The 102771-nt window shown below is 48.0% G+C and overlaps 5 protein-coding genes across 13 annotated transcripts; 3 read left to right on the top strand and 2 right to left on the bottom strand.

Moving 5' to 3' along the window:
* Positions 1-448: 448 nt before the first annotated feature.
* On the top strand, positions 449-7757 carry POLR3H (RNA polymerase III subunit H). Of its 2 annotated transcripts, XM_056341410.1 has the most exons (7): positions 449-563; positions 936-1107; positions 2336-2432; positions 4031-4117; positions 5101-5164; positions 5999-6206; positions 6878-7757. In XM_056341410.1, the coding sequence occupies exons 2-7, from the start codon at positions 997-999 to the stop codon at positions 6929-6931; spliced, it is 621 nt and encodes a 206-aa protein (XP_056197385.1). In that variant the 5' UTR covers positions 449-563; positions 936-996; the 3' UTR covers positions 6932-7757. The 2 variants fall into 2 exon arrangements, with proteins under 2 accessions (XP_056197385.1, XP_056197384.1); XM_056341409.1 differs by lacking the exon at positions 449-563 and having other exon boundaries at positions 572-1107.
* A 1124-nt stretch (positions 7758-8881) lies between these two features.
* Positions 8882-30892, bottom strand: ACO2 (aconitase 2). Its single transcript, XM_056342171.1, has 18 exons — positions 30772-30892; positions 24804-24946; positions 23495-23753; positions 21175-21267; positions 19050-19208; positions 18496-18646; positions 17110-17214; positions 16761-16852; positions 16371-16476; positions 15133-15290; positions 13972-14045; positions 13161-13272; positions 12845-12967; positions 12492-12647; positions 11132-11323; positions 10199-10331; positions 9814-9935; positions 8882-9383 (listed from the first exon to the last, which is right to left on the bottom strand). The coding sequence occupies exons 1-18, from the start codon at positions 30805-30807 to the stop codon at positions 9240-9242; spliced, it is 2358 nt and encodes a 785-aa protein (XP_056198146.1). The 5' UTR covers positions 30808-30892; the 3' UTR covers positions 8882-9239.
* A 105-nt stretch (positions 30893-30997) lies between these two features.
* PHF5A (PHD finger protein 5A) lies at positions 30998-39793 on the top strand. 2 transcript variants are annotated; one of them, XM_056342178.1, is made up of 5 exons: positions 31013-31226; positions 32637-32660; positions 33670-33731; positions 34102-34268; positions 39083-39793. In XM_056342178.1, the coding sequence occupies exons 3-5, from the start codon at positions 33689-33691 to the stop codon at positions 39170-39172; spliced, it is 300 nt and encodes a 99-aa protein (XP_056198153.1). In that variant the 5' UTR covers positions 31013-31226; positions 32637-32660; positions 33670-33688; the 3' UTR covers positions 39173-39793. The 2 variants fall into 2 exon arrangements, with proteins under 2 accessions (XP_056198152.1, XP_056198153.1); XM_056342177.1 differs by lacking the exon at positions 33670-33731 and having other exon boundaries at positions 30998-31226.
* Positions 39794-45348: 5555 nt separating this feature from the next.
* Positions 45349-54377, top strand: TOB2 (transducer of ERBB2, 2). 4 transcript variants are annotated; one of them, XM_056342173.1, is made up of 3 exons: positions 45349-45725; positions 49432-49569; positions 49960-54377. In XM_056342173.1, the coding sequence occupies exon 3, from the start codon at positions 50046-50048 to the stop codon at positions 51066-51068; it is 1023 nt and encodes a 340-aa protein (XP_056198148.1). In that variant the 5' UTR covers positions 45349-45725; positions 49432-49569; positions 49960-50045; the 3' UTR covers positions 51069-54377. The 4 variants fall into 4 exon arrangements, with proteins under 4 accessions (XP_056198148.1, XP_056198147.1, XP_056198149.1 ...); XM_056342172.1 differs by lacking the exon at positions 49432-49569 and having other exon boundaries at positions 45351-45725; XM_056342174.1 differs by lacking the exons at positions 45349-45725; positions 49432-49569 and adding an exon at positions 46746-46763.
* An 18267-nt stretch (positions 54378-72644) lies between these two features.
* On the bottom strand, positions 72645-95562 carry TEF (TEF transcription factor, PAR bZIP family member). Of its 4 annotated transcripts, none has more exons than XM_056340009.1 (5): positions 95247-95562; positions 84232-84558; positions 82581-82801; positions 81722-81933; positions 72645-79916 (listed from the first exon to the last, which is right to left on the bottom strand). In XM_056340009.1, the coding sequence occupies exons 1-5, from the start codon at positions 95347-95349 to the stop codon at positions 79844-79846; spliced, it is 936 nt and encodes a 311-aa protein (XP_056195984.1). In that variant the 5' UTR covers positions 95350-95562; the 3' UTR covers positions 72645-79843. The 4 variants fall into 4 exon arrangements, with proteins under 4 accessions (XP_056195984.1, XP_056195985.1, XP_056195982.1 ...); XM_056340010.1 differs by having other exon boundaries at positions 72645-79841; positions 95247-95560; XM_056340007.1 differs by lacking the exon at positions 95247-95562 and adding an exon at positions 90319-90649.
* Positions 95563-102771: the final 7209 nt, after the last annotated feature.

A 102771-nucleotide genomic window follows, 5' to 3' on the forward strand; every position in this document is an offset into this window, starting at 1 on the left:
CGTAGGCAAACAGCTGAAGTACTGGCTTTCCGACAAGTGCAAACTTTGATCTCTGCTGTACTGTCGAGATTGAAGCTTAAGAAAACGATAAATGAAAATACAGTACGTGCAACTGTGGATTGTTTCAGGTGAAACAGCCGCGGCACCGGAACCATTGCCCAAGGAAACACCTGCGGGGGGGAGCGGGGGCAGGTACCGAGCAGCCCTGCACAGGGCAGCCGGTAGCTGAGGACCTTTCCACATTTATATTGACTAAAACCACACCCCTTACGGTGACCACCAGAAATCAGCGTAGCCCTGGGCCGCCGGGTCCCGCCCCCCACCGGTAATGGCACGTAACGGAGCAGCGCCCTGCCCCGCGGTGAGGAGGGACAAAATGGCCGCCGCGGGGCGGGGCGCTTCGCTCCGCCTGGCCGGCGCGACGCGGCAGGGCCCCACCACGTCCCCTGAGGGCTCCGCCCCGTGTCAATCAGAACGCAGGCCCGCCCGCCGAGGGCGATTGGCTGAGGCGCCGGAAGTGCCGTGGACCCGGAGAGCGCGCGGCGGGGCTTCGCGTGCGGGAGGTGGGTGAGGGAGCGGCAGCGGCCCAGCCGGGCTCCCCCGCCGCCGGCCCGCCCGCCCTGCGCCTCCGAGCCCCGGGCTGCCTGGCGGCGCGGCTGCTGGCGCGCTCCCCCCGTTCTCTGCAACGGCGGCTGCCTGGCCGCCCACCCCGGACTGCGGTTGCGTGGCCACCTTCGACCCCTCTTCTTCTTGCTCTCCGCAACGGCCGATGTGCGGCCGCCCTCACCCCCCCAGGCTTTCTCCCCCCCGGCCCGTTCCCCCCAGCCCCCCCGGGATAGCCGGGGCGCTGCCCCGCTGAGCGCCGTGCAAGGCGTTGGGGGGGTTTCCCAGGCCCGCCGCTCATCAGTCGTTGGGGGTCTGGGTTGTCCTTGCAGTGTTGCGGTTCCCGAGGCTGTTGGTGGCTTCTCGCTCAGCTCAGAGGCGCTCCCCACCGCCATGTTTGTCCTGGTAGAGATGACTGACACAGTAAGAATTCCTCCCTGGCAGTTTGAAAGGAAACTGAATGAATCCATTGCTGAAGAGCTAAACAAGAAATTGGCCAATAAGGTAAAGCGGGGCTCATGTGTAGGTTGATACAGGTGTCATAACATCCCTGAGCATTTCTTCCTTTTATTTGTTCCTAATGAGATGTGTGGGTGAAGTATCAGAATAGTTTAGATGCGGAGGCCATCCTCAGCGACTGAAATAACAGAGATTGTAAACAAAGAGGCAGCCATGTATCATCTCAAAGGGTACATTTTTCTAATGGCCAGTGCTGTAATGGGAAGATACTGAGATTCCAGATGGGGCAGAGAAGCATGGAAGAGAAGTGAGAGTAACTACTGGTTTGTGTGTAGAGTACTGATCTGAAATGCAGTCTGAAAAATGGATGCAAACTAATCCATCTAGCAGCGGAATTTTTTCAAAAAGTGATGTAAATAAATGTAGAACAATAATACTGAAAGAGAAATGAAGGTATTAATGGATGACTTGGTCTGTGGTTAGTACTTGAAATGTAGTGTGGCAGTAAGAAGTTGGTCTTTGGTGCAGGATATAAAGAAGTGTTCTGTTGTAGACCAGGAGGTCACAGTTTCTCTGTGCATCCCGTAGGACTCTGATTAGCATATGGCTTTCAGTGCAAAGCAGGTGCAAAACTCAAAATACAGGTTTTGAGTGTGAAGGATGCTCAGAAGAGCAACCTGAAGCGGTGAAGAGTTGTGAATAGCAGATTATATGGACAGGTTATGAAAAGCAAAAGGCTTCCCTCATCTGCTAGTGACTGGTGGATGTCTCAAATTTTGTGGGCTGTGAAGCAATCTTGGAAGTAGCAGAGAAACCAGGAGTTCTCGTCGTGTCTCCCCAGAGCTAGTACAATTAAAGATAAAGGCACAATTAAAGACAAAGGCAAGCCTAGAGACTTCTGAGAGTTTAATTTTAGTGAAAAGTTTTTTTAGCCTTTGAACAAACTGTGGGGCTGGTGGGCAACAATAGCTGTGGGCAACTGTTCACTGTCTTGGCGGTTCAGCTTCTCTCACCACTGACAATTGCCACAAGGATTTCTGTTTGTAGCAGTGCTCTTTACACGAATACATGTACTCCTGTAACACTCAAGTTAGGGATTCCCCTACAATGCAGTGTGGTTAGGCCTGGCAGGGGCTGTTGAAGGGAGTTTACCTCCTGGAAGCCTCCCTTCCATCTTACCACCCTTCTGTTGCCTTCTTTTGAAAAGGCGTGTGTAAATTTGATGGTTTGCTTGATTTATTGCTTTTTAATTTTTTTTTTTTTGTTTGAGCAGGTTGTATACAATGTTGGCCTCTGCATCTGTCTGTATGATATCACAAAGCTGGAAGATTCATACATATTCCCTGGAGACGGTGCATCACATACCAAAGGTATATTCTTGTCCTCAGTTATTTAGTGATCTGGAAATGTAAACTGAGTTCGATTGTTAAGGGAAGTAAATTTAACGGAACTCACTGAGGTTCATAGCCTTAACTCTATTCCTCTTAGGAAGACAAGAGGGACATGGCAAAAGTTAGCTTCTTTCCTTTGCATTTTTGGGGTAAAAATAACAGTTTTAAATAGGCAGTCCTGTTTGTCTTCTCCCACAGCCTGTTTCTGTTCTACAATTAGAGCCATAGGTGTGGGGTAAGGAAGAGGTTAATTTCATTTAGAATGATTGGAAATCTGCATGTAGAAAATAAGTTGTTTTGCACTTCTCTAGTATTTTTTCTTTTTGAAGTTTATTTTCCTTAGCTAGAATGTTGAAACATGTTTCATTTGCACAGCATTTGATGCTGTTTTCCTAGCTGGAAGTTTTGTTACTTTTTTTTGTTGAGACTTAGACAGATCTGGTTCAGCATACATTTCTAGTGACTTTTTTTAAACTGAGAAATGACTAAATTATTTACTTTGACTTTTGGAAAATCTGAGCAAAAACTGGAAGTAAAGGCATAAAAGCAAAGTTCATGTATTATTTTAAGTTAAAATAACTTTCTTTGAAAGTAGAAAAATGCATCTCTTTCCAGTTTAATTTTCAGTGTGGAAGCGTACCTTGAACAAATGACGTTTCCTGTTAGAAGAGAACTGGTCTGACTGTATGTGGCTCCCCTTGTCTAAATTTTAACTCCAATAGAACTTGCTGCCTGCAAATAAAAGCTTCTCCAATACTGAAGGAGGATGGCAGGCTTTCCTGCTTGCTTTGATCTCCATTCAGCTTCTTAACTTTGAATTACTCCTTGAACCGAAACAAGAGAATATATTATCTCTGAGCTTGGAAGAAAGTCTGCTTTTAGAATCTGGGGTAGCACTTTGATAAGTCCTGCTGTGTCTGGTAATAACTCTAATGTACTGCATGACGTTGTGTAAAAGAGGAGCACCGAGTATGGACAGCTAAGATGTTAAAATGGCTCATAAGCATTATTTGGCTAAGATTGTCACAGTGTAACGTTCTTATAAATGCAAAATCTTTAGTTAGAAACATTTTATTTAACCTGGATGAAAAATCCAATTATGTTAGAGAATCTTATTTACTCTGATAATATTTGATACCATATATTTCATGTAAAGAAAATACAGCATTGCTGACAAAAGGAGCAGAAGTATTACAAGGAAGTATAATTTCAAGTGATACTCTTGGCTTTGAAGCATTATGGGGGAAGGCTTACATTGTAACTTAAGCAGAGGCCCTGCTCCATGTTCTTCATCTTACAGTTAATTCCATGACCTTAAACTTTCGTAAGATTGAAGAGCAGAGAACAGGACACTGCTGATCAACTGCTGTTCAAATTCATACAAAACAGTTAGGAATCAGGACTCTTATTCCCATTTTCCTATTTAATCAGATCCTTTAAGGGAATTGCAAAAGAAACTGGGTAAGCATTTTAGAGGGCATATAGGATGTGGGATTCTGTTTTAATGGCTGCCACCCTGTGGAAGGAGTATAGTTCACTAACATGGACATAACACTAATGGTCTGTTTTCTTTGAAGTGCATTTCCGCTATGTGGTCTTCCATCCCTTCCTGGATGAGATTCTGGTTGGACAGATTAAAAGCTGCAGTCAGGATGGCGTTCACGGTAAACCACAACTTCTAATGTTACGGACACGTGAGCCGCAGAGCTCTTGGGTCTATTGAGGTTCTGTGATTGCGGGTGATACAGTGCTGTCTGTAGGCTGGTGAAAGGCTATTGCTGGCCTCTAGTCCTGCTGCCATCTGAGGTGGTTGGTAGCTGGAGCCTGGCAGCTTCCTGGGCCCTTGATGGTTTTGTCTGCACTCCCCTTTGCTTTGTCATTCATGTGCATGCCCAAGAAGAACAGGCAAGCCCATCTGGAGCGCAGACTGCATTCATTTTCTTGCTTTGGTTAATAGAATTTGTTTTTATCAAAGTGGTAGTGTTGGCTTGTGTTGGTCTGATAGATCATCCCTGTAGTGGTGTGCAAATTCATGATTGTTTCCTCTACCTGGAAACATGGCAGGGAAACGTCTTTGTGAGCACAAAGTGCTGTCAGATTCATGGAATATGTAATTGACGAGTTGCTTTCCTTTCTCCCATGGAAGCAAGCTCCTCTGCCCAGTTGTTAAGTCAGGACAATAAGATTATCTTGTTTGCATTTGTTGCTGAATTTGGGCATGTCCACACTGATAAAATTCAACATCATGAAATCTCAAGGGGGAGATTGGGGTTGTTCTAACTTTATATTGGTCTTCATTTAACATGTTACATCTGTAATTTCTAAGCTCTTTTCTGTCACAGACCTCTATAGCATCTGACTCATTTCTTGGAACGCTTTCATTTCTAATCCTGTTCCAAACAGTCTTTTCCTTTCCCAGCGGGCTTGAAGACTGTGCCCTCTGTTGCTGTGTGTACTTTCAGCTGGGTGGTTGCTTTGCTGCCAACTGAAATTGAACGTTGTGGCTCAAAGAATAATTCCTGCATGATCTCAGATGTCCTTCCTGAAAGAGGAAGGAGAATGCGTCTAGAAATGCATTTTAGGAATTGCTGTGGTACATCATTTGCAAAGAATCATTTCGGTCTTCATCAGGATATTTTCTCCACAGTTTCTATTGGGTTCTTTGATGATATTGTCATCCCACCAGAATCCCTGCAGCAGCCAGCTAAGTTGTATCCTTTGATCACCTTTGATAACTTCACTACTTCATTTCAAAAGATTGTGCAGTGCTGGTCCCACAGGCATTCACTACTGCAGCAATGTAGGTGCCCAGTGGCAGAAGCTAAGCTGTTGTGTTGGGCAAGTCCCGCAGACCATTATCACAGCTAGACAGGCCTCACGCTTATTAGGTTTTGCAGGGTCATTGTGCCCGCTGATAGAATTGAACGGCAGTGTCCCCTGAACAACCGCAGTGTAATCACTGCCTCTAGTCTTGGCTGTTGCTGAAGACAGAATGCAGGTTTTACCACATCATGTAATGTCTAGGTCAGGGGTCCTCAAACTACGGCCTGCGGGCCGGATACGGCCCCCCAGGGTCCTCAATCCGGCCCCTGGTATTTACAGACCCCCCCTGCCACCCCCCCGGGGGTTGGGGGGGGAACCAAGCAGCCGCAGATGACTGCCTGCCACTGCATCCGCGTGCAGGCCCCCTGTTTAAAAAGTTTGAGGACACCTTGTCTAGATACATGGTGTGTCTGATATACTTAATTGTGGTAGATAAGATCTTCTGGGGTTTGAGGGGGTTTGCTTGTTTAGGGCTCTTTGTTGTTGTTTTTTTTGAGGGGTGGGTAATCCCAACTCTGCCCAGCAGCATACACCTTGAAGCAGGAAAATCGGAAACAAGACAGGCGTCTTGGGCTGCACAGATGGTGGCCCAGGATGGTGCAGTGCAGTTTGAGAAATAATTGCGAAAAGGCTTTGAATTGAGTCTGTTCTCAAAATTGTCAGAAAGTGATCTGTCAGGCAGAGTGCTGATTGTTTCCATCCTTAACCCTTGGCATGGCCAGCGATGAAGCAGAGCAGGTGTGGGTGTGGGAATATGAGACGGAAGAAGGGGCCCATGACCTCTACATGGACATTGGGGAGGAGATCCGCTTCAGAGTTGTGGACGAAACGTTTGTCGATACATCACCGACAGGTCCCAGCTCTGCACAGGCTTCCACTTCAAATGCCACAGAAGAAGTCCAGAAGAAAGAGGCACCCTACACTCTTGTGGTAACTGTGCATAACTCATAAACCCTTGTGAATGTTGTGGTTTATTCTATATCTAAAATAGCATCCCTTTCCCAAGGAACTGGTTGCTTTAAGCTGACCATGAAGCAGAGAGTCACAAAATGAAAGGAGTGGAAAAGGGGAGAAATGAGATTGTTCTTGTAGCGGCTCTGTGTTAGCTACATGTTTTCATTGGAACAGTTTGTGGTTGGTGGTGGAGTTCCCCCCAGGACGCCAATTTGAAGCAGGCTGCGGTTGCAGGACCTGCGGGTAGGAGTGAGCATGTGAGGAGTAGAGCTGGGAGAACCACATCAAGGTCTGCACAGCAGCTGAACAGTCTGGCCCCCGCTGTGTTTGGCGCAAGACCCACCTGAGTACAGTGCAAGAGAAAGATGGATCTAACCCAGTGAAAGCTGTGTTTTCTCACAGCTGGAATATGTTGGGACAGTCAGGAGTAGAATGGGCAAGTGCTTGACTTTCAAGTGTTGAACATTTGGTGTAGTGTTGACAAGCTTTAAAGGAGTTTGGGCAAGTGCTTAGCAGGCTCTGCTAGGAAGGCAGAGTGAGTGCCTCATCCATAAGTTGGGGGGAGAGATTTTACATTTTTATGTGTTTACTGCTGTATTCTCTATGCACTTCACAACTGAACACTCTATTCTTCTGTCTGTGAACAGGGATCAATCAGTGAGCCAGGCCTGGGCCTCCTGTCATGGTGGACAAACAGTTAGCTGCAATCAGAGCCTGCTCCACAGAAGATCTTTCCGATGGACGTTTGGGGTATAATGGGGTTCTGCTGGTGCTCAGCGCTGCTCTGAAGCTGAATGAGAAATTAGACCTGCCATTCTCGTGTTTCCCCTTCAGCTTCCAACCTGCCAGACAGACACAGTCGCTTTCAAGAAATGTCTTCACTGATCTGTAGAAGTGAATTTACAGGCACAAAAAGCCTTGAGCGCAGCAGCAACAAACTCAGCTGGAGCTTTGGTCTCCTGCCCTGGAGGGAAAACTGGGGAGGTCTTTACTTGCCTGAATTAAGAAGGGAGTTGACTTCAGTGAGTGAAAGCAGGAGAGAATACCTGTCAAGAAGTATTGCATACTTGGGCTTGGAGTTTGATTACAGAAGGGTAGAAACTTGCCATTCTTTTGACAGAAAATGGAAAAGAAACAGCAAAAGACTAGATTTAATAGAGGTGTGGTACTCTGGAGACCTGGAAGATGCTGCTGCTGGGAGGGCAGGGGAGGTGGCAGTAATCCGCTAAGAATGGGAACTTAACCCAAGGATGAAGTCAGCCAAAAAGAACTGGAATGACAGTTTACCTAAAATTAATGTAGGCTCTGTGAAGATGACCACTATGGAAAGCTATAGGCTGCTTACTGTGCTGAATGGAAATACTTTATTGGGTGGGTTGTGTTTATGTAGAATGAGCTAAACTTTGCAAGAGTTTGACTGAAAATGCATAATTATGAACTGAAATGGACCAAGGCTGCTTTGAGCAAGCTAAATACTTGTTTGTGGGGGTGTGTTAATACCAGAAACGGAATAAATAGTAAAACCCACCCAGCTTGCCTTCCTGTACAGTTTGTGGGGAAACTTAGCTTCCTGCCTAGGAGGAAGAAAAAAGTTGCCTCCTGCAGTTTAGCTATTTGGATTTCAAGGCAGACAGTGTTGAGACCAACACTTTGCTCTGCTCTAACAGCCAATAACTAACAATTGCCATCACCCTCCCTGACAGCAGTAAAAGGAAAGGGGGGAACAAAACAGTGAGTAAAATCTATGCAGGGCCCATTGCCAAGAGAGTGATGTTGCACATAATTACAAAGCCAGCCACATTTGGCAGGAAGGGGCTATAATTCCCTGGGATAGTGGGTCTGCTTAACCTCCAACTGTGAAAACAAAGCCTGAGTCATCAGCACCCTCCCTGCAGCGTCGTTAGAACCCCTTAATTCTGAACTGTTATTCCTGGTGCATTGCCCTAATTAAAAGGGAGCCTAGAATTCTTTAGGTTCACATAGTAACAGGTCCATCTGCTCAGACAATAAGCTTACTGAATGCCCTCTATAGCACGGTAGTGCTCAGACATGCAATCATCTAGCCCAGTGGAAACAAACTGTTTGCAGAAAAACCTCAGCTGTTTGTATGGGTGGAAATTTGGGTGAAGTTGTCTGGAACAGCCAGAGATGCTTCACCTAGCAGGGGGGAAGAAAACAGCCCAGGTATGTCCAAGTAGCTGTTGTGCTCAGCTCCCGTTTCACAGGGTCAGAGCTCTCGCTCTGTGTGCTGTTCTAATGAGGTACTCCTCAACACCAGTCTCCTGTTGTGGAGAAAGTAAGTTGTACTTGAGGAAATTAGTTTACTGCGTGATGCTGGGAAAGCATATAAATCGCTTGCTCCTTGCACATTTGTCATTGTTGCCCTAGGCAGGGATGTAGCTGGGAAGGGGGTGATAGTCACACATGTAGCCTGCAATAGGTTAAAGTGCAAGACAGCTGTGAGGGCTCTTTTTTTTCACTTGGTTGGTAGTTTTTTTCCATATAGCAATGATGTACAGAATAAGAAGTCGGCAAGTACCACCCTATATATCTCCAAGAATTTCGTTCCTACCCTCACAGCAACAGGGAAATAACAATGGGGAAACAGGGGCTTGAAAAGCCAGATAATTAATACAGTAACACATGGCAAAGAAATGGTCACATTCTTTATTTTCATTTTAAGTCTTTAGCCATCAGTAAAGTGAATGGGCAGAAAATAACCAGCTGAGCAGACAAATCCACCTTAGCCAGTTATTTCCAAATATAAATAACTGTGGGACAACCAAAATTGAGCCAAAATAGAAAAAGGGAGCTGGGGCATTTAAAAGACAAAAGTAAGCCTAGCTGTACTCCCTTTTCATAATGTCAGTGAAGAGGAAGTACCATAACAAAAAGGAAGCTATGGTTACATTTGATCAGACATTTATTCCAACAGTAGGCATGGAATTGCACTTTCATGAAAATGCCAAAGCTGAATTGAGTCCAGTGCACTGGGGACATTGTGCGTACTTAGCTTGATTTCTGCTGCAGCTCCTTCATTCTGTTCAGGGCACTGCCAGCCTGAAACCACTCTATCTGTGACTCATTGAAGGTGTGGTTCAGCATGATTGTTTCTTGGCTCCCATTGGGATGCTTGATGATGCATTTCAGAGGCTAAAGGAAGAAGACAGTTTTTATTTTCCCCCCTTCTCTTTCAAGGGAGCAAGTTAACAGAAGCCTCTCACAGGAAAATTCCTGCGTGTTTTTACAGGATTGAAAATGGAAAATTGGAGCTTGGGGTGGGTCTCAACAGAGAAGTGTGGTCGCAGTTCCTTCTGGGGAACACTCATGCTTAAGGCAACACATCCAGGAATTTGGAATACTGTACAAGGGTTTCTTGCAACCGTTCAGAATAAGGCAACCCGATTCTAACTTGCTCTCTAGCCACCCAGACCACTGGTGAAAAGCGTCTCGTCTGGCTGGTACTGCACTGCCCATCAGTGCCTGTGCTGCTTCAGGCCCCGCGCACACAGCTCGACACTGTCCCCCATCACCGGCACATCCCTGCCCCCCCACTGCAATGCCAAGACACCCAGACAGTTACCTTTCCGGGTGCAAAGTCTGCCAGCCCCACAATGCTTAACTTGTCCACAGGATGAATCTTGTTGTAGTCCGCTGGATCAGCGAAAGTGAGAGGCAGGAGACCTTGCTTCTTCAGGTTGGTTTCTGCAGAGAACAAACCACCAAGCACACTTGTAACAACGCTGCAGGGGATCAGTGTGTTGTACCTTCTGGCTGGCTCAGTGCTTCTCAGAGAAATGTTCCAGCAACAATTACAGTCTTTGCAGCAAAATCAGCATACCCGCTGTTTGTGGCCTATCTAACGATTCCTGACAAGAGGGTGTTGAGCCCTGGGGCAAGGCAAACACCACTTCCACTCAAACCAAATACATCCTGTTTACACACATCACAGGGGAAGTGCAACTCACCATGAATCCTGGCAAAGCTCTTGGTGATGATGACCCGGCCCCCCAGGTGACGTGGCTCCAATGCTGCGTGCTCCCGGCTTGATCCCTCACCGTAGTTTTCATCCCCAATAACTGCCCATTTGACACCCATTTTCTGTGACAAAAAACAATTTACACTTCTGCAGTCACCCAAGCAAGGAATTAATAACAAATACCCACCCACACATCTAATTTCAGTGCTACACTACTGACATTGCTGTGCTATGACACCTTCTCCCAGGTTTTGAAAAAGGACAGAAACAAAGGAATTAAATGCTTCACAGCAGTTAGGCACAGCCATCCTTTGCTAACAAGGACTAAGGAGGATTTCCCTTGGCATCCAGAGCAAATCCTTGCTGCCACCTTTCCTTCCCCAGAGCAGTGTTCATACCAGCCATGATCCCTGCTCTACTTATGGAATAGATACAGAAGATTTTAACTTCTGTCTACTGGGAGAACCAATCTGAGACCACTGCCAAGCTGTCCAGAGGGTAAGAGGACATATTTCTTGCGATTCTAAGCCAAGTGTTAAGGAATGAAGAGGACACCATTAAAATTTGTTTGAACATTAGACGAGTCACAGGTGGAACGCTCCAGGAGGCAAGATTTAGTTGCAGTCTGATGACACCTGTGCCTCGTAAGGTGTGCAGTGGCTAAAGGAGTTCTTCCCCTTTCATCCATGATTTCTGGTCCCCTCTCAATCACAAGATCCTCCTCCCTCTTCCCTGTGGCAGGTAGGGGGGACAGAATCTCCTACAGGAACTGCAATCATCAGAGCAAGTCCCAAGAAAAAGCCTCAATGCTGAGTGAATTCACAGCTGCCGTTACTTTAGAGCAGGAGGGCAAAATCCTTGGCACAGACTGTCCAAAGTGTAAACACCTTCTTAAAATAGATGTGCCAGGGGAAAGTCTCACCTTGTAGTAACGGGCTGTGTCTGGGACTGGGCCAAACTCCTGCGTTAATGCATTCCTCACAGAGTTGGCTTTGCCATTTTCAATGTTGATGGCGCCGATGAGCAGATTGTTGGAGATGTTGTCCAGATGGCCACGGAATTTGAGCCACGGTCCAGCTGCAGAAATATGGTCAGTGGTGCATTTCCCTTTTACCTAAAGGGTAGTAGAAGAGAAGAACGTTTTAGGATCGATCTGTGACTTGACCCTTCCTCAACACTTTTTACTGTAAAGGATCTTCACATCTCTTTATAAAAGGCACAAACTCAAGACAATTGCATCTGTTACAGATCAAGGCACTCTAAGGCAGAACACCATGGTCGTTCTGCACGTGATGGGTAGGAGGAACATCCCCATTCCAAAGGGCGAACTGTAAAAATGAGCTTAGCCATGACACCTCCTGCCATGTCCTCATTTCCCCCAGCAGCAGGTTCTTCAGGTACAAAAAGCAATTAATCCCTTCCTGCTATAGCTCACCCACCCTGCTGGAGGGGTTCAGCAAGATGCTAAGTATTTCCTCTAAGCTCCCAATCTGCACATAAGCCTTCTCAGCTTGTAAGAACAGAATTCCCAATGAGAGAGAAGTCCCAAAGTGCTTGCAAAGGAATTGCCCATGTCAGAAACTCAAGCACAGCTCTGTATGGCCCTTGGGAGTACCTGCACCACTGCCACTAGAACCAGCAATGTGCCTGAAGGTCAGCTCCTAAGAGGCTAAATTTCAGAATCCATCAGTGTATTAACCGAAGTTTTCATCCTGTTAACTCACCACAGGCAGTGAGGAAAAACCCATGTCTTCATTAAGAGACCGAAATACAGTATTTAACTGTTGTGAAGTAATTTTTTTTCCTATAAAATGGGAAGTGAACACACATACTGATGGATGAGAAGTTCCTAACGACCTCATTTCAGACAAAATGCATCTTAGAACAGTCAGGTATTAGAGATGCTAATTAAAGAACCTATCCACCTTTCTGCTGCAGGTTGTAACTGGGAAAAATTCTGCAGACTGCATGGTATGGATAGGATCTTATTATATAGGATCTTATACATGGCATAAAAAGCTTCACTTTTCATGGTATTAGCTAACCACTAGCCCAAAGGAGAAGCATCATTTGGTTTTAATAGAAAAATATAATAGAAAAAAGTATCAGTAGGAAACACCTGGAAGGAAGGAAGACCCTTGCTTCACTTTCCGTAACAATGTGGTTGTAGGGGAAGGAATCACAGATAGCTCAAAGGCATATCCAAAGCTCCTAGCCATTATGTGCAAACCCCTGTTTGAGCAGTCTTGTCATAGCCAGCGTTCCTCCACTTCGCTCCTGACCTTGATGAGGATCAGCATGTCTTCCAGATCCTTGCCGTCCCACTTATCGAAGGGCTCAAGAAGCTGGAGGCGCTGGCTGGTGGGGCTCACATCCACATGCTGCCCACTGCCATCCTTGGGAGGGTACTGATAGGTGTCCTGGCCTGGGTCAAACTCCTTCCAAAGAAGAAAGGAAAATCATCAGCCTCAGCCATCCACAACGACATATAAAGAGAACAAGCCAATACAGGCAACTGCACCCATTCTAGCTTTAACACTAAGGGAGAGGTCAGTGCATTCAAGTTCCCTTCCTACACGTAAACCACTACAAGTGACAGGCCTTCCCTCCCTCCACCTCCAGATGGAGCAGTTACCAGCTTGGGCAGCTCATCTGCATCAGGTGCTTCTAGTTTAAACTTCTTCCCATCTGCTCCTGTCAGGTAATCTGTCTCAGGGTTAAATTTTAGAGTGCCAGCAATGGACAGGGCTGTGACAATCTGAAAGAAAAAATGACACATTGAAAGGTATATTCTACACTCCATCTCTTCACTTCAAAGTCCTGTGCCTAACAGTCTCAAAGCCAGGAGCCAAGCCACAAACCAGGCTACACTGGGACTCTCCGGCAGGCAGAGGAATTAGTTCCCAAGACACCCTGAACTATTCCACAGCCCCCCTCTGGTTGTTTCTTACCTCCGGAGAGGTCACAAATGCATGAGTCTCTGGATTGGCATCATTGCGACCAGTGAAATTCCGGTTGTAGGATGTAACTATTGTGTTTTTCTCTCCTTTCTTGATGTCCTTCCTGTGAAAGAAACAAACATGCTTATCAAATCCAAAGGGAATATTGCTTCTAGATATCTCGCTGTTAAAATCCCCCAGCTTGGTTTTGGCAGCAATCACTATCCTTTGGAAACATGAATCAGTGCCTGGATGTTTTCTTCCCTTAAGCACAGACTGAAAATCACGGACAGCACAGAAGCAAGTCAGACACCGATACCTGGAGTAGTTTTCACAGCCCAATGTTACACTGTTGAACTGTCTAAACAATAATCAACTAAGTACACACTACCTTTGGACATCCCACCGTTAGCAATGACAAAGCCACATGAGAACGTGCCTCCCGTACCTTCTATTGGGAACTTTCCTCCCTGCCACTCCAACAACTGAAATTGGACCAACTCACTTTTCCTATTTTAAAAGGACGATACAAACTCATTCCAGCCTCTCACAGACAACAAATCTCTCTCCCCATTTTTTGCCTACTATTAGAAGCCTCCACACTTGTGGCCATTCTGCAGCTTCATTCATCTAAAGGCTCAATATAAAATTGCAGTCTTTCATTTCTCCACCTCCAGCGCATATCAGACAGCTATGGGCAACAGGTTTTTAAGCATTTATTTTTAAGTCCCAGTGTGTTACATTTACAATCAAATTTGGCTTCACAGAGCACTTCAGGAGCTAAAAGATGCAAAACTAGAGTGAGGTCCATCTTTCACTTTACCTGTCCCACTGGCCAATGCATGGCCCACAAGCGTTGGCAAGAACCAGCCCTCCAACATCTCGCAGGATTTGTGCCTGAGGGCAGAAAACAACTCTGTTATTAGTAGAAAGTCTGGAATAAGTTTCTGGGGTTGCTCTTTCAGGGGAAGGGGACACCTGCTTCTAACAAAAAGCACCAAGCCTGAGAAAATTCCCCTACTTGTTTCACTTTCAAGTTTTGAGTCACTTTTATAAATACACGGGGTTTGGCCCCAGTAAAGCTGTTAAATTAACACTGGGGAAGAGCACAGGATGACTTGCCACGGATGTTCCCATTCTCTACCTACTGCAGATTGAGCAATCCAGCTACTCTCAGATATCTGACTGAAGGGCAGTGTCTGGTCTGATTAACATCCTACATGCTTCCTGTCCATGTAAGGAAAGAATTGCTGACAGTGCAGGAGGCAAGTGTGTGTGCCTGCTCAGTCCGTTCCACAAACGATTCAATTACGAGGGCAGCTGTTAAGGACAGGTACGACTGTGGACTTGGCTGGAGGAGGCACTAAGCATTGGCTGGACATAGCCACATGCAAAGACTTGGTCCCCACACTGCGACAGCATTTAACATTTACTTAATATTAGAACTAATTAAAACACAGTTTTCTGCACAGCAAAGGGGAGAAAGTAAGTGATAGTTCCTCTGCAGAAACACTCCTTTAAAATAAAATAGGATTTTTGCCATAAGTTTAGTCTAAAATGGGAACCACCTTCCATCAAAAGGGTTTGCTCACATCTTAAACTATTCTTAAAGGAGAAAGCTGGATTGCAGGTGGATACTAGCCCTTCATCAGTCATGACCAGCCACAGAATCCCAGGAGCACAAGGCGTCCCTTGCTGGGCGTACTGTAATCTCCTCAGGGCCCCAGTTCCCAATAACTGTCCAGTTCCAATCCCATTCTATCTGCCCAGGTAGTAAAGATATCAGGTCAAAACACTATCAAGGTGATGGCAGGACCCACAAGCATAGTAATACAAGACTGGTTACTATATCAGTAATTGCACCTCTAGTGGTAAGTGAAGACAAAGTTTAAGTTTCCATTAGTTACCTCCAGACTCCCAAGTACCGTCTGGAAGAGAGTTTAACACTTAACTGTTTGGAAGTGTAAGGCGCAGACATACTCACATAACCATCCCTTTCAATGGTGGCACGGATCTGCTCTGAGCCTGGTGTGATTGTGAACTTAGATTTGCACTTCAATCCATGCGCTAATGCCTGTTTCGCCACTGCTGCAGAGCGTCCCATGTCCTCATAGCTGGAGTTGGTGCAGCTGCCAATCAAGCCTGTGGCATTTGATAGAAACAGGGAGGTGGTTATTGCAACCCTGGTTCTAGGAAGCTTCTCCCTGACCCACCTCTCAGCAGACAAAACAAGGGACAACCCCCTTTTCCACTGACAAGGAGTCTGAAATGGTTTCAGGTGCTAACACTGCCATGCCTCCCAGCAATACGCTGTGGTCACAAGCAACTCCTTGTGTAGCTTTGGAGGTTGCACAGTCAGAACACATGACCTGATCACTAGCCTAGTTAGTGTTTTAGAAGATCCAAGTGTCACCTACTTGCACTTCAGTTAAGCACATTACCAGAGAGGTATTGTCCCACAAAGATAAAAAAGGCTTCAAATCAAGATGGCAAGAAATGGAAGAAATGATGAAAAGAAAGCACCCTTCGTTACAGTACAAAGACCACACGAGGACATACTGTTCCATCCTGAGAGCATTCTGGTGTTAACCAGCAAAAAGTAAATTCTCTTTCAGTTACAGCTGCTCTTGATCCTATTTGTAACACTAAGAAATAACACATTTCCCACCTGGGATATGGTCTTCACAATGTACTTGCGTTTTTTCATTCCCCCCAGTGAGCAACACTTGAGAAGCTAGCCAACAGGTTACCATCACACAAGTGAGTATATCTATTTCCAAGCCTGCTCTTTAGGAGTAGCTTTACTATGTCCTGAGAGCTCAACAGTCAGCTGCTGGGAGGACTGACCATCATGCTCCTGACAGATCTTTGCAACAGACAAACCCATGTAACAACTATTGCCAAAGGTGTTCTTCAACAGGTAACATTCCTGTCAACCCTATCTTTCAAAAGCTTCCAAGGAGGTAAAAAACCTTGTCTGCCTCTTAAAATTAAACTCCCTCCAGCTATCCCAGATCTCATCCTGCACAGCTGGCCCAGGTGGTCACTACTCTTCCCAGCAAATTCATACAGCCATGAAGAAATGACACTGCAGCAAAGTCAAAGGATGTATAGCAGTAATTAAAGGATTGGATCTCAAGGTATTTTACCAACCGCTTAACCCACGACAGCAACACTTATGCCACAAGGATGAAGGCAGAGGAAAAAGCAAACGCTACTCACCAACTCTGATATCAACAGGCCAGCCTTCTTTTTCTGCCACAGCACCAATATCTGACACAGGGTGCGCCAGGTCTGGTGTGAAAGGTCCATTGATGTGTGGTTTCAGCTTTAAGAAACAGTGACAAAACTTAGAAATTACAGTAGCCAAGAAAAACCCCAAAACACAGCAGCAAATCAATTCCTTTCATAGCTCTATCTGGAAGCTATTTAAATAGAATTCTCCTACACAAACACCAGAGCAGGAGCTGTCGGTGAAGCAGACCTGAGTGGTTTCTGTATGTTCTAGCACAGTACCAGGGGTGTCACATCAAGCTACCAGCTTGGTCCTCATTCATACAAGGCAGAGTCACATCACAACATCCAAGATGGCAAGCAGGAAGGAAGCCTTACCTCACTGAGGTTGATTTCTATCACCTGGTCATACTGACAACCAGAATCCGGTACCAAATGTTGCTGGAATTCGTCCGCCAGTGCAGCTATATCTAGAAATGAAAGAAGCAAGATCTGAGAAGTGCAGTAAATGAGGGAAAAGAAAAAGCTTGGAACAGCTAAACACAGGGGGTCGACGATACCCTTCCCCAGCCACTTCATCTACAGACTGCCCCCTTGTAGCAGATGACCTACAGAACCATGCAAGGTCAGAAGTCACACCAGGACCCATTGTCGGAGGATGCTGCTCCCAGAATACACCTTCACTTGAACCCACACTTCCACCCACTTCAACCCCAAACCGTCTTACCAGCTCGCCCAGTCTTGCCCAAGTATTTCTTCATCCGTGCGTTGTAAGGGAAGATTGATGTGGTAGCTCCAATTTCAGCTCCCATGTTACAGATTGTTGCCATTCCTAGAGAAGGAGTGGGAGAAGAGACCACAGAGTCAATGAGAAAGTCCAAAGCCATCCAATTCTTCAAAAGTCAGTCCATGGAGAAGACAGCAAAGCCAAGAGAGATCAGGGCATTAGCCACAGAAACCTAATTCCACAGCAGAGGTCACACTGACTACATAATGGCTGGCTCAGCCCCTAATGTTTCTGACCAATACAGTGCCTGTGACCAGACTTTTCTGCAATGAAGGAACTGAAAGCTACACCAATTCTTGCAGATACTGGAAGGGATGACAGGGAACCCCCTGTCTGCACTGAGCACCAAATATATTTACAGCAGTGAGCAGTGTCTCTGCTACCTGCAAAGAGTGTCCTGACGCTCCCTACTATCTCATTTATCTTTACTGGAAAAGCCAGAAATTTGTGAGAAATTTAATGGGTTGAATAAAAAGCTTCCAGTGATTGAACACAATATAAAAAATGCACATTTGCTTATGGCACTGGGATCACCCAAGCCTTTCAAGGACACAGCAATGAAACTATAGAAGCTGCTGTTTTACATTTAACAAGCCAGAAGCAGAAATCAGAGAGGTCAAGATCCTCTGATTTCATAGAAGAAAAATCCCAAATTGCTCTCAATTTGTAAAACCAAACATTCCAAGTTGTAGCCAACCCATGCTAATACATGAAACCAGCTTGAAAGCTGCATTTCAAGCCAAAGGAAGGGACACTTCTCATAATTTTGTCCTAATTAGCATCATTACAGACAACTGCAATTTTTCCTGGTTCAAACTCAGCACCCAAGACTCACAGTTAGCTAGTGTAAGACTGCATGTTACAAACTGCTGCTTTCTGGTCTCCCCTCTGCCCTACTTCTCTCAAAAGCTTTTTCTTTAGCAATTGTCACAAATGTACCCCTTCAACCTGTTTCTTTCCTCTATCTGCAGCCTATTTTAGGCTGAAATAAAAATAACCTTTATCTCTGACATCTCCACCCTCTAAGCATACGCCGGAATACAACCACCCTTACTTTTATCCTGACACATCATCTTGCAGGATTCTTCACAATTAGCCATTCAGTGTTCTCAAAGTCGCAAAAAGATTCAATGGAGAAGAGGTCACTTTTTCACTAAGAGGGAGTGCTACCTCCCCCCAACTCTCCCAGTTTGCCACATACTAATCACCTGGCCAGGCTATGGGAAAACGTTTTAGTACTTCTTACCTGATTCCCTTCCCAGCCTCCGCAGACAACATCCAGCTACAACAACAATCCCCTCGGGTAAGAGATTTGTGTTGTCTTACCAGTGCAAGAGATTGAATCCACACCAGGCCCGTGGTATTCGATGATGGCACCTGTTCCACCCTTGACAGTGAGGATGCCAGCCACTTTCAGGATCACATCTTTAGGAGAACTCCAGCCTGAAAGCTTGCCAGTCAGCTTTACACCAATAACCTGACCAACATTAACAGAAAAAAAAATATTAAAATACTGACACCATTTCCCCTTTTATCAGCCAAAAGGATTCCTCAGAATTTTTCCTAAGAATCTGGGTGGTCACCATACCAAAAAGGAGAAAATCCTTAAGCATTAGAACATGTGCACAAGACCTGAAACCACTGACAGGGTCAACTGAAGGGAGATCAGTGGTCACCTATTTCTCTCAGTCCCTGGGTAAAAAGGAAATCAAAACTCAACTGCCAATGAAACAGATCAGCTGTTTGAGCCAGTCTGTAATTACAAACAAGACTGTAATGGTATAACAGCGCTTTATATACACAGTGCCTGAAAAATCAATGTTTCTTACACATCTTATCTCACCCTTCACATCAAAGATTAGTATTCCTTCTGCTCCTACCTTTGGACATTTGAGCTCCCAAGGGATTCCTGCCATGACATCTACAGCATCAGCTCCACCCACACCAATGCAGATTCCTCCCAAGCCACCTCCATTGGGGGTGTGTGAATCTGTGCCGATCAGCATAACCCCAGGGTAGGAGTAGTTCTCCAGAATGATCTGAAAATAAAAATGGATTGTCTGCTTGCTTGTTTTTTGGGAAAGGAGGCGGAAGACAACAAGAAAGAATACAAGAACAAAAATTTACATCAGTATGTATTTGCAGATTTCAGTAGCAAGACAGTAATTTAATTTGGTTTGGATTGGAAAGTCACATTTGTTTCAAACTCCTTGTGGAGGATATAATGACCGAATGAGGTACCAAGCCTCAGCCCCAGGATCCTTGCTTATCCCAGGATAGTAAGAAAACTTTGAAAGTGATCTCTGTTTTTTTTCACTGGAAGACTCGTTCCAAGTCAGGCTTTTGCTAAGGTGCCACTTTAAGGGCTCAAAAGTCCGTTCCTTAGTCTCCATCAACTGCTGAGCAAGTCAGTTCACCTGTCCAATGCTAGAGACCTTTCACAGTCTTTATGCTCCCGTAGCAGCAGAAAACCAACAGGCTCCTCCAATCCATGCTGCCAGCCAAAAACCTAATCACATAGAACTCCTCATAAACACACCAAGAGGCTGCCCTTCCCTTATCTCTGCTGTTGATTCCATGCAAGACTCTTCAACTATCAACAAAACCACAAAACAGCTCTTTAATGAAAAACAATGAGTTTTCTATGGTAGCAACACAGTAGAGAACTCAAGCTAATGAACTTCTCACTGCGTATGTGCCATACCAACACTACAGACAGCCTTTCTGGGAAGCACAGAACTCACAGCACGTGCATCACAGAACGGCTTCGACAGAACTAAGGTGGTGGCCCTTTACTGAGAAGGCCAAGGCTTTGCTTCTAGTACTTCCAGCTTTATTTGCTTGTAGCTCACATTAATATACTGTTGCAAGAAAGATAACTTTCAAGGCCTCACTTTGCCAGAGCTGGACTCTGAAGCTATAAAACACAACAAATTTTCTCCAGTCAGAGAAAGCCAGGCTCAAGAAAGCTGGTAACCACGGCACAGAGCTATGCTGCCAGATGACAGATATTACAGGCAGTTTCAGAGCACAAATGACCTGAAGTGTTCCCACAACCTTTTGGAGAGCTCATCTATTTTATTTCCTTTCTCTGTTGCATCACACCAAGTTCAGGTAATCTTAGTAACTCATTTTTGTAGCTAAGAAAACATAGCAGAGAACTCCTGACTGCATCTAGTGACAAGTTCCATGCTGGCAGGGTGCTTACCAGTCATCCATTCTCCTCTCCACTCCTTTTGTTTTGTGCTGCACTTCATTTTTTACTGCCTGTGACCCAGAGGAACAATGAAAAATGTCTACCGGGCCCACAAAGCAAATCAACCAAGAGCAAGTTAGGGAAATCCTGCCAGAAGTGTTGGTTTAAAAAACAAACAAGGAAACAAAAAGCCTCATTAAGTGGTAAGTCAGCTTGGACAGTCATATTCTTTTAAGATGCAAGTGCTATAACAAGAAAATTTCAGACTTGGAAACTGGTTTGCATTTTATTCAAATTCACATAGCAACTCATTATGCGTTGCCATTCTTAAGTACTTAAAAGTTGCTTTGCTCAGTGTCCTCATATACACTCCTGTTTTTTATGGAACCAAATGCATACGAAATACCCAAAAAATTTGTTCCCAAAGCCAATTTCCTTACCACCAAAAGCAATTCATGTTAGCCCTATGTAGCCAGCTTCATGTCATCACCTTACTGTCCCAACTGTACCAAAAGGAGCCAGCCCACAAACAGTTAAGAGATTTCAAGTTTCTGTGATTCACATGGCATGGTGTTGGCACTACCCGATTATGCATCAGGTTACAGTTTGACCAAAATAACCTTTAAGAAAAAGCACTGTTGCCAAGATAACAGAGAGAACAAGCAAGAAACCTCACCCGCCTCAAGGAAAGCCAGGGTTTTTTTCCCTAAGCTGATGAAATTCTCTAAGGGTTTCCACTTGAGCACTCTCTTCACCATAGGGTAAGAGAGCCACTGTACGTTCAAAGATTGCAAACATGCACACTTTACCTGGTGAATGATTCCCGACCCAGGTTTCCAGAATCCCACTCCATACTTAGCACCAGCTGTCGCTAGGAAGTTGTACACCTCCTGGTTTATATCCTATTCAACACAGGGAAATGCACAGCATTAATAACACATTTTGATCTTTCATACATCAAGAGTTCATTCAAATATATTCCCTCCCCTCCCATGCCTGACTGTAGTTCGCTCCAGTTTTGTAGCAGCCAGAAGGAGGTGCACATCGCTTTTAAAACTAAAAGGGATCAAGACTTCACCAGTCAGTTGTAACAGGCCATTTAATTTCATCCAACTTGTAGCTCTACTAAAGCATCTTTTTTAGTTTCCAATTCCAAACAACACAAGGGAAATACACAATTAAAGGAAACCCCTGCCAATAAGGCTTTTAAAAATGCTCAGCTCACTTCTCATATTCTCATGTGGGGTTTCTTAACCCATTTCCCTCCCTTCTAGCCCCTCTTTGCTTCTCTACCAGCTGTTCCTTTTGCTTTACAGATGCCTTGCAGACATTTCAAACCCCTTAGATAAACATTTTGGCTTTATTTTTACAGATTAAGAAACAGAACTGGCAGTTGCTCACTGCCAGGGGAGTTGGTGGGTGTCATTTCTCATTCTACGAAGTCCCCTGTCTGACTCACACAATGCTGCCTTTCTTGCTGCACTATCACCATTACTGGTGGAGGTCACACTGTGAAAATTGCTTGTGAGAATAACCACAGTTGCCAAGGAAGTATGACACTATTATGTCCTGATAGTTCTTGGCAGAGGAGTAGCAGAGTAGATAAGATAAGCACTAGAAGGAAAGAGTTTCTTAAAGACTGTTCTCATGCAGCTACACTTCAGAATAAAGAGAAAGGGGAACTTAAGATAATGGAAGAATTGTCTCAGCACACATTTGGTGAAGTTTCCCATGAAGCAGCAGCTCTTTAAGCCTCATTTTTCACCAGGAGTTGGGTCACTTCACTCTGTGCATCCCTCCCCCAGTAAAGCACGCTGATGTGCCAGGAGCAGATCCAAACCACCCTCTGGCCTGCCAGCATTCATTGTGTGCCAACTGGCAGCAGCAGAAGTAGAACCCAGTCAGAAGAAGGCAGGACCTTTACTTGCTCTGCTCAGAGCGGATGGAGGGAGGGACTCAGCTCAGGGCTGCAGGGAATATAGCTGCACTACAGAGAACAAATGCAGCAATAGAGGGGAGGGAAGACAGGACATGAAGGGAAGGAAACAAAGTGTCTTATTTACTAAGTCCCAAATTCTTAGTCACACAACTTGGGCACAACTTAGAACTGACACAAGCAGAGCAGAAGAACTCCCCAAATTCACCTGAGTGGTCTAAGTTGCTTTACTGTGGCCTGAAGGAGGAAGCCAGAAGCAGTTACTTCAGCATCAGGTCTTTCTGTGAGTAGATATGGACTAAAATCTTAAAATACAGCTGAGCCTCCACAAACTGTTTACTGTTCGTAAATTTTGGTATCAACATCCAAGGCACAAATCCTCCTGGCTCTGACAGTGGACTTAGGCTAGGCCTACTTGGAGTAACAAGATTTCCCCCACCTCCCTGCTATGCTACAAGCACGTTCTTCCTTGGCAGATGCATTGTGGTGTGTAGGAAAGAGGTGAATATATCTATATTTAACAGAAGCTCCTATGGAAGAATAAGCTGTAAAACAGTGAGCGAGAAATTGTCAAAAGGCAGTTGGACAAACACCACACTGAGGTTCCCAAATAAAAACCAACATTGTCTATGCTTCTATACATATTTATACCTACCCTTGCTAGCCCTGAAAGCTGTACATGCTTCAATTAGTGTTCTTCATCTGATCCCTAGCAAATAGTAGTTATTTGCTCCCCTGTCACATGACATACCAGTGCAATGCAGACACACATATGTCCAGGGAGTTTTTCATACTGCCATACTGCAGCATAAAGTGTGTAACTCTCTAGAGTAATCTGGCTTCCTTTTTTCCCCTTTGAAATAGATTCTTCCTCTTTCCTTAGCTGAAGTATCTTCTCACTCTCCAGAACACTTATATGACCTGGGCTTCCATCATTAACAGATTAAGAACAGCTTCTCCTACATTCATGGTCCTTTAAACCATGTAATGGATGAATCTCAGCTGAAAAACTCCCAAAGATCCATTTACTGTTTCCTTGCTGCATCTGACCTATGTACAGAGCTGACCACCACAGGCAATCTGTTACCGTATCTGACTCATGGCTGTCCTTCTGGGGAAAAAAAAATAAATATCTTCCTTTGACTGCAAGGAGGCTTTCAAACAGACAGAATTTAAGTTTCTGCGATAGTGACCTTGGCTCTTCGAAGATCCTTTTCACCACCTGACTGGGCTTCGATGAGGTGATCACAGTGGATGGTGGAAGGCACGGCCACTTTTGGCAGCCCACTGCTGATGAACTGTAGCATTGCCATCTGAGCAGTGGCATCCTGCATGGCCACACGGTCTGGCCGTAAGCGCAGATAGGTCTTGCCCCGCTCAATCTCTTGTTTTGCTGGGTCATCCAGGTGTCCATACACAATTTTCTCAGACAAGGTCAGGGGACGGTCAAGCCTGGGGAGAAGAATTTTAGTATCTGCATCTAGTGTACTTCCAACATTCCTGATATCACTCGGACTGTTAAGACCTATTAACACACAGAAATCTGCATGGTCTTCTCACAGCACTAAAACATCAATTGGCAGCTGGCTAAAACAAGGGCTGTCCAGAAAATTCTGAAGTGTGTGGACTGATGTCACTTTATGCTTTCTTTTCTAAACTTCCTATACAGTAAAAGAAACACTGCCTCTGTTCATTTCTTGAGTCATACCTCACGATGGCCAGCGTGGAGGGGAGACAAAGGTCAGACTCAATTCACAAATACCAGATCCCATAGCAAGCAAGTACAACTAAGCAGTTTCATGACCTCAGACCTTTCATCCTGCAGCTGTATCAGTTGAGGAACTTATTTATGTCAGTGGTGAGATCTTCTGAGAAGTAACTAAGGGACAATGACTTGAAATGAGAGCTACTGCATTTAACAAAGAACGCAAAGACTGAAGGACATGTCATACAAACCACTGCTGAGGTAAGTGGAGCAGGAATGACAACTTAGCAGGCACACAAGCCTCTATCAGCAGATTAAGGTCATCATGTTTACATATGCTACAAATTCCTAGCCCTCCTTCCCCTGCCTAACACCTACAGCGAAACACAGGAGAACATTCACTGTTGAAAGAGTGCACAGGAGCATTAGCCTATAATGACCACTGCCCACGCACTGCTTCCCCAGAAAGGAGCAAGGGCCAATACAAAGACTCTTCAAAGACGGCATTAAACAATGAGGACAGAGCCCTTTCTAACACCTCCTCTGCACTGGCCTGGTTCTGTGCATGTTGCAGTGCTTCATCGTAACCTTCAACACTTCCCACAGTGACCTACCACTATGTGGAGACACCACAACTCATGCTTCACTACATCTGTAACTGCCACTGCTTCAAAGCTGCTCCCCCTAGTAAATATTCCCTGTGCCAGGGCCCCAACATGTTTTTTTCCTCCTCTCCCAACACTGCAGAGCTAAATTCTGCACACTGACCCCTCCCCTCTTCCCTCCTCCACTCTTACCTCTTACGGACAATGTTGATGTTCTTCTCCAGCTTTTCATAATTTATGTACTCATTAGGCTCGAAGTGGCTCATGGCCACCTTGGCCCGCTGGCACAGGACAGGAGCAACATGGTAGCACCGTATCCCACTATTCAAGGCATGCTGGAAAAGGAAGAGTATTAGCATTGGAACCTTGCAGAGTGAATCCCTACAACATCAGTAAACCAGTTGCTTTTCAGTTGTCATTCCTGGGACTTCAAAGGCAGAGGAACTGAGGAATTGCAAGATTTTTAAAGGTACCCAATAAACATTTGATCATACAATATTGTATATTACATTAAACAGTGAGACACCAGGTTACCCAGAATGGGTAGCATTTACCAAATTATTTCACATTTCTATTTACAGCACCAGATGCCTTATGCTTTCAGTGAGAAATCTGCTTTCAGGATGAAATAACTCTTAAGCAAATACTAGTTTGTTGTATTCCTGACATATTACAGCCATGGTGGAGAAGAACCTACACAGTTTCCAAAGCAAGTTAACCCCAGGTTTGTATTTTCTCACTGGTATTGAGTTTACATTGAAGGACTGGCAGGTGACATAGTATGGGACTGACTAGATACCCATCTGTTTCACCATCACATACTAAGTTCCCTATGCAGGATCCCTGGATACCGTTACAAAACTTGTATTTCCACATAAGGTGAGCCACATTTCAATGCTAGAGTGACTTTGATGTACATGCCTGGTCTATGATGTAACACAGAGCAGGAGAGAGGCAACATGTGGTACAAACATCAGCTTCATCAACCTGGCTGCATGAATCCACATGCTATTTATCTTCATTCTCACAAAGGCATCTTCACCTTTCCCCTCAGAAAGGCCTTGCACTTGCACTACAGGTGAGTTAACAGCATGACAGATGAACTATACTGGGAGCTGAACACATCAGCAGAAAATGCCATGGAAAAAAAAGCCCAAATTTCACTTGGCAGCCTCCACAGTGAAATGGTTCCCTGGACCTTGGGAGAAGTGCAAGCTATGGTGAGGTACCTTTATAGCACCTGACCTGAAAGAGACAGGTCAGTGCCCAGCATTAAAAGGCTCTCACACGGCTTCGAAAACTGAGTCAGAAGGCAGTCTCCATAAAAGCTTCCAAGGATTTGGCACATGAGTCTCTTACATTCTTTGAAAGTCTCTGTCATCGACACTAGAAGTCTGGAAACAGACCGAAGACAAGAGTTCAGAGCTCTTCCTCCTCCAGTATGACGCTTCAATCTTAATCCTGTTTTTCTATTAATCTTCTGCTTCACTGTTACAAAGGTTTTATGAGCACAGGTTAATAAACATAGTGGTATTGCACTAAATATCCCTTTTGTATGTAAATCAGCAAATATTCCTTGCACAGAACACAATCACAGTACCTACCACTGTTTTTGCATTGTCAAATACGCTAGTCAATTCTTTAGATCTGTGCAATCATTTTTACTTTCCTTGTGAATATTTCTTCCAGTTCTCTTGTTACCAGCATTGAAAACATTGCCTGAAATAATCACAGTCAATGAGACATCACCAATTTTTATCCACATCTCTTGTTTTATTGTCCTTTTGATAACATTTATTAGCATGTTACACAACAAAAGTTCAGGAAACCTAGGTGAGATCATAATAGCCAGCACACTAGCAATAAGGGTGTAATTTGCTTTTTTACCAAACAATCCTAAACTATTAGACACACAGCTTTTTGGTAGGAGCAACAGAGATCTACAGCAGCTGCACACCACTTTCATTGAAGAGCATCTGATGTAAGTGAACATGAACATGGTGGTACAAGAGGGCAGTGCTTCTCCAGGAGTGCAAATGAAACCCAGTCATCAAATTTCACTGCTCACAAATTAAGCACTTTAAGCTTAGAACTTCCACAACTTATCACAGGTGTCAGAATTGAGACTTTTCCTTCTGCCACCAGAAAAAAAAACCCACAACTGAAACCAAAACCACCCAGCTTCTCATTGTTTAATATACATAAGGTACCTTTTATCCAGCAGCCATGTAACTTCTGTGTTTATTTTGTTCTCCACCACACCACCACCCCCTTTTTTTTTAAAAAAACTTAAGCATTTACGCAATTAAAGCTGTGGAATTATCTTTACCTCACAAGATATCCATTATCTTGCGAAAGTCTCCAGCTGCTGGAGTGGCTGGAAAAAACACTGAGGGATTTCATAAATGTTCACGGAAAAATAATCTCTTCCCCAGACTAGGAAAGATACTTGGTTTAATGCAGTAATTCTTTCTCAATGTCTGCTCCTCCCCTCCCTTAACCCTGAAACAACTGATTAATGCAGTTCCTCCCTGTCACCCAGTAAAACGAAAGCTAAATTTCATCATAATTCAGTGTACAGAAGAACAAATTTGCAACTTAAAGTAACGGCAGAGGCTTCAAAGCATTCTAGTCTTGCCTTGGACCAAAGCTGATTATGATAAAAATTTAAAGCAGGGCTCTCCAAAGACAGGTGCAAAGAAACTTTTCAGATCAAATTCATATAAAATCTTTTCAGTTTGAACATACACGTCTAAGTATCTTTTTATTTCAAGAAACAGCTTGATGAAATGTAGTATTTATTAAAATACTACATAAATATTCAAATGGTAATTGCAGAAGTAGCAACACAAAGTAGTTGACTCCTGCTTGACCACAACTTCAGGCTACTAGAAATGGGAAGGTAGTGTGTTTGAGGTGAAGGATCCTGCCTGGACATGGAGATAGGCAAGAAAAGTCTGGAAAACTGAAGGTCTGTCTCTGTGATGGCCAGTAAGACTAAGGAAAAATAATCACTTCAGCCAATCAGTTTCATAAGACTAGACAATAATTTTTGTCTACATAAGACTTTTAGAAGGCACCTATTAAAAAGGCACCATCTTATTTTACTGGGATCTAAATCTCATCCCACATCTCTATTCTGTTGGGAATTAATTAATATGGTTGTTCTGATGTTGGCGCCCAGCAAGCCTAAGGATCCGTTACCAATAATGAGCAACAGCACATACTGTCTGGTCTCTCCTCATGAAGAATCTACAATATATCACTCATCACACTTGTCAATTTTCCATGCTTGTCCTTCTTCCACTGCATCCTCTGAAACAGGGTGGCAGAAATACAAGATTAAGGAAAAGCCACAAACCTAACAGCTTCCAGCTTCATTCCTTCTCAGTCTTCCCCAAAACAGCAGGTGGTTTGTGGTCTTCTGTGGTGTTTTTTTTACTAAGTAGTGAGAAGTGCCTTGAGACCAATGGCTGTGGGAAGAAGACAGCCAGCAATCTATACATCTTCCCTTTTATCCAAGAACTATTAATTTCCAGACTGACCACCCAGGCGTTACCAGGTGATCTCCTCTCATGTGGCAGTGGATCTGTTATTCCAGCACCTGAGTGTCCTTATTCAGATTTCAGTTTAAAAAATGGCAGTAATCATTACACAGCTCCTGAGCCTATTGGTATTTTGGCAGGTGAAAAGCTTCCTTAACTAAGACACAAAAAAAGCCAGCCTATTAAATGGGTCAATATTTTTTTAACTCTGTATGGAAGCCAACACTTACCTTTATAGATTTTAAAAGTCCCTCTGGAAAAGCTAGCTGTCTTGCATTTAGCTCACTACAGTGAGTTCAGATGCAAGGGGAGTCTGAATTCAGAAATTAACTTATATTTTGGCAGCAGATATGGTAGACAAATCCACTAAGCAAAAGCTCATGTTCAAAAGAGTAGCAACTGTGCTACATGCACTCTTATCTGGGAAATCAGTCCCAGAAATCCTAACTGAAACCCAAAATACCATCTTTCCTCATCCTCCCTGATCTAAGAACACTAGCCAAGTTTCCAGCATTCACCATGATTCAGCCTAAAAAAAACCCCAGTGTGGTATAATCAAATTGTAAATGTAGCCTAATTTTCTAGACTTACCTCCAAAGAGCAACCAAAATTAGGGTTCTGAAGATGAGTTTAGGTCTAACCAACACTGCTTTTTGCCAGCATACACAAAGCTTCCCATACACAATTTCAGTACTTACCTACAAGGCCTTAAATAAACCCCCATAACTTTACAGTTTAGAGTTTTACAGTACTTTCAGTCAATTCTCAGCCAATGTGGCTCAAGAAATGGGATGCTACTAAAAGCAGCTCCCAGGCATGAAAAAGATCTTGACCCTTTCAGGCTATTAGAAGAACTGACAGTCAGCCCACACCAGGCAAATTCCAATGTATTTCCCTCAGAACTAAGCTTCCTATGCAGTTCCATTCCAAAACAACTCTAGGATGAGAGATGAGTAGAACTGATGTTAATACCATGTGCCATGGTCAATGCTGGCACCATCACAGTGACTGACAAGGTGATTCTCATATCTCTATCTCATATCATTCTCATTAATCTCTAGGCTGCTACACATGAGCAAAAAGAATTATTTGGCTCCTAAAGAGATCACGTAGAAGCATGTTTGATTACCATCACAGATTTAGCTCTTCACAGGGCGGGGGGGGGGGGGGTGGGAAATGTACCCTGAACCTGATAATAGAAGACAGCCTCCTAGAATATTAAATTCCCCATGTTCACTGTGCTAGCACGTTCTTTGTTTTACATTATACAATATTAATTTTAGCAAATGACTGCTTGTTCTCATGCAATGAGCACCATAAAACAAGAACCAATTCATTATCCCAATAAAAGATTTACCTTTATTTTATTAGTCATTTCTGTTCAAAGTACAAACTAAAAACCATTTAATGATTAAGAATGAAGATACCAAGTTAACCAAAATGATGCTAATCTGTAGCTTTTACTTAAATTAAAAAAGCTACACTTTACTAAAACACCTATCTCCAAAGTAAGGAGTAATATAAAACATGAATTAAGCTTCACAAAGTACTTTCAGAATACTAGAAGCCACATTCTTATTTCAGCTCCCTAAAAAATGGGAACATGTTAGCCAAGGTCACAAATGGCAAACTAGGCAGTTAAATTGCCTGACTTTGTCACATGCTTTGCTAAGAGGAGCACAGGTTTATTCCTTATCTGTGTTAGCAGCCCTAAAAAAATAAACCTGCATCCTGCTATGTGCCTTCCAGGCTTTAGAAGATCATAGTCTTTGTTATTGAGTATACATTAAACGCAATAATGCCTCAAGGAAGGCAATCTCTGTGGCAAGCTAGTATTACAGGCTGACATGATTTTTAGAGGTCATGATAGACAAGACTGCGAACCACTATCACTGCCTTGGAAAAAAGTGCAGCTTATGTGCCTGTCCAGGCTGCTTTTTCAGTCTTCCTAGGTCCCGCTTACGTATAGACCCTGGCACCTTTTTCACTCAGGAGCTTCTGTTCATATTAAAAGTAGGACTTTTGAAGTAAAGTAGCCAAAAAACAGCCTTTGCCCTCAATCACACAACGAGGAGTTACCTTGTCCTGCTTGCTGCACGCTGGCAAGGGGAAGAAACAGAAGCCGAGAGGAAGACAAAAAGCACGCCCCCGGGAAAGGTTTTTTATTTCAGCCTCAGAGCCCATGCCCGGCCGCTCACTGCCCCACCAGGCGCCCCGGCGAGCCTGGGGTTTGACAGCGACCCCAACCCACCGAGGCGAGGCCCGGCCGGGGCGGGGGAGGCGGCGGGGCCAGGCCGCGTCCCCGCCGCCCCGTTCACCTTGCGCTCACCTTGAGGGCCGGCCGGGCCTGGCGGCGGGACGCACCCTGCCCCGGAGCCCGGGAGGCGGCCGCGCTGCCGCCGCGGCCTCCCCGCCATCACCATGGAAACGGGGCGCTGGGCCGCGCCGGGGACACGCTGACCTACAAGCCAGGCGGGGACAGCCCGCTCCAGAAGCTGCGGCCGCCGGCCCGCCAGGCGGGTAACGGCCCTGGCCTCGCCGCGGCCGGCTGGCTGGCAGGCTGGCTGGCTCCCTCCCGCCTCCCGCCCCGCCCGCCGCCACGCCGCCCCGCTCACCCGCAGCCGAGCCGCCAGGACGCAGTACGGCGCCATTTTGTTCACTGACAAAGATGAAGTCGCGCCCCGATGGCGTCACGCGGCCCCTTTCAAACCTCCGGCGCGTGGGGCGGGGCCGCCACGGGGCGGGGCCGAACAGGTCCTGGCAGGGGGGTCCCCGCTCCAAGAAGAGGGTCACTGGCCGCGTCGCGGGCCTTCCCTGGGCGGAGGAATGTTATCGATGCAGTGGCTCCACGGAGAGGATTTTCTCGGCATCCTCCCCGCGATCGCGCCCCGGTATCCCCGCTCGAGGGCGGTGCTTTGGCAGGCGCTGTCCTCACCCCAGCCAGGACCGAGGGCGGTGAGGAGCCCGGGTCGGAGGTGAGCGCGCGGGCCGGCAGCGCCAGGCGGGTGTCGCCGCACCATGGCCAAGCACCACCCGGACCTCATCTTCTGCCGCAAGCAGGCGGGCGTGGGTGAGTCCCGGGGGGCTCCCCTCTCACCCTCTCTCCGCTGAGGGGTGAGGGGGAAGCGCGCGCGTGTGCCGTTAGTGGCCGTTAGGTGCGCGCGTGGCCGTTAGGCCTGGCAGGGGGGGGAGGGGCGTCCGCCTCTCTCCTCCTCCCTCCTCCCTCCTCTCTCCTCTCTCCTCCCTGTGTTATTTTACTTTTATTTTGATGTTCTGCCGTGTTTTGTGGGCTCTTCCCCTGCAGCGGGAGGGGGGGCTCTGTGAGGAAGGCCCCTGGCGCCAGCCCTGTCCCGGAGCTTCCCCCGGGCGTCCGTCCTGACGTGCCGGTGCTGCTGGGCCTCTCTCCGTACAGCCAGTGACTAACGCCGGCCTGTTTCTCGCGGGGGGGGGGGGGGTGTGCGGGGGAAAGCCAGATGGAGGTGGTGGCTCTACAGAGGAAAAATATAGTTTTGATGTATTTTACTGCTGTTACGTCGGCCATACCGGCGCAGCCAGCAGCATGAGCTGAAGGCTGTAGCCAGCACTGGGCATCTCTCTGGTGGCAAGATAAAATTATCTTCTAGGCTGTACCTGTATGCAGATAATGAGCTTTATTCTTACCAGTTGGGTCAGAATTTGCTCTGTTAAACCTTAAAGAAGTCTTATACAAGATTAGAAATTATCTCTTCCAGATTTTTTTCACTCCTTGGAAAAGCAAATTTAACATGCCGTTTTCTGAAAGAACTGTAAACACAAAATATTCACCTGCAGGATCCATAGGAAACTTTCTTTAGAATAGTTAATGCAGCTAACTGCATTGCAGTCTGTCTGTTGAAAATGCATTTCCAGTCTGACGAATCCCTTGATCCTCAAACTTCAACTGAAGCACTGTTTAGTCTTTGTGAATGTGGACATCTGGTCTTTAGAGCTTGATATTTATGGCATTTATCCAAGTTGCTAACATCATTGTTGTGAGTTTCCTAGACAAGTGACAAGATTTCTAAGATACATTTAACTACCTTTATGTTCTGAAGTGAAGAAGGTATTTGGGCTGCCTTAAATCAAATAAATACTTGAATTTAATTTTTTTCCTTATTAAAACCAGTGTAAAAGCTATGTCAAGACTTGTGTATAGGATTTCTTTCAGTCAGGTACATTTGCTGTATTTGAAATGGAGTAGTGTAGGTTCTCTTACAGGTGTCGTTGTGCATTGACAGTGCATCTAAACTTTGATCTTGGTAAATGTCTCCAGGAGGATATATATTGTTTATCATAAATATGTTTGTATTTATGCTCAAACTGTTTTGGTGGTTTACTTTTTTTTTTTTTAAAGATTGCTTACTGTAAAAGATCATTACTTGACATTCAGGCTTGTAGTTACTTATATTTTTCTCCTGCTTCTGCCTCAGATATCTAATTTTTTTTCTTTTTCTTCTTACAGCAATTGGAAGACTTTGTGAAAAATGTAAGTATAGGTTCTACATATAGCTGCTTGAGAACGTGGTGTTGTGGTTAGAGCATATAGTTTGGATTTGGGGATTGGATTCTATTTTTGTTTTAACCATGAACTTGATGTCAGACTTTGAGATGGGAACAATTACTTGTGTATTGCAAGTGTAAAGCAATTAATGCTTACAAAATTACATGTTCACATAGATTGTCACACAAATGCATGATGTCCCAGAGTACATGCTGCCAACATTTTCCATAGCTGAGGCTACTACAGTGACTTCTTGATTGGCTCCCTGTAATCTGTAACACAAAATGATCAGCCTGATCATTTCAAAGCAGGAAAAAAAGAATCTGACTTCTTCACGCCTTGAGAAAGGTTCCCTTTAGCATCTAGGAGAATAAGAAATGGGGGGGGCGCGGGGGGATGGGACAGGATGACATACACATCTAGAGTTAGAGCAGAAAAAAACCCACAGAATCAAATGCTAGTTACTCAACTGTGGAAAGGAAGAAAGAGTATGGTCTGTTATTAGACCCTTGTAGGGGAACAGAACGAATAAGATGACTAGTCCAGGACTCCAAAGTAGTATGAAAATAATCAGAGTGGGGAGACGCGCAGTCTGAGGCAACAAGATTGTTTTCAAGAGCACTCGGCAGTGAGACAGACTCTCTTTGGTAGTAGTTGAGGGCTGTCATGCTAGAGATTTAAGAGCAGGTTAGATGAGCTGTTTGTGGGAGTCCGGATTAGATGCCTGGGGAACTGGTAATAGGATATGAAGCCTTTCATCCCTAGGTCAGTGTTTTGGATAAGGTCCAGCACATCAGAGACTGTCAATGGCATCTGATGGCTGCTTGCCTGTATGATACGAGTACTTGAATTTCACTCAGTTCCTTGTGAGAAAGCAAGAGCAACTTTTGTGAAGTGGTTGTTTATGCCAGTTTTCCCTGGCTTTGGCCTTCTCACAGATGAAGGATTAAAAGAACCATGAGTATAATCTCTTATCTCATCTCTTTGAGGATAGTAACTCCAGACTTTTGTTGATGTGGCACTGTGGGAGAAGCTTACACTGCTGCTTCTGTGTAGGTAAGGACACTAGTCCTGTCAGTCCAGTGTTTTTTTCACAAGTGAAAAATGCGGGAAGAGTTCTAGAGTAAAAATAATGGTGTGATCTGAACAGGTGTTGGCTAATCACAGGATTGACTTTGGGTTTCTTCTCTGATTGTCAATGCATGAATAAATTAACCTCAGTTATTACAGGCTACTGGCCCTTGTTCCTGTCAAGTCTGTGTGCAAATACAAAGTTGCACCCTTGGTCTGCAAGATAAATTTCTGCAGTTCAATTGTATTGTCTTTGAGTGTAGAGGCAATTTCTTTGACTAGGTAACTTTTTCTTCTTCAATGTGGAGGTGGAGATAAGGATGTTCTGTAACCAAAGGCTCTGCTGTACTTTCAGGTGATGGCAAATGTGTGATCTGTGACTCCTACGTGCGGCCCTGCACTCTCGTGCGCATATGTGATGAGTGTAACTATGGCTCGTACCAAGGACGCTGTGTGATCTGCGGGGGTCCAGGAGTGTCTGATGCCTACTACTGCAAGGAGTGTACCATCCAGGAAAAAGATGTATGTTGTCATCCAGTCTCCTGTTGAATTGGTTATGTCTTTATTTAGTAGCCATGTTAACCTTTAAGGGGCTTGGAACTACTGAAGTTAGTGCTGGGACATGGGACACTTGGGTTCCACTACCAGCATTGGCACTGGGTTTCATTACCTCGTACCTTTCTTCATATGTTGTTAGTTCCCCATGTTTGCAAAGCGTACCGTAGCATTTTGAGGTATTGTAGCTCTCTTCATCCCCAAGGATCTTTGACTGCTGTGCACTGTACACTCACAGTTCAGGTCACAGAATCACCGAATGCTCAGGGTTGGAAGTGACCTGCTAAACCATGTTCACCTACAGCAGGTTGCACAGGGTCATGTTCAGGTGGGTTTTGAATGTCTCCAGAGAAGGAGACTCCATAACCTCTCCAGGTAGCCTGTTCCAGTGCTCTGTCACCCTCAGAATTCTTTCCCATACTCAGAAGGTGCTTCTTGTGCTTCCATTTGTGCCTGTTGCCCCTTGTCCTGTCGGCAGGCACTACTGAAAATCTTGACACTTGCCCTTAAGATATTTGTAGATGTTGGTAAGATCCCTTCTCAGTCTTTTCTTCTCCAGGCTAAACAGACCCAGTGCTCTCAGCTTTCCCTCAATACTCCAATCCTCTCATCATCTTTGTAGCCCTCTGATAGACCCTCTCCAGTAGTTCCCCATCTCTCTTGAACTGGGGAGCCCGGAGCTGGACATGGCACTCCACATGTGGCCTCACCAGGGCAGAGCAGAGCGGGAGGATCACCTCCCTCGACCTGCTGGCCACACTCCTAAAGCACCCAGGATCCCACTGGTCCTGGCCACATGGGCACACTGCTGGCTCATGGGCAACTTGCTGTTCACCAGAACCCCCAGGTCCTTGTCTGCAGAGTTGCCTTCCAACAGGTCCACCCCCAGCCTGTGCTGGTGCGTGGGGTTATTCCTCCCTCAGTGCAGGACCTTATGCTTGCTTTTACTGAATTTCATTAGTTTCTTCTCCACCCAACCCTCCAGCCTGTCCAGGTCTCCCTGAATGGCAGCGCAGCCTTCTGGTGAATCAGCCACTCCTCCCAGTTTTGTACAATCTGTAAACTTGCTGAGGGTACACTCAGTCCCTTCATCGAGGTCATTGATGAGTAAGTTGAACAAGACTGGACCCAGTACTGACCCCTGGGGAACACCGCTGGCTACAGGCCTCCAGCTACATTTTGTGCTATTGATCACAGCTCTGAGCTCTGCCATCCGGCCAGTTTTCAATCCACCTCACTGTACACCCATTTAACCCACGCTTTCTGAGCTGAGCTTATGTATGAGGATGTTATGGCAGACAGTGTCAGAAGCCTTACTGAGGTCAAGGTAGACAACATCTGCTGCTCTCCCCTTACCTACCCAGCCAGTCATTCCATCATGGAAGGCTGTCAGGTTGATCAGGTATGATTTTCTGTTGGCGAATTCATGTTGACTGTTCCTGATGACCTTTTCCTCCACATGCTTCGAGATGGCCTCCAGAATGAGCTGTTCCATTACCTTTCCAGGGACGGAGGTGAGGCTGACTGGCCTGTAGTTTCCTGGGTCATCCTCCTTGTGCTTTTTTAAGACTGGAGTGACACTGGCAGTCCTCAGGCTCCTCTCCAGTTCTGCATGACCTTTCAAAGGTGGTGGGGAGTGGCTTGGCAATAACATCTGCCAGCTTCCTCAGCGCTCGGGGGTGCACCCCATCGGGGCCCATGGATCTGTGGGTGTCCGGTTTGCTTAAGTGATCTCTAAAATGATCCTCTTCAACCAAGGGAAAGTCTTCCTTTCTCCAGACTTCCTCTCTTGCCTCCAGGGTCTGGGAAACCAGAGGGCCGGCCTTGGCAGTGAAGACTGAAGCAAAGAAGGCATTCAGTAACTATGCGTTCTCTGTGTCCTTCTGTCTCCAGGGCACCCACCTCACACCATTTCCTCCACACAGTTTGTCACTGCTTTGTTATCTTACTAGATCTCTAGCCTAGGTTTTATCAGGGTCAGAGATACTGAAGGCACTGCAAAGGCAGTGGTAGAGGCAGACTCCTCACTAGAAGTCCATTATCAGCCACTGACCGAGGGCTCATACAGTACTGTAAGGCCTATGGAATCACTACCTTTGATTTCCTTTGGATAACAACATAAGTTAGACCTTAGTGTCCAGTCTCTGCACTACTAATTGTGTTTCACAAGTTTAAAGCTTCTTGTATAACTTCAGTGGGATATGTTTGGGTTATTTTCTTCTTTTCTGGAATGGCCTATATTGTAGACATACCTTTTTCTGCTACACTTTTAATGATCCTTTATTTCTATAGTCAGTGCTATAATCTTTTTATAATCTACTTGTGCTGAAAAATAGCTACAGTGCAGTTGAAATGAGGCAGCTGTTCACCCCGTAAGGTATTTGTTAATATCCAATACAATGAGTGCAGGATGTGAAGAACTGCAAATGAATTGGTAGAAAAACCTTAGGCAAGAGCAAAAACATGATGCTTACAGTTGCAATATCCCCAGAATATGGGCCTGATAGCTGTTGGACTGTCTGTTAAAGGTTCTTTGGGTTTTGGTGCTTTGCACATGCCATTTCCAGCACACCCTAATGACAGTGGAGAACATGCTGAGGGGATAGTTCAGATTGATTTACAGGAACATGCTCATGTGGGTGAGTTGCTGGTTTAATTCTCTGCAATGCCTACGTTTTCTCTAGAGGCCTGCAGCTAAATTCAGGACAGGGGCAGGTCCTCGGTTGAATTTAGTCATTATATCTGACAGGACCATAATCTTTCTTAGTATCTAAAAATGGTTACAAATGCTGTGATGGTGATGCTGCCTCCTACTTCAGAAATGTGAGAAACAGTAGTTTCGTTCACTTGCCTTTGGAACCAAGACACTTGGCTTGAGTCATGAATAAAATAGGCTTGGTTGTATTTTACTAATTCATATTGATTCCAAACAGGTGTTTTTCATAATGTAAGCTCACCTGTAGCTTATCATGTCCAGGTCAGGTGTGAAATAGCCAGTGATCTGCAAGGGAGGATTGTAGAAAACAGAGCTGGAGGAGCAGGAGAATAAGAAATCAGAACTGAGGTATTTTGACAGCTGGGTGAAGGCTGTTGTGGATGAAGACTGTTGCTCTGTACCAACAAATGCAAATGTTAAGGATTATTGCAGATGTGAAGTTGCAGATGTGAAACAGCAGATTTGACATGATTGACATGCAGGATTGAAAAGTACTGGCACAGGCATATGGTGCCCGAAATGAGAAACGTTAAGTGTGCTGCCTGTCACAAAATTATGGTAGCTGGTGTTGATGTGAATAAGAAAAGCAGATAGACAGAGCTCTGTCGAACCTGAATGTTCAACACTCGAAGATTTCAGTCACAGCACTTCCATCATCCTCAAATAAAGACTGTAAAAGATAGTGAAGCAAGAAAGTAAATACTAAAATGGAGGGAGGAGGTGGAATGCTGTTGGGCATGAGGCAAAGGGCCTAGTTACTCTTCATTTGTTCTGATGGAAGGAGGAATGAGGTATTGTTTCACCTCACTTCGGTCTGTCGGTAAGGGCCAAAATCCCCCTTTGTGATCCAGGACAGCTGTGAGCTGCAAAAAGTAATCTTTTCTTGGGGACAGGAACATGTTCATGTGCTGCCTTCTTAGGAGGAGGTGGAAGAATGAACAGAGCCCTGCAATAATGCTGTCAAGATTGTCACAGGCTCCCTGGATTGTGGGAGGCAAGGCTTGGAAGAGTCCTACTGTTGAGATTCAAAATCAAATAAGGAGACAGTAGCTTGAGATGGGTTGTGGCAGGCATACAGGGGAAGGATAATTTCTTCCTCCCTCCTCCCCCCCCCCTGACTTCCCCGTTATTTCTACCATGCAGACCCTTCCCGCTGGGTTGCATCTCCCGCACAGGAGTGTGTATTGGTGGGGTAGCTTGGGTACAGTTTCTACAGCAGCTGATATCTGCCCAGAGGCTTTCTAAATCTAATGCACCAAGGCTTACGCAACAGCCGAGTACACGTGTTCCTCTGCCTGCTGGACCCCTCACAGCTGCTGTTGCCAGCCACAGCACTTTGCCCTCAAGAGTTATGCAGATGCTGAGCTCAGGTGGCCCACAGACAAATGTTCCCTGGTACATAAAGAGGTGCATCTCTGATTTGTCTTTGCAATTGCACCTCTGAGGTGGGTCTCCTCCGCTCCCCTTCTTGCCTTTCTTGTGGCTTTTTTGTCACCATCTACTGGAATTCAGGGACAAGAACTTAGCTGTGTAGCTGCTATGAATAGTGGTCCTCTCCCAAGATGACCATGCAGACTCTGCAGTAATCAATCCAGGGTGCAAGAAATCTTGAGATTCAGTTCTGCTGTCACAGCTGAGAAGGGTCCCTGAACACAAGAACGGCTTGGTAACATTTAAAGCAACAAGATTCTTTTTGGCTAAGGATGGGAAAGGTTATTCCTCTGGGCTCTATAAATCCTGCATATTGTAATTTGGAAAGAATCCAGTCTTGAGGCACTGAAGCATCTTTTCCGTTAAGCTGTTGATGTTGTATAAGCTGTTTTCCATCTTCACCCTGAGGAAAAGAATGTCCTTGAGCAACGTTGAAAAAATGTCCATCCTCTTCTCTGTTCCACTCTCTTGGATGTAGTAACCAGAATTGGAGGGCCGTTCATCTGTAGAGGTGTTCAAAATGTGTGTTGGGGACAGGGTGAGGAGCACGGGAACTGAGAACCTATAAGATCTATGTAAGTGATGATGTTCTGCTTGCCTATCTCCTAACTTACGTCCTCTTTTCTTCTTACAGAGAGATGGTTGCCCTAAGATCGTCAACCTGGGCAGTTCCAAGACAGATCTCTTCTATGAAAGGAAAAAGTACGGCTTCAAGAAGAGGTGATCCTATCTGTAGGTGGCTACACCTTCTGTTGGGTTGGCAAGAGGGTCTTGGAACATCTCTGGACTTTACTATTATGAAAAACCTGTTGGTAATTTTTTGTTAAAGCAGGAAAAATTCAGTAGTATACTTGGGTTGGAGAAGTAACAGACTGAGTGCAAACTGAAACCTGATCAGAACTATCAGAAAGAGCAAATGAGGGCTAGTTTCTCTTGCCTTTTCAGAAGCTCTGCTGGTAGCTGCCCCAGCTCCCTATAAAAATCCTGGTGGGCAAGTATTTAGTCATGAAGGAGACCAGCTCAGTAAAAAGTGAGTGCCATTTCTGGTGTGGGGAAACACCTTGCCTTGTTCTTACCAGGTCACCTCTCTCAATTGTTTGAAATTGCCCTATGCATCAGTATTGAAGAACAGAGCACCAATCCCATGTGTCTGCTCTGGCACCACCCTACCCCATCCAGTATATTTCCATGCTGCCCTGTTTTGTAAGGAACCCGCTCGTGGCTGGTGCCTTCCTAGGGAGAGCACAGCTGTTCCATGTTTTCTTTGACAGATTAATCCAAGGCCCTTTCTTGTAACCATTTCTGTAGGATGCATACCAATAAAGCTTCTTGGTTGTTTTTTTTTTTATTTTTTTGTATAACAAGCATTTCTCTCCGGTTCATTCTGTGCCTAGCCTCTGGAGTTTTCTGGGGATGGACAGGATTACCCCAGCTAGAACTGCACAGTGGGTTATCTGGTTTCTGACACTGTCTGCTTATGGCCACGTGACCTTGCTACAAGGAGCTTCAGGGAATGGCTATCGCTTTTGTTTGCCTGTGATCCCAGCCGCTGATCATTTTGTCCCATAGCATGAGGATCGCTGAGCTTGTAACCCTTATCCTAGCTAATACGGCTGTGGATGTTGTTTCACCATGCAAACATCCAATCCCTTTCTAAAACCTACTAAGCTATTTGACTCGCTGTCCTGTTCTTGTGAATAAGTTAAAGCCTTCCCTGCTGTAACTGGAAACCAACTATTGTGTTCTAGGCTATTAGCCATATGCATGCTGAAAACCAGAGGTTGCTTGTTTGTCAAATACCAGTACAGGCTAAAAGCGGTCTGTTGGCTCAGCAGAGATCTGGGAACTGGTGCCTTAGTGCAGAAGCAGAACTGAGTTTCCTACTAGTGTGTGTGCTCTGCAGATGGTTAAATTAGGGTCCTAGCTCAGCATGCCCTGTAGTCCTTAGTCTTCCACAGCCTAAGCAGAGTGTGCGCTACAGTAGCAGGATTCTCTTTGCACAGAGATGCGTGTGCAGAGCCTGTTCTATGCCTTTTCCAGGATTTCAGTTGTTCGCCTGAGGCTAGTACTGATTCCTTTACCTCTTTTCTGGCTTAAATACCTCTTTTACCTGCTCCAGCTATTTAGATATTTCAGATAAGAGGGAAAACAAGCAGGCAAGTTGTGATCTTCCTTCACTTAAAGTAATTTTTTCCTGCTGCAGCTGACTCTAGCTGTGACTGATCCTACAGTTCTCTCAGCTGCTCCTGCTTCTCCATCCCTCAGCTATTAATTCTGTCAGGTTTCTCTTCCAAGCTTTTTGCAGTCCTGAGAGTATCTGTATGTCTTCTTCCTTGCACCATGGTTTCCTTACACAGCTTCTGGTTAATTTTTAGTAACATGGATGCCATTTGCCAAGATGTTCAGAGCAAACTGGTTCTTTGGTTCCAGCAAACCCACTCTCTCAAAGCAGTTCTACCTGAATAAGCAGCTGCCTCTTGTTCCTGACTAGGAAGCCCATGTCAGAGCCATTATCAGCTGTGTTAAATTTGGTATTTCTTTAAAAGCAAGGCATGACATGCAGATTTTTTTGTACCTGGAACTTTATCACTTCAACCAGAATTTATCACTTGCTCTCCGTCAGGCCACCCGAATTATCATACTAGGAACGCAGAGGGTTTGTACATATTTTTTTCTTTCCCAGAAGTTTTTAAGATAATGAAAATTGCTTGGTGAAAGTAGAGGGAAATGAAGTTTAAATTATTTCTTTTGACTCGCAATTATTGCCACTGGTGCAGGGATCACTAGAAGATCTAATTTTAGAGCAGCCCTTGTTCCCGATCATTTAGCAGGATCAGCCAGGCAGGGGTTGCTATAGAGATACGAGTGTCCCCATCCCTTCCCCCACCCCAGAAACCGCTGAGCATACTTACTTGGCACTCCCGGTGCCCTCACTCTTGACTGCTGGGTATATCGGTCTGTATTCTGGCAGCAATGAGCATTAAGCTGCCATTTCTAGCTGTTCTGAGTCACTGGGCAGGTGGAGAGAGGGAGGGACAGGCTTTTTCCCCTTTGCCTTGTTTGCTTAGACAGCTGTGGGGAGAATGCCAAATGCTGCTGGTGCTCAGATCAGTTCAGCACCGCTGCCTTTCTGGTCCTTTCAGAGCGTGGATGGGACATTGCCTTGAAGCTGCTAATTCAGACGAGGGTAATGGATACAGTTAGGTAGCCCAAAAAACCTCAGCCTTGCATGTGTAGTAATGATTTCTGTTCACCAGCAAATGAAACCTAGGCATGGACCCTAGAAAAGTGCAGTATTTTTTACCTAAATGGATTTTAAAGTACTTGTCCAGTAGAAGATTTCCTGATAGTACTGGAGAGCAGAGCACATGCTAAAAGGGCAAGCTTCCCTGCAGGGGGGCAATGAGACAAGACATGTCCTGCTGCTGAGTGCCTGCCAAGCTCTGGAAGGGCTTCATCAGACCTTGGAGTCTTAAGCAGCTTGATTCAGGGGCTTCCTGGCTGCCAGCTGTGAAGCGCTTGCATGACAACTGCAAGGGAGGAAGGGAGGGACAGTGGCAGCTGTGTGGCCGCTGAACTCTGTGGTGCTGCCTGCAAATCCTAATTGCACTGAGCTAATCCCTGCCATTACTTTTCCAGGTAGGGTTATTGCTTTTTTCTTCTTTAATCACATGAATACATTTACTTAGGTAATAAGTAAAAAATTCCTTTATTTCAAATATTTATATAGGGGAGGGGAACATGGGACCTCTTGGCCTGTTAAGTAATCAGCTTTTTGTTGTTAGTACTAAAAAGGCATCACCGTGTTCTGAAATGTGGATGTTCCCTATGATGTGCCTCTTCAGAACAACTACCAGCCTCAGCTACAACCGAACTCAGGAAATAGCTCTGTAACAACCTCTCTGGTCCTTTGCATCACCTAGACCTTGTCTTGACAAAGTATTACCTGTCTTTTAAAAAAAAAACAAAAAAACAAAACAACCCCCAAAAAACCCCAAACAAACCAAAGGCAGGCAAAGGCCTGAAGTCTGCCTGTGAGGTTTCCTTGTGGGAGCCATGTAGAGAAAATCCTGCCTCTGAAACCTTATCTGCACAGGGGCTGTTATTTTCTCGTTACGGGGATCAGCTGGAGATGTTGTTTGCCCATTTCAATAGCAGGAAAGAATTTTTCATTTCCTTGAGGCTGTCATGTGATATGAATGTAAAGAGGATTCAGGGTATGGCAGTGTTAATTATGCCCGATTATAACCTGACTGCCCTTCCTTGGCATTAAATAACCTAGCAAAATGCGCTCTGTCCTGGCAGCTTGGCGATTCCTCCCCTCGCCGCGCACACGTGATTCGGTAGCTTTGCTTTGACGTAATAGCCAAATGGCTGAGAATGCATGAGTGGATACTGTGACAGAATTCCTCTGCCTGCATGTGTACTGGGGCAACGCGATAATTAAAGGAGCATGGTCAAGGTGCAAGTATTTTAAAGAGCCCTAATGTGTAACACCCTCTTAGTAACACCTTATTAAAGCAACAATAGAATTTTAGAAATGTAATTGCCATTTTTTTCTTAATGATGCTAAAAATAGCACAGTCATTTTAATTTACTGATCTCTGGCTGACAGTATGATTTTGTTTCCAGCAAAGCGAGGGAGTATTAGAAAAAAAATGTTCTTTTGTAACTAAATTCCTTTTAAACTAGGAGTGATGAAAATAAGGCTGCTCATAATAACTCTCATAAATCTTCCCCTTCTCTTCCTTCCCCTTCCCCTGCAGAAAAAAAAAAAACTTCAAAAGTTGTTGGGTTTTTTCTTTAATCAGTGGGAAAATGAGAAGGACAGCTGCTGTAGCACCATGGCTAGGAAGGAGAGTATTAACAGATTTCTTGGTGCATGCTGATGACTGGCTTCGAAAGAAGTCATCTTCAGCAGCAAGGGCAGTACCTGAGGTAAAGGGATACTGAGTGAGGAAGGACAAACCAAACCCAGAAGATGCCTGAGGGTTGTTGTGGAAGCAGGGCAAGAGAGGAACTTTGTAGTTTTGCACATTTTCTCAGGAATTCTTCATAACCAAGGCAAACAGGACATTTCACAGGCCAAGCAAACTACCTCTGCTGCAACAGGGACTGTGGTAGCGGCTTTGTTACTGAGACCGCTTCTCCCTCCCTGGTCTGCTTGTGTCAGCTCTGAAGAAGATGCCTGACACGTGGCTGGGAGAGCCTGGAAACGCATTCTTGGTGTCCTTTCTGTTTGGATCTTTACTTGGATCAAAAGCTGCCTTACGCCTGGATAGAGAGCCCTTTGAAAGTGGTGCCTGTCCAAGGCGATGGCCTTGGACTGTAAAATACACAGCATGTAGGTGCTGGCAGGTTTTTTTTTATCTTTGTTTTCCTTAGAACTAGTGTTAAGTCTGGTTAAACAGAGAGAGCGCAGAGCTGCGTGTGCTGGCAGCCAGCACCCTTTAAACATGGCAGTATTATACATGAGAAAAATACAGCCAGCACCGTAACGCTTCGCTGCACGTGGCTGCTTTAGGGGACTGTTTGTTATTGTGCCCGGTATTGCCTTCTACCCCAAAGCAAGTTCACTTGGGTTTGCTTCGTTGTTGAGTTTTACTTGCAGAAGAAAAAGCTGTGCGGTGCTAGGTGAGGGCTGCCAGCTTGCTAGCAGGCAGCAGAGGCTCAGCCCGTGGGGGAGCAGGTGCCCCCCCCATCCGCCGGTGCCTCAGGCCGGCGCCTAGGTGGCCCTGGGAGCGATCATCTCCATGGCTGGCCTATTCCCAGGGCAGCAGGCAACGCCGGTTTGCGTAGCCGCTCTCCCGACCCCGCCGAAGCCCCGGGACAAGCCGCGGCCGCCCTGGCGACTACAACTCCCGGCGCCGCCACGCCCGGCGCCGCCCCCCTGCGCACACCCCTTCGGCTCACTGGCTGAGGCAGCGCACCAATCCGCAGCCGCCGCCGGGTCCGGCCAGCCAATGAGAAAGCTGTTGCTAACACGCCGCTGTTATTTTTAGCACGGCTGTCGCTCGCACACCTTGCAGGTCCCTCCTCTCCGCCGCGGCCGGGCCGGCCCTCTGCTGAAGGCGGAGGCGCACGGACGTGCGGCGACAAAGTAGTCCCCGAGTTGTGCTCTGCGGGGAGGGGAGAGCGGTGCTGGCGGGGCAGAGGCGATGTCCTTGCAACGGGGTGCTGGGCACGGGGCAGTAGGGGTGGTTTGTGCTTGCTCCTGCCCTCCCTGTGGTGACACTGGTAAGCCTTGCCCCGTTGTCCCCGGAGGCGATGGGCCCGCCCCCCACCCTGTCGCAGGCCCGGGAATCCCGAGAGGTTTGCAGTGTGGGAAGGAGCCGGGGTTGCCAGTTCTCCTCGCACCCTTCTGGGTGAAAGCTGTCCTGCCCGTGCCGTTAGCAGGGCTCGGGGCTTCCAGTGCAGGAGTTCTCGGAAGACATCGCCTGCCTGTTCCCCCTCGCTGTCCGCATCACCCGGGGTCCCTGTCATCCCCCAGGGCCGGTACTGTCACGGAGCCGGGGCATGAACGGCACCAGGCCCTCTGGCCTTCTGTGGTGACTGCTGCCGAGTACACGTCGAGGGAAAAAATGCCGGCCGCTTCCTGCCCTCTCCGCTCCCGTTCAATCACCTCGCTGTGAGCCCCTCCCCGCCTCAGGCTAAGCCGCTTGGGGAAATCCTCAGGTCAAGCTTCATCCCCGCTAAACCCCCTGTCCCTTCCTTCCCCTGGCGCCCAGGGTTGGGGCAGCCCTCGGTGCCACGCGGCTGGCAGCGCCCCCCGCTGCGGCTGCTGCACCGGCAGCGGGGAGACAGAAAGGGAATTAAACCGCCCCTCGTCCCCGGGGCGCTGCGGGCGGCGAGGCCGAGCGGGCGGCGAGGGGCGGAAAGTAGTTCCGGCCCGCCTTCCGCGACCGCATCACGCTGGGCGGGAGCGTGGATCCCTGCGCGGGGTTGCTAAGGGTGAAAGTTTGCCGTGAGTTGGCTCACTTGGGGCCAGGGCGCGGGTGGCTGCGGGGTGGGGGGTCGAGGGGAGGTGGCGGCGACGACAACGACGGCGACGATACAGGCACCGGTACCCGTACCCCCACCTCTGGGCGTTCCGCACCGCCTTCGGCCCGCTCTGCAGCCCCCGGGCCCGCCCCGCGGAGGAACCGCACCGCCGGGGATAAGACGAGGGAGGGGACGGGACGGGGCAGAGACCTGCACGCACTGTCCGGGCAACTGCCGGCAGCGCCCACGGCCCCCAACAGCCGCCACCAGCTGCCGGCCCTGGAGCCGAGGACGAAGTAAGTGGGGGCGGGAGTGCTTCCCTTCCCTTCCCTTCCCTTCCCTTCCCCCCCTCCCCCCCCCCCACTTCATCCTTGGGCCGAGTGTTCCCAGCCCACATCCCCTTTGTGGGCTCGGCCTGAGCGGGCTCATTGCCCTCCTCCCCGCCCGGGAGTAATTTGTCCGTCTGTGGAGCGACTGTGCAGCTGCGGGCCCCGGGTGGGGGATCAATGGGGCTTCGGGGTGGTGGGTGTGTGCGAAAGTCATTAGGTCGGTGACGCTTTGCAGTGCCCCAGTTCACCATTTTGTTTGGGCCCCCTCTAGCCGTATGGGCGGGTGGGGTGCGGCTCAGTCCCAGCAGCCCCGAAAAGGGCAGGCTGGGCCCGGGGGCGGCGGCGGGCAGCCAGGGCTGCCGGGGGGGGGCTGGTGTCACCGGGGTGTCTCCCTTCCCGCACGGCGGATCCAGCTCCTGCGGCTCCGGGGCGGGGGGGGGGGGGGGGGGGAGAAGCCCGGCGACAACAAAGGCGCTGCTGGGGCCGGGCTGGGCTGTACCCCACACGCCCCCACCCCCCTCCCCGATCCTGCAGGCCTCGGGGTCTGCCGCCGTGCCCCGCCGGTGTGCGGGGCCGGGAGCTCGCCTTTGGCGGGGAGACCCACCCCCCCTCCCGCCGAAGGGCTCTATTGGGGACCTTGTTTGCGACCCCGCGTGCCCCACCGGCGGGACGGGGACAGGCAGCGGGGGAGGGGACGGACGGACACGGAGCTTGTGGCCTCCTAGGCTCCGTCCTACGGCCGTGGGGCGGGGGGCGGCCGCTGTGGGGTGGGGACGCGCCTGCCCGTCCCTGCCGGGAGGGGGGGGAAGGGAAGGGAAGCGGGGGGCGGCTGCCCGGCGGGCCCGAGCGCCGGGCGGTGGGGCGTGTTCCCGTCGTGGGCAGCGCCAGGGCGGGCGGGCCGCCAGGGCGCATGTGCTGTGGAAAATTTTGCGCCCTGCCCCGGCGGGGAGAGCGGCGGGCCGGGCCGGCCGCGGGGCGCCGCGGGAGGCGTAGTCCTGGGGCGAAGTAGGTCGCGGGGCGTGAGGGGGGGCGAGGACTGCAGCTCCCAGGGTGCCCCGCGGCGGGGAGGGGGCGGGCACGGGGGGTCACCGGGAATGGCCGCTCTCCCGGGGCCGGCCGGCCGGGTCACCGGGAATGGCCGCTCTCCTGGGGAAGGGGGCGGCCGGCCGCCCGCCTCGGGTCGGGGCAGCCCCTCCGCCGCCCGTGGAGGGGGGGCGGGAAAGGACCTCCGTTCCGGACCGGCAGGGCCTGCTGTGGGGCCACGGGTCGCCTGGCAGACGGGGAACGCCGCTGGTGAGGGTGAGGCGGGGCCCAGGCCTCCGCCAGGAGCTGGGAGGGATATTCACAAGGTCACCTGCCGTGTTTGCCTGGCGAGGAGAAGAGGGCATCGTTCCCGTGTTTGGTCTCCTCTGATGCAAGCGGCTGTTCGGTCGCTCTCCTTCGGCACATCGCTGTGCTGATAGCCGGGGGGTCTGGGGGGCTCCTGCCTTCCCTCCGCAGAGCAGAGGAGCAGCCCTTTGTTCCCTGCCAGCACCTCGATGTGCTGCCCGTGGTACGAGTAAGCCTTTACTTGGAAATGCTGGCAACGTGGGCAAGCCTCTCTTTATGGAATGCTTGCCGAATGCTTTTTACAACTGATATTTAGTTGTTTTTTGTCTTGGTGCCGTGATGCTCCAGTTGTTTTATTACTATTATCACATCTTGGTGCAGTAGAAGGAGATTGAGAGGGTCTTACTGGAGCACGTCTTACCATGTCAACAACCTGAGGAGTCAGTGGTATCTCTGACTCTTTGTGCCTTCTGCAAGTATCGGCTGTGTGCAGCTACCTTGGCATCTGTTGGTATTATTAAGCAAATCAACTCGCCTCTTTTATAATCAAAGTACAGAGTATTTCCCTTTTAGGAAGGGGGAAGTACTTCTTAAATAAAAGAAAAAAACAATGAGGCAACGGTTTGTAATTGTATCTCCTCACTGTTTTCTGCAGGTTGGTGAGGATATGGGCTGCTCAAAGTGTGTTGAGGTGTTTGTGTTGCAAATAAGGTGGTAACAAATTCTGGCCTTTGCTTCTTTCCCAGTCTACAATTTCTAATTTTTTAATAGATTTCGGATCTGGGTTAGAATTTATCACATGAGATGAAAAGATTTACAAACTGGCTGTTTGTTCTCTTCCCGCTTAACTTGCTGAGATCCAGACCGTCCTCTTGGATGCCTCAAAGCCAAAGGAGTGAGAGGGCTCCATGTAATCTGCCCCTTGAGGTGGTATGGGCCATCTAAGTTGTTAACACTTAGGTGTGCTCTTTCAGGGGTTTGCTTCATGCCGTTTTCTCTCGAAAATGCTCCGTCTCCATGCTGAGACTCCTGCCTTCTGAAAATGGCTTCTCCTTGCTGTTCTCTGAAAAACTCTGGTTGCTTATTTCTCATCTGTTCTTATTTGAGCTTAGTCAGGTCTCTGTGACCTAACAAAGTTGTTAACACTACAGTAATTCCTTAAAGCAGGTTTTAAAGGCAAGACTTCTTTCTCTCTTTTCCATCCCCTCCTTCCTGTGCTTTTTCTTGTTGCCGAGTCAAACCCGGAGGGAATTCCTTCCAGAACCAACGTCCTTGTTGGCAGACTTGAGGTGTGGGATCTGTTTCTGGTTACCGTAATTCTAAAGCCAAGCCTCTTTGAACTCAGACTAGTACAAGAAAAACATAGTATCTGCCCCTGCTTTTTTGTAATGAAGCCTCAAAATATTTGAGGGTGTCTTTTAAATAAAATTCATTTAATCCTTCTTGTCCGCTAAACTAGACCAAGCAAAGAAGTCTGGTCAGTTTTTTCTTCCTCCTGACCTAGGCCAGAGTGGATGCCTGGTTGTGCTGCTGGGATTCCTGGTTTTCCAGGGGAATGCTGACACAGTATGTTTGTACTCCATCCCCACCCCCAAAAAATTGGCACACGCTGTAAACATTGGCTTGAGTGCTGCGTGAGAGCATCCCTGAAGCCCATTTTAGGAGGACAGTTGAACACGGTGTGTCTGTTTGAGCAAGGTGAGGGCAGCTGAAGACAGAGCAGCCTGTTGACTAAGCTGCCAATTAAAAACTGGATATTCTGCTTCCCTCTGGAGAGGCGTGGAGGCTACTGGAAGTGCGCTTCCTCTTAAAATATCTGTGGGATTCATTTTCTTTGGATGGGTGACAGAGCTTGGTGCTGACCTACCTGAGGGGTTTTTTTGTACCCAGACGAACATTGCAAATCTGTGTATAATTGGGAGAGCTGAGTGTTGTGGTTTTGCATTGTGCTTTTGTGGGCTCTTTCCACTTCAGAGACTTCCTTGGGAGAGAGGGAGGATTACTTCAGTTTTTGGCAAGCAATTTCAGCTTTTTATTAAGTAGGTACCTGATCCTGGCAGAGCTCATCTTCCCTCTGTGCAGGGATAAGCGATGTGAACTGTATTGGACAGGCTGTTGGCGTGCCTGTGCTTTGTGACCCTTTGCACATTTCCTGTCCCTCTCTTCCCCCCTCAGCTGAATTAAACTGGGATTTTAGGCCTGCAGCTAGGCAGAGTCTCAACTGGGTACACTTATTAAGAAGATATGAGCCTGCAAGTCAAGGGGATAGTAAACATGGGCTGGCAGCTGGTGCCTGAGCACCCTCCCTTGCTCCTTCTTGTCCCTTATGCACTTGTGCCAGCAGGACGCAGCACCTGGCACAACCACCTGGCCTCCCAGACGAGAGGCTGGCCCTGCAATCCTGAGCCTGAGTGGATCTCTGCACAAGTTGCTGAGCGAGTCACAAGGCTGGTGCACTTACGTTCCGGAGAGGCCTGTGCAGGTGAGCTGTGCTGGAAGCAGCTGAGTGCCAGGGCATAGAGAGGTGTGTTAGATGTGCTGAAGTAGCTCTGCCAGAGCAGACAGTTAGCCTGCTGGGTTTCAGTAGTGGTACTTGGCAGCAAGGTTAGTATAACGTACGTATCTGTGTGCGGGTAGTAGCTACATCCTTGTTTCTCCAGTAGAGGAGCAGGTAGACTCCCTTCCCACCAGCATCTCTCTGTTTTGAGGGCCAGTAGATTTGGGGTGACTTTCCTAGAGAGCGTTGCTGCTTGTTAAGTGTTAAGACTGCTCATTCTGCTTTTGTTAATGAAAAGGCATGGCTGTTTATGCCAACAGGTGGAGAGCTGTTGTGTTCTCTTGTTTTCATCCATCCTTTTCTCTCTTTCCCTAGGTTTATTTGGAGCCAAATCTTGTCTATGCGTGTGTCATTTTGTCTCTTTTAATACGCTGCCCTGACTTGCTTGCTGCGAAGGGAGTATGCATCTGGAGATCAAAGTTGCTCTTAACTTCATCATCTCATACCTGTACAACAAGCTTCCTCGGAGGCGGGCAGACCTGTTTGGTGAGGAGCTAGAGCGCCTGCTGAAGAAGAAATATGAGGGTCACTGGTACCCAGAGAAGCCTCTGAAGGGATCTGGCTATCGCTGTGTTCATATAGGGGAGACGGTGGATCCGGTGGTGGAGCTGGCAGCCAAGCGGAGTGGCCTGGCTGTGGATGATGTGCGTGCCAATGTGCCGGAAGAGCTGAGTGTCTGGATCGATCCTTTTGAGGTTTCCTACCAGATCGGTGAGAAGGGTTCTGTTAAGGTCCTTTACCTGGATGACAGCGAGGGCTGCAGCGCTGCAGAGCTGGACAAAGAAATCAAGAGCAGCTTCAACCCTGATGCCCAGGTATTTGTCCCCATCGGCAGCCAGGACAACTCGCTGTCCAACTCTCCGTCCCCCTCCTTCGGCCAGTCACCAAGCCCCACCTTCATCCCTCGCTCTGCCCAGCCCATCACTTTCACCACTGCCACCTTTGCTGCCACAAAGTTCGGCTCTACCAAGATGAAGAAGGGTGGGGGAGCTGGAGGAGGGGGCAGCGGAGCAGGGGCTGGGCAGCAGCCAAGGATGGTCAGGTCTCCCACCACCAACCTGCTGAAGCACAAGGGCCTCTCCCTGTCTATGCACTCTCTGAACTTCATCGGGAGCGCTGGGAGCCAAGCCCCACAGTCACAGCTCTCCCCCAACGCCAAGGAGTTTGTTTACAACGGCGGGTCACCGGGAGCCAGCAGTCTCTTCTTCGATGGTGGTGCCAGTGAGAGCCAGGCCAGCAGCATGCCACCGGCATCGCAGTTCAACACCGGCACGGGTGGTACCTTTGATATGGCTCAGGTCTTCGGTGGCAGCACCAGCAGCCTCTTTTTGGAGAAGTCTCCCTTTGTGGAAGGACTCAGCTACAACCTGAATGCCATGCAGTATCCCAGCCAGTCGTTCCAGCCTGTCGTCCTGGCCAACTGAACACAAGGAAGGAGAGTATTTGGGAGCGGGGAGGGGGAGGGGGGGAAAACAAGAACAAAACGAAAAAGAGGGAGAGAAGAAAAATAGAAATATACAGAAAATATTCAAATCCTATAAATATAGCTTCTTGGGAAAAGAGAGAGCCCAGTGTTGTTGCGCTGTGCTGGCAACGCTCCTGAAGCACTGACTTGTTTTTTAACTCAGTCCCTGTGCTTTTTTCCTACTCACTTTTTTACTGCTTAAATGAGTCTTGGGATTTTTTTGGTTTGTGTTCCCCCTTCCCCCAGTCCAGGACTGGTGCAACCAGTAAGTCACAATGCTCTTGATTCCCTGCACCCACCAACCCCAGCGCTGGACACAGGGCCCTTCTACCTGGGTGTAGGGGTGTCTTCCTACCACCTCGCTGGAGGAGGGACAGGGAAAGGATGAGTCAGTGTTAGTGGAGATACACGCTTTTGTTGCGTGCTAGCCAGAAATGGGTGGGTGAACTTGCTTTTTCTGTTACGGCTCTGCGTGTAGACGGAGAGCATCTACTGTGCCCACGGGTGTAGGCCGTTGTGCTGTTGTAGCTCCAGCCTGGGCTGGCGTCAGCCGTTCTGTCTGTGTGCTGAAAAGCACTAACTCTTCTCCTTGACCACCTCCCAGCACGTAGCAGGGAGGGCAGAGCGTTACCGTGAAATGGCTTCTTCTTGCTCCCTTCTTCATCTACACTTCCAGCCGTGGCTGTAGGAGGATGGCGCTTTGAGTGGGTATTGTCCCCTTCCGCATGTGATTGAGGGGGCCTTTCTCTGTCCTCTTGGGGCTGGCCAGTCACTGGGTGACAGCCTGTGCTGTGCAAACATCGCCTGCCTGTCCCTGCAGCTGGGGAGGTGGTGCTAAGCCAGGTGACCCCACTTGGATCCTGCCCCACTTCCCAGATGTTCTCCCCAGGAGCAGGCACCAGCATCCACCTGGGGTGGCGTCTGAGGTCTGAGTTCTCATTTCCTGATGTGAATTCATCATCTTGTCTCTGAGCAGGAATTCCTTCCTTTTTAGTTAGTGAGGCAGCACCACTTTTGAGGAAGAGAACAGGCTATGTTGTTGAAGCCACTCTTGAGTGGTGGCACAATGGTTTGTGCTTTCAGCCCTGGTATACACCTAAATCCCTTCCCCAGCCCTTCTGGAGGAGTGGGAGGAGGTGGCCGTTCTGGAAGGGAAGCACCTAGTGTAAGCTCATCGTTCCAGCTAGATCATGTCAGTGCAGGTGGTGGCAGGCTTAGACCAGAGCAGGGACAGGCGCTCCGAAGGCAAGCGGCTGTCCCAGCGTGTGCCTCCCCACTGCAGGGCTGGGATCCAGGAATGTCCCTGTAGCTTTCCCCAGGACAACGTGCTGCAAGACGTCAGGTGTTTGCAGCTGTTCAGCTGGGTTGCTTCTGTGTCAGGGACCCCAAAGCTCACCTTCGTAGGAAGCCTAAGGAGGGCTACTTCTTGCCTAGGCAAGGTGGAGACCCTCTAGGTGGGAAGGAGGTTTCCTTGGAAGCTGTGGTGGGAACATGGAAGTGTGCAAAGAGGATAGAGATGGAGATGATGAGACTCCAGTCTTTGAAGTTCTCAGTTTAAAAGATAAATAAGCTCACTTGCTGCCTCCCAGACTTGAGGTTTGGTATTCTTTGGATGTCTTTGGAGCACCCTCTGAAACCCGCTTCTGTATGTGTTGAACCAATGTGCTCTACCAAGACATCCCTGTTTCAGTGGAGATGGGCTTGAACTTGAACTTTTCCTGTTCCTTTCCCTCAACCTGAAATGAAGGCACTTCAGCCTTCTTGTAATTGTGTTGCCAATGAGCCTTTGCAGACGTAACGGGCTGTCCCGGGGAGGCTGCCACTGCCCGGAGCTCTTCTAGGAGAGCCTCCAGCACACCCTTCCCCTTGCTGGGTGACCGGGGAGGACACAGTCCTGACCTCATGCCCAGTGCGGGTTCCCGAGCAGGTTGCTTGCCGTTGAGCTGTGACCAGTGCAGGTGGGCCAGGAGAGTGGAGCCCAGCTAGCTTCCACCAAACCGGCGCCTGCGGCCTCAGCCCTCAGGTTTCCAGGCTAGGATGAGTTGCTGAGGAATGGCCAAGCTGTTGGATTTCCCTTGTTTCTTTTTGGGGTTTTTTTCTTTTTAAACCCCTACTTACGGACTTTACTACTGCCACCCCATCCTTCTCCCCAGGAGTGTGCTGCTGAATGCCAGCCCACTTGCCACACTGGATTGAGGGGTGCTCAGCCCCTGATGGTGGGACCCAGTCCAGTTGCCCCCCGCTGTCCCTGCATCTGGTGAAGCCATCTGTGAGCCACCGCCATGGGACAGCATGCTCTCCTCGGACACGGGGAGGGAGGGGAGAGGTGGGAATGCCCCCCAGCCACCCCGCTTATCTGTGTGAAGCTTTGATGCCGCTTTGCCCTGCCACACGTATTATACCTGCTTTAAAAACAGTGGTGTGAGTGGAAGGAGGAAAAGAGGAGGGACCAACCTCTTTGTAACTTAAAAGGAAAAAAGCGTGCTTCAGAAATGTTCCTCCAGCATCAGGCAGCAATGGAAACTAATGGCCTTTTCAGGTCTTTTCTAGTCTTGGATGTAGGCGTTCAGCTTCAATTTTATTTTTTAAAAACCTGCACTAATTTACCTGGTTTCTTAGGAAGAGAAGAGAGAAATTTTTTTTTAACTTTTATTTTTTATGGGTTTGTGTTCTTTTTGTTGATGTCTGTTTGTATTTGAATAATTTGCTACATTTGTAAAATGTAAGAGGTATATATAATATATGTATATTTCTAACGTAAAAAAACTGTAATTTTTTTCTTTTCAAGATTTTTTCTTAAAAAGAGGAGAGAAAAATATTTTTTCAGGAAAAAAACTTAAAAAAAAAAGAAGTGGTGAAGATTCCTTTCTCCCCCCTCAGCCTCCCTCCTTTCCCTCCTGCCCCTCTCCAAGGAGTGAATTGACAGTTGCCTTGTGGGAGAGAGGGAGTGAAAGAGGACAGAAATCTGGATGTATCTGAGCGGAGGGTTTCTGTGTGTGCTCTGCTTGGGTTCCTGAGAAGGGGGCTACTGAGAGGGGGAACCAGGGGGTTGCTGTCTTTCTTTTTTTTTTCTTTTTTTTTTTCTTTAGCGAAGGAGGAATACAATCAAGAGTTTTGTATTCAGAATGTTGTGCAATATTTTGGAACAGGACATTGGTGTGTCTACAGATTTAGTTAAAAACAAAAAAAAAACAAAGGTTGATCAAATCTGTACAGTTTCTATTGTTCCAGATTTTTTTAAGTTTGTATTAAAAGCATGATATAATAACCAGTTGTCATGTGGTGTGTGCTCGGTGGGGAGAGAGCACCTCTGCCATGCCTGTTCCTGGGCAAAGGGGGACACAGCAGCCCTCCCTGCCTGCCTTCGGATGAACCTGTGCTTGGCATCTTCCTCTTGCGGGCCAGGTCGCTGGTTTGTGGCGTGCCCAGCACAGGTTTCGTTGTGCTAGGAATAGCCGGGTGATGCCCAGGCTTGTGCAACACGGTGAGGGCAGCCGTCTCTGACCTCTTGCTGTGCCAGGAATAGCAGCAGCTTAGGAAGAAGTGGTGGTGTGCCTGGCCTTCCTGGGTCCTGCTGTGATTCAGCTCCCTTGGGACGTGGGGAGGGGAGGGAGCAGGACTCTGCCTTTGGTGCAGTGTGCCTCTGGTGGGGGGCGGGGGGGTCAGTCAATCAGCAGTTCCTAAAATACCCAGCTTCTGTGGCAGCTTGCCAGGGCCATCACCTGTGGGTCCAGGCTGGGATCTGCCTGGTGCCATTGCAGAGTAGAGGAGGCCTTCCTTGGGCGACGGTTTCTGCAGAAGGGGTGCTGTGGGGGGGTTGGTTTCTCTGCCGAAACCAGTTTGGGTTTATCCTGGGGTATCTCAAGTACTTGATAAGTAAAGGAAGCCTCAAGATGCATGTGCATATCCTCCCTACTGTGAATGTTCATCCAAGGTGACTTCTCGTAGCAGGGTGGGCTCGAGGCTGGATATGAGAAAAGCAGCTATGATGGTCTGATTTTTCTTTCTAACCTCTTGTTGCTCAGCTTTAATCAGAATTTCTGTCAGAGGGAACTGCAGCTTTTTAGCAAAACAAGATGAGATGGCCCCTCTGTGCAGAGGAAGATGCTGAAATGCCTGTCTTGGCCCACATGTGCTGAATGGCTGTGTGACCCAGCTTCCTCAGACCCTCTGTGTTCCTGCTGCCTCCTGCTCAAGGGGAGGCTTGCAGCTCCCCACACCGCCTCCTTAAAAAGCTGTTGAAGGGAGCTGCTGTGAATGTACTTGAGGGAACCAAACGTGGAGTTGATACTGGCTGCTGGCTCTCGCTAGCTATACTTGCCCACGCCCCCTCAGCCCATCTAGCCTGAATTTCTTCCTGGAAGAGCTCGTGCTGCTTTGCCCTTGGCTTTGCGAGCCCTGGGAGCTGGGCTGCTGCTCGTGCCTGCTGCATGCCACGTGACTGTCACACTCTGCTAAGCAACAAAACTATTTTTTTCCCCTTTGTGTCTCAACCCCCTTGTAATCATTTATCTAAAGCATGCACAAACAGTTGCCCTTAGACATGTTTCTGGAAATGGAAAATCAAGGATGAGTATGTGCCATCCTGATCCTTGCCCTGCATTTGCTGGGCTGTGACGCAGGGAGGCACGGAGCCTTTCCCTTCACGGGCGCAGGTACTCTGAGCAGTAGGCCCTGCAGTTAGTTTGCAGCGACTAGAGGAAAGGCTTAGTATAGCTGCGTTCCTACTGAGCCATTTGCCCCTGTGCTGTCTCGGGGAGCCTGAAGGGTGTGGGGAGGTGAAACACCCACCTGGAAGCTGTGCGCAGGGACAGGCATCGGCCCTCCGTCAGCCTTCGGAGAGGAAAGGTGCTGGAGCCCTGCGCTCGGCTGGTGCGGGGTGGCACCTGGCCGTGGGGACATTTGCCGTGTGTTTGGGCAGTGCCCCAGTTGGTCCACAGGTTGGGTCCTCCAGCAAGGCACAGCAAGAAGACGGGACTTGTTTCCTGAAACCTCCAGTGTGAGGGGCACGGGGGTGGTGGCCAGACAGTCGTCACAGGGGACTGCGTTATTGAGGGAACTCACAGCTTGAGTCACTGAGCAGATCGGCTGCTACCTGAAAGGAGGAGACAACTTGGGTAGAAGATGCCACGCTTCAGCCTTGGGCTTTGCAGTCTGGGACAGCAGCAGTTTCTGACACAAACGGGGCTGTTCTGGGGGGTGGGGGCGGGGGGGCCTTACGCAAGTGTGAGTAACTGGCAGTAAGGCAGCTGTGCCCTGGGCTGTCTTACGTACAGGCCCAGCAAAAGAGCCTGAGTTTGCTCCGGCGGGAGAGCATCTCCCACTGCCCCAAAGGCTTCTGGAGATTTGGGATTATTGGGATTGAACAACACGGTGCAAACACCACCAACAGCGGGTGCCTCCCCTGCCTCAGCGCTTGCTGACGTGCCAGGACCGAGAGGTGGAAAAACACTGCCGGTGGGAGGGCCGGGACCTGCTGAGTCCTTGGCATCCCCGAGGAGTGCTCCTGCCAATGCCACCTGCTCCCTGCTCACGTGGCAGCGGCCCTGGGTGCTGCCTGCGGCCCCGGCGCCTGTGAGGGGCAAGGCTGATGGCACTGTGGCGGAGGGGTGGCCGGGTCTTTCCACCCCACATGCATCCTCAGCCGGAGCAGGCAGCCCGGAGGCAGGCTGTGGCCAAGGTTAGCTGCCTCCCAAGCCTTGTGCTTTTTCCTTCAGTTTCTATGGCTGGGCTCCAATTCAAACATGGCTGGGAACACATTTGCCCCGGCTCTTGCAGAACTGTTCTTTCGCTGTCCCCCTGCTGCTGCCTGCATTGCCACCTCCAGAAACCTGCTCTGCTTTTTATAAAGCTGCTGAAGAATGAAGCTTGCAGCCCCCAGCCCCAAGACACCCCGGTGAAGGGGAAGCCCTGGCCAGCACACATGGTGCTTTTGAGTCATACCGGTCAGTGAGGGGCCAATTTGTGCTTGGCCATTGCCAGTGGCAAAGGTGAGTCCAGCATGGTAAGTGCATGTGCTGGGGGTGGGGGTGGGGTGGGGGAGGGGAACGGGAACAGGCTATTTTATTTTTTGTCCCCAAGAATCCCTCAGAGACACAGCAGCAGGTTAGGAAAAGGAAATCTCTGCAAAGAAGGTTCAGAGCCAACTTTTGACACTTCGCTTTAAGGGCAGGGAATGGTGCAGGTGGAGGCGTAAGGGAACTTGCTCCCTCTTCCCCCAATGCTGAGGAGGCATTTGTGGTCCCCGTGTTATTCCGCAGTTGCAGAGACCTACTTGAAGGGTTTTCTTGCCTATTTTTGTTGGCCTCGCACAGCCTGCCATGCCGCCAGTGCAGCCTGACTGCTGAAGGAAGCAGATCTGCAGGAGGGAGTGTGTCCCTCCCACTTGGCAGGGTGTTTCCACCAAGGACAAAGTTTTCCTTCGAGTGAATCAGCCAGAAACTGCTTGTAAGTGCAGCTGGGGCTTTCATTGGGGAAAAAAAAACAAAAACAAAAACCAAAACCAAACCCAAAATGACCCACACAAAGTGATGTGTAGGGAGAGCAATGGGCGATGTTGCCGCAGCAGGAAATACTGCTTTCATGGGCCTCGGTTGCAGAGCTCGGAAAATTCATGCAAGGGCCAAGTCCAGCTTCCCTCAGCAACAGGTGCTTTTGCATTTCCCGATCTTCCTGCGGTCAGGCTCAGTGTCAACATGTGCTGCTCTGGGCTCCCACAGAGGCCTGAGCAACATCACAGCAGGCCTTGGTCGCCTTTCCGATATCTACTGGGGTCACCCTCTATCCCTGCCTGTGCCCAGCCACAGCCAGGAGGACGTATTGGCATCACCCGTGGAGCCACACACAATGCATGGGGCAAGTGAGGGGCCGTGGGCACAGAGGAAAACCAGGAGGGAACCAGAGACCCCACCTGCCAGGGGAGCACTGGTGTTTGCGTCCTTGGGGGAACAGACTGGCAGCACAGCGTAGAACACGAGGGGGAGGAGCAGCAGAGGTGTCTGGAATACCATGACCATGAGCCAGGGAAGGACTGAGGAGCAGAGGGAAGGAGGACAACACCCCTGGGGACATCTGAGGTGTTTACACACAGGTGCAAACATCTCAGGAAGGTGAGGGAGGCTGGAACTCCCCTCTTCACCAGCCGGTGAAACGGTGCATGTTCCCGGTGACCCAGCATGCGTGGCAGCTGTGTAGGTCTCCTTCCTGGCCGGCACAGCCCAGCGTAACCTCCCTGTCCCTGCCTGGCTCCCTGCTTGTCACACACACAATCATCTGACTCTCCCTCTGGGCTGGTCCTGACACAGTGGGTCCTCTCTGGGGACACTGCCAGCTGTCACAGGGTGCCTGAGCACATCACTGTCATTGCCTCCAGCACAGACAGGGAGACACCAAAACTCAGGGAGAGGCCATGGCTTCACCACACAGGGAGCATGAGCGCCGGGACTAGCACCCATCGGTCTCCTGCCACCTCATGCTGATCCCACCAGCGCCGGGAGCTGCTCCAAATGGGAAAGGAGATGATGTGGAGGGACAGGATGCAAACACACTGCAGGAGGACAACTTATCTCTTGCAGCCATGCCATTGCCAGCCATCCACTGGGGAAGGGACAGGGCTTGACAAACCCAGACAAAAATAGGATCCAAGAAAATAAACCCCGAAAGGCACAGGTGGGCTGTGATGCTGGGAGGCAGAGCCGAAGGTGCCCAGCACTGCCGAGGAAAGCAGTCTCGCTACGTAAGCCATCACTGTTGGACAGGGCACTGAATGCTATAACCTACAGCTTAAGTGCTAACACGTCAGCACGGGGAACCACAAATTGCTGATTTTTGGAAACATAAGCAAAGGAACTTTCCTATATTGCAGTTCATAAATCATAGCACAGATCAAGTATATAAAACCATGCAAGAGAGACCTCACTTGGTCCTTCAAACTAGAAACTTGGCCACTGAGACTAACTTTGTTGACACAAAGCCAGCTAAGAAGGATTATTTTATTCTGATAAGACTTTATTTTTAAGCTTGGAGTTATTCCCTTCTCCAAAGGCACAGTGTTCTTTGAAAAATACTATTTTCCTCCATGGAGATACTTGTTCTGGGAATTTTTAGACCACCAGTGCACATAAGTAGAAACCTTCCCAAAGTCAATGGTTACAGAGGTGATAGTGGGGACTGCAACAGCTCCATAGGAAGCAGAGAGTAATACAGCATCTAACAAGCAGGTACCCTGTCAAAGTCATATTAGACTGGTACTTATTGCAAGAGAAAGCCACTGACCACATCTCTTTGTCACATACATATTCAGCGCACAGATAACATCATAGTTAAGGAGATTTTCCTGCTTTATATTTTTAAGGAAAAACTCCAAGCTTCTCAATGTGCACCTTAAAATGCTATGAAAGGACCTGATTCCATCCATCCTTGGCCCCAGTGTTTTATATTGTGGCGTGCCTGAGACCTGTGTGCTGACTCCTCTGAACATGCTGAGTAACTGCTAAGAGCTGCTGCAGGGACCCACGGCTCTTCCAGCAGCACCCGATTGATCTCTGACCCCTGTGACTGAGCTGTCTTGGAAAGCAGGATGAACTGGTTGAACGAGGTCTTCTGAGGACCACAACAGTAATCTGCAAAGCATCGCTAGGAAGTGGAGGTTTGTGTTAGTAACTGTGTGCTGACCTTTCTCTTGCCTGGCCTGTAGATCTGCATAGCCCAGAACCAGTTGGGGCTGGACACCTTCCTTTAACATACCTGGTGCATCCTGCAAAGTTGTGCAAGTGTCTTCCCCAGAGCTGCTCTGCCCACGTAGGGCTGCAAGAGCTGGTGGGAGTTGCACGTTATCCTGAGCAAGCCACAAAAGCAAGCCCACAGCATCACACCGGAGAAGTCTCAATGTTGCCTCAATGGTGCAGCAAAGCTTCCCGCAGGTGGCTGAAGGTGCCTTTTGGTTTCCACAGCTTGGGAGGTAAAAGGGGGTGTTGATGTGTTTGCCTGATTGAAAAGCCCCACTGATTTTATCCCGTGAGGCTTGTTGACCTCAACAGAATTAGGTACAGGGAACTGGCTATGATGTCACAAATTAAAAATCTTCCCCAGGTATTTTTCTGTGATACAGCTCTGTTGAGGAAAGTACGATTAGCAAGAAGGGCCCCCATTTACTGTCTTTAATTTTGCCCCCTCTCTCTGTAAGGTCTGCAGACAGAAAATGGTCCCCATCACAGGCTGTGCCACTGCCCTGCCAGCTGGATGCACAGGGAGCTTTTCCTCTCCTCCTGTCACCCTCTTCACCTGAAGATCTTGGGAGGGGAATTAGTAACAGCTGCTCCTAGAGGGAGCCACGATTCCTCCTGGAGGTAATTGTCACTTGGCAGAATGTTACTCACCTTGTAGTGGCAGTGGCTGACTTCCCAGGCTCTGCCACTGGCAAAGCAGGCTGCAGGGCCATGGCTCTCCACCTCCCAGCCACTCAAAAGCCTCCTGCCCAGGGGCACAGCTAGCTTCACTCCTGCCTGGAGCCTGTCCTCCCAAAGTATTTGCTTGTGCTGGGCGTATGCCGGCCTCTTCACACCTTGCCGAGCAAAGCAGGTTGGACCTCAGGGAGTTAAACGCTCCTGCTGGCCCGCAGCTGAGTTTGTCTGCTCTGCCTTGCAGATGCTCTTCACCAAGCGAACTGGAAAGGAAGGTGAACGGATGCAACTGCATCTCTATAATGTTTGTCATTACACGCATCTGCTGCCAGAGGCTGTAGGAAGACCCCAAGAGTGTGGAAGGGTTCCCCAACTCTCTGGCTATGATACCAGCTGGTGCCACCATGGATGCTGGTATTTCCCAGGTGGGAGCTCATCCACCTGGGGAACTTGGGAAGCACCCTTCTCTAGAGCCCCAGCCTTCTTTCCCTTGCCTCTCTATCTTCATTGCTCCAAGGGATTATTTACCCTAAATGCTGTGGCCTGATCCTGGGAGCAAAAAGCAGCCAGCAGGAGGGTGCAAGGGAGAGTTCTGCCACCAGTGAGAAGCCATATGTCTCCTTATAGCACCTTTGCCTCCTGCTGGACCCATTCCCCCTGTGTCATTTACCTGTGATCAGCTGATCCCCCTTTTTCCCCCTCCACAGCTCCTCCCGGTCTTCTCCACTTCCCACACATGCCTTGTCTGTCTGGCAATGGCTGCCCTCCATGCAACAAAACAGCATTTGCAAAAATATCTGCACGACACATAGCTGTGGGAGCTCATCGCTGCATTGTAGTGCCGAGGGCTTCAAGCACAGCGAGAGTGCCGGCTGCATACTGACACATCTTGGAGCAGTTGACTTGGCCGGCAGAGGCGTCCCAGCTCTGTTAGTGCTGCTGCAATAGCCCAATTAGCAGTTCAGGTGTTGCCACAGTCTTTGGCTATGGCCCAAGAGCTAATGACAGAGCAGGTGGCAGATGTGAGGATTGCAGAAGAGTGGCTGGAGAGGAGCTCATTCTGAACAGCTTGTTGAGACCAGTCTTTGCTGACCAGCTGGGATGATGGGTTTTGCAAGGTGGATTCCTGCTTTGTGGAAATCTCCAAATCACCCTTCAGCCTTTTAAAGATGCTGCAGCTGCATTTGGCTCTGCCACCCCTCCCAGGATGTCCAAAATTATATTGGGATTACTGGAGTGACCATACCCATGACCGCTGGTTTGCAACACGATGATAGAGGGGCATCAATGTAATTGTCTAATGAAAGACAGCTTTGTCTTACTGAATTCCTGTGCTGAGGCTCTTAGGAACTACTGACCCCAAAGCAAAGCTGTGGAGGGAAGCTGGGAACGAGAAGAGGAAAGCCTGAAGCATGGTGGTAGAAACTCTGTAGAATTGTAGAGGCAGTGTAGAGAAGAACGTGCAACTTGACACGCAACAAGAGCTTGAGGAGATTTTTTCCAAGCAAGTTGAAGAACTGGTTAAAAAGAGGCTTAGAGCTATACAACCAAAGAAGCTGTTGATGCAGTTTGACTCCTGCTGTGCTTACAGAAGCAGGAGTTTGTACATTCTTTGTAGGCAAACAGGATTATGTCAAACTACCTAATGCCATCATTCACTTCGCTTACTAATGGAAACACTGAGTACAGGCTAATTGCTCAAGCCAAAAGGGAGGCAGGTTTTTGTGATCACCACGCTGTTATCTACGAGTACAAACTGCTCCTGCAGTGCTCTGTATAAAGCAGGAATACAGACACAGCTCTGCTTGCTTACGCACACAGAAGAGTTAGGATACATGGACCCTCTGCATCTTTTCAGCCCCCAGCTCTTGTCATTGCTGTCCTTCCCCAGGGCCTGCTTCTGCTTCTGTTGCACTCAATATCAGAGTTGACTTCAGTGGCAGCATTTTGGCTCTTGGGTGTCAGCCCCTAAGTGGGCTGCAAAGAAAAGGAGCCAAAAGGTCTGCTTTTGGGTCTGTGTCCCCTATGTTGATGCTTTTTTCCCCCAGTGGCTCCAAAAGCACCTTCAAGATGACCCGCTGCTGCTGAAATACAGCCCTATCTTGAAAAGACCTCTGTGACAGTGGGTGTCAAGGCAGCCATTTTGTACTAATAACAATAATTTTGTACTAATACTGTGTTGCAGTAGGGAAGACAGAAATGACTAATTAAAATGTTGGGGAGATAGTCAAGTCATGAGAGCATTACTCAAGTGCAATTTAGCTGGGAAGCTGCAATTCACAGCTCTGCTATTACAAAAATACCACAGGACTTAATTCACCAGACATCGTCGTCAAGGTATCACGTTATCATCCCACCTGGAAACAGCTCCAGGCTACCCACCACGAAGCCCGGGCACTGGGTCAGAGCCATCCACAGAGAGTGGCCCAGGCTCCCAAGTGATTGGTGCCTTTTCCAGCAACCATCATTTTTTCTACCCTAATACCAGGCAGGCCCAAGATGTCTCTCAGCTTGCCAACAGGCTCATAGCTCAGTGTGGCCTTGCTTAAGATCAGGGTAACACTATCATCAATGGGAAGCAGAATCCTGAAGTTCCACGGTTCCTCACATAAGTACTTCTTCATGCTTCACGTATCATTTTGCAACTGTTGCTCTCTGTCCTGAGCCTCCTCCAGATTCTCTAATGAAGATGATGAAACTACTTCATAGCGAAGGGAAAGATCCAAAAGAACAGCTTGGTGCTTGTTAGCTGGGGGCTAGGCCAGGCTCGGAGTGGACTCTACATACCCCTGAGTGCATCCCATCACCGCAGTGAAGGTCCCGAGGTGTGCAGGGGGCTGCAGTACATGGACTTCGGGTAGCAGAGAAAAGAAACAGGCCATAAACATCAGCAGCCTCTAAGGGCCTGATGCAGATTAACGGGAGAGCTAGTGCACAAAGCGTGTGTCTTAGGAGCTATGATCCCTCCCCTGCTGTGTCAGTCCCGGCCTTTACAGCTGTAGCAATAAGTAGTGGAGGCCTAGTGTAGTGGAGCTGCGTGGGAAGGAGGGCTTAGCTGAGAGAGGTTTGAGCTGCAGATGGGCTTGGCGCCCACGGTCCTGGGTAGAAATGGTGTTTGGGGCTGTAATCTGGTTTGTAGGAGTTGGAGAGCTCTTACTGACAGCTCCGGCACTGCTTTGTTTGGTGGCCGCCACTGACTGGTGAATGAAGAGAGAGAGACATGAGGCAGTGGGGGGAGAGGGAAAAGAACAAGGAAGAGGACAGAGCAAAAGAAATTCAAAGATCAAAGTCTAGCCAAGAGAAAAATTAAGCCTAGAAGGCAAAGATGGAGGGAGGAGAAATCAAGGAGTAACACAAAGGGAGAGATGGAAGAGAGACAACAGGCCGGAAAATGGAGGCAGGAAGGAGCTGGGCATGAAGGGATCAACAGCTCCCATATCTGGCACATTTCTTTCCTGCTGTTGCTGTCTTGGAAAAGAGAAGCCTGTTTTTTTCTGGAAATGCTTCATGAGCAATTAGCTCTAATACCTTCCCTGATAACTCTTGTGATGCCTTGAAGCTAAATGACATATGTTACAGGAGAGAAAAGTGATCTTGTGTGGGCTCGAGGAGTCATCGCACCCTGGTGAAAGACGTTCCCTGAGAGGTTAACGCAGGGCCAGGCATGCGCAAGATCCAGCAGAAGAGGCCAGGCTCTGGGTAAAGGCAGTTTCGGTCCCACAGGGGACACGGTCCAAAGGAAGGGAAAGTTGTGGATGCATCCTGGCAGCTCAGTGCTTTGCAACCAGTGAGATGCAGTGCTCTGCAACCCTGTGCTTTTGCTGCCCCAGATGAGGAGACTGCAGGTGCTTCCCCTGCTCTGGGCACTTTCATGAGCAGGCACAGCTGAGGTCTTCCATCTAGCTGGCCTACATGTGGTGCCCCTGCAAAACTCCGCTCTGCTTTCTCAGCTCCTCGTGCTGACTGCCAATGCAGATGTCACGCTCACCAGTGACGCCTCCTTTTCAAGACACCAGAAATGCCCAGTCTTGCCTCAGCTTGGCCAGCAGCAACTCCTCAAACCTCCTGCCAGGGCACAAGGCGAAGGGCTGGCATTTGTTACTACCTCTCCTCAGAGGGGCAGGCCGGGGTGGCTGTGGCGAGGCTCAGCCTAAGCGCAGTATGTGCCCGGGACCTCAGTCGGTGCCAGCAGGCTGCAGGGGGAGAATGAGCTTCCCTGAGCCTGGACTCATTCATAGGCCCGCGGCCTTGCAGCGGGTCCAGCCGAGTGATGCAGAGCCAGGGAGGACATACACTGGGACTTACTCATTGCTCTGGGATGTCAGTCCTAATGGAAAACAGCAGGGAGTTGTTATAATATGCCATAAATATTTACTACCTAAGACAACCATTTCCCCAACAGCTGGTAGAAGTCCACAGCTGCCTGAAGTGTCGGGGTTGGACTCTGGCTCCTGCTCTGGCACCAGGAGATCCCAAGCACCATCCCAGCACCATCCCGGCGGCTCCGGTTCATGAACCAGCCGCAGGCCTGCTGAGGCCCTGGGCAACAGCAGTCACCTCCTGTGAAGCACGGTTGGCTTGTGGCTATGGAAATAGCTCGGCATTGTTTGGGAGTGGGATGAGCTGCATTGTTCTCCCCACCAGCGGGGGGGCTGCGGAGAAATGTCACACTGGTGTCCCTTTGCTGCAGGAGAAGCTGACCGGGTCTCAGCCCTTCTTCCAGTGGCCAGCCCTCTGCGTGTGAACCCTGGGATCTGACTGCGCTTTCCGTCTCAGCCTGCGTAGCACTGGCACGTGGCTAGCGCTCAGAAGACACACTTTAAATAACCACACCACGATGACTCATGCCTTACCCAAGGCAGTCTGGCTGCTGGCGTATGAAGCACGAAAGCCAGTGATCTTTGGAAGAAGAGAGGATCCTACAGCGAACAGACATATGGCTCAGTTCCTGGCCAGAAGGTGGGAGGGGTGGAAGTGTTCCTAGATGAGATAGGCTGGGAGGCTGAGGCTCGCAGGTGCAGAGTGGCAGCCTCCCCACCACTGCCCAGCTCTGTCCCCCTGACCTGCTGCCACATGCGCAGCCCCTTGTGTCTGAAATTTCCACGAGTCAGCAGTTTTTGGAACCGGGGAGGCTCAGGGAGGTAGGGAAAAGGCATGTGGGAGCAGTGCCCGAGCCCAGTGCAGCTGACACGGGAGGACGTGGAATGTTCTTTTGCCCTTTGCAGCATTTGGCCTGTAGCACTGAGGAAGCAGACAAGGATAGGCAATCCTGACGGGTCTGACAGACCCTCACCTTTCCCTCAGGCACTTGAATCATCCTTCACCTCCCCAGCCCCCACTTGGTGTAACCTTCTCACCCTGGCTCCCTTTCAAAACTCTCCCCATCCACTCAGCCCCCCTCCTCACATCAGCTCCCCTCAGCACTGTCCCTCCCTGTACCGCCTGTCCCTCTCCTCCTCCTCTAGACCTGTCCTCCCACTCTCCCCAGTTTCTAATCCTCCTGGGGAGCTGCTCTGCAACCCCCGTCTTCCTCCTGGTGTCACCTCTGCACCCCTCCTCCTCCACTGCCTGTGGCCACATCTTCCCCTCCAGCAAACCGTCCCCCCTGGGGACCTACTGTGGCTTGTCCCACAGCCCTCCTACTGTGGCATGTCCCACAGCCCTCCCCACAGCCCCCAACCCCTTCCCACAGCCCTTTGCCCCAGAAGCCCTGCAGCGGCTCCGCAGCTCCTGCCAGCAGCCCGCACTGAGAGGCCAGCCTTCGCCTTCGGGTTGCGCCGTGCTCTCCCTCGCCTCCTCCCCAACCCGTGGCTGGGGCTGGGTTGCCCCTGCCAGCCACACGCTGCCTTCCCCAGCCCGCAGGCTGCTTCCAGGGCCCAGGCACTGGGAGCTGCTCGTTGGCTTTGGCAGAGCAGCATAAATGTCACACGTCCCTGCCTGTTCCCAGCCTGAAGCAATGCCCACATGTCTCCCATTACGTAAGGCGTAGTGTGTGCAGGAGCTGGGAGGCCTCAGGCTCACTTACGTACCATGAATGACAGCTGCAAAATCGAGAAGGGTACTATTTTTAAATCTCCCCCCCTCCCTCCTTCTCCAGCTTTTCCCCACAGCCCCAGCCAAGCTATGTGGATGTCCAGCCCGTGGGGGCAACTGGTACTGCTGGGCTCTGCCAGATTGGTGCTGAGCAATGCTTTTCCCACAGAGAGACATGCAGCGCCTTAGCACGGGGCTGGTGGTACCTGGAGGACACGTCCTTTCCCAGCCCTCTTTACCCATCAGCAATCCCCTGACACCGTCTCCTTCACCTCCCATGGCCCTGCTTGCTGGCAGGGCCTGCAGTGCCCCTTTCCTCCCCCCAGCCTCTCCCTGTAACTTTAGAAAGGTCGCTCCCTCCTCCTTGAGCCACAGGGTTATTGCAGCTCCTCAGAGCAGAGCGGAAGGGATCTCGAGGAGGAAAAAAACTACCTTCTCCTACATAAATGTGATACCCCAGCAGCACCCTGTCCATCAGAGCAAGGGCAAGAGACAGATGGTGTGGATCAGGGGACTGCACAATGTCGCTTCTCCCACTGAATGCTGCCGGCACAGGGACTGGCAGGAGAGGGGCAGGGCAGGTGGGGAGCTGGCTAGGACAGAGGCAGTGCTGGTGACGGGGAAAGGAAAGTTGTCAAAACAGGCAGTGTTTTGCCCCAGAATGCTGTAAGACAGGCACCCCTCAAGCCTGGGCAATGGAAGACGACAGGCAGTGGGTGGACACTGCCCAAGTGGTGCCACTTTAGCTCTCTGAATAGAAAGGCACTCAGTTCAAGGGCATGTCCATCAAAGAATTGCCTGGAGGGACCAACAAGTATGAGATACCACTTCACCCGCCATGGTAGATGCTGCACCAGACATCCCTCCTCAGGAAGGATGGAGCTGACCTGCAGCACGTACAGAAGTGGCTTATGAGCAGTCATTGTAAGTGTGCAACTTGTTTAAAACAGAAGAGGTTGAGAGGGAATAGGATCCATTCATCATAAATGCATGCTAGGGCAAAAGTCTAATTTGTTCTCCTAGAAGCTCATCTGGATCACAAACATATTTAGACTTAAAATTAGAAAGAAGTTCCTAGCCAGCCATGGTATAAACTTCTGCAACAGCTTGTCAGGCTGGAAGGTGGGCAGAAGAAGCCTAATTTGGTAAAAGATCCAGCCGGCTGGTAGTCACTGCACGGCAGGAGGGGAGGGAGCCCAGAATAAGCCATACACAGGTCTGAAATAAAGCTTGCAAATTATGTCCCCGAGCTGGTGCCCGGAGGGCTTGGTACAGAGCTGAAACCTCAGTGTGTTGCATCCTCATTAGGTTGCATATTATTAATCTTCTGCTTCAGGATCCTCCCAGATCTTTGATGAGGCAAGGAAGAGGTCACCTCTTTTCCTTCTGGGTTTTTAAGAAATTCTTTCATTTCCTTCATCTCTGCAAGCTCTCCGGCCAGGGTTAGCCGCAGGGTCGGGGTGAGGCAGGGAGTAGGAATGGGGCCACTCCTGCTCTTCTTAGTCATGTTTTGGGCATGTTGGGTTGCCTTGCTCAGGAGCTCTGGAGCCAGGAGGGCATTTTCCTCAGGCATGGTGCGTGGGGACAACCTGGGAGCTCGAGTTGCGGGAAGCAATGCCCTTCTGGGACTCCTTGGCTGTATTTTCCCTGTTGGAGGAGCTCGGGGAAAGCTGGAGCCACCTTCTCCCTCTCCCACTCGCTCCCTCTGCCGCGTTCCCGTCTTCAAGCTTCTCTGGAGCTTCCCCGCAGGAACTGAGAGGGTGCCTGCAGGCCGGGGTGGCCAGGGCAGACCCGGGGTGCTCCCTGTGTGCCTTGACTTGGGCACTTCGCTGTGGTGCGTGCAGATGGGAAGGACAGGAGGGAAAAGTCCCAGCCCCTTACGTTTTCAAGTGGCACGGAGCCCACAGAGCCACGACAAAGATCCTCAGCCCTCTGACCGGCGCACCAGCGAGTTTTGCGTGTTCCATGTGTGTGTGTGTGTGTGTCCCCAGCGCCGGGGCAGAGCTGCCCTGGGGCGGGGGTCCCGGTTAGGGCTGCGGGGAGCCGTCAGGTCCCTCAGCGGGAGCGTTGACGGGACCCCAGTCGCCTGCGGGTCCGTGCGGTGCGCGCTGCCGCAGCGCCACCTGGCGGCGACCGTTGGAAGGACGCTCGGTGGGCCGGGGCGGTGCGGCGCGGTGCTGCCGGGGGTGGTGCGGCAGCATCGCACCACCCCCGGCAGCACCGCGCCGCACCGCCCCGAGCCCCGGTCCCGCAGCCACTGCTTCTCACAGTGCCTGTGGTTGTCTTCGAAAGCAGCGTAAACACAAAGCAAGTTTTCCTTCGGAAAACGGGGACTGCGAGCAGCGGAACCCTCCAGCAGCGCTGCCCGAAGGCAGCACCCCCCAGGGGCTCTGTTCCTAGCCCTGGGCTCTGTCCCTAGCCCTGGGCTCCGATGGACGCCAGCTTTCCGCCCGAGCGGGAGGCCACCCTCCCCACCAAACAGTGCCACGCCACGGCAAACACGACATGCATCCCTTCCCAGGAGCCATTTCGGTAGCGCAGAGTAGTGACATGTCCTTGTGGCAGATGACATTAAGGTATCCGTGAACTCACAAACATCTCTCACGCCTGGACAATTAGCACATTCCCTATGTCACCCACTCCAGGATTTAGTACATCTTCAAGTTAACGATATTAACATATCTCCCGCCTGGACAATTAGCACACTCCCTATGTCACCCGTTCAAGGATTTAGTACATCCTCAAGTAACAATAAGGGTCTCTTTATACAAACATGGGCACACCGTTCTTTAAATAAATCCTATAAGGCTCATTATTCAAAAGCTACTCGTAGTCACATGTCCCAAGCTCTGCGAGTGTCCCGATCTCAGCCTGATGGGGCTGGCGCTGCAGCATGTGGCAGTTCCCGGTTGCCGAGAAGGGACGTGCAGCAGGTCCCCAGACCTCGTGTCCTGCAGTAGTTTTGCAGCTTGGTGAAGCCAGCCTTACCTGCGGGGTGAGGAGGATTTGGAAACGGCACCTTCTCCTGGGCTGCAGGCAGGACACTGGAGCACCCATTGCTTGCTGGATTGAGGCAGTATGTGGATCTAGGAGAACGTGAGGAGGCTGTTTCCCCTCAAATTATGTGTTTTACATTTATAGATAGCATTTAAAGCCTTGGAAGCAAATACACAACCTGCAGGACAAAATGAACGCCTTGGCTGACTGCTGACAAAGGCTGGGGCAGCTGCTGTTCGGGAGCTACAGGCAACGCCTCAAGCCCAAGCAGGCGGAGAAGCACTGTGGCACGGGATGCACCCCAGCACGAAGCCTGGAGCTGAGCTGGGCAGGTGTGTGGCCTGTTGCCACCACACTGCCACCATGGAACACGCACACAATCTGGCTCAAAGGGTTGCTGCTCCTGGGTTCAACCAGGGGTGGGGTGCTGAGCCCGCTCTTGCAAGCTGGAAGCATGTTTCAGGATTAAAGCATTCAAAAGCCGGTTTTGACCATAAACTTGCGATCAAGCACAAGAGGGGTAAGGTACGTGAACTCGCCTCTTGCCACATTTGGAATATTGCCAGCACCTTTCCACTCTACTCTGCCTAGCTACCGCCCAAGCCAGCCTTTTCTGCCTCCTCCCCTTTCCAGAGGGGAGGAAGGCTGGTCCCACAGTGCCCTTTGGCAATTATTTTCCAGGGACACACCACCCAAGTCTACCTTACCTTTACCACCAGGTAGTGGCTCGACTCCTCACACTCGGCTTGCTCCCATTCCCTTCCGTGTCCCTCAGTCCTCAGAAGCCTGCTCAGGTGTTCACGGATCTCCCTTCCCACCTCCCCTCCCAGCATGACAGGCTGGACAACTGGGGCAGGGCAGATAACAGCCTCTTGCTCCAAAGCCTCTACAAAATGGCATCTCTAGCCCCACTCTGTCCCCTGCTTCCAGGACAGGAGAGGAACTTCAGTGTCATACTGCGGGCACGGGCTATGCTGGCTGGTGGGTCTCCTTTATACACAGGATCTCCAGCAACATCTGACCCATATCTATAAGCTGGGACTTCCACCCTGTTGCAGGTCCTGCTGCTTCCCCAGGCACCGCAGCAGGCTGCCTCCCAGCTTTGCACGTCAGCAGAGAAGGCGCTCGCCTGCTCTTCAGTCACCTCCATTCCTTCTTGCTTGAACAGTCACACCGGGCTACAGTGCCATGGGATGCCTGAAGGGGAATTCAGGGGCAAGTAGCAGCTGAAACCACTTTTGCAACCTGGTCGCCCCACAGCCAGAGCCTCTCAAAGCTCAACAGTCTTCTCAGAATTGTATCACCTGAAAGACACATAAAACACTTAAAAAGTTTTCTCAAAGGCCATGCCTAGCCAACAACCGCAATCAACAGCAAGCAAAGCCTGAGAAGAGTTTGGTGGATGCAACTCTTGCACATTTCTCAGCTAAGGCACTCCAGTTGTTGCTACACAGCACTTACAAACCAAACAGGAGACAAATCCATTCCCCACTCTTCTGTGGATCTGGTTAGCCAGGAGTAACAAAAACGAGTAGAAATGCATTTGAAGTCCTAAGGTCAGCAGGTCCCCCCCAACACACAGCAGGAAGGAGGCCGAGTAAGAGGTTGCCATTTCTTCCATTGCCATCTTTCAGATCACTAACGGCCGCACAATTTCCTGAAGGGAACTGGTACTATAATGTGCAGTTAGCACATTTATAAACTTGCTCCCCACCCAAGAGAACATACAAGTTCCCTGAGAAGGCGGCACTTTGTGATGAATACTGGTGCTGTTGCCAGCTGCCATCGTGAAAAGGAAGATACCAAATATTCTCCGCTGATCCTACGTTAAGGCCATGCAACACCAGAAGAATACTGCCAACGCATCCTGGTACCCACTCTGTTTCTGCTGCGATACCTTGTTTTGGTCATGTCAAGTCCTTGGCCTTCAGTACATGGTACAGGTCAGGCCCCTCCCTCTAAATAAGTAGGGTTTTAGCTTTTATACACAAATTGCCAGGCCACTAATCACGCCATGTCTCTGGAAGATAACCAGAGACAAACAACTAATGGACGCTGAATTCTTCCTTCTGCAAAACCATATGAATTTATTTATTTATCCACTGTGGTAAGTTGCATATAGTCATTTCATACATACATTTCAAAAATATACCACTGAATGACCAGACACAGAATGCCAACCCAGTTTTCATAGGTCTTCTAGCACCTGGACTAGATACCTCCTCCTCAAATGTCAGAAAATGGTCACTGAGCGTCCATGCAGCTGAATGAGAAATCCTAGCTTTCCCTCCTCCTCCTCTTTAGAATGTTATTTTCTTCCTACTGCCTGCCCCCCCAACCATACAAGATACCTTTTACAAAGAACCTTTTACAAAAGCAAAGAAGTGCACTTTCTAGATACGCTAAAATCCTTCAGATAAATTGAACCACCAGTGAACTCATTTTCCTCGAGAGCATGAGCCTTGGGTAGAAATATAACAGACTGTAAGAAGCAAAAGTGAACACAGCCTTCTCTGGAAGCTGTGCTTTCCAGTCAGATGCAGTGAATATACAGGAGACATACATTTCTTACCACATTGTTCTTCTCCTACCAGCTCTTGAAAAGCAAACAAAGGAACCAACCAAGATTTAGGTCAAAAAATGGAAAGGCATGGAGAAAGCTGTCCTTATGGTCAAAACTTATTTACTCTAAACTTTACTTCTTCCCATGAAATAAACAATTCCGATTATTTTGTGGATGTTGTAGGCCCCAAAGTAATAGACAAAGCAAGGTCCAAGTGTCTGTGGCTGACTAGTAGTTCTCAAGATTTCTCCCCCTACCTGAAAGAGCTCGACCTAGAGTCATTACAGGACAAGTGCAAAACCTTGCAAAGTTATTTTCTGGATTAGTTAACTTTTAAGAAAAATGTGGGGAATTGTATGCCTGTTAACTGCACACCTAACAGTTCACAAACTGGAAATGCACAGCAAGAACCTAATCCTAAAAGGTGATCAGCTGCTTTAGCATCTACCAGCTTCAATGCAAAGTGAAGGTGTAACGCTGGCAGTTGAGGTGTACAGGGCACAGTATGCTATATAGAGAACAAAACTACTGGATCTCAGCATAGTGGAATATACATTTTATTTCTTAAAAAGGAAGGGTACTAACAGAATTTAATACAGTCAAAATTTTACATTTTAAACAAAAGCTTTTCTTTTTCTTAAAAACCAGTTATGAGCAGAGAGGTGAGAGGATTTAAACTACTCACAAAATCCAAGCCGAAGACTTTGAGAATTCAAATCTGTGGTTTATACATTTAAAAAAGTGTAATAAATGGAAATATAAAATAATACCAACTCTGCAACAGTGAAATGCCCTTTCCTCATTAGATTGCTGTTTAAGCACCTTTATTTTCACCATCAGCTGCCAGGAGCATGTAGGTTTATGTACAAAATAAGCAGTTTGGGACAAAAGATCCTTATATAAATTAAAACCGTTTATGGCAATACAATTTTACCCAGCCGCTTTACAATCTTTATTATCTCTTTCACTTCTATAGAATCTTTCAGTCAGGATGATCTCAAATGCACTTGATGGACCGCTTCAAAAAGCGGCTACATTTACAGGAATTATATAGACAACCTCAAGGAGTAAACATCCAAGAGATTAAACAACTTCACAAGCAGTAAAACTAAGATCAGATTTATATCTTATATAAATACTGTGCAGATTTATCATCCATCCCACTGAACCAATGGGACAGATCAGTGTCACACCTGAAGCAAAAAAAAAAACCAAAAAAACTTTTACCCAAGAGGCAACAGAATTTCAGGCCAAATATAGCAGACAGGAGTTCCCTCAATCTACCTAGTTAAAAACTGTATGTCCCTGAAAAAGCTTTACAGGGATAGAGTTTTCTGAATAATCTGCACACATGCTTAGCTGTTTCATAGCTATTTTACAGCCTAGAGACACTGAGATGGGAAGAAAAAAAAAAGTAGAAGAAAAAACAAAGCTACAGAGATGCCACCATCTCTGCCCACTGCAAAAGATGTTGTGGCTTTGTCATTTATGGAACACTGCAGATGCAGCCATTACCAGAGAGGACCAGTACAGCATTAAAGACAAAGAAGTTATGTTGTGGCTGCAGAAAGTGTCATCACAAGCTAGTATCTTTAGATGAAGGCAAATAGATCAATCTCACTTTCTCCCCAAAACCCAAGTGTTCACATTTCCTAGCAGACTGCTTGTGATTCTCACTCCACTGTTGTTTTTAACATGAGATAGCAGAGGTCATGAAAGCTGATGAAAGTTCCAGCTGTGCAGCATTCAGTGAACACATACTCAGCAAAACCTCAGGTCACTTTCTCTCTCCACACCACAACAGGATACTTGTGTCGTCTATGTACACAATAGAACTAATAAAGATGCAGACTATCTAGGTTAGGTTACAAATGAGTTTCAGCAACACTCGTGTTTCATTGCAACTTGCTGCAGTCTGGCTGAAAGGTAGAGACAGATCTGTTTGAGCCAAAAGAGAATAGTTTAAAAAACACACACATACACAAAACCCCCAACCAACTTTAGTTTTCCTCAATCACTAAGCTTTACAAATAATTTAATATTGCCACCTTCCAAGTGCTACTCAGAAACAACAGATCCACTGTCCAGCTAACGGGATGGGAAGAGTTACAGTTATAAATGGAATCAGTGGCCACTGTTAAAGAAAGACTAGAAGAGAATTCATTCCCACAAATTCCCAGTTTCTCTGCTTAAGTAACTCAGTATTATTTTTAAAACATTTCTTGTTGATAGAAAGCATCACAACTAGACTAGAATTCCACAACATCAATCTTTGTTTTGATTTCTGTAGTTCTCTAGGAAAAAAAATAATCCCAAATCAAGCTACATGAAGCATTAACAATATTCAGGTATTACAATGGAAGCACTTATTTATTACTTCATAGAACAGATTAGTTTTAAAAGTGTATTTACATGTTCTACGTTATACAAAATACAGTATTCCAATAATCATGTTAATCACCATATTTCAGACAACTTCACATAAAAGTGCAGAGGATGCATCTATCCATGATCCTGGCCAGCAGCAAGCAGTCATCCACAGCATGACAGATGTGAGCTGCTGCTGTGCCCCCTCAAGAAAACAAATCCCACCATACCTTCCCACCGAGACATAGCTGCAGAGCTAAGAAAACATTCAGGCAGGTACACAAGCAAAGTTTGTTGAGACCCACAGACCAATATCACATGCCTTAATTTACTAGACATATGTGAAGCACTTTTTTTAAATTTTTTTTTTTTTTTTTTTTAAACAGATGATGTACAGCAAAGGGCTTCTGCTCATGCCTTAGTTGGGAAAATGAAGTAGCAAGGGTTTTGGCTATGTAACAGGCACGCAAATTACATTGAATATAAACAGCCTTATAACTACAACTGATCGTGTATTAAGGACACAATTCTGCAGCTGACTGCCTGGGCAGAGCTCCACATTCAAGAACAGATCCTGCTAAGTCACATGGGTGCTCTACAGACACAGAGCTCATCCCATGCAGAAGTGACAGCAGAATTGAGGCCTTAAAATATTGGGGCCTCCGACAGTAATTTCCTCATGACACAGGACTATCAGTTGACATTGGCAGGTCAAGTCCCAGTGCAACAGCACCCTCATTTAAAGCAACAGGTATTTTTTCATGCCTTTCTGCATTAACTCTCCTCTTCCCTATCCATATATTCCTTCCACTTTCTTCTGTACTGTGGAAATGAGATCAAGAAAAGGAGATGCCCAAAACCTAAACAACTACATATCTTCTGTATGATGCTAAACTGAGGGGATCCAAATTGGCCTAAAATTGTAAACAGCGAAGCTTCAGTTTTAGCAATCTTGCTCAGGTCAGATTCATGCATCCCTATTCTCTTTCTGCTTTCATTCTTCACTCTCTTTGCCAAGTATCTATACACGCATCTTCCTCAAAGAATTCTTCTTCCCCTGTAGCTGCTTGAACTTTAAGAACTTTGCATTCCAAAAGCAGCTCACTAGGGGATCACATACTATCCAACTAAGAAAATACATTCTGTATGGCAAGTCTGCGTTATCACGAATAAACTCATTGTAATTTCTCCATCAGTATCTCCACAGAAGTTTAGTTAAACCTACTCTTTCCACCATTTTCCCAGCCTTTCATGGTGAACTTATCCATCTCCACTATATTACAGTGGCAGATATACAGATCAAAGTAATTATCTGAACTTCTAGAAAGCCAGCCAGTGTCTTGTAGAGCTACAAAGGCAAAACACTAGCATTAGCAAATGATTGTGCTGTTTATGGATTTAGATGAAGGTTGCCAAAAATGTAAGATCTATCCATTAAGACAAATTTGCATTTCTCACCTTGTGTTTAGCAGCTAAAACCACGAGGGTGAACAAAATCCTATCTGGATTTTGCAAAGATCCAAGATACCTCCATTTCCGCTAAAAATCAAGGCATCTGATCACAAGGAACAAAGCCCTGCTATGCTGAGGAGGCTTATAAGGCTGAAGCAGCAACATTCTCTTCTGTGCAAGTCCCTCACTTCTGCTGTCTACAAAAAAATATGTTTTCCACCCAAGTGGTTTTATTACAGTATTCCTAGAGCTGCTGGCCTTTCACTACACCTCCCAGCTTGAATTTAGTACAATTAGTAGCAGTCTTGCAGATAATACTGGAAGTGATTTTTACAGCTAGAACACCTTGGACTTTCAAAAGCACAGCAGGGAAGTGGAGAATTGTCAGAAAAGACAGTAAAAGTTACTAGAAGAACTGCAAAAATCCACTTTTTTTTTTTAAAAAAAACAAACCAACAACATTTCTTCTCCCAGCACAAGTTTATAGCACACTACTTTTTCACCCTGTCCGTGCAGGGCAAAAGGAAAAAAAAAAAAGCAGAATCCAGATTATCTGAATATCAAAACTATCACTAACTGTAAATCAGCAAGTGCTGATTTACCAACATTACATACTGCAATCTGAGATCCATCCAATCTGATCCCAGCACAGAACCTTCTAGAGTAAAGCAAAGACATTCAATGACTTCAGCGCTTGCTAAAACTTTACGATAGCCACGCAAGAGTAAAGACTTTTTCCTGTGGGAGTTAGTGAGATCTTTGTTACTGGCTTCAGTGGGAACAGATCTTGGCAACAGGCAAAAGACTGAGCTTCTACGGAATTTTTAAACACAAAACTGCATTATTGTAAGAGATGTAACTGTGTAGTAGATTAGAAGACTATGTATGAAAGCAACACTGTATTAAATGTTGCACATCATTTATTCATAGCCTATTTCTTCTGTAGAATACAACACTCATTGCCCACAAATCTCATCAACAGTTTATGTATTTTCCAAGTTAGTACTGTGAAATGGCTGTTCTGTGTCAATCCACTTCCTAATGAACGTACAGCTGTGTCAAAACCTGCTCCCTTTACTGGCAATCCCTGCAGTGATGCTGAAAGGTGCACTCCCTTTATTCTCTCCCCCTGGAGATGGTCCCTTTAGGGCTGGAATGGGGTACATTGGCATCAAGCAGACTTATGGCCTCTACAGAGCATGTTCCAAGGCTAAAGAACTTCAAACTCATCAATTCAGCATCTTTTCACGTTCAAATTGAGCTAAAAGAGTATTGGTGGTCTTACAACCACTATGAAAACACACCCAAGTTGTCACGGATAGGATTGTCATCCTAGTCAAAGAAACAAGGTTATATAGTTAATAATTCTGAGAGGAACAGAGAGCTCTGAAGCAGTAAGATTAAATTCCTGAGACTGCAAAAACTGAGAAAGGAATTCAGCATTGCACATAATTTTTTGTCTGGCAATACCTACACTCCTTTAAATAGTTACTACCTTCTCATCTATCTTTAAAGATGTTGCCTCTTAAAAAAAATATATATTTCTCCAACTACAAAAGTTAAGCCGCACTCACTCTAAAGTGCAATTTTCCAGTTTTGCAACCTGTAGACACATGAATCCCAGAACGTGCAAATTTGCACTGTCGTACAGGGAAGCACAAGAGTTTTCCAACAGTCTTCTCTGAGAAAAGTATCTAATGAACATTCACTGTTAGTTTTCATTGTGTAGGCTTCTAACACAACGTGAAAAGTTAATAGAATTACACATAGTAATCTCACTGATGGAATATTTTGCTGTTAAAACAGCATGACATACTGCAAAATCAAATCCTGTATACAATATGTAAGTATTTAAAAGATATTCCTGAAGCAGTAAGGCAGCAAAGACCCAAAAGAAGGACTAGCAACTCCTCGCCCAGTTACAATATACCCTTTAGCTCTGTGATTTAAACAGGAAGCAGGACTTGCAAGGACAGCCATTCAAAACTAATTAGAAATTTACATATGATAAATGCAAGTAGAGTTGCTACGTTTACATGCTGTCAGGGCTGGTTGTTTGGTTTGGGTTTGTGGGTTTTTTGTTTTTCTGGTTTTTTTTTTTGGAATCCAAGGTTCAGCCTTTATCACCAAAATAAAACAACAAAAAACAGTAGAGACCAAAAATATCAGCCCAAATCAGCAATACTTGACACAGGTAAGATATGTGCTGATATTTCAGCAACATGGAGATAAACTATACATTTATTTGAAGAGAATACCCCAAGATTATCTCATCACTTTAAAATCCCAAATTAAAACAATATACTCATACTTTTGTTACTAGCAAAAAAGCTAAAAGCACCTTCTTGACTTCAGAACATGGTCCATTAAAAATAACAGGTCAATAACTACATATGCTCTTTACAAAGGTTATGCATTCTAGCTTTTTTATTATTTTTTTTTTAAATGAAGTTTACATTAGCTGCTTCTTTGCACCTTTTTCTCTTTGCCTTTCTGCTCTATAATTGGGGGTGGAATCTCTTGGCTAAATGCAAAGTCAAAATACTCGTTCAACATGACAGTGTTGAGCTTTGCTGGTAACTAGTTGTGCCTCATAATTCCAGCACTTGTGCTTCTGAATGTTTTTCAAGATTATTTTTTGAGGTGTATGCTGTTTCTCACTCTCCAGGCATGAATACACTCCTGTCTTACAAGCTCCATTTTGGCTACAAGCATGGCCCTGTACTACTTTCCCAAGAATTAAATACTCTTTTTCTTCCTACACAGGTTTAGCTCTTAAGCTTCCTTAATACGAGTAGATCCTTGTTGCACTGATGAAACTCTTACAAAGTAGCTTCCACTTACTTCCTCCATCTTCTACACACAATAAACATCCTCACAACCTGTCCAAGCTCTCATCTACTCTCCCACAGCAGCACAAGGGTCTCGATACTTAAGCTGCCTGTTGTAACTGGGAAATCATTGGCTGTTTCAGTTTTATAAAACAGTTCTCATGTAGTTGAGACAGAAAATTTTAATATGGCTGCCAATATCAATTGTGTTGCTAGAGCTAATACTCATTTGGTCATTTCAGACTGCCAAGAGACATGGGGATCAGCAGCTCAGACTAGCACCTTTTCCATGATTGCTAAATTGTTAACAGAAGGATAGATTGTTTCAGTAAGATACCATAAAAGAAAGCAACCTTCATAAAAGAAACAAAGGAAAAGGTAGGTTACAGCAGTGGAGCAGGAAAGCAACCGAAGTGGTTTACTATTACGTGGGGTCATTTGATAGAGGTTTACTACTACTCTTTGTATGGCACACTGTGGTGCTTTCTGGATTGTTTCAGTACATCTGCTGTACTTTTCTGCACTGGAAGTCTCACACATTGCAGACTGTTTTCCTCATGTCATTAATTCTGCACTCAGTACTCCACAAGACGCTACACTGTACCAGAAGTGAGCTGCAGTATTAAATAAAATTCATTCTACTGCAGGGAAAAATCTTAAAATATAGCAGTTCTTAATATATACAAACACTTTCATTGAAAACTCCCTGTTGTCCTCCACTTGAGCACCAAACCAAAGAGTCACTATTCACACAGGCTGTCAACAGACTTTGAGACATGAACTTTGAGAGTCTTGACAAAACCCCAGTAAGTAAGCTTATTGTAGTTCATAGTTACAGTGAGAAAGATAGATAAGAAAGCCATATACAGAATTAAGGAGACTTTGCACTTTTCATCATGCCCAGCCCTGGGTAGTTCAGATGGGGTACTTGCAGGCAAGCAGGCAGGCAGGGTCATCGTCAGTTGTTTGTGTTGGGACACCTCATAGATTTCACTGCGCACTCTGAAGACTGGCGATTCATGTGTGCTTTTTAGTTTCTTTGTTTTTAAAAGTCTTTAAAGTTGCATCACTCGGAATCAGATAAGTCACTTTAAACAAAGCAAAGTGTTAAGTGTGACAATTTATTTATAACATACTTCCCACCATCACCACCACACACCACCCTGTGAAAAAAAAAAAAAACCCTGCTGAAAAGGGTGACAATTTTTAGCATGTTTGAAAGAAATTAGACCAGCACTGCATCAAGAGCCACTCTAGTCAAATTAAGAGCATAACAGAGGGGGAGACAGTTCAAAGCATACATTTACTTTAAACATTCTGGATTCCTGACCCCGCTTCTCCTCACTTCCTTAAGAAGTCAACACACAATTGGTCTAAACTCATACCGATTTCCACACTGTTTAAAACACAAACTAGACAAGAAGTCTTTAGTATAGAAAAGAAACCCCAACGCTTTTTAAATATACTTTTCAGATTTCAATAGGGGAACTGGAAACTAGCCTAAACATCTTCTATCCCACATTGACTCCCTAATACAAATATCAGCCCAGGAAGCGTACCCTAAGAGTTCTGACACAGCCACTATCTTAAGATAGCTTCTCTTGTTAAGAGGACTTCTAGACATAGACTTCGTTAAAGCTTCTGGTTCTTGCAATTGTAGGTCATGTAGAAGGTCCCAACATCCCACAAAATTTTTTTTCTTTTACCACCACATACTGTTGAAGTAGTGCTTGGTGCTGAGAATGGATTAATTCCAAGAGGGCACGTCTTGTGTGCTAATTTTGAAACAGGAAACTTGCTGGAGAGAGAACCAGCAGGCATGGAGAGACCAGATATGCTGCTACACAGGAGACAGTGAGGTAAACTGTTCATGTTTAGAGAGGGTATAGCTTGTTCCATAGTGTTCACGAGGCAAAGGACCAAAACTCTTTCTCAAGCTCTTGTACAACAGGTAAGGTGCAGTAAAGTAACAGTGCCTGTTTGCTTCTTAAACAAAAAAACTTCTTCCGAAGCATGAGGTACTGGCAATTCCTTAACAGACAGGACTCAAGGTTCTGCCTAATGAGCCAGACCTCTTTTTCTAAATCTCAGTTACTTCTCAGTTCAAGGGGGAAGTTCCTCTTCAGAAAAAAAAAAAAGGAGGGGTGGTGGTAGAAACACAGCCTAAAACCCAGAGCAAATTATTTTGTCCATATCTGTAAAGCGAGAGATCCCCCTACTGTTCTCTCTCCTTGGTTTCTGGAAGTTATCCAGGATTAGAACCTACCGAGATGTCTGAGCAGTATTTTAATCAACACTGCACTGACTCTGGTCTGCATAACACTTGCGCATTAACCACGCGATAGATCCATTTTTAAAAGAGATTGAGTATCTTCCTGTCTTCCCATCCTAAAGGTTCCCCTATTCCTCTTCAACAGGAAGAGTCCTATACAACAGGTACTTTCTAGTGCCTCTGAATGGGAGATGAATTAATGATGCTGCCCAGCAACATCTACTTATACCTTAAAATTATGTTTTACAATTTGACTGGGAGGGGTGACAAGACGGAGAGGGAGAAAAGAGCAGGAGTTTAAAAAAGAAAAAAAGCAAGAAGAGTCTCCTAGGCTCTTTCTCCACTTAAAATGGAGATTATAACAGATAGCAAAAGCCCTGCCGACTCAGGAGGGATTCACATCTATTCCTCCAGGCAGGTGAATCTGTTTATTGTACGACATCAGAAAATGCTCTATCAGTGTTAAAGACAAAGTTGTAAATATGGACACTAAGATTTTAGGCAATACAATGATCAGAAAAGGGCCTGAACAACTTGTGCCAACAGAAACAGGGTTTGGGTTGTTTGGGATTTTTTTTGTGTAGATGCAGAATGGCAAAGCCTCCATAAACTTTATTTCTGGGAGTCTCTACAGAAGGCAGAGAAGTCTAAGAGGCTAAAACAAGGAGCCCTAACAAGGAAAAGGGGTGTGCTTACAAGGGTCCGTATCTGGTCTCGTATTTAGAAACAATGTTCTTGCATCGTCCCACTTCCTTGCGCAGCTCTGCAACCTCCGTCCTCAGGGCTGTGTTCTCTTTCTCAAGAAAGGCTGCCCGAATTGTGATCTGATTCTCCTTTAACCGCCGAGCATCACGAGAACGCTTTGCTGCCACATTGTTCTTCTTTCGCCTTGTCCAATATTTTTCATCCTGTAGCAAAAAGTAAAGTAACAAAGATGCAAACCTGTTAACTATATCAAATAGACACCTCTCTATTGTATAATGACATTCACACTGACTGCTGTATTGAACACTCTTCTTCACTGGTTTTCAGGGCTCTGACACCAAAACGCAGGCAACACAGTACTGTAAGATTTCATGCTTACACAAGTCTTGTTTTAGGATAAACCAGGTGCACTGCCAGAACTAGGGAGATTAAGAGACTTGGCTACTAAGAAGCTGTCCATCTGAAATGCTCCCTTTACTTAGTTTCAATTTGGGAACAAAATTCCACAGAAAACAACCTGTTCTATTGTCTGGGCTGCTTAAAGCTGGATCAGACAATGCTGGGCAAACATACAACAGCCTTCAAAAGTGCAGTTGATGAGGATGCGACTTGATAGTTCTTCTACTTCTAATTTCTGCATACAACATGATAAGTTGCTCCTGCCCAGCAATTATCTCATGATACCAAACCAACAAAACATGAGCAGCAGTTGACTTGCCAATTCTGTTCTTGGCAGTGCTTCTACCCAATCACGTAGGTATAGCACATTAGCTGTATGTGTCAAAATGTTTTGACAAAGAGTTAGAAACTTTGATCAAGGCCTAGAGAAGTTTGCAGCAATAAATGTTACCTTTTGCTCATCTGGGACAAAGACCTTCTTGGCTTTTTTAATCATTGGTTGTGGTTTCAGGTCCTCCTCAGTAAACTTGTGTTTGCGAGGATTGAAGAGCTCACCACCAGGCACACTGGACAGCACTAAATCAGCAGGGTCAGGGTTAAAATTCACCTCAACTTCTACGCAGTCAGGATCAATGGGGCTGGGAGTATTTCTCTCATTTTGTGGTGGGGACTCTGGCAACAACAGGAGAAGTTACAATACATTCAGCAGGATGAAGAGACTTAACTGACTTAAGCTGACTTGGGTATCTCTGTTCATTGCCCTACTGTGGACAAGATTTAACAGTATTATTTGTCATTTCCCTAAGGTGTGCTTGGTGCTGTACTGCTGCCGGTACAGATAGAAGCTACACAGCACAGTTTATCATACGAACTCTAGGAATATATGCCTAACTGACAGACATAAGTAAACAGATGTGTGACAAGAGCTAATACTTCCTTGGCAAAAACTACATGCTTTACACACTTAAGAAGCACCTTCCACAGGAGCAAGAAGTAAGAAACTTGTATCAGTCTGAGTTTTATACCATAGAAGCCTTACAGAAAAAAGCCTGCCTCAAGACCCTGGTAACTGGGACATTCAAAGGTCAGACAACGATTTGCCAAAATACAAACAGTATTGTACTTTGCCACATGGAAACCAATGTCCCAACAGACTGTCTGACACCGACAGTGTCCATATGAACTCTGTCATATTTATCTGTTGTTTATAAACTTCATACACATGAATTGCAAATGTCAGTGAAATTTGAAATAGTGATCAATAAGGTTTTTTTCCACATACCACCTAGAAAAAAGCTGCATCATATGTCTTATTGAAGTTCCACATTTTGCTTTTCTTTTGCAGATTCACCGAAGAGGCTCTGAGCAAAATGCTTTCTGTAAAGTCTACTCATAAAATAGTACTGTGAATTTAGTGGCTATCATGGCTATCACTCCAAATCTAGGGCAAACTGAGCTGCTGAATTCTTTAATAGAGAAGATCTCCGTACTACAAATGAAGAGCAGAAGTTTCCTAGTACCATTTAAGTACAGTTTTGTTTCTTTGTTCCTCCATTCCCACTTCAAAGCACCACAGAACATCAAACTGCATCATTAACACACCTTTTCCAAGTGTCTGTTCTCACATTTCACAGGCTAGCATGAAAACATTGCTTCATTGTTGTTCCATTAAGCATTGTTTTACGAGGTACATTAAGTTAGCGTAAGTTCACCCAAGCAGACCAAGTCACCCAGATAGCACAAATGCCTTGTCACAAACTATCAAATCTGTTGTAAAATAACCTGAGAAACATGTCCAGCTTCTCACTAGGTTGGCAATACCAGGAAAGCAAATACTGTACATCACTGTTTCAGCATTTCTAATTTCAAAAGAGAAGCAGACTACGCACAAAGACAATCATTTTTTCCAGGAGGAGAAGAGGTGGTGAAGCAGCATCTTCATGAACTGAAACACAGACTAAGGCTCTACATTGAGCATGTTTGTGCTACTTAACCTGCCACTGCTAACACTGACAAGTTCACATCTGGTCTTTGACCTAAAGAGGCACCTTTTAATACAAGAAAAACAAAAGGCCCTCAGAGCCCCATGTTATTCCATCTACCTGTGCTGGAGGCTGCTTCAGATTGCTGGTAAACTGCAGTGGAAGAGGATGATGCAGGAGAACCAGTGGAAACACTGGCAGACTCCTTTCCTTCCAGCTCAGCCACAGGCAAGAGTGGATTCTGATTCAAATCCAGGTGAGTAGGGCTGGAAGGAATTCCATTCTCCAGCAGGAACTCATCCAGATCCATGTACTCCAGGTGGAAAGACTCGCCATCGTAAGGAATAGTTTTGTCCCAAATGGGTGGCATAAGGGAAGCCGAAACTGCCATAGTGCTGGCAGCTGCTGCCTCATCTTCCTCAAGCTTTATCTTCTCCTTCTCTTTATCTGAAAGATACAAGTAGGTCACTGTACAAGCTGCAACACAGGAGAGGCTCAAAGTTTAAGAGTAACAAAATCCCCATGAAAGGAAATTCAGTGAGCTATAGTTCTGTCTCATGACATGATCTGAAAAATCAGATGTTGAAAGGCAACATTCATATATTCATATGTAACTCAGTATGGAACGCTCTGACTCCCTGTGATGGCTGGACCACAGATATCTGAGTAGCCTTGAAGGCCTGCATCTTTGCTGTGATAACTTACCAAAGCATGATGTCATACTGCATCTAGTTTATTAGCTACTCACTGCACAACAGCCTGTTTTTCACAGGCTCATCTTGGAAGACAGCGAAAGCGAGTGTCCGCAAGTTGGATTACAGGGGCAGCCATTAAGAAAACTCCAAGGAAGCAGAGTAGTTTTTTCTATGCACAAAGAAAGAAGGTGCAGAAGAATAATCTAGACACAAACAAGAAAGGAATATGGGGTTTCAGAATAAATTTGAAAATTAGTCAAAAGGTCCACAGGACATCAGAGACCTGGATATCCATTGTTCAGTATTTTAGAAACATTTCTTTCCGAAATGACTCAGCATGTCCACACAAAGCAATAGCTCCAAATGCTATTTGCTATAGATAGCTCAGAGTACCTACGTACAATTTTCACTCTTTGGGGAGATGTCTAATAAGGCATACTCCCACATCCCACCCCCAAGCCACAGAAGACTGATGACATTTTCTCCATTTACTGTGCTACAGTGCGCATATTACAGAAAAATGGCTGCTTCTATGTTCCCCATAGCTACCGAATCTTAACAATTGTCTGGGACAGAATCCAAGCAGAAAACTCAAGTTATGGAATAATTACATAATTTAAGAGATAAAAATAAGCTGGCAGAAAAAGGGGGGGAAAAATATCCAAGTCACTTTCCTGATCCACAGTTCTCCATGGAGCCATGCAGCTCTACCAGCACTGAAGGAGGCATTGCAAAAGTAGTGCTAGCACCACCAGCACTGAGCCAGCACTGCTGTCAAAACGAATGGTCACCAGTGGTTCCATAACCAACTGCAAACTGGGTCTTACCATGGAAGCCAACAAATACTCAGCTCAACGGAACAGGGACTCTAGGGACACTGGACCAGTCTGGGTCTCCAGTATTCCCGCAGGTTAGCCCAACAAAATATACTCTGGCATAAGGGTTTTCCAGACCGGCTACAATATGTTAAAGCAGTATATTTCTTTATCGAGGGTGGGAGTGAGGGTAAAACTCTGCTCTAAATCAGAAAAGCCTATTTATATAAAAACCTATTCTGATAGAACTGGCATTCCTTCCGCTGTTGCCTTAGCTGGTGTGGAACTGAGACTGAAAGAGCTTTTTCTGGCTTAAAGAACAGTGCTGCCATATGAAGTAAATTATCATTTTAATCTACTGTACTCTGAACATTTTATACAAAGGAAGATACCAATTTTCAGTTAAACAACTGAGAAAATATTCACCAGCCACCGACTGGGGACTAAGACCAAGTACCTAAAGAACATGTTAAACTCGGACCAGTAGCTCCTGGACCTGAGCTTTGCTAACATCACCTTGCAGCTTTTGGCCTTCCCCCTTGCCACTTCACACTGCTGCCTCTGAGCCGCGATCTCTCAGTGCCTATCCCTGCTATAAACTCCTTTTTGCAGGGTGTTTTGCAACTTCCCTACCCTTTGCTTGGGCAAAGCAAATGTGCAGGTTAACAGTCATGATTCAAATAACCTGAATGTTTCTGAACAGCTCCTACTGGAAGCTAGTAAAGAAACAGTATCTACTCTACCTTATGTATTACAAGGATGATTTCACTGACTACTGAAGCACACCCCACTAAATTGGAATCACCATTTTCCATTCAACTTGTGAATCAGGGACTGTGTATTTCCCCAAGGTTTGCAGAGTGCCCAGCTCAAGCAAACCTTGATTCACATTGAGGATTATGGATGATATCCTAGTGATGTCTTTATTAATACAAATGCAAGTGTCAATAAGAAATTCTTTGTAAATCACTTTATTTTTTACTCAACATGATTAAAAAAACCCTTGTGAATGCCGAGTCAAAATGTCAACTAAAAAGAAACAATTTTTTACTCTTGAAAACAGTAGCATTCCACCTAAAACTGGCATAATTTACATGCAAGCCAGCAGTGTTTTTGTTTTGCAACATATAATACAACACCTCCAACGGAGGAGAATAGAAACCTTAATGATTAGTAGACTAAACATAAGGCTTAAAAATATTTTTCCGACAGTAGATGCCAAAAAGACTAAACCACTGGCATATGTGGCTCTTCTCAGATCTTTTAATGCCATTTAGATGTGCACCATCATCCTGCTGTACCTTCTGTAACCTCAAAAGACTGTTGTCTCTCCAACTTCTTGCTGTCATCCCTGGCTCACACCAGATTACATCCTTCCTTCATGTGTGAAGATCATCTGAAATTTTTTGCCCTTTTGCTACAAGTTGACAACTGGCAAGCACTAGGCCCCCCAGTGCTGTCTTTGTTTAGCTACGATCTCTCTCCCCCCTCACCCCCCTTCTTCTAACAGCAATATCCAAAACAAATTGAAATAGCAGAAGTTAACATGAATATTGGGTGCCCATGTATTTCAGACATGACACACAGAAAGATAAAACCTTTGTATGATCATTTTTGCATTGGCATTTTCCCACTGGCTTGCTTTCAGTTCATTTAATCTTTACTTCTGCTGCATAACATCCTGCTGGATGCACAATATCTAATAAACACTAATTAACTTCTTGTGTCTTGAGGGGGAAGTTTCTACCCACCCCAGCACAGGGACGTGAAACATTAATTCTCTTAAGATATTTATAGTGTAAACAGGTATTACCTGACAGCAGAGCTGCAGTATCCTAAGAGGCTCCATTTGCAGTGATTCAAGGTCACCCTGATAAATCTGGACTGTGCTTCTGCAGCTGATAGCTCATGTCCAATTTAGCCCCCTCATTCTGCTACTGTGACCTATTAACTAGGCTGTACATCTGCTGTTAACAGAGAGGTCACTACTTTATGGTAAGTAATTTAGGCAGAGCATTCCAGTTCTTGAACTGTTGGAAATACTGCTGTTGTAGCCAAAAGTAGCAGCCTGGAAAAAGCTTTATTCCACATCCGGGTTTTTCCTCAAAAAAAAAACCAACCCAACAAATCTATCAAACCCAGACCAAAAGTCATTTTGGCCACAACTGTCAAGTGCTATCACAGCCACAAACAGAACAAACACTTCTTTGACAAAGTTCCCTTCATTCATCAAAAAATATTGTTAAATTACACTGAAAACACTATACAGGCTAAGGCTAATTGCTCCATAAATCTTTAGTCCCACTTATGATAATGGAACAAGACAGGTTATAGGGTTCTGTATTCCTGATGCCCATTACTGTGATGTTTGTTGAGGCATTCCTCCTGCCACAGCAGCACACAACCAGTGATTAAGACATCCTTTGGAGAGTATGCAGCAGCTCCTTATTAATAGGAGAGGCCTGCACTCCTGCTCCACAATATTATCTTCCTTTACCCCACAGGACTTTTTTTTTAAATAATATTTTTTTTATTTATTTAATCCCTACAACGTACATGACAAGAACTTAGAGCAAGGCCAGTCAGACATTGCTTATGGCAGGGCATTCAAGATGGCATTCAGTTGGAACGGGATGTCCTCCTCTGTTGCTCAGAAGGGTTAGAAAGCCTCCTGGCTCACTGGGTAATCAAATTACCTACAGCAGTTGGAAAACCCACAGGTAGCTTGTGAAGACTATAAATGGGCACTGCAGCTAGTTGATACAGTTTCTCACAGAATAAAGGCAGAAAATAGTATTTTTGTCAACAGGCGTTCCAGACAAAAGGCATAAGGTCTTTTCTCAGAAAGCTTGCTGAAAACATACCACTGTATTTAGTAAATTAGTAATTACTTAACATTTTGGCTGTCACTACACTGTGAAGGAACAGAAAATAAACAGGGATCCTCTGAAGTCAATTAAGCGACATTTCTACCGACAAGTCTTTAGTAAATATGGAGTAACTACCTGCAAACACAGAAGGCTTCTTTCTTTTGTCTTGCAAATATGCAAACAAGAATAGCATCAGAGATCAAAATAAACAGATAGCACAAGTTCCACAAAGTATGAAGTGAAACAGAACAAGGTGCACTAAGGAGGCTTATTGAGAAATTTTAATAGTAAGAACAATCTGAATTTCATCACAGCATGAATGGGGAGAGGTAATCAAGATACAATGGACTCACTAGCAAGCTTTAGAGAATCAAGCTTAACACCTTCCCAAGCTGGAATGGGGTCATCTAGTAGAAGTGTCAAGTGTTTCTAATTTTAGAAAAATGCACTACCTCAAAATCATATCAATTTTAAAATTTTACATCTCCATAGGCCAGATCACATGAATCTGGACCATAAAACCACTCCTAAGCAAAGTTAGCATATCCCAGTCGGCTACCGTCATGGTTTCCACACATGAACTTAAACTGCTCCTGCTGGCACTATTGCCTTTAAAAACAACTGGGTGCAGAAATATCTTACGAAATCCTATAATGTTGTAGATTTGAGATTCTATGTACTGCAGCATCCTGCACCATAGCAACACAACTAAAACCTTTATCAGAGACTGACATATATTTTTTTTTTAAACAGAAAGAAAAAAAAAACCCAGAATCACAAGATGGATACATTTACACAGTATTGTGCAACGCAAGACATACAAAGTAAATTGATCTTAACTAGGATCTTCAGTAGGAACAATCTTGCCAACCCTGCTTGCACTGTGGTCTACCCTAGATATCATCTGATGTTCCAAAAATGATTCTCAATCTCAAAATTCCTAAGCATAAGGACGTTTTTTTATTATTATTATACAGCAGTACACTGGGTATTACAGCAGTGCAGGTCAACCTGAGCGTTCCTCAAAATCAAACTCAGGAAGGCAAAAATACTGCCAGGTGGAAGAAAAAAAAAAAAAGTGTGCCATCAGCAATGAATATAAGCATCAGTGGGAGAGAGTCAGCTCCACTCTATAGAGGATGGCATGTGCAGGCAGTGGGTCATACCCGTATGGATTATCACCAAACCTTATCTGAAGGGATTTGCTGTATATGCATATCATCGTCCAACTTTTCAGCAATTAAGGTGAAGGAAGACGCGAAACCTTTTCATCCCTGCTCCTCGCAACGCACCTAAAAGCAGGGAGGGCTTTAGGCGGCTAAGGAAATAAAACCAGCATGTCACCTCCTGACTTCCACCCCATCCCTCGGACCTGAAGCATTTTATTTTGCCCAGAGCGGGCACCTCAATACAGGCGAAAGGGCGTCGCAGCCGCTGAATTTTCCAGTCACACCAGCCCACGGGGCGGCCGCCGCTGCCCTGCGCTTCTGAGGCGGAGAGAAGCCTCAGAAGCGCAGGGCAGCGGCGACCGCCCCGCGAGGCCGAGCCCTTCCCGCCCGGCGGGCTGGGATCCCGTGCTAGCGGCGCTTGGCACAGCCGGGGCGGGGGGCATGGCGGGGCGTACCGGAGGAGGCCGCCAGGCCCGGGTGTGCGGCCTCTCCCCACCGCGCACACCGCAGCCACCCACCCCCCCCTCCCGTGACCCGGCGGGTCCCGCCCTCCGAGGCACGGGGCGGGAAGACAGTGCGGGGGGGGGTGACGGGGGCGAGGGGGAGGGGGGGGAGGTTAGACGGTGCCGCGCGCTCCTGCGCGCGCTCCCGCGCTCACCTAGGCGAGCCTCCCGCGGCGGGTTCTCCATCAGCTTCTTCAGCACCAGCGGGAAGGCGCCCGCCAGGCCCCGCTGCTCCTGCTGCGCGGCGGCGCCCGCGCTGCCTCCGGCTGCAGTGGGCTCTGCTGCCGCCGCCGCCGCCTCCTGGTGCGCGGCGCGGCCGGGCATACTCCCCGCGAGCTGGCGGGCGGGCTGTCAACGGTCGGCAACGGTCGCCAGCGGCCGCAGCGCCCGGCGCGAGGCTACGACAGCTCCCCGGGACGCGTCTGCAACGATGAGCGCGGAGCGAGACGGCGCACGGGAGCCCGACGGCGCGTGCGCAGCCGCCTGACGCCTGGCGCGTGCTTCAGTATTCATGAGCGCCAGGGCGTTGCCCGCCCAAGTAGGACCCGCCCCGCCCTCTCCCTCCCGCGGATTGGCCCACGCCGCTTGGGGGGCGGCCCCGCGCCGGCTCGCCCCGCCCTCCCCGCTCCTCTGCGGCCGCCGTGGGCACGCGCCCTCCGCCCGCCCGGGCACGTGCAGGGGCGGGCTCCAGCGGTTCATTAGCATGCCGTGCCCCGCCCCCGCCCCTCCCCCCGGCGTTGCGTCACCGCCAGCGGCTCCTGAAGGCGCGGGGGGGGCGGAAGCGCGCGCGTGGGCGGCGGAGGAGCAGCAGTGCCCGCTGCAGGAGCCCCCCCGCCGCTGCCTGAGGCGACCTGGCGGCGGCCCGTGCCGTACGGCGCTTACGAGCCCCTCCTCGGCCCAGGCTGCTGCCCCGGCCCCGGCCCGGCTAGGGCTCGACCACCGGCGCCGCGCAGGAGGGCGGTGGGCCCGGGCCCGGAGATCGCGTAACCGCGGCAGCCGTCGGGGAGCAAGGCGGGAGCCCGCCGCTCCTGAACCGGCGCCGGTGCCAGCTCTGCAGCCGGTCCTTCAATATCCCCGTTTAGGACCCCGAGATCACCTTTCCCACATGACCAGGATTTAATCTCCCGCTGTCCTACATGGCGCCAGCAGCAGCCGCAGCGGTGCCCTATATAACGCTCGCCGGGAGAAGGACCTCACTGCGGCTGCTGCCACGGCTGGGCTGCTAGCGGGCAGCGCGGGGGGTCTCTCCAAGTTTTTACTATCGCAGCAATCCTTGCGATTTCCCAACCAGTTGCCCTGTTGCATCAACAGGAATGCCGTGCTGCCATTTAAGCTGCTGAGCCCAAAGGGAGCAAATGTGGCCAAGTTCATCCCCAAGAGCACAGGCAGATACAGAGGAGCTTCTCCTGCGGAATGAATAGACTCCTGCAGGAGTGACAGATGCTACAGCCACAGGCTTCTGTCAGCAAGCTGCTGCCTCTTGCTGCAGAAGGGCCGGACACAGCAAACCTACCATATAGTGCTGCAAGTGAGGAGAGGAAAAGGGTGCACAACCTCCCTGGGACAGCCCTATCCGCACCCAACAGAGCCACAGGTGCAGAGATGTCCCCATAAGGGCTAGCAGGAAAGGGACTTCCCAGGTAGACACTCTGGCATCTGCTTGGTTCAGCTGCCCATCTGCAAACCTCAGACATTTCATTTTGGTCACAGGGCACAATTTGGCTTGACTCTTGCTAATAAACCCCGATGGTCTTTGTGACACAAAATCAGGTCTGAAATCTGAAATCTTCCACACGTGCCCAAGGCAAAGGAATGGATTGGAAGTTGCATGGGCTAGGCGCTTTCCCTCATTGCCTTACTGCAATGAGGACCAGGGGATGTCTCCATCCCACCTGGGCAGACAGGGAGCTGCCCTACCTGCTAGCACCTTCTCTTGCATAGGCTAGGAGGCTGGATCTGCTGCCTCCTTCATGGGACAGGTGTGGGACTCCTGACACAACTCCTGTGCACATGCTGCCTGACAGGGAGCTTGCAAAGGACCACCTTGTTAATACAGGCTGGAATAGCGTGGGTTAATGCATCGTTTATCAAGGCTGATAAATCCAGCTGCAAGAAGCAGGCAGAACAGGTCATGCTCTGCTGCCCGGAGTGCTCCAGGGCTGCTGCTTGCCTTTCACACACTCCCTCTGCCTTGCCAAGCTCAGCTGGTGGAAGAAAAAAGCACATGTGTGAAAGGGAGATGCCACTTCACACAGGGCAATGAAAGACAGATGTCAGACCACACACATGACAGAGGTGGCAAATACAGTTTGGCAAGGGGCAGTGGGCTCACACTGATGCTTTTGCCTGGGAAACAACTAGTGGTAGGCGGTAGACAGAGAACACAACCTAGTGAGGTTGGGAAGGAGCAGCTTCTAGGAACAGGGCAAGGGGACATAGCCAAAGCAGGGCAGGCTGCAGGCTTCCCATTCAGTTACAGCTCTTATGGTCGCTTTGTTCCACTGTTGATGCTGGAGGCCCCCCAGGGACGACACTGTGTCTCAGTACTGTACAGCACTCCTTCAAGGAACAAGCTCTGCGCACATCCCCCCTGCAGATCTCAATGGCAGCTGCTTTGCTGGGTAACATCCATATGAATGGAGGTTATTGAAACCACTCAGCAGCCTTTACTCCAAGGTTTTTCCCTTTAGATTGACCATGTTTTTCCTCCAGCACATTTCCACCCATGCTCCACTGTGCTAAGGTTTGTTCTGCACCACCACTGGATTGTGACTTTGCTTGGAAAGGGTTTAGCCTGTACAGTGTTAGCTGCTTGGCCCAAAGGCAGGAGGGAGGGAGTTCCTGAGGAACATTCCTGTGGGTTCCCTCTCACATCACCCTGCTTGGGCATCAGCTCTGCCCTGCCAGTTCAGAGGGAGGCTGCTCTGAGAACTTCTCCTCACCTCCTCTGGGGATTAGGGACTCAAGCCACTGCCAGCAGAAAGCGGGGACTGCACCATCAGCTGTACCTTCTTAGTTAAGCTGTGATGTGCCTGAATATTTACAATTTCTCTTTTGTTCTGCAGCTGAGAAGGAACAGAGGAGGACAATGAGATGTGAGGAGAGGAATGCAGCAGCCTTGGCTGTTACTGCTGGGAGTCCTGTCAGGGCCAGATGATGCAGAACAGCCTAGCTCTGATGCAGCAGGGAGGCAAGCAAGAAGCAGCCAAGTGCTAGGCACAGGACATGTACAGCAAGTCCCACCGGGAAGTTTGAATAGCAGGACGCATTTCAGACAGAGGCCTGAGACCTGGCAAATCCAGATGAGTGGTACATAGGTATGGAGACTCAGGAGGAGAGAACTGAGCTCTTGGGAAGAGGGCTATAACAGGAACGCTGGGCTAGGGAGGGAGGTGGCATAATAAGGACAATTCTAAGGGTTACAGGAGGTGATACTGAGAGGCAGGGTGGTCCTAGGGCTGAGGAAGAAAGCTTCCACAAAACAGCTCCCTCAGCTGCCAAATAAGCCGCACTGAGTTAAGATGAAATTATTCCCTCTGCAAATCATTGATCTCCCCTCTACCCCCCTAACTCCAACTCTTGCCAAACAGATACATCTTGCCAGCACTCCTCCCTTGGATTAACTCAATTCACTTGGCTGTGGAGACCAGAGATCTCAGAGAGGCAGTCAGACTTCAGCTTAGCCACAGCAAGGTTCTGCACCATGTGAGCCTCCCTTGGCCATTAGTCCTCCTCCCAGCCAGGTCTGCTTTCTACCTGGGTATCAGTCAGCTCAGAAAACATGTCCCAGTCCCCGCATGCAGCTTCATACTGTCTGATATGTAAACACGCCTGTTAGCAGGCAAAGTCTCAGCAAAGGAGAGAGCCAGGCTCACAGGTGGAAGCAGCAGAGCAATGTGACAAGATGAGCCCCTTAGAGGGTATGGCAGCTCCCCTTGCTCTATTTCCTCTTTCCACAGGGAGCTGTGCAGGTGCCACAGGGCTCACTGTATTTCAGCAGGTGTAGGCAGCTGCCTTTCCTGCCATGAATGCCTCACTGCAGCAGCAGCAGCCTTTTCTCCCATTGACCCCAGAGCAAGAGCAGGGTCCCTCTCCACATTGTGTGTCTGGTTTTTTTGCTCCTGGGTCATGCTCCCCTCAAGACTGCAGAGCTGCCTGTGTGTCCCGGTAGCAACTCCCTACAGACGGGTGAGCTCAGTGCATGTTTGTTTCTGTAAGTTCAACTTACTCATGCCTAGACATGAGCTTGTTGAGCCCAGGTGTTCCCACACACCTCCCCAGCACTCAGCAGTGAACATTAAAACACAACAATCCAAAAGCAGCTTGCCAAGGCTGTGGCATCCTATCCAAAATCAGAGAGCCCTGAGTTGTGCAATGGGCACTTGGAGCATGCCTGGTAACAGAAGTGGTTGGTCCAGCAAGAGCCAAGTGTTCAGCACAGCAGAAGCCCAGACGAAATAAACTCCTGGTGGGTCCTTTCCATTTGTTTTCTAGGATGCTGCACAGAGAGTGGGAAAACCTAGGAGTATTAGAAGTACTCTTGCAAAGGAAACACAGTTGCTGTGTTCCCTACCCCAGCTTTCCACTGATAACAACTGCAGCCATCACCAAACACGCAGTTTGCATGGAGTCAGCCTGCCCCGTGCGGCCCTGGCTCCTGGGACAGTCTGTGATTGGGAAGAGGCAACAACTGGAGTCTCAGCAGTTATTAACCATGGGACAACCTGGATGGCAATCCTGGAAGTCGCTCCTACGTCAGCATGGAGATTTGTGCCCAAGCTTTCTCTGTGCACAAAGCTTTGAGGGTTTCCAAGAAGTAGCTGAGCACAGAGATTAAAAGGATCAGGAGCTCAGCACTCTTGGCTGATTTTGTAACCAATCCATTGCTGCCGGTTTTCCTCCTAGCTGCACAACACACTCGGTGCCAGAGCTCCCTGTCTGACTTGGACACTTGGGGGAAACACACCCTTGAAGGGCTTGCAGCAAACAAGGTCTTCTGTCCCCTTCTTACTTTGCAACTTAAGGAGGGGAAGGAGAAATGAAATCAAAACAGAAACCCCAGCATGTGTTCCCTCGATCCTACCTGTCATCTTGTTGGTCCAGGGTAAGGAGTACTCCAGCAGGGACTTCAGGACTTCCGGGAAGTCCAGGGCAGTGGGGCCCCCAGGGCTGTTGCAGCTTGACATGTCCTGTCCCGGGACTCTGCTAGCACGGCTCAGGGAGGGCCAGGCGCCTGGCCACCAGCGCTACACCCCACTTGCCTGGGCGCTGCGAGAAGGGCTCGGTGGCACCTGGAGCTGCCTTGCAAAACTACTCCGGCTGAGAAAAAACGAAGAAGGGAAGCAGCCCGGCAGAGATGCAGTTTGTCCGGCTGTCTTCACCTCCCCCTCTGAAGTGGCCAATTGTGGAAATAGCTTGCAGGCTCCAAGGCTGGGCCGGGCAGCTGGCCAGCGCGGTTTTACAGGGCTTCTCCCAGCCAATCCGGCAGCAAAGAACTGGGCCAGTTATCTAACTTCGCAAAGGCAGCACCCTTTTCCTTCCCAAGGTGTTATAACAAATACACACATTGGAGGGGGGGGAGGGGGAAGCAAGCGAGCGCTGTCAGGGGTACACACATCGCAAAAGCAACAGCAAAGGGATCCTCTGATGGGCTCTCAGGGGGCTCTGAGCTGTGCAAGCTGCCCCGCGAAGAAAACACACGCTGCCTGCAGGCAGATGCCTGCTAACTTCTCAGCTCTCCGAGATGGAGATCGTGACAATATTTGCATATGATGCAACACTTACTGTGTGTCCCTCCTAAGTCAATATTGGTAACAGCATAAGGCATCTTATCAAATGTGCATCATTCCCAAAATGCAGAATTTTTCTTCATAAATGGCACAGAGTTTTATCAGAAAGCCAACAGCCTCCTCTCCTCTCGGAGCAGTGATGTAAGGCAAGAGAGTTCATGCACCCTGCAAATACTCTGATAACAGCTGGTTAAGTAAGATCTTGAGCAAGCAAACCCCCTCCTCTCCCGTGGGTGAAGTTTTTAGCATGGAGGGATGGATTGGAGACCAGAGGATAAAGGACTGATCTTCTTTATCAGGATGTGGCTTGGGAAGGAGCATCTTACACGTGCTGGGGTCTTCTCTTTTACTGGATGTGATAATTGGAACAGAAGTACCTTGATTTCACAATTTGCTCCTGTCCGTTTTGCCAGGCTCAGCCTTACAGCACTGGTGTGAGTTGACAGGGACCAGGTATTCCTACACTGACTGGTCTGTGAGCCCCAGCTACCGGGGACAGCCCAGCAAAACCGTGCATGGCTCTAAGCATGAAAGTGGCCTGAGTGAAGTCATTAGGACTTTTCCTGTGTCTAAAGTGAAGCATTTTGCTGGCCCAGCATTTAGTCTTAAGAAGTGATAGAGTTTCACTCGCTCCTGATAACATGGTGTTTGGTCCCATAAGGAAATGTATTTGATTTAACCCAATAAAACCCAAAAAGAAATAATTACCTAGCAAGGCTGGGTGGCTGGGAATTTCAGATTAGCTGGGCAAGTTTCATGATCTAGATCCCAATCTACTCAGGCTCAGAAATCACACAGTGGATCTTTGGTATTTTATCAAATGTATTATCAAATACATTACAGCCTCTTGGGATTTTCTTTGTCGTTTGTTCCCCCCATTCCCTAGACAGAATGTAAGAAAACAGCCAGTGATAATCACTGATGGTGAAGCCATTCAGGAAGAATAGTCCCCTACTAACCCTAGGTCATCAACCGTGTCCTCCTCCCACCCAAAGCTGGAGCCCGCAGACAGACTGGGCAGGTGGTCAGTACATTCTGGCTGCTGGGAGCAAGAGAAACTATTACACCTCTCCCTCCTGGAGCACAGCCTGCCAGCCAGGAGGTCGATATCCTTTCCTGAAATCTTCTGGTCCATTCTGGCCGGTCAAAGCAAGCGGAGCAGCGTCACTCAATCCTGCCAGGCATCACTGATGCCTGGGACAGCTGCCATCATATATGCCTAGCTCTGGTTGTCATCAAATGACGGCAAGATACAGTGACTGGGAACGCAGTAGCTGCCCAATGCCAGGTGTAGTTGGACCTCCTGGTTTTGCCCCAGGCCCAAACTTGTCCTGAAAGGTGGACAGACATCTGATGCATGCCTGGAGGGACCCAAGGACTTCACAGCAGCTGCTGCAGCAATTGACTGACATTTATGGCTTCAGAAAATGAAGAAGTTCATTGAGAGGAAATTCATAGAACCATAGAAGAGTTTGGGTTGGAATGGACCTTAAAGATCATCTGAATTGTCACTTAGCATCTTGAATTATTAGTCTGCAATGGACATCTATAAGTTTTTGTGTAGAGATCTGAGAGTACATATCTCATGTTGTGTTCGCCATGTCCACAAAGTCTCCTGCCAACACTGTGTGTCCTTGAGTCATAATCCCAGGAGAAGAGCTTGGGTAATATCACTAGCAGGATGCATCAACACTGCCCTGACTTCCAGCCCCAGGGAAGCAGAAACTGTACTATGGAGTAGAGTCCTGTTACTGGGGAGGGTCCCTCTGACCTTGTGTCCCCACCACAGAGAGCACTTGAACTGCTTTAGTGAATGAAGTTGAAATGTTGGCTCTGGAGAGCTGCAGGCATGGCCACAGATTGCATCATTTGTGCTGGCTGCACTGTTATCAGATCACTATTTATTGTTATTGTAATCCCATGTTGGTGGAAGTCTCAGTGGCTCTGCTCTATCACTCAGAAGCCTAGTCAGCCCTTAACAGCACATTTTCTCACAGACTCAACCGGCCATAGCCAACTTACACTGGCGCTAAGAGAGTGGTGCACAGAGGAGGGAAGGGCACCTAACGACCAAAACTCCAGGAACTCTAGTTTAAATGGCAGAGACCAGGGCTACTTTCAGTGTCTTTTCTGTAGATCTCCTGGTGCAGCTACTCGCACCACCCAGCAGTGCTGGCTGGGCACCTCAGCACGTTTGTCCAAGGAGCTTGTTCAGCAGTGCCACAGCTGCCTGCAGTCCCGAGGGAAAGAGTGGGTGTCCTTCAACTTTTGCTTTGTTCCATTGCTCTCCCTCCTTTCACATTTTCATTCCAAAGAGTTTGTTTGGTTTGGGTTTTTTTTTAAGCACAACCAACTTGTGCCTTGCTTCTCCCCTACCCTTCACCTCTCTGCAGTGCTCAGGTACTTCTGTTGGTACCAGAGCATGTAAATGTCTCTTTTAGAACCCTTAATTCTACTCCTGTCTTTAGAAGGATCTCTCTGCAGAGGTCTGCCATCACTGCACTGGGAACTGCAGAGCACCACTGCTCAGGTGTTATCAGTAGGTAGAGCCTTCCTGGCAGGTTGAGACCCTGAAGAATCATTTTGGACATTCAGACCTCTGATACAACCCTGTTCATTACAAGGAGCAGGGTGAGGGTGCTCTCCGCGCATCTCTCCAAGTTGCCGTCTTCCCCTCAGCCCCAGGCACGCTCCCTCAACTTCTTTACAGGGCCACATCCACACCACAGTGCTTCTGGAGCTGCCTTTCCACTGCCTCCCCTCCTGCTGGTGCCTTGCAGCCATCCTCAGACCCAGACAAGAGATGGTGGCACAACAGGGTGCCTCTTCAGTCAGAAACTCCTGCAGATTGCTGCTGTGGGTCTTGTACTTGGTGGTGCACACCAGTTTCTTAGGCCACCATTACAGAAGGGAACACAGTTGTTTCTTACATGCTATCTGAAAGCACAGCTCGTGGGGAACCCACCAGCAGCAGTGACTGACATTTGACCAGAGAAAGGCATTATTTGTTATTGTTACTGTTACTAATTACTGTTATCTCAGCTTCCTCCAATGAGATGAAAGCTTGGCTTGATAATGTAATGGATTGTGTCCTCTTAGAAAATAAAAAATATTTTTGTCCAATTTTCTAAGGACACAAAGCTTACACAACAGTATTATCTATCCATCTACCCCTCCCTTCCCAGAACACGCTACCCACCTTGGCAAAGGGATGAATGTATTTAAATATCTTTTTTCTATCTGAAAGATAAGTTAGGAAGAAGAGTCAAAATAATGTCTTCTCAGAGAGAAAACATGCTGTTATTTGTTCTGTTTGATCTGAGGCACATGCTTGGCGGTGACACCCCATAGCACATGCTGGCCCTGGCAGGCAATAGCGAGGGGACAAGCAGAAGCCAGCAGTACTGAGGGAACTTTGTGGTGGCAGACAAGGTAAATTACTGCCATGAAGCTTATCTGGAAATAAGAACAAAAAATTTGTAGAAATCTCTAGAAGCTTTACAAATCCTGCTGCTCTTGAAGCAGCTCTCTTTTTCTCAGTCACCCAAGACCATTCACCTTGGCAGCACAGCCATTATTGGGAAATTTCCGTATCTCCTCAGACAAGATGTCTTCTGCTGCAGGTCCCACAGATCAAGTCTACTTCTCATGGTCTGTGTGGAGGCTCCAGGCCCACCCACGGGGTTTGGTTCTTGCACCAACCCAGCTTCTTAAGTGGTTTCCTCTTTCATCTTTTATCCAAGCAAACCCTTTGCCAGAGGTTGGTCAGTCACTGCCTCTTGCAGCCATCCATAATTTTTTTTGTTCTTACACTACCTCCTAAGACAAAGGCATGCTCCACTGACAGCTTCCAGATTTAACTGTTTATTTGTGTAGTGCAGTGGGCTTGATAGGGAATTTTTTTCTAGCTTGGCTGGAGCTGGCAGGCTGAGTTCTGCCATGGCCTTTCTGAAAGGACGCTTGCCCCACAGCCCAGCACCTTGTCTTCTACAGGCTCAAGATGCTGCTGCTAGTGGCAACAGACATCTACAGAGCTGCAAGGACACCCAGAATGGCAGCAGCAGGGAAGGCTGCGGCCAGACAAGGGTATCTGCATCCACAGCAGATTACTTTGAAAGAAAAGGAGGTGGGAGAAGGAGTAACAAAGCCAGTGCAGGAGGGTGGTAAAAGCGGGACTGGGATTCTGTGTTGGCTGAAGTCCCTGCCTGGCACCTGAAACATGGGCGTGCAACCCTGTGAGCACTTTTTACAGTATCAACATAGGGCACAGACACACAGGCTTGCTGAGGCCTTGCACTGAGCACCCTTCCCTGGCAGGGTATCGCATGCATACATGCGCTTACATATGTGTACGTGTGTGCCTGTCCCCCTGTGTGGAGCAGCAGCACCGGGATCCCCTGAGCACCGCAGTTCAGTGGAAGGAACCGCCTGCACCTCCTGCCTGAGGCGAAAGGATTTCTAAAAACTAATTCCCCCAAATGAATGCCAAAAAGCTAATGAGCTTTGCTTCCCCACACCCTGCCTGCCAAGACATTTCCCCCTTCTCAGGGTGCTTATGTGGCAGCTGGGCTCACCACAGCTCTGCTCTGCCGCACATGGCCTTCCCTTGTGAGGTGCCATTTGCCAGAAAATTAGGTGCTAGGCAGGGAGAAAACGTGAGAGAGGCTCTTGGGATCACCAGAAGTTGTGCTGCCCTGGGCGGGAAGGACACCTAGAGCTGCCTTTGTGCATTTCCCTGCCTGGAAATGCTCTGGGAGCCTGGGCAGAGCTGGCTTTAGGAGCTCTCTGAACAAGCCTTGGCAGGAAGCAGAGCCCAGGAGGTGCCAAAAGCAGCAATAAACCAAAGCATTTAAAGCAGGATGGGGAAATCCAAGGACAGTGATTCCTGGGCCTCTGCCAGGGTCTGTGGGAGACTGTTGGGTGGGACAGCAAGGAAGACAGACACTCCTGTGGCTGCTTCCTTCTCAAACCGAAGAGGCTGGCTGTGAGTGCCTCAGCTGTCCCTCAGCCATCCCTTCCCAGGGTCACTTACCTCCCCAGGGAATGACATGGGCCCCAGCAGGAGCAGGGGTGCTGCGGTGTCAGGGCCAGAGAGGTCAGAGCCTGATGGAAGGACACAGGAGTCAGCGGAGCCTGGGGAAGGCGTGCAGGCTGAAAGAGAACAGCTGATCCTCCAAGAAGCCTGGGCAGTTTGGCTGCCGCTGATCCCCAAAAGCCAAGATATGAATGGTCTTGAGCAGAAGATCCAGCCTGCTGAGAGCTTCTTTTGAAACACTGCTTCTGTATTGAATCCCCACCACGGCTCCCAGGGGCAGTGTCCAGCCGTGTTGCAGTTATCCTCAAGATGTTTGGCTGAAGAAAACTGAGGCCATCTCCCTCCCATAGAAGCAGGACTTTCCCTCTCTGCCGCAGAGCTTTGCTGGGGTACAGACTGGGGAGTGTGCCTTGGTATTCAATTAGAGAAACTATGCGGCTCTTCATCCTTCCCAACCCTCTGCCTGGAGGGCCCCAGCACTACAGAAAGCCCACAGCTAGGGCAGACAGAGGAAATCCACAGAGAACAAGGGAAATACACCAAAGAACACCTCCAGCACTGAGTATTTTTCCCGTTCCAAGCAAGCCAAATCTAGTCTGGCATCTGGACTTAGAGATTTCCATCCCATCCCTGGGTAAATGTCATTTTTTTGAGGATTAATTGAGATGGTAATGAATAACACTATTTCCTGGGACTCTGCTACATCTGTGCCTCCCGAGGCTCTCAGGAAGTAGTTTCCTGGGACGCTGCCATCCATAAGCTAAACTGCGGAGAGGAGCCCCCCTGAAAGGGGCAGTCAGTCTCCGGAGCTGCCAGGGCCAGGACCGTTGCAGTGGGGAAGGAGTCAGCTGGAGCTGTCATCTCATCCGATTCCTGCTCTTGTCCTTGCTGCACCTGGGTCTGCTTTCAGGAAAAACCACCCCTGCCCTGGGGGCACCAGGACCTGCTGCTCCTGCCTGGAGGGGGAACCGAAGAGAAGCAGGAGGCTACAATCCAGCTGGGAAGGGAGAGAGGTTATTGGAAACGGATGGGTCCCATCCTGTCCTCTCCCATCCTGGGAAGAAAGGGGAGAGGCTGAATGAGACACGGTGCAGAGGTCCTGAGCAGTGCCCACGGCTTTCCAGGAAGCCCCAAGAGCTAGCTGTCCACAGGACCTCTGCCCAGAGCCACCCCACAGGCACCCAACTAAGTCTGTTCAGCACTTTCCTCCACCCCACACCAAACGGCTGTCTGCTCCAGCCAGTGCTCCCTCAGCCTTTCCTCCTCCACTTCCCTCTCACCAGTCACTCCCATCCAGGCCTCTTTTATTATTTAGCACATCGCTTTCTGCCCAATATTCTTCCCCCCAAGTGCCCTACAGTGCTACCTCCTCTGTGCCCTCCACCCCAGCCAGTGATCAGCACAACTCCCCAGGTTACAGCTCCTGCAGGACAGGAACTCTCTGCTGCTCTCCATCCACAGGACACAATGCAACACAGCCCTCTTCTTGGTTGCAATGGCTGCAGTGAACACAATTAAAGAGTGATGACAGCATTTGCATCACCTGCTGTCACTACCCAGAAATGTTTCTCTATAGTGTGGGCAGACAGACTCAGTCACAGAATTGCTTAGGAATCTTATGTGCAGCTTGCACGCTTTATAAGACAAAGACAAACTCCCTCTGCTAGGCTGCTGTGTGATAGCATTAAAGGTCTCTAGTATGAAGCCTTCCTCCCGCCTCTCAGGGGTCTCTACCTCTGCTCCTCCTAATCTTCCATCAGACCTGCATCCTTCCTGGCTGACCT

The sequence above is a fragment of the Falco biarmicus genome, chromosome 5 (genome assembly GCF_023638135.1).
Source record: "Falco biarmicus isolate bFalBia1 chromosome 5, bFalBia1.pri, whole genome shotgun sequence".
NCBI classification, from domain to species: Eukaryota; Metazoa; Chordata; class Aves; order Falconiformes; family Falconidae; genus Falco; species Falco biarmicus.

Bases quoted from the DNA above. Each gene is read 5' to 3' on its own strand.
- POLR3H (XM_056341410.1), top strand. From the start codon at position 997: ATGTTTGTCCTGGTAGAGATGACTGACACAGTAAGAATTCCTCCCTGG. The intron at 4,118-5,100 runs GTAAACCACAAC...TTTTCTCCACAG, and splicing joins CAGTCAGGATGGCGTTCACG to TTTCTATTGGGTTCTTTGAT. The intron at 6,207-6,877 runs GTAACTGTGCAT...GTCTGTGAACAG, and splicing joins AGGCACCCTACACTCTTGTG to GGATCAATCAGTGAGCCAGG.
- ACO2 (XM_056342171.1), bottom strand. From the start codon at position 30,807: ATGGCGCCGTACTGCGTCCTGGCGGCTCGGCTGCGG. The intron at 21,268-23,494 runs GTCACTATCGCA...TGTGTTGAATAG, and splicing joins AGGATCTTCGAAGAGCCAAG to GATATAAACCAGGAGGTGTA. The intron at 16,853-17,109 runs GTAAGACGGTTT...TTTCATTTCTAG, and splicing joins GGGCAAGACTGGGCGAGCTG to ATATAGCTGCACTGGCGGAC.
- PHF5A (XM_056342177.1), top strand. From the start codon at position 31,175: ATGGCCAAGCACCACCCGGACCTCATCTTCTGCCGCAAGCAGGCGGGC. The intron at 31,227-32,636 runs GTGAGTCCCGGG...TTCTTCTTACAG, and splicing joins CCGCAAGCAGGCGGGCGTGG to CAATTGGAAGACTTTGTGAA. The intron at 32,661-34,101 runs GTAAGTATAGGT...CTGTACTTTCAG, and splicing joins TGGAAGACTTTGTGAAAAAT to GTGATGGCAAATGTGTGATC.
- TOB2 (XM_056342173.1), top strand. From the start codon at position 50,046: ATGCATCTGGAGATCAAAGTTGCTCTTAACTTCATCATCTCATACCTG.
- TEF (XM_056340007.1), bottom strand. From the start codon at position 90,487: ATGCCCGGCCGCGCCGCGCACCAGGAGGCGGCGGCGGCGGCAGCAGAG. The intron at 81,934-82,580 runs GTAACATTTATT...TTTTTGCTACAG, and splicing joins TTGTCCCAGATGAGCAAAAG to GATGAAAAATATTGGACAAG. The intron at 79,917-81,721 runs GTAAGCACACCC...TTTTTTTCACAG, and splicing joins GAGACCAGATACGGACCCTT to GGTGGTGTGTGGTGGTGATG.